Raw genomic sequence first — 119,470 nt, 5'->3', positions numbered from 1 at the left:
GTTTTAAGACACAAATGCAAAGTTTTGGTATAGAAAAATAAACAGGTAATATGCTCTGCATAGGCAAGCACACTTAAAGGGGTACAGTGTTTGTAAAAAAAAAAAGTGCAGTGATGGCATTTTGGTCCAGTGAATAATATATTTCATACTTTAAATTAATTGACCCTGAAAAATGTGTTAGGGTAAAATAAGGATTGTTAATTATTTCTATAATGTTTACTCTTTGTATATAAACTCAGCAATATAGAAACGTCCTTTTTAAGGACACTGTATTTTAAAGATAATTTTGTTACCAAATAACTGTTAATCCATGATAATAAATGTTTTCCATGCTTGTTCAATGAACCATAAACAATGAATGAACATGCACCTGTGGAACAGTTGTTAAGACACTGACAGCTTACAGAGGCAATTAAGGTCACAGTTATAAAAACTTTAGTTTTTATAATAGCCCAGGTTCCCTGCTCATCTGTGTGAATGTGCCTTAGGCATACTGCATGGAGGCATGAGGACTGCAGATGTGGCCAGGGCAATAAATTGCAATGTCTGTACAGTGAGACACCTAAGACAGCGCTACAGGAAGACAGGAAGGACAGCTGATCGTTCTTGCAGTGGCAGACCATGTGTAACAACACCTGCACAGTATCGGTACATCCAAATATCACACCTGCGGGACAGGTACAGGATGGCAAAAACAACTGCCTGAGTTACACCAGAAATGCACAATCCCTCCATTAGTGCTCAGACTGCCCGCAATAGTCTGAGAGAGGCTGGACTGAGGGCTTGGAAGCCTGTTGTAAGGCAGGTCCTTACCGGACATCACCAGCAACAATGTCACCTATGGGCACAAACCCACCTTAGCTGGACCAGACAGGACTGGCAAAAAGTCCTCTTCACTGACGAGTCAGGGTTTGTCTCACCAGGGGTGATGGTTGGACTCACGCTTATTGTTGAAGCAATGAGCGTTACACTGAGGCGTGTACTCTGGAGCGGAATTCTCCATCATGGTCTGGAACGGTGTGTCACAGCACCATCGGACTGAACTTGTTGTCATTGCAGGCAATCTCAATGCTGTGTGTTACAGGGAAGACATCTCCCTCATGTGGTACCCTTCCTGCAGGCTCATCCTGACATGACCCTCAAGCATGACAATGCCACCAGTCATACTGCTCGTTCTGTATGTGATTTCCTGCAAGACAGTAATGTCAGTGTTCTGCCATGGCCAGCGAAGAGCCCGGATCTCAATCCCATTGAGCACGTCTGGGACCTGATGGATTGGAGTGTGAGGTCTAGGGCCATTCACCCTAGAAATGTCCGGGAACTTGGAAGTGCCTTGGTGGAAGAGTGGGGGTAAAATCTCACAGCAAGAACTGGCAAATGTGTTGCAGTCCATGAGGAGATGATGCACTGCAGAACTTAATGCAGCTGGTGGCCACACCAGATACTGACTGTTAATTGACTGACTTTGTTCAGGGACACATTATTCCATTTCTGTTGGTCACATGTCTTAGTTGTTGGAGCTTATTATGTTCATACAAATATTTACACGTTAAGTTTGCTGAAAATAAAAGCAGTTGAAAGTGAGAAGACATTTCGTTTTTGCTGAGTTTATGTATCTATACATTTAAGTATATTGTGTTGGTGACTAATGTATTTTAATAGGTGTGCATTGAATGCTTGTACTGCTACTGCAGATATATGTAACCACTTGACAAGAATTAGTAAGTGAACCTCAATATACCATTTATATTGGTTTAAAATACTTTTTTGCTGACTTTGGAGCTTCAAACTTTTGGTCACCATTCACATGCTTTGTATGGACCTTCAGAGCAGAGATATTAGTCTCAATCTTCATTTGTGTTCTGCAGAAAAAAAGTAATACGCATCTGGGAAGGCATGAGGGTGAGTAGATGAGAGAATTTGGGTGAACTATCCCTTTAAGCAGGGAAACATGTTCAGTTTGCATTGATGTAAGTTTGTTGATATCCATATAGAACAATCCATCTTATCTAGGTGTTCACAGATCACGATGCTCTCTAAATACATATCCAATAAGGGTTTAGATAGCTACAGTTTTTCCCTCAAAATAATGAGAATCTTCACAAATATAATGTTGTAATGCCATTACAGGGTTTTATTTATAAATAGTTTCAGAAGAAAATTTATAAAAGATTTCAATACTTCTTTAATCTATACAAAAAATAAATACATCTATATACATCCATTTCGCTTATATTGTTTCCTGTGACAAATTTAATACATTCTACATTCTCTTATGCTGAAGACCCACATGAATTTGTATTTTTCCACTGTGAAGAATTTAAATGGATGTCACAAACATATTTCATCAACAGCTACTATACAGTCCCTAAAAGACATTGTACAACCAAAAGAGGTATTAAAGTCAAGAGTAAACAATCTATAGGCAAGACATCACAGTGATCATCACTCATCATTTTAACCCATTTCTCAATTATTTTATTTGCTTTAGATGAACCTGAAGTGTTACACATTATTAAAATTTTAAAATGAGCATGTTGAGCCTAAAAGATTCTACACATTTTTATATTTAACTCGATACATTTTTCATTAAGTTAAGGTGCAATCATTAACAAATTCTTAGAGGTATCTTAAGACAACATTTTGTTTAAATCAAGATACATTCACTCATGTGGCCTTGTAAGATATATCTTTAACAATTGAGCTATTTGATCTGCAGAGGCAATGGGCCTGCCTTGCCCCTCTTTTATTAAAGTGGAGACCCTTGTACAACTGTACTACATCCAACATTTTATAAGGCATTTTTGTAGTGCAGCAAAAACTCTAAATGTCCATCAAATCAGCACCCAAGAGTTTAGAACAGGATCATGAGAAGCCTTTGCTTTTTAATCTGCTCTATAACTGTTTTCAGTTATGTTACAGTTAATCAATATTACCTCAAAAGAATGAAAAAGACACTGTAGCTTCTCTCATTCATTTTCAAGGTAATCAGGAACAAGTGAACAAATACATTATAAAAATTTGTATGATTTAGTTTGCCAGCGCCAAAATCCCCTCCAAGACAAAAAAGCTTAGAGAAAAAAATGTATAATCCAACCACAACAAATAGGCCCAGAGAGACAGTGAACATGGTTACGAGTCTGCACTGGGATGACAGTCCCTATGGCAACACTCCACAGCGAGGGCAGGTCTTAAGGGAAGAATACCCTTGTGTTTTTGGGTCACCAGCCTGAAATGGCATTTAGCGCTGAGAGGAGGTTCTGTTGTAGACCTGTAAGTTCTGCTGAAGCACCACAAGAGAGCTGCGCAGCTGTGGAGAAGGGAGCAGTTACTACCAGCAAAAAACATCAATTACTCAAGAGACCTCTCATCCAAACAAGATACATCACAAAATATAATAATCCAAAGGGATCAGTTTTTCTCTGCTCTTGTCTTTGTATATGCTTCCCCTGGGAGATATAATCAGGAATCGTGTAATAATTTTCCACTGTTTTGCTGATGATACAGAACTTTATATTGCTTCAAAACCTGCCGAACTTTCACAATTCTCCAAATTAGCAGTCCATCAATGAAATCATAGATTGGATGGCCAGAAATTTCCTTCTACTCAATTCCAACAAAACAAAGGTACTAATTATTAGACCAAAAACCTCTAAAACTCTTGACTCTCCATGGATGTACTGTTACATCGTCTTCATCAGCGAAGAATTTAGGTGTTATATTTGATACCAATCTGTCCTTTGAAAATCTTAATCACCAATGTTTGTAGAACAGCATTCTTCCACCTAAGAAATATTGCTAAATTACGACACATGCTCTTTGTTGCTGATGCTGAAAAATTAATTAATGCGTTCATGACCTCAAGTCAAGATTATGCATTACTGTGAGGAAGTTCAGCGAGTTCAATAAATAAACTTCAATTGGTTCAAAATGCAGCTGCCAGAGTGCTGACTAGAACCAAGAAATATGATCATATTAGCCCCATTTTATCATCGTTACTTTGGCTACCAGTAAAATTTCGTATTCATTTTCAAATTTTGTTAACTACGTACAAAGCTTTGAATGGTCTAGCTCTACAGTACTTAAGTGACCTTCTACCATGCTATATTCCATCATGTTCATTACGATCATAAAATTCTGGCTTGTTAATAATTCCTAGAATATCCAAATCCACAAAAGGAGGTACATCCTTTTCATATTTGGCTCCTAAACAATGGAATAGTCTCCCGAACACTGTTTGAGAGGCAGACACACTCTCTCAATTTAAGTCTAGACTAAAGTCTCATCTATATAGCCAGGCATACACCTAATTTATCCTTCAGCTCACAATTAGGCTGCTTTAGTTGGGTCTGCCAGAACCAGAAACATTGATCATGATCTATATCTCTGCAATAACTTGAATGGCATCTATGCAAATATTATTCTATTTGTTTCCCTGTCTCAACCTCAGGACTCCTATCCTGAGGTCACCAGAACCGGCTGTATCCAGCTCCATTCCTGCTTTGTGTTGGACTCCACTGCTAGATGTCTATGAGTAATGACGACTAATAGCAGCCGTGCCAGCCAAACATCACTTCAGTCTATTACGATGGACTTCAGATGATGAACTGATGTCAACTCAAACCATAAGACATGGGATACATCATATGCCATTGCCTGAACCTTGGACATAGGATAGACCTCACCGAAATACCGGCCAGTTGAACTGATGCACCTCACGGATCTCTGCCTGCATCACCTCAGTCTAATGATTGACTACACTCTTAAAATGGAATACATAAACAATCAATTAATTGCCAACAAAACCCTTCATGAACCAACTAACACTGGACAACGATTCTATATGAACTTCTGCAGATAATCCAGAATGAACTTCAAAGACATTAGTCATTAATCTTAAAGTTTATACAAAATCTTAAACACCGTTTAAACACTGACCCTTAACACTTACTTAGTTTAATAATTTTAAACAATGACTTGCACTATACATAATTAAGTAATATTAGCATTATGTTCATGATGTTAGCCAGAGGGGAACTGGCCCCCACAGGGAGTCTGGTTTCTCCCAAGCTTATTTTTCTCCATTAACCAACATCTTATGGAGTTTTGTGTTCCTTGCCACAGTCACCTTCGGCTTGATCACTAGGTTTCTAAATACAATTATTAATTATTTTTAAACACAATTCACAATCATATTTTATCAAACTACACAATGATGACTAAGACATTATAGATATTACAGTTTCATCTTTTAATGCATGATTTGCTGTAAAGCTTTTTTTTTAAACTGTGTTGTGAAAGGCGCTGTACAAATAAAATAACGACTTAATCCATTCCCCTATATATATATATATATTATTTTATGTTTTTAGATAGCGAAAGAGATTAATCCATTAAGCATGGCTTAAGTGAACAACAATATGCAAGACCATCATGAACATTGGTGTTCTTCACTAAACGCTATCCCATCAAACAAATGTATGTTCTTAAAACATTTCGCAAACATTATATTGTGGATGTGGAAAACGTGAAAATGTCCAGTTCTCAACGCAAGTAAAACTTTATAAAACATTATTTAAAAGGTTAGCATAACACTCCAGAAAACTTCCTGAAATTTTTTTTTTATAAGCCTTCACAGTTTGAAGGAAGTACAAACAATACTGCACTAAGAATGTTTTGCCCTGACGTTATCAAATACTAATAATATAATAAGGATATTCCATTAAAGGCATAGTTCACGCAAACATCTGGGATGGTATGAGAGTGAGTGAATAGAGATTTTTCATTTATTCCCTTAAAGGATCATGAAACACTACAAAAAAAAATTTGAGATGTTAACAAGTATATACTTGATCTGTGATGTATCTTGAACACAAGGAAAGAGAATGTTAACATTCGTTATTTTTAATTTCAAAAGAAGAGGGCAGTGGTTAAGTTAGGGATTTTTCGGGCTATTTTCGTCCTCAGAGTTTGAAATTAACATCGAGTCAATGTCACAGGTCATGACGTATGTGGTTAGGCTTTCCATTGAATTTCAGAAAATCTTCGTCACGGGTGTTCTCAATATTATTCATGAGAAGGCGTGGCCTTAACCCTTTGACAAGCAAGTCGTTGCCATGCACACGACCAGCACTTCAAACTCTCAAGCGTCATCGGTCAGTTGAGAGAGTTGATACTACTGTGTTGCAAGTTCCTCCACACTGCTGACAGAGGGACGGCTTTCATTTAAAGGCAACACCTTTTAAAGCACGCATTTATTAACGTCATTTGAGATATGCAGTGATGTGCCGTGTCTCTGACTGGGACTCGTTAGACACGAGATTTACAGTACATTGACACAAACACTATCGATCCATCCATCCATCCATAAATAATGTAAGTGTTAACTGATCTAAGCACTTATATTTGTAAATCACCATCTTGGAATAAGTCTCAAGTGTAAAAAACTTTAAAATATTTTTGATACAGAGTACATGGCTTGGCATATCTTTGCGTATTAAATTGAAGAAATAAATGACCATTGTGAGTAATGTATTGTGAGATTACAAAACTGTATAATTACAAAAGTGTATAATTTGTGCATTCTGTTATTGTGAGAATATTTGCTGGTGTTAACTACATTATTAAAATGCAGTGGGAGTGGTGGTGGCGTAGTGGGCTAAAGCACATAACTGTTAATCAAAAGGTCGCTGGTTCGATCCCCACTGCCACCACCATTGTGTCCTCAAGCAATTGTAACTCCAGGTTGCTCCCTGTAATAAGTGCACTGTAAGTCGCTTTGGATAAAAGCGTCTGCCAAAGGCATAAATGTAAAATAAAGCTGAGTGACTGGATCAGACAGTTGTTGGGTGCACTCCCCCTTCTTCCTCGCTCTGATGCTGATCACACCCACTTTAAGAGCATCTTTTAAAAATGTGGTGAGCTCAACAGTGCTGAAACAGTGGGTGTCCTGAAGCTTTAAAGTTATTTGTATTAATGGTTGTTCCTAACCTTTACATAATGTTAGCCAAAGTTGTCAAAACGTTCCCTTAGGCGCCACCCATACATACCTGCTCAAGAAGGTTAATGGAGTCCTGCAGTACTGCCCTCAGTAACTGTGCATCCTCTCGACTTCTGTGTGGCAGTCCATGTCTTGGCCCAAAGTCAGGAGCCAAACTACAGGACATGGGCAGTGGTAGGCATTTACATTAGCTTCTAAGAGGATAAGTATACAATAAATAAGAATAATAAAAGACAATGTCTGCTGAAAGAGCTGTTACCTGGACTCCGTTCTCTCCCTCATCCTGTGCTTGGTGCTCACATACATACGGTGGGCGACATCCTCCATGGCCCAAAGTTTAAAGAACAGCCCCAAGTTCAGAACTGTCAGTACGAAAAGACTAAGAGACAAAACATCAATCATAAGCACATTATGAATTTGTCATACATGATTATTCTAAATCACCAAAGACAGAATGTGAATGAAATCTTACATTAAGCTCATCCCAACCACAATGGTAGTGATGTTCAATCTTTTTGTGTTCTTAATGTCCATGGAACCTATAAAGCAAGATGTGTTACAGATATTACAGAACTCCAGACTGGTAAATATTGTGATGTTCCATGCTGCAGTAACCGATTTTCGCATCGCATTAAGAGTGACGCAAAAGACCATTTGAAATCCGAATTGAGCAGTCAGAGCGTCCGGACTGAGACGCATCTGAAAATCTGATTTCATGTGTTTTTTTGCTGTCCAGACTATCAAAAACTCATCTGGATACAATTTGGATATGCAAAAAATCTGATTTTAGTGGCAGTCCAAACAAGGCCTCAGTTGGTAGAAAAGGCAGATAACCAATTAATCAGCCAATAGTTTTTTAAAAATCGATTTAAAGAATGTTTAAAAAAAAAAAAAAAAAAAGATTCTTAGTCTTTCCTTACTTTGAAGGGCACAGACATTGAGTCTACAAAAGTCCAAAATGAATAAAATCCCAAAAGGAGTTTTTTGTGCAACCACAATCTCAATAATAACTCCAAAAATTACGATTGTGAGCATTACGAGTGACTTTCAACTCTAAACAAGTCCAAAATACATCAGGGACACAGGTCAGCCTCTCCAAGTGACATACCAAATGACGCTTTTTATAGTCCATATATTCACAAGATGAAGAGTTAATATGTACATATTTCACCAGATGAGTTTCATTGATGAGGAATAAAAAATAAATAAACTATCGGCATACATTTTTGCAGATAGCCAATAGTTCCAAAAAGCAACTATCAGCACAGATTAATCGGTAAAACTGATATATCAGTCTACCTCTAGCAATGACAGTTCAGTGCCTCAATGCTCAAGGGTGGTTTAGAAGAACCTTTAAAGGCTGATATCAGTGGTCTTTGAAAATTATACAGAAAAATATTGCCATGGATGCAGCATCTTGCAAAAGTAGTTTTCGGTTACGGATGCCACTGCAGAAATGCCATATTTGCAGTCAGCCCTGATTAATTTATTTTATGAGTGAAAGTGTCCAATAACATTGGGGTTACCGACAAAGTTATGTTTGGCTTGTTCTCTTAACATGTGGTCATGACATAAGACAACCCGCCCATGTAGAATAAAACATCTTTATTTAGACCACTGATATGATTTGAGTCTTAATCTCAAGTGAATGTACATAATTTCAAACATATGAGACAAAATACAGTTCTAGTCTGAGGAAAAATTCCTGAGTGTATCTTTAGGCCAGTATCTGAGAGAAAGACAAATAGATGCTCCAGACATCTATTATCAGTTAAGATATTAAAAGAAAAAAATCTATACCCTTAGTGCCGCCTCTCTGCTGATCAGAGTCTGTGCCATACTGCTTGCCTGGCTTCATGTGTTCCTGTAGAGTGCGACTGTAGGATCTTCGCCTCCTGCGCATTCCTCCCGCCTTCCCAGCATCTCCACTTCCCTGAGTCAACTCTGCCTCTTCTTCAAGCAGCTCTGCCTCTGGGAGGTGCATTGTGAACAGAGGATGAGAAGAACATTGAAATTAGTCTTAGAGCCCAGAGTGCATATTTCAAGGTCAGTCGATCGACTGTGGATTTGGGTTTTGGCTTCACTGTAATTCGGTAATTATAAGGAGAATAGCTTTGCAGGAAATGGATCCAATTGATGTGTCACCAATAGGCAACTGACACATGCATGCTGCTAATAGCCTTCCCTAGGCACTTTGTGTCATTCAGTGCTGCGCTTTACTCTTCTGCCTTCAATATTTAAATCATGGCTGAGAAGAGATCAGCCAGTTCTTTTTTTCCCCAGTCGATAAGAAAAACACTGAGCAAAGTCTGCAGTTCTGATCTCCTTATTTGACGTACAGTAGCTTTGGACTACATCTAGGGTCATTATTTTTTATAAAACCTGCTAGATGGCAGTAGGCCTTGGATTTGAAGATTAAAGGTGCTATATGTAATATTTTTACTGTACTAAATCATAAAAGGTCACTAATATGTCATTAGAGAATTAGGAAACAAGCCAAGTTGAAATAATGGCTTCTCCGATAACAAAGCTACAGCCAGTATATTCCATTCCAGGCTGGAATTTCTGTTTATGTTTTGCCTGTTTGATTCCGCCCACTGCCCACTCACAAATAGTATTTCGACTAGCAGGTAAACAACACTGCATGCAGCAGCCATGGAAGCCAGCAAACAAACTGGATCAGAGATAACAGATTCCACCCGATCTAAAAAGCCTCACCATCCGTCTAAATACCACCATGAACAGAGGTGTAGTAAAACAAGGATAAATATTGGAGATGCCTTTGGAAGATGGAGACAGCTTAAAACTCAAAAATACTTTAAAATGGATGCTGAGTTGGCTAATTTTCCTGTTGCGTGTCCTCATTCTGGCAACTCGCATGAGCTTCAAGTCTGGGGCGGGGCAGACAACTCTCCAATATTTTGAATTTGAACTGCAGTACCCATTTCAAACGCTTGTTGTCAGTCTTACATATAGCAGCTTTAAGGCAGAAGGTTGATCATGCACTATGAAGTGAAGAAAAGCAGATTAAAACAAAAGGACATAATGTCATTCAATAGAATGGTCACATCCTTTGGAGTAGTCTTTTTTTTGGACCAAGGACCTTTGATGAAGTTTTTCTGAACTAATTTAAAAATAAGTTCTGTTTAGATCGAATGCTGTAATGTAGTGATTGATTTCCAAGCTGGTTGGTTTGCTTCAATGCTTTAGAGCACTTTTGAATTTTTTTTAATGCCAAATGAGAAAATGAATGGGAAAATATCAGAACCAAGGTTGCTCAAAAAGGTCACTGTTACGTTCTCTATTTGGGGGTTTTAGCAGACCCCCTCCCTCTTAAAACAGACACCAGTTTGAGAAACGGAACAGGGTTATAGAGCAAGACATTAAATCAATGAGTTAAGAGGAAAAATAAATGGTTAGGGAGAGTATCAAAAATCATTATACTAACCAAGGTGTTTAAAGTAGTCTTCTAGGCCACTCCAAGAGTTTTTGGTGATAAAGGACTTAACAAGACCCCAGGGTTGCTTTTTGTATTTCACATCTGTGTAAATCCTGCACAGACAGAAGAGCAGAACCATTTGCTACATGATTATATTATCTATGTAGAGATATGCAACATATTTCAGTGTTTAAGTTCAAAAGAATAAAGCCAGGCATACAGATTTGGGGATGCTCACCGGAGTCTGCACTTGTGCTTTGAGTTACGGATAATACAGAAGCGATTCTGAGTGTAGAAGTAGTCATGGTATGGAACATCATGCGTGAAGACCTCGGAGTCTACCATGTAGTATTGGCCCTCCCTCGACTCTTTATATAGTGTCTAGAATATACAGAAATCAGAACATACAGCACAGTCATTAGGCCTGTCAGCATTATTACACAATTACCTGATTGTGTCCTTTTGATCTAATTGTGATTATTTGCATGGAATTTAAAGTTCAAAATGATTTTAATTAGCTGAAATAGTCACAATTAAACACTTGTGAGCAAGTCATTATGTAATTGTGACATGCCTACAGTCATTAATTTTCTTCTTATTAATCACTGCATAAAACAACTGGACTAAAAGCTGTCTAATGCCTAATAGGGCTGAGCAATAGGACGATGTAATCAGATATTAGACAAATATCCGATGCCGATTGTGACACTCATTGACAGACAATGATCGACAATATCAGGAAATTACAAAACCATGGAGCTGGGAAGTCACCAAATAAATTAAACTGTAGGCCAGGGTATGAAATTAGCGCCCGGCAATTGTGCGATCATGTGCATAGTGTAATTTTGCTCATCTACCCGCCAGTGTGGCGGGCTAATTGTAAGACGTCTCATGACACATGACAACAAATGCTGTTAGACACAGACACATGCTTGAAGAAACAGTTTATTATTATTATTTGAAGAACAGACTAAAGAAATGCAGTCCATACGCTTCTCTGATGCACTGTTTGTTCAGAGGCATGCAATGGGAGTGTCTCATAGAACACGTGCATGTAGAGTTCTCACTGCTCACCAAAGAGCAGTTCGCACAACATGCATCGAGAACGCAACTCTGCAGGTTCACTTTATAGCCTATATTTATACAACAATCCTAATTTATTTTATTTAGCATTTATTAGTATTACTATCATCATCGTTATGTTTACATTTATAATTGTCTTAAGATCTTTATTTGTATTAGTAATTTTCCACCTGTTGTAGATGGATACTTAAGTGATGGCAAATGGAATTTTAATTGCTTTTTCATGGAGTGGTGGTGGTGTAGTGGTCTAAGCACATAATTGGTAATCTGGTAATCAGAAGGATGCTGGTTCGAGCCCCACAGCCACCACCATTGTGTCCTTGAGCAAACACTTAACTCCAGGTTGCTCCAGGGGGATTGTCCCTGTAATAAGGGCTCTGTAAGTCGCTTTGGATAAAAGCGTCTGCCAAATGCATAAATATAAATGTAAACGTAAGAAAAGCAGCCTTTCGGTATGAATGAAAAACTATAATTTAAAGAAGTGGTGCAAAAATGTATGGCCTGGTCATTATTTATTTTAATTGTTTATTTTTGTTATCTTTTAGTAATTGGCTTTATAAATTCAAAACATTCATTCTCATTTTGCCCTGTGCAATATTTGTTTATAAGCCTGGGAATGTTATTTATTTATTTATATTTGTGAAGGTCTTCTTTTTAAGGTGCATTTATGTGGTGACATAAAATCAACCAAAATATTATTACATTTACTTATTTATTATTATTAGATTATCTGTATGAAAATGAATAATCAATCCTAATATATATATATATATATATATATATATATATATATATATAAAATAATGTAATGATCACAACAGCCTTAACAGTATAAGAAAATACAAACATACAGTTGCCCCTCTAACCTGGTTTTCTGTAGCAGTGGAGAATTTGCCGACTAGGGGGTTATTGATGGTTATGGTGTAGTTCAAAGTCCTTTTCATACAGCCAGAGGCCTCCCTTTTCCAAGAAGTAGAGCTTATACCTGCCAGGTGACAGAGTCCCTCATTACCATAAACAGTGTACAAGGCAAAAAACATGCAAAGGTATGACATAATGTATAAGGATGGCCAGAGTCAACACTGATATTTGCATCTTGAAATACTGCCAATCACTTATTTATATTATTAGATTCAAAGGGTACTTACTACCACACTCACCTGTGATCTTCCTGGTATCCATTAACCTCCGCATAAAATTAGAATCGGTGAAAAGCAGTTCAAACATTTTCTCAGCACTGATGTGAAAGACCCTGTTTACAAAAAGCCTTCCTTGAGACACTGGAGACACAGTCTCGCTTTCCTCCACTACAAGAAAAGAAAACGCCAAACCGATACTTACATAAAGGCATAAACACATCATAGAAAAAGCACACACATCTCACATACAAGCAAAACACAGACTCTTACCCTCCTCCAGGCTGTCAGATCTGCTGTTATCTGAGAGCTGGTCTTCATTGGCATTCAGGTCCAGAGAGAGAGAGGAATGTTTCGACACTCGCTCAGACCCTGACCGATTCAAGGACAGATTTGGACTGCGCTGACGGGATGGGGTGCTGAGAGTGTCATCCTGTTGAGTGCATGAAGATCTAAATTCTATAAGTTATTGGTTGATAACACATACCTATACAAATCACTTTAAGACAAAACAATCTGGCAAGAACATTTTTTATGGATGTACCCCATTTGCTGAGAGTGTGCTTTGCAGTCCAACTGAGGATTGTGCATCATCTCCCTGTGGTGTCGTAGCCTCATAAGAATTCAGCTCCCCCTGAGGAAGACGAAGTGATGTGGGCCTTTCTGGCCTCCCTGTGTAATCTTCTCCATGCATGTTCAGACTGCAACAGAGATATGGGACCTAAAAACCTAGTAACTGAAATCTCATTTACCAAAATGTGTTGTTTTACTGGAATGTAAAGATATGAATGTGTGTGTGTGTGTGTGTGTGTGTAAATAACCTGGGTTGGGTAGGTGTGAAAGTATCTGCTGAGGTTTGAAAGCTTTCCATTTCATCATGACTCAACCCTAGGTCATTGCCATAATGCTGCTTAACCATCTGCAACAACTCAAGCTTGGTCAGTTTCTGCAAAAGAGGAAAGTTTCATTGAGCAATTTGCACTCATGTGTCTCTGCCCCTCCCCTCTGCACTTTAGCTTCTGTCTGATAACACACTAAAACAATGCGCTTAATTTTTCCTTGAGTTTCTACCTGATATGTATCTAGACCTGCCCATAAAACAGCCCTAACCTGCTCCGAATTGACCAGCGATTAAAACCTGCTGGGAAAGCAACTCTGCTCTGCTAACATTAGGCCTAACACTGACGTGTATAGGCATAAATCATTAGCAATACACAAACCCTTCTAGCATGGAAACCATTGTTCCTGCCAAATTAATACACAAGTTAAGGCCAATTCACACTGCCCCTCCCCAAACTAACATGTTTGTTGGGTTTTATTGGGTCATTGTGTTCACCCTGTTGGTCTTGTTGGCGCAGTCTGAAGATCAGTTATGCTTCTCAACATTCTAAATCCAACAGGCAACTTTAGAATGTTGGTGTTTGTTAAGAGTTTGGAGCAGTGTGACTTGGCCTTTACTGTAAAACTGAGGCAATTTGGTTACCACCACGTCCATCAAAAAAAGAAAAAATTCTGAAAGCTTTTTACAGTGTTTAAAGTAGTTGAGATCCCATATTAATGTATTATTTTACAGTAGTAACAATAAATTCAACTACGGAATATTGGCGGAAACGACTGTTGCCATGGTGAATTTTCCTAAGGGGAGAGACGTCCCTCGACTAAAAATGTAAATAAATAAACGTGATCCGCGTCCATTCGGTTTGGCGAACATACGCATTTGCTAGTCGATCAAAAACAGTGGCGTAAAAGTTTTCAGAAAAGCACTATGAACTATTAAATGAAATAAAAACGCACACACAGTCGTATCGTTGAAAAACATTCGACAATCACAATTCAAATTAAAAACATTGTTCCAAGGCCGTACTGCACGCACACATTTTCAAACCGAGGGTTCAAGTGAAAACATTTTATGGATTTATAAAGCTTTAGAATCTCTCCACCCATTAACGATTATATTATATGTTCAAATAATTATTTTACCGTATGATTTTCTTGGTTACGTGGCGGTATGTTAATAATGGTTATGCGCTGGTCACCTACCTGAACGCCAGTAACCTGTGCGCTCTCAGAGAACTATTCCTGCTGCAATCAGGAAGCGGATAGAGCTACAACTGCGCCGCCTATTGGTCTGTCATTCATTTACTAAAATCAATCTTTCATAATCTTTTCACTTTAATAATTTTCCTTGGCTCAGGTCTGCAGTCTGAAATATCTGTGAGATTAAAGAGGTAGTATTTACTGTGTTTTCAGACAAAGAAAGCCACTCTTTGACGGGGTCAGTGAACTATACTGTCATTTGCTGCTGTGTCCCCTACTGATTTAGGTTGTTTACACTGAAACATATCCCTGACCTTAAGTCTATAGGGTATTGTCTGTTTTCCTCCCATGGAATTAATAAGCCACATTAGTAACAACCATAGGCTACCAAATAATAAAAAAAGAGTTTGGCTATAAGGCTCATTGAACACTGTAAATTTTATAATGGATGATGGTTCACTTTTGACATCCCAGCCATATTCTGTATCTGTTTCAAATATGAACTTTCTAACTTACAGTCAAGTACAGCCAACATCTATCAACAGTTGATTTAGAGATTTGTATTTGTATGATTATCTCAATAAATCAGAGATTGGTTGAGCAATGATAGTGAGGTTAAAAAAGGAAAAGTATGTCAAAAAGCAAGAAATTACCTTCTCCATTAGAATATTCTGCCAAAGCCTAAATATACCAAGGTAACTTTTCTCCCTGGCAGAGAATGAACAGAAGAATAGCTGTGGAAAATTGTGAAATAATTATTTTTTCTAACAACAAAAATATACATTTATACACACTTTACAATAAGGTTAAATTCATTAACATTAGTTAACAACATTAAGTAACATGAACTAACAATGAACAATTGTATTTTTTATTAACTAACATTCATAAAGATGTATAAATGCAGCTAAATGTAATATATATATATATATATATATATATATATATATATATATAAATATATTGTTTATTGTTAGTTCATGATACCTCATGCATTAACTAATGAAAATGAATAGAACCGTATCGTAAAGTGTTACCTTATATATTTAAATTAAAAAACAAGAAATAAAAAATGTTCATAGTAGAAAACATTGCGGTCACCTTCTCTGAAACAGTGTTGATCTGGATGGCGTTTGGTATCCATTTTGCGGTCTTCTCTCTTGACATTGTGCTAATATCCTTCATATTTAACGTGATCTAAGTCAAAGCCAGGTTTAGTGTCATTTTTCGCATTGCAGAACAATGGAATCTGTATTTAAAATTCACAGAAGCAACCAAACAATGCTCACTATGTGAATAGTGGCATTGGTAGATAACAAATGCATAATATTTCTGTACAACTCACTTTTGTACCACGGAAAACATGACTGTAGAAACATAAGAAATTCTCTGTAAGGTAGATGCGCCCTTGTAATAAGATATCCTTCTGGAGCGCACAAGTGTAGTCTAGGGGGAAAATGATATTGTTATACAAATACTGTGGCTCTGACAGTAAATATTTTGAATAAATATACAGATTATTTATATGAATAAAAGCCAACTATGTTTGTAACAGTGAAAAGTGTGTGTGTGAATAAATGTCTGTGTGTTTGTTAAGCCGGTCCCACCTCCTTGCCCATGCATTTCTCGAACTGTTAAAACAGTGAATACTTAGATGAGCCAAAACATTATGACCACCTGCCTTATATGCTGTTGGTTCTCCATGTGCCACCAAAACAGCACCAACCTGCCTCTATCTGGCACAAAGACATTAGCAGCAGATCTTTCAAGTTATGTAAGTTGCGAGGTGGAGTCGCCATGGATTAGACTTGTTGGTCCATCATATCCCACAGATGCTCAATCAGACTGAGATCTAGGGAATCTGAAGGCCAGGGCAACACCTTGAACTCTTCATCATGTTCTTCAAACCATTCCCGAACAATGTATGCAGTGTGGCAGGGCCCATTATCCTGCTGAAAGAGGCCACTGTCATCAGGGAATACCATTGCCATGAAGGGGTGTACCTGGACTGCAACTATATTAAGGTAGTTGGCACATGTCAAATTGACATCCACAAGAATGGTCAGACCTAGGGTTTCCCAGCAGAACATTGCCCAGAGCATCACACTCCCTCCACCGGCTTGCTGTCTTCCCACAGTGCATCATGGTGCCATTACTTCCCCATGTAAACCTTCCTCCACTGCTCCAAGGTTCAGTTCAGATGCTCACGTGCCCATTGCAGGCGTTTTCGATGGTGGACAGGGGTCATCATGGGCACTCTGACCGGTCTGCAGCTACGCAGCCCCATACACAGCATGCACTGTGTGTTGTGACACATTCCTCACATAACCATCATTAAAATTGTCTGTGACTTGTGCCACAGAAGACCTTCTGTCAGGTCTGACCAGACGGGATAGCCTTCATTGCCCTTACGCATAGATGTGTCTTGGGCACCCAACACTCTGTTGCCAGTTTGTGGTTTGTCCCTCTTCTGGCAATTGTTGGTAGGTCCCCACCACTGCTGACCAGCACCCCACAAGCCTTGCCGTTTTTTAGATATTCTGACCCAGTCGTCTGGCCATAACAAATTGGCCCTTGTCAAAGTCGCTCAGATCTTTACTCCTGCCCAGTTCTACTGCTTTAACATGACTACAAGAACTGATTGTTTAGGAGATGATTAATGTTACTCGCTTCACTTGTGAGTCATAATGTTTTGGTTCATCAGTGTGTGTGTGTGTCTGTGTATATATATATATATATATTATCTCTCTTCATCTCTGTCTCTCTCTAGCAGTCTTACCTGCAATTAGTTTCTCATTGTCTGGCAGCTCTCTGAATAACTTCCGAAACTCATCACTCTTCTGTTTATAACTAGTGTAAAGCAGTGCTTCAGGTGATTGTGGTGTTGCTATGTACTGCCCAATCACCTCCAGGCCCTGTGAGGTTAACTTCACACACACATCCAAGCAATTAAAATAATAAAAGTAATTATTATTAAAAAAATGTGCTTCATTGTCCAATTACACAGATATTTATTCTCATTACACATCCCAGCTTGAATAGATTTCATGCAGATCTGATGCTACACAGGCAAACAAATACTCATGCAAGCATACAGTGAGAGGCTGAGAGTGCTTGTTAAATTTCATCAGAACTATTAAGGGCACAAAAGCATTGAGAGCCTTTATATTATAACATTAAAGAGTAGTTCATCCAAAATTCTTGTCACCTTTCACATTCATTCTGTGGGGGATAAAATTATGACAGAATTTTTATTTCTGGGTGAACTATCCCTTTTAGTAAAATTTGTCAGGAAATGGAAACACTTTTAAAAAATCATTATAAAATCAGTAGGGCTAATAGCAACTGCACATTCACAAGCTGAAAAAGTTAAACATCTAGAGAGTTTATATACAGTACATCCTGCGTTCTCCCAGTTTTACATCCTCAACAGCTTAAAGGAATAAATCACCCAAAAAATGAAAATTCTATCATAATTTACTCACCCTCATGCCATCTCAGAACACAAAAATATATATATATTTTTAGAAGTATATCTCAGGTCTGTAGGTCTATTCTAAACAATGCAAGTGAATAGTGACCAGAAATTCAAAAGCTCCAATATACACAAAGGCAGCATAAAAGTAATCTGTATGACTCCAGTGGTTTAACCCAAGCCTCCTTAAGTGATCTAATCGATTTTGGGCAAGAACAGACCAAAATATAACTCCTTTTTAACTATACATCTTGACATCAGCAGTCTTTTTGGCAGTCATGATTTCAAGCTTTATTACACTTCCTAGCGCTATATATTGCTTTGAGCGTGTGTCAAGTACTAGGAAGTGTAATCAAGCTTAAAATCTTGATTGCCAAAGAGACTGCAAAGGCAAAATTTACAGAAAAAAAGGAGTTACATTTTGGTCTGTTTTCACCCAAAACCGATTGACATGGATTAAAACACTGGGGTTTTACGGTTAACTGTTATGCTGCCTTTATGTGCTTTTTCAAGCTTCAAATATTTTTTCACCTTTCACTTGCATTGTATGGCCATACAGAGCAGAAATATTCTTCATATACACATATATAAACATCTGGGATAACATGAGGGTAAGTAAATTATGAGAGAATTTAAATTTTTGGGTGAACTATTCCTTTAATAATATCTTGTAACGTAATTTGCCCATTACAATCTAATCATGATACAGTGCCTTTGAAAAAGTTCTTAAGTGTTAAACTGTCTATAAAAATTGTAAATGCAGCACACTGGATTCTCACCTCTTGTTCTTCTGAGCTCCATCTGGCTTCCCCAGATTTACTCTCTGGTGTGAACACACTGACTGTCACTTGCTTGGGTGTATGGGTCATTATGTCTTTAGCCTGGTGAAGAAACAATTTATTAGCTTCCATACATTTTTTGAAGGTAGCTACTGAATGAATGAGGTTTATCTGCTGCCCATTTACTAAACTAAAGCCTACCAAAATATCAGATTGATATTACAAAATATAGCGCAAAACACGTTCGGTGTGAACGGCCCCTAAACGTTAGACGTCTCACAGGCACAATAAACGACAGAACGTTTATAAATAGAACGATCATTTCACAACAAAGCGGCGGGTAATCTCATACCTGAGAGGGTAAAAATGAACGTCCTCAGTAAATCCTGGTAAAATGTGATCCCGGTGGTTTTGAATTAGTAAAACGGTTTGCATGGGTGTTATTGTCGGCAATATTCCAAATGTTTAGAAACCTCTCATAGCGAGCATATTTCCTACTGTCGTTGGCGTGTTGCGGCGTTGGCTGACTCAGTAGTTGAAACTGTTCTATTCACACCTGGCAACAGGTGTACAGTCAGATTAAACTGGCTGGTGAATGCCATTCGCCGTTGAGAATTAAGAGCCCTATACATTTGCATAGCCTACTTCACGTACGACACTGGGGAGTTTCAATCTTTCTTTTTCTGTTTTTATTTACTTATTTATTATTATTATTTTTAATGTATTTGTATTATTATTTTTTTTTTAATTAATTCTCAAAAATGAACAGAAAAATAAAACATGTATGCACAGAATCAATCTTAAACCCCACTATTACCCCTCCCCCTCCCAATCCCAATACCCAATCCCACCCTGGCCCCAACAACATCCCAGTGGTCGCAAATGACACACACACACACACACACACACACACACACACACACACACACACACACACACACACACACACACACACACACACACACACACACACACACACAAACTCTCTCTCTCTCTTCCCCATTCTTCTAAACGACCCCTACCCATTATTATTATTCCTGTGACTTTTTTTAACAGTAAATTAATTGTAATGTGATTTATACATTTAGGAATTAATGAAGTGATATCCTTCTAAACAAAAAAAAAAAAAAAAAGGGAGAGAAAGCTGATCAACTAAAATATGCTGAATTTCAAAAGAGTAGATTTCATTTCTAAAACTTAATTGCATTGCAAAAGCATGATTTTTAAATAACATTAATTATGATATGATTACTTATTCAGTTCAGTTATTCCTTCTGTATCAGCAGGAGATTTTTATTGATTAAAAGACCCAAGAATTTTGAAAGACAACAGTTAAATTGTCATCAGAGGTTAAGGCACTTTGAATATCTCAGGTCATAGTATTCTTCACATTATAATAAGGCTTGATTAGCTGTAAAAAAGATAGTAAAGTCAAACACATCTAATCACAGGCAGTTAGTTACAGCCATTCATGTAATACATGGAGATAAGTCTGGGAAGTATCCCAGGGCAGGGGACTCGATGAACCACATTCTAGCTTCAGGGTGAAAGAAAATGCAGTAAGACAAGTAATACAAAGTACATTTGACATCACTCATATTCACTCGTGTCTCTGTAAATAGATGGCACAGATATGTAGACAATTCTACTTAAACATGAAATTCAACCTCTAAGAATTAGCATTTAAATCGTTTGACTGTGGCAGGCAACATTTCCATGAAATATGACCCATAGCAGGTTTATATGTTCAGGACAGAGTCAAGATTCAGGTAGATGCTAAATTGGAGCCCTGACTGATTCTTGTCATCTGAACTAACAGTTACATTTGTATTATAATAGTGAAAATTAACGCAATTAAGTTTATGCAGGAGCAAACTGTTCCTGCAATCGTAAAAATCAGTCAAATGTATTTATGACAATGGTAAGACGTACCTAGTTCTTGGTCACATACTGACATGCACAAAGCTGGAAATACTTGTCTTGTGGGCCTACTCCCTACAGAGGGATGAAATGACTGCCAACACATCACCACCCTATTTCTATTCAGTTTAATTCTGAGGCATATCCATAGTTAATATAATCTAAAAAAAGATGTACAATGATCAGGGCCTTGCAAGCCCCAGCATGCAAGCCAACAGTGACAGTGGAAAGGGACATCTCCTTTAGAAGAAATAAGAAAAAACCTTCAGTAGTTGTGGAGTCAGTTGGTGGAAAGGTATTTTTAGCTGGGACTTATTAGAAAGATTGATCTCATGTATTCATCTTATAGGGTTGACTTGCACAATTCCAATAACATTTTGTTGTGTGAAAATTGTGTGAAGGTATGCGTTATCATTGACTTTCAAATATTCATCTTGCTTGGTAATTGTTGCTGAAAAATATTAGAAGTCACATATTATATAAGCACATACAGTAGGCCTACTGTGCAAAACTTTTAGGCACTTGTGAACAATGTTGCATAGGATGACCATACAGCCTCTTTACGGTGCTAAAAATAGCGGGATTTCTAAATTTGTGAAAATGTCTAGGATTCTGATTTAGTTACATTATGATGTGCATCTGGTCTAAAACTTAATCGTGTGTGTGCACATATTTGCATTGCTTTAACCCCTTTTTGTAAGTCCCGCCTTCTTGCACACCAATTGGTCGATTATAAGAGGCTTGCAGCAACTATTGGCCAAATTCCTGCCTGTCAATCTCTCCGTGAACACGCGAAGCGCTGTTGTGTTCGGCCTCAAACAGTTGCTTGACAGTAGCATATGTAGCCTATGGGCGAAACCACTTATTTTCTTTTCGATCCGATACCAATAATTTAATGTCCAATATCATCTGTTGTAGGTCTCCATGTTCTTCTATTCTGTTCTACAGCATTTGTTAAATAATATTGGAGAGTCTAAAATGTATATTTACTATTGACAAACAAAATCTTAAGATATAAATTACCATCTTAAGGCAACATTTTTTGTGAAAAATCTTGTGTCTAAGACTTTTACTAGTACTGTATATATACATATTTAGAGAACAAGTTTAAATGAAAGGCAAAAAACATTCATTAATAAAATATGGCTAAACATAGCTTTATTGTGGTTCATACTAAAAGTGAACTACAAAAAGCATTTAATTCAAACTAGAAGGCCCAAAGAAACAAATAAAAACTGGAATTCACAATAACAGTAAATTAATTTATATTTATTTTTCTTATTCAAGGCTTAAACACATTTTCATGAGAGCAATAAAGAGGAATTGTACAGAATCATCCACCACAAATACACAGAACAATACTGCAATAAACAGTCATAATGAAAACAACCGTGTAAACATAAAAAATGTTGGCAGCCATTAAAACTTTAAATACACCAGCAGTAAATATAGTGAATCTCTGAAGTCATTTCTTTCAATCTTCTGTACAGATAAAAATAGAACAATAATTACATCAACTTTGATAACGTCTATATCTATGGAGAAGATGATTGGTGAAATACAAGCAAGAGATGGTGCAGAGCAGAGGGTTTAATGTAAAAGTACAGATTGCACAAATACACAAACACACACACTAAGACAAAGGTCTTGTTTTTGGGAAACACTAGAGCGCATCTACAACAACACTATAAACAAAGCAGTGGTGCGGAATGTAGTCCACTGAAAGAAGACAGAGAAAAAGTACATTGAAGCGGTTTATGTCTTTGTATTTGTGTGGAGGGTGGCAGCTGCCCTGCCCTGAGAATGACAGCTGAGACAAGAAAGTCTTAGTCCTCCAGTGTACGGAAGGCATTCTGCATGTCTTCATGGAGCTGGTTGTATTCAGCTTTGATCTTTTCCTCACCCTCTTTCACAGGGTCCTAAAATGGCAGCAGACATTAAGTATTTTGCTTTCGCTATACGCAATACATAATTTAAACCATCTGAATACTGTTCACAAGTCTCTAGACTGTCATTTATGGGTTAAACTTCTGGCGCACAGAGTCGCGCGACACAACAGCATGACGCTGATTTCTGCGAAGTGCTTTTAATTCCTCTGGTTAGAAACCTATTTAAGTTTTTTAATTGAAACCTGTTTGAAACCTGTCACCCTACTTTTCTATTCATTACAATGAGTAAATTAATTCCTATATATTTACTGTGAATTTTCACATTCAAAATCAATAGATTCATCCAAAAGCTGAAACATTTTGCTTTCAGATGCTTTATATGGAGTTAGGATGAAAATAAGGTGTGTTTCTAACTGTTCTGAGACAAGTGAAGACAGACAGCACACCGGAGGTTAAGTTATTCACTAAATAGGGAGCAAGGGAGCATCCTATAATTCTCTATGCAGCTAAGTGCATTTACTCCTAAAATCTGACCAAAAGTTCAGTTTCAGGCTGCAGGTGATGTTTGGTCCACTTAACATGGTTGGCAGACATGGGACAATGATAATCAGTACATAGAGTCAGAATTTATAATGTATAGTTTTATTTTAACATGGTTGGCAGTGATTAGACGGTGCTGGACATTACTTTGAATCAGAATTAATTATGCTAATTTCTGATGTAATGTCTGTAATCTCTCAAAAACATGAATAACCAACACTCCTGGAAATATAAACAACTTGATGAAAAAAGATATCTGATTTTCAATAGCTTGGTTTTATTTAAAATGTAACAATTTAGTCCCACTGCCCACATATGTGGACATCGATGTTTAGGAAAATATTTGCTCTAGAATGTATATATTTTTTCTTTTGCTTGTTTATTAGGTGCTACTAGTTACAAATCAAATAGGAAAATGGCAATTGCACACAGCATTCACGCTTGGTCTCAGGTCTACAATAAGGTGTGATTAGTTTATTATGAAACACAAGTAATGTTTACATGCTGGGTCTAGTCATATACCTTAAATTTCATGGAGCTGATCTTGTAGAGGATTTCTCCCATGTGTTCGCGGATCATGGCCCAGGTGATCCTATTGTCACTATGTGCAGTGGTCTCTACTGCATGACGTGCCATGTCATAGAAGGCAATCATGTTGGACAAGATACCCACAGTCTTATAAAATGGACAGAACCTGAAATGGAGCGTTTAGAGTGGTTGTTAATCTTGGCTGAATTCAAATTAAATAAATTAGGAAATTCACAATGTGAGCATGACAACTATGTCACACCTGTATGTGAAAATATGTGAAATTTCTGTGCATACTCCATGCATGCTCATACGCACAAGATTTGCATGCATGGAGTATGTGTATTTCACTTCACTGTAGCAGTGTGTTCACTACCTGTCATAAGGTGTGTATCCATTTTGCTGGAGGAAATCATCCTTGATCAATTTTGCAACTTCCAGAGTGATCTTATCTGTTTCAGCCAATGAAGCCTTAAAACAAAAATTAAAAGCATTTTTTCACCATTGAAGAATGACCATAATATTACTACAGAATAAATTCTGTAAAAAAAAAAATTAATATACTACATATTATTATATTGTATTGTTCTTTTATATAGCTACTTTTTTAATGTTAATTTGTATTTCATAATTTACAGCCATAATTTTGGAATTTCTATTAATTGATTCAATTGATGTTTTAAGGCACAAACATGTGCTTTTATATGGTTAGAAAAAAATGCCCTCAAACAATGTCTCTCAAAACCAATTCCAAGGGGAAAATATTTCTTAAAAAGTTAATTTCTGATAGTGATACAAACAGTAAACATGTTTGCACACACAAGCTCACCTTGCCCACAAGCTGCACAATCTCAGCCAAGTCCTCCTCTTCCTGCAGAATCTCTTTGGCTTTGGTGCGCAGTGGCACAAATTCAGGAAAGTGCTTGTCATAGTACTCGTCCAGAGCTCGTGTATACTTACTGTAACTGATGAGCCAGTTCACTGAGGGGAAATGCTTTCTCTGAGCAAGCTTTTTATCCAGACCCCAGAACACCTGATGGGGAATTAAAAGACAAAATGAGATAAGAAACGGCACAACTAATAGAACATTTTTGTTTCTGGAAGAGAACGAATATATTTTTGATATTTGTCTGTGGTGCTGTATATGAAGATTACAATGTGAAAGAAATATTCTCTTACTTGTACAATACCCAGAGTAGCAGAAGTCACAGGATCTGAGAAATCTCCACCAGGGGGAGACACACTGCCATTAAAACAGAACAAAATTTACTGAGGAACAATAATGGGGGTAGGGTTGCAACGGTATGAGATTTTCACTGTATGATAACCATCTCAGAAAATATCACGGTTTCAAGGTATCGGTATAAGGTATTACACAATTACTATTATCAGTGAAAACAGAAGGATTATTTATTATTTTTTTTTTTTTTTGAGCTAACACTTTATTATAATTGAAACCATTTATTTTATTGATGTGTAAAAAAAGTTCTCCCTTTTGAAAAGAAAATAGAAAAAATAAACAGAATTATAATAATAAATCGAATTATAAACATGATAAAAAAAAAGCATGTATCTATAACATGTTATATAACTAAAGCATGTTAGTTTATATGTTAAATGAACTACTAAATGAAAAATAACATCAGCTGTGTGAGCTTTTAAAGAAATGTCCTATGATTATTAACAGTTAACATATACTGATGACTGCTCCTGTCTGTACCTTTAACTCAGTGTTTCTCAACTGGTTTTGCTTCAGGACAGATTTTACATTGGAAATCAAGTGGCGACCTGCCATAGATCAAACGTAACCTGTATTTAATGTATCCTGGGTCGCATTTCCTTTTATGTTCATAGTTTTGTTCATGGTTTTCCAGTACAAGGACATGCATCAAGTGACATTATTTTTGTTGTTGATGTCAACGTTTGACTTTCATCACACAACTGAATAACAGACTGCATGACTATGATAAATAATTACTGCAAGTGTTACATTAACATACAGGCGCGAAGGGACTTCAACATTTCTAAATTGCACAAATAATAAATACATATACATATTCGTCTCTGGCTTGCTTTTGCTCGCATGTCAATGATTACTCCTCTGTGTGTCAATGATGCCGAGATCTACTTTTATCATTGAGAAGGTTTACATGCAAAATTAGTAGCACCAAACATCACAAGCAGCCGTATAACACTTTTCCTAGAGCAGAATATTGCACTACAGATCGCTAAGTTTGATCAAAGGGGAAAGACCGATATAAATAGCGCACTCGTGTGCATTGTGCATGGTTGCCAGATTGAGGCTGTAAATTGCCCATGTCTGCTTTAGCTGTTTGCGAGATAATCATTAAATCTGCCTCAGCAGTCTTAAATAGTCTATCGCTCTGGCGGCCGCCGAAACATCTTCAATGGGAGAACCATGGCATTGTTCTTTCCCTGCTGTCCGCAACCCAGTCCGAATAGACCAGTTGAGAAACACTGCTTTAACTCTCACACACACTCATGTCAGACCCCCTTGGCTCGCCTCTCTCTGACATTTTCTCCGCTGCGTTTGTGTGTGTCGCAAGTTGACGAGTCTGACAGGCAGACAAGGAGGAAAGGAGATGCGCATGTGAGAATCTGGTTAAATTTTTTCCCTCAATACCGCAGACAAGCAAATGTACATGGTATGATAACCGTCAATTTTCAAACCGTGGTATACTGTGAAACCGGTATACCGCTGCAACCCTAAATAGGGGTGTTACATATTTTAACGTTCATTCAAGAAATTAAATGCAAACAAGCAAAGAATTTGCATCTGGTACTTACGCGCCCACAATGCTCACACTGCCTTCTCTCTCAGGGTTACCTAGACATTTAACTCTGCCAGCACGCTCATAGAATGAGGCCAGTCGAGCCCCAAGATAAGCAGGATAACCGCTATCTGTAGATACAAGCACACAGGTGTATTGGCTTTACACACCAGGACCAGTTACACATAAATTCTTTGGAGACAGTCACAGCATACGTACCAGCAGGCATCTCGGCCAGACGACCAGAAATCTCCCTCAGAGCCTCAGCCCATCGAGAGGTAGAATCAGCCATCATGCTCACATTGTAACCCATGTCTCTGAAATACTCCGACAGCGTGATTCCTGAAAGTACATAAACACCCATTTATGATGACAGAATAATGACTAGTTTTAATCCTCTTGTTCTGTTGAGACCTTACTTTTTTATGTTGGGGGGGGGTTCTTGAGACCCCAATGAGGAATATGCAAAAAATAATAATAATAGTTATGAATTTAACATCATATTGTCCCATTAAATTATTTGTATATGTTCTTCTGACCAAATCAAACCCAGAAGGCAGATATTATTAAAGTTTTTTCCTCTGTTTTACTGCAAAAACACATTTTAGAAAGATATAAAAATGGGCTCCAGTCACAGAACTGTAGCATGTTTTATATCAACACAAACATAAGAAATGTACAAAATGTCATATAGGACATTGAAAACATGATATGAAGTTAAAGTTTGTTTATAATCAGTTTTCATAGAATTAAGAAATGTCATGCATCAACCAGATGTTTCAATCTTAAAGGGATAATTCACCCAAAAATAAAAATTCTCTCATCATTTACTCACCCTCATGCCATCCCAGATGTGTATGACTTTAGTTCTTCTGCAGAACACAAACAAAGATTTTTTGAAAAAATTCTCCGTTTGTTGGTCCATACAATGCAAGTGAATTTTGGCCAGAACTTTGAAGGTCCAAAAACCATAAACGCAGCATAAAATTAATACATAAAACTCCAGTGGTTAAATCGATATCTTCAGAAGCGATATGATAGATGTAGGTGAGAAACAGATCAATATTTAAGACCATTTAACTATAAATCTCCACTTTCACATTCTTCTTTTGTTTTTGGCGAATCACAATCTTTGTGCATATTGACACTTATTGGGCAGGGGGGAGAATTTATAGCAAAACAAGACTTAAATATGATCTGTTTCTCACCCACACCTACCGTATCACTTCTGAAGACATGGATTTAACCACTGGAGTCGTGTGGATTACTTTTGTGCTGCCTTTACGGTTTTTTTTGGAGCTTCAAAATTTTGGTCACCATTTACTTGCATTGTATGGACCTACACAGCAGAGATGTGCTTCTAAAATCCTTCATTTGTGTTCAGCAGAAGAGAGAAAGTCATACACTGTCTGTGATGCCATGAGGGTGAGAAAATTATGCGAGAATTAAAATTTTTGTGAGAACTATTACTTTATGTATATCTTTCAAGCATCTAAAATGGCATTTACAGAATAAAAGGGTTAAAGTGTGCACATGCTGACTAATACTTTTCTTATTTTGGTGGTCGACTGTTCAACAATTCCAACATACCTGTGTAAATGGAAGCTTCTCTGGCAGCTACAGGCATATTAGACGTATTAGCAACCAAGGCCGTTCTCTTCATTATGCTCTCCACCTTCCCATCAACTTCCATGGTCAGCTATAGGGCAAGAGAACTGTCAATCACCCAGGCACCAATCACAGTTCATGTGCGGTGTCAATGGCTATTACAACTGATGCTATTCACCTCAGGAAAATCTCTGAGTACTTCTGACATCTCGTTACCACGTTCTCCACAGCCCACATAGACGATGACATCACTGTTAGAGTATTTAGACAGGGACTGAGAGATCACAGTTTTACCACAACCGAAAGCACCGGGGATGGCAGTTGTTCCTCCCTGCACACACCTGTTAATAAATAAAGAGATACAATCTGAATGATCTGTTCAAATTCATATAAAAGCACATAAATAATAAAACAAGCTGTGTTTGTCATAATGTACAACTCTTGCAGTATTGCACTTATATACAGAATGCAGTATGTTAGCATGTGATTATGAACACAGCAATATTGTGACTCACGGAAAGAGGGCATCCAGTACTCTCTGACCAGTCAGCAGAGGGTGATTGGCAGGAAGTTTCTCAGTGACGGGCCGGATCTGACGCACTGGCCACACCTGCACCATGGTGAACTTTTCCTTCAGGCCCTCAAATTCCAACTCCAACACCACATCCTAACAAACACACTGACTTCAGTTTCATAGTAGTAACAATTACTATTCTTCCAAAAATGCAACCTGTTACTTGGCTTACCGAGACATCGTAGTTGCCAGGTGGCGCCACGTAAGTGACAGTTCCCCGGCTTCTTGGAGGCAACATTATTTTGTGCTTTATGAGAGAGTTTTCAAACACCATACCATAGATATCACCTCCAGTAATGTGACTGCCAACCTGTTATGGACAAAGAGACAAGAGTTTGAATTCATCAGTAATTTAATAACCAGGTGCCTGTATTATTAGTATACTGTTAAATGGGTTATATCATAATTTCCCTTTTGCGTGAACTTGTGAAACGTCAATAATTCATAACCTTAATTTGAAAAAAGTATTTCACTTACACGTAAGCTCTTAGATGGAGAGAAGTCCCATTTCAGATCACGGTTAAGGGCACCAATGTTGACTCCTCTGGGAATGTAGATACTTTTGGTGAGGTCATTAATGTCTTTGAGAGGACGCTGAATACCATCAAAGATGGAGCCCATGATTCCTGGTCCTAACTCCACAGAGAGGGGCTTCCCTGTACGCAGGACAGGGTCACCAACGGACACACCAGCTGATGATAGCTCAGGAAAACTATAATACTAATTAACAGATTTATACACACTGTGTTCATTTCAGCTAAATTAAATGTACCATGGTAAGAACTGATTGATATAGTCAACAGTTTAGATTTTAAGTGCATGTGGTTTTTACATAATTACATGCAATCGATATGCAATCAAAACACTTAATAGGGACAACCATTTAAAAAAAAAAAAAAAAAACTTTTTTAATGGCGGGGCAAACTCTATTAAAATGAATAAGGGAATTTTAAATGAGTGCACATGTGTATGGATATTCTGCTTCATAAGTGTTTGAAGTGTTTAAAGGATACATGTCTCTTCATACACCTGAATGGTGGCCATATCACCCTCCAGTCTGATGATCTCTCCCACAAGTTCACTGTGGCCAACTCGCACCAGCTCGTACATGGCAGCTCCTGCCATACTAGATGCCGTCACCACTACAAGACGTAATTAGTGAGTCAGCAAACATAAATTAATCTTCACACTGGTTTGGGGACAGCCAATAAAAATATTTAAAAAAACTGGTTTCCTGTGGCTATACAATAACCCATAAAATTAAGCCAAATGAAAAACTGCAAGACATTTTGGTTCCTACTTACCAGGTCCAGACACGCCATGCACGTATCCAAATTCTCCCTCTCGTTCCTCATCTCGGATCTTGGGCAGCTTGGAGAAGTCCATTTTCAAAGTGTCTGACACAAATTAGTTCAAAACAGAAAAAAAAACATTTTTGGATAAATTATGGAAACCAATGAATCACCCACCCTCAAATTATCAGTCTCATAACAGAAGTTACTGCATTACTGCTTACATGTCTGGACTTATCAATTAGTTAATAATGAGCAGGCCCCTATAGAATCTGCTCACACCGCACCACATTCACCAACTTTCTACGTTACATAAAATTCATCAGTGCTGGACAGATTACATGTAATATGGATTACATAATCAGATTACAAAAATAAAGCACATGTAATTGGATTACAAGTATTAAAAAATGCAATCTAATTACAGTTACTTTTTAATGGATTAAGTGTAGTGATCGACAGATACAGGTTTTTTAATGCCCAATGCTGATATCCAGAGAGCAGGGTGGCCGATAGGCAGATACAATGCTGATATATATCACAATTTAATATAGTAAATAACTAATATAAAATTGCTAAAAAAAATCTATGAACCATTATTTAGCACCAGATTTACTAAATTTCACACTAAAATGTAACTTTGTAAAAAAACAATCTAACAAAATAATATTGTATGGTAAATGGTAGATAGCAGTTGGAATGACAATCATGATTTGTGAATCTGAGGAACTTTTGATCCTGATCCTAAAGTTTTTGATTCTGACTGATGGAATACACGCTTCAGAGGAAAATAAAACGCTGGATTTTCATGTGGTTCGTGAATTACATCTTTTTAAATGAGATATCTGCATATTTGCAGACAGTATATAATAGAAGTTGTATTAATATTTGCCTTTTATCATTAGAAAAGTAACAGGGAACTGCTGAGGAGAGGCTGATAGAATATGTGCTTTAGAGGTAAATAAATGAGCTCTCCACAGGATGCTGGATCTGCTGAAGTTGTGTGAGGTTGGTTTATTACATAAGTTTAAACAAGATATCTGCATATTTTCAGATGGTATATGATATTAGTTTTTATTGATATTTGCCTTTTTATCATTAGACAAGACACTTAAAAGTTACAGGGAACTGTTGAGGAGAGAGAGGGAGAATGAAACAGACGAGCACTTTAACATTATGAGCTCAAATTCGTATGCCACGGCTCAGATATGTGGACCGTTTAAATGACACTGTGTTGCACACCGGTCTATTATTGTAGTAACTTGATGAACAAAATAACAAAATGAACCATGACTGGTCGTTTACAAGTCTCACTTGCAAGCAGGCGATTTTCAGCGCCTTCAAGAAAGGCTGATGCCGATAATAAAACGATTCTGAATATCATGCCGAGATGTGTAATTGCATACACAGACCTGATATGACCCATCAGCCAGTTGGCTAGAACTACACTGCCTATGTTTACATGGACACCAGAAAGCATCTCATTGCGAAGAAGCAGCGTTCTTTTTACATGCACTGTATAAGCGGCGTACTCTTTACTCCCGACTGTACACACGCGGCTCGGTCAATTAGCAGTTAGCGTTTTTTTAGCAGTTTTGTGGTCCGTTCTGCATAACGCGGCGGCTCATTTTTGCTTATCTCGGCTCATTTGGCACGTTTCGCGGCCGACCCACTGGCCCACTCGGTTCTCACGATGGCCAGTCCGCCCCTGATCGGCCCCAAAGTGCGTCGGCCCACCAGGAAAATGCCCGGTATGCCAGATTACCAGTCCAGCCCTGATTTCCCCACAATGCTTGTGTAAATATCAAACATGGAATCCGAGGAAGACTTAGCTATTTTATTCTCTGTTGATTTGCTTTATTTCAATATATTCCAGAGTTGTTGCTGTGTTTGTATCCTAACATTCTACCGGTACCTGCATTGGAATTGTGCTGGAATAGTGGTGTTTCTGTCTTACATAAAACTCCGGGATTCCCCCAATCTAACAAGCACATGCCAATATGAGGGACAGTCAATATTCTACATGGGTGTGTATAAAGTGTAACAGTTTATAGTATATGTGCTTTTTCCACTGTTCTCCCAGAAATTCTGAATACTTTCCACTGTGTTGACTTGTTGTTGGGCTAAATCCTAGGACGTTAGTTATCTGGTCTGTTTCACGCACATGCACACTCCTCAAAAACTTGTTAGAATGCCGTTTAAGCATTTACAAGACCACATTAAGCCGCGTTCTCCGGGAGAAACCTAGGTACCTTAAACCACCTTCTTTTAATCCCTTAAATGGCCTAAGAAAATTTTTCTTGTTTACATGATGTTTCAGAACAGCAATTTCTGCAAAAATCCTGGAATAAACCGTTTCCTTAAGTGCATGTAAAGGTGGTCACTGAAGATGGAGCGATAATACACACACAATTGCCAAAACTATTGTATTAGTGCGGTAAAGTTAGTTGTAGTTTTGCAAATTGCTGTTGTACTCAGCTTCAAATATACACTTGAATGCGCTTTTGCTTTTGTGACCACTTTTGAGACAATTTTTTTTTCCTGTGTGTGTGAAATTGATTCACAAATAAAACTGGTCTGATCAGTTACCACACTTGGATGGCATTTAATGCCAAAATGGCTGGGGTAAGAACATTTTTGTGCATTTTTTATTTCATTCAGAAACAGGAAAATAGTGAGTAAACACACACACACACACACACAAACATATTTGTGGGACAATCACAGAAAATTGCCACATGACCACGGCACATGACACTGACTGTAAAACAGAAACCACGTAAGGAAGTGTGGAAAACAGACAGTTGAGCAATCTGGAAAACTCCTGTTCACATCTTATTAATAATGGATATTGTAGTGGCAGTTTATGACAACCTGTGAATCTCCCAAAAAAAAAAAAAACTTGTTTAGTTAAGGTCCAGCCAACTAAACACCCCCATGACACTGACAAATTCAGTAAATACTTCTGTGTTCCATAATGGCACAATAACTCACAAAATGATCCAATTTATGTCCCCTAATATTTGAAGCCTCAAAACGAACCAGTCTAACTTCCAGGTTTTTGTGAGTTTACATGATGCTTATCTGACTTTTCTAGGGACCATTTGGTATCAAATATGTCTTCTAAAGGATTCACAGCACATATAATTAAAAAAAATATTGCATGAGATAGGAAATGGAGGACTGGTAAATAGACATTTCTCCATATGTATAGAAAAATCAAGAAGGGCCTACTGTCCATACATGTAAAGTAGGCTAATTCTTCATGGATGTATGCAAAAAGCCCTCTAGAGTGTGGTGCGCAGTTCTAACATTCAGTTGTTAATTGAAAAACACTGGACAGCGGCTGTCTCAACCATTTTTATGTATCCTGATCATGCGCGTTCAAAGTACAGCTATACAGTGTGAAGATACAGTATATCGCAGGGGCCAAATGTTAACATGTAGATGATATAGGGGGAAATTATAAGGAACAAAACGGTGAAGGTATTTAAATATATTTTACTGCTTTAAGCGGTTGTATATTGCATGAAGGCGATACTGCATGATCATGTGATCATGATAGAATTTGACAGTTTTTGTTTCTCACTGCTCTATAATATCTCGCTTTTTGAAACCCGTGATGAGACGACAACACGTACGGAGGATTACTTAAAAATAATTATATAAATGATATAATGAAATACTATTCTTTTATTCCTCCTTTATTGAAATAACAATGTTTAATCATTTGTCCTCTTTACAAACAATTCCAATAATTTCATGTCCATGCCATGGTCTTAACTGAGACATCTCTTTAATATTTTAATTCAATAAAAGCTGCATTGGGGAAATTAAAAGCATCCAAGTGGCTCATTCCAGGAACTACATGGAGAAATCAAAACATGCAACGAGACAAGATGAGCTCCATGCAGACGCAGAGGACAATGATTCGGCCACAAGGGCACAGTGTATATTACAGTAACAGAAGCTAAGTTTCACATTATATTATTATTGATTGATCAATCAACTGGAACCGGTGACCTGGGAGTAATCTGGACTATTCTTCTCTGATAATATTTGTAAAAAATTGTTTTGTTTGACGAACCTAACAGATACGTAGCTAGTAAAACGTTGCAAGCATGCAAAACCGGTATGATTATCATCTTAAACATGTGAAAATACCTCGAAAAATGAGTCGAGATGGTCCTGTGTCCAGATCCTTTTGGTGAGATGAGATGTGAGCAAAGAGTATAGTCAGCTGACTTCATCAAGAGCTCGCTCTCTCTCTGCAAACTGAACAGAGTGCGCAGAAAACTCCATATCGCCCCCTACAGTGCACGAGGAGTGTTTTCCAGCTCTTTTCTGAATTATTTTGAGATGAGATGACACTATAACAAAACATAACATGAACATAACAACTAATTATACGTGGTACGCATAGTTTAGTAGGCTTTAAAAAAAAAATTAAAAATTAAAAAAAAATTGTATTGTATGTTGTGTATATTATTGTGCTTTATTGTTTGAACTATATTTGATATTGCATATTATGTTCTGTTGCACTGCATATTTGGTTGTGTTTAACCCTTAAATGCATGGGTGTTTCACCAAACATTATTACAAACTCAGGTCTTAAGCACTTATATCTATCTCAAATGGATATACAAAATAGTGTCAAATTTTCAAAACATTTTCAAGACATTTTGAAAATGATTTAATAGAATATATTCTGATGTATTTTTTTTAATTTTCATCTATCAAAGAGATGATGCAACAAATATAGAAAAGGATTCATTACTTCCACAATGAAATAGCATGCGATGTAACTGGCTGCCAAACACATATGGAGCTACACATAACACATAAGTTACACATAAGATACACATAAGATACACATATGTTTGAGTCTAAAAAGATATACAATTTACATAATTTCAGTAGTATACCCAAATGACAATAGTTATTTCATACTGTTTATGTGTTACACTTGCTTTAGTTTACTTTCGCGTTGTTTCTTCATCAAATAGCAATGTCAAATGTAAATCAATTGAATCACTGAGACATCAGCGCCACCTTGAGTAAGAAATATCATGTATATTATATATGTGTTCATGCATATGGGATACTGATAATTTACCATCATTGTGCATAAAATCAACATGATATAGTAGTCATTTGTATGAATATAGTACTCATTTGTCTTGCGATAAACAAAGAGATATAAATCCTGTGATAGTAAACTTATATGGACATGAAATTATCCAAAAATATGTTTTATAAAGCATGAAAATAAAAACACTATTGTATAACTAGGGTCTTTAATGACCCTATACATAAAAAAAAAAACATAATACTTGCAATTTTGCCCTTTTTTTTTCTTTCTTTTTACACAACTCAAAAGAGAAAGTTTGAGGAATACTAAAGAGAACATTTTCTCATTATGCATTTCTCCCAAAAAAAGAAAAATGGGGGGTGGAATGAGGTCCCGTGTCACTAAAGACCTGGGGTATGTATTAAAGGGTTACTTTTTGGTCCGAGACAAATGGAGCGCAGCATTATTATTTAAGTTAAATCATTTTATTTTATTTCTTTTTAGGTTATTTTTTTTGTTTTGTTTTACTTCTTATTCTTGAATACAATGACAAAATATTGAACAAATTTGACATTATAAGATAATAATAACATTTCATAATCCTATGCAAATGCATTTGTACAGAGTTTAAAAGGTGTCTGATCAGGTTGCACACAGACACAGGATATTAGTAAACCAAATATAATGTTTTCTAAACCTAATTAAAAAGTGGGGTCAAGGTTATCAATTATAAATCTAGCCAAATCTTTCCAAAATGTCCTTACATGAGCACAATGCCAAAATAAATAAAACAAGGTCTCAGCCAATGTATTGCAAAAAGAACAGTTCAAATCAACATCCTTTTTAATTTTAACAAGAAAAATATTAACCGGGTAGTATCGGTGTAAGATTTTGAAAGTTATTTCCTTAACTTTATTTACTAATAAATATTTGTTTGGTAAAGCCCAGATTGCCTTCCATAATAAACCTTCCACCAGTCTATTCCAATAAACAGTACAGTTTGGCATAGTGACAATGTCTTTTTGAATTAAGGAACAAATCGTTTTATTAATATTTAAAACTCCAGGGGCAAAACAAAGTTTCCCATTGACGTATCAAATAAATCATAAGCAGGAGGGGGCGCAATACTGTTTTTAGTATTAGCTCTGAATAGTGCAAAGACCCCTGTGGGAATCGCATCCATGACAATAGAAAACTCCCTTGGTGTCACTGGGATTTTATGGACATCTAGAAACTCAGAATAAGTGAGCTACATGCCTTCTTGATTTAATAATTGAATCATATTGAATAATAATTGTGTTATGTCTTCTGAAAACCATCTTTCAAAAAAATACAGATTTATTTTTAAATAATATATTGTAATTGTTCCAAATTAAATATCTATGGGGTGAAAAGTTATGCTTATATAACAGAGACCAAGCCAGCAACATTTGTTTATGAAAGCAAGATAAATTCAGAGGGATTTTGGCAATTTTGTAATTGCAAATCAAGAGAAACTCAAGACCACCTATTTGTAGAAAACAAAATTGGGTATAAAATTCCAAAGAGAATTTGGATTTAGAATGAAATGTCTAATCCAATTCATTTAAAAAAAATATTATTTAGAGTACAGAAATCAAGGAAGTTCAACCCACCTGATTCATAAGTATTCATTATTGTATATTTCCTAATATAATGTGTTTTGTTTCTCCAAAGAAAATTAAATAAAGCAGTATCAATAGCTTTACACATCTCTTTAGAAACATCGAGTGAAGTGGCAGCATAGACTAATCTTGACAGGGACTTGTATTCTCAATGCACATATTTCCATAACGTCATTTCCCTTTTTTCTGTTTCCTGTTTCTTGTTGTCAGTGGTGAAGGTTGACAGCAGCCTCCCTGAACCCGTGTTGCCAGATCCTCACATTTGATAAACACTACTGTTTATTTCATTGCGATCGTACGTGCATTTCCAAATGTTTAATGTGTATAAATATTTACCTAAGATACATGAATTATAATCTTAAACAAATTATATTTCAAAAGAACATTTCTATATTACATTTAGGTTCTCGTCTTCACTAAAACGGATTGGGGGATTTAATCAAGAAGACCTGGCAACCTTCGGCCATAGCACAGAGGCATATGCGGACTGCTTAGCTAGTGTGCTAGCAACATACATGTGGAGGGGATTGCATCCCAAACTCTACCTAAATTCCCCCTTAGACTGTCAAATATCGCCAACTTGCCCTTCACAACAAACGCCTTTTCTTCAACATGAAAGGGTGAGTAAACGCACCGAGAATGGTCTTTACATCGCAAGTAAAGTTTTCCCCCTATTCTCTCTTTTTTCCAGCAGGGGGGCGGTGGAGTTGGTCTAAAGATTAGCTGCTAGCTGTTTTCGCGCTAGATGTGGAGGCGACAAAATTGCGCCTCCGTTTTCACATCCAGCCTTAGTTCTCGCTTTGCCATTTCTCGTGTGTTGCCAGAAATCCGCCTTATAAAAACGCACAGATGACTTAACGGTAGATTAAACCCAATTCCAGTACAAATGTCACGAGTTAGGTGTGTGCCAAGCTGGATCGTGTGTCGAATCTAAATCCGAAAATGTTGAGTCAGTCTTCAAGTTGCTATCTTGGTTAGCCAGTCACGCTTATATACCCCAGCTCACACGGATCATGAGGCCGTTAGTTTAAGGCATTAAAGCGTGTTCATGCGTCGTTGCTTTGTCATGTATGTGCATATTCTCACGTAGAAATAGATAGGTGTGACCTAAGTGATGGAATAAGTTCAGTTGACTAGCATATCCTCATCGAAAACGACACCACGAGTTTACACTTGGTGGGTTTCGTAGCTGGTCATTTTTAATTTGGGCAGATGGAATATAAATGGTATACCATGTTTTTTTTTTTTTTTTTTTCTTAAATGGTATACCATGTTGCGTTTGATGACTACAGAAGTGATGACACTTCATCCACGTGACAAAGTAAAAAAAAAAAAAATCTTTGTGAGGTTCCTGGCAAATGCCTTCCATAAAAAAAAAAAAAAACGTTTTTAATGAACGTAATTTCCGTTAACAGTCGGTTATCATGTCAGGTAGGCTTGTTTTTTTTAGTATTTCAACGGACTGTCTATTTTCTTGGTAAATCTCCGTTTAAAAGTGAAGTCAGTAATTTTTGTCCTCATTAAAAAAAAGTTTTACTTATTAAGAAATGAATAGAACTTTTGAAATGTATGAACTCTCATGAAATGAAGGCTCTGGTCATATCAGTAGCCTAATAAAAGCTGTTTTAATCTACATGATGAGGGTCCCCTCATGGAGGCTGTCATGTTAGGATTACATGACAACTTCTGTCCAATACAACTCACTTATTCTCAGTAAATGCCCTTCTATTGGATACATTCTCTCAAGGATTCAATTTAAATGAATTAATTTCTACAATGGCTTCAGTAATTAAAAACTGTTGTGCTTGATGCTGCATCCATGCCCCTTGGTATCCATTTAAGAGCAAGATGACATAAAAAAAAAATACTTTTAAAGAAATATTCCCTGTTCAATACAAGTTAAGCTCAGTTGACAGCATTTGTGGTATAATTTTGATCATCACCAAAAAATTATTTTGACTTGTTTCTTTAAAAGAATCAAAAAGGTCACAGTGAGGCACTTTCAGTGGAAGTGAATTGGGTTTACAGGCAGATATGCGAAGCTTATAATTTTATAAAAGCTCTTACATTAATTCTTCTGTTACAACTTGTGTATTATTATAGCTGTAAAGTTTTTTAAATCATCATTTAATTTTTTTAAACTTTTTTTTATTTAATTTTTAAGGTGTTACGTCAAAATGGCAATGACGTTTTGAAATGTATTATACATTTACACAGAAAAGTTTAGTAATTGATATTATCACACTAAAATGTAAAAGCATGCATATTGTTTACATCTTGTGGCTATATTTTTGAAACGGTGAGTATTTTAATGTTTCCAGTGCCTCACTGTAACCCAGAAATTATTATATATATATATATATATATTTTTTTTTTTTTTTTAAGAAAATGAGAGATGTCTAAATTTTTTTGTGGCAATCTACATTATGACACAAATGCTGTCAATTGAGCTTAACTTGTATTGAACCTGGAATATTCCTTTAAAGTCCACATCCACACTAATCTATTTTCTAGAGGTCGACTGTTAGTGTATTTGAACGATATCGATAACTAACTAAAATTGATACTGAATGAAAAAATAACACTCACTCAAAGTAAAATAGTGCTGAAATTTGTAAAAAAAAAAAAAATTAACAGTACTGACTGAACCATGAAAATGTATTGTACTTTTTAAATGAAATACATATTTATATATATTTGAACTAACATTCAAATTTTAAAGTCAGCTGATTTTTAAATTGTCATTGTTTCCTTGGTTCATAAGAGGTTGCAATAAATACATAAACCATTGAGCACCGTTATATAATTGTATAGATCATTCCTATCCTGGCTGTTAAAAAACAAAAGAGCATTTCAAAAGAGCATCTGCTGGAGCAGATAGGGTTAAGGGCCTTGCTCAAGGGCCCAACAGTGGCATATTGGTGGTAGTGGGGCTTGAACCCCCAACCTTCTGGTCAGTAACTCTGAGCCTCAACCACTGAGCCACCACTGGCACCACTTATAAGTTGCCACTTTTGCAACTATCCATTTGTTTTTCTATGAAAACGCGTGCTAGACAAACGTCTTTGTTTCCCTTTGCTTTGTTTATTCAGCGTCTCATGCAGGAGTGCTTTTTTTTAGATTCTGTGTCTAATTAACAAGAACTTTAAAACCATATTTAGACACCTGCTTTCTGTTAAACTTGTGCTGTGTCTAGCCTTTTTTTAGCGCAAGTATGTGATCGATCTGAAGTCATCGTATTACAGTGAGGATAAAAAATTTTAATTGAAATCAGATGCGTTTCTGATTAGTTTGTACGTTTCTCTCTGCTGCATGAAGATATTAATTTGCTTTCTCATGTCACTAGTTTTAAAAATGCAACTTAGCTGGCTAACAAATGCATAAACGTGACCAACTGGATATAAACTAATGCAAATAGATGGTAACAATCAAAACATTTTGGTAGGACTTGCATGTTTTTTGTTACATTGTTCTAACCGCTTGAGGTTTGCTTTAATGTTAGTGTTCTCAGCCTTGTCAGCAAACATACTGCTGTTCTCTAATAATGCAGCATCTAGTCAACAAATTAATTAATGTAATGATATGACTTTTCATTGTTGATGTTTTAAATCCACATCTGAAGTGTTCGTTCCATGCAGAGTGTAGTCTTACATGTCAAAACAAACACCACAAGGCATCAGTGAAGTGATAGTTTTTATCTCGCCACTAGAGGCCACTCTCATACTGTATAACGACAGCGGACCTTTCCCAGCCACTCTAGCACTGGACACAATGGGGAAAAACTATGGTTGTGGAGTTTTGCTAATAACCAATAGTTTCAGAAATCTGTTATCATGCCGATTAATCGACAAAACCGTTATATCGGTCGACTTCAAATTTTTTCATTTGAAAACACATAAATTTTTGCTACCTATTTGCCTTCCTTGCACACCGAGACGCCATTTTTGTCCAGCGAAAACTTAGCTTTTCAAAAACACTCTCCCAAGTGTATGCATTTTAAAACGCTGCCTATGCGTTGTAGTGTGGACAGGTAAAACGTTGATATTCTAAATTCGATAAAGTATTTGTTGTCATGTGACGCAGTCATGTGATCCATTCAACCCAAAACAATCAAGATGGCGGCCCATGTTGTAGTGGGATTGTTGTGCCTGTTATCCACTTTGCCAGTGTTGTTAAAGATTAAGTTAAACTTTGTACAACCTTCACATTGCATTCCTTCAAAGGCAATGGGAAGTTTACTTGTAATTGCTGTCCAGCGGCTGTAAGGGGATTTAAGCATTTTCAGATGTTTAAGTGTAGACGGTGAATTTATCCAGATTAATGTGGATGTTGCTAAAGCTTCTAGTATCAATTATTGATCAATTAATTAACAAAGCATTTTAATTAAATTCTTAGGAAGGGATCACATGGTTTTTATTGTTTTAGGAACGATGAGTGTGCGATAAGAACACACAAGTACACAGACATCCTTAGTAAACCATATTTAGTGTCTGTTTTTCTACTGTAAACTCATCCTGCCACTAGTTGAGTGAGTGGCAGCGGTGAACACATGACCAGCAGCTGTTGTGTTGGTGCTTCAGTATGCTGCTCTCCCTATAAATACCTCAGTCGTTCTGCAGCAAGAGTCAATTGGTATCAAAGGGTACCACTGCTTGTTAACGCTTTTAAGTGAAATGGATGGTGATTTTATGGTATTTGGGACTTTGTGTGGGTGCACTGTTTGGATATTACCCATATGAAGAATCTTAAAAAGTGTGATAGTGACCCTTTTTTTATAGACTGTATTTGGTCCTGACATACAAAAGAAGTTTGTTGATCTGTGCACGGCTAGTTGACCATTCTGCTTTTGTTCTAGTAGCCGGATCGAGTTGGGGGATGTTACTCCCCACAACATTAAACAATTGAAGCGTCTCAACCAAGTGATCTTCCCTGTCAGCTACAATGACAAGTTCTACAAAGATGTTCTGGAGGTTGGAGAGCTCGCCAAGCTAGGTAAGAAAGTAAACTTCTTTCACTATACCTAATGATAATTCGATAGTGGTCAAAAGATTAACTGTGTCAGTTTTAAAAGAACCAGTCCAGTTTTTTGTAATTGAATAGATTCCTGCTTACTTTTGGTGAAACCTTTTACAGCATACTTCAACGACATTGCTGTTGGTGCCGTGTGTTGTAGAGTGGATCACTCTCAAAACCAGAAGCGACTCTACATCATGACACTGGGCTGCCTAGCACCTTACCGCAGACTCGGCATAGGTACGATTTTAGAATATCCTCGTCCATTTAGATACATGTGTGTGCTGATCTTATTCAAATTGAAGAAATGTAGTTATCTTAGGTCAGATTCTCTTGGGATTGCATAATTAGATTGTCTTTGAAGGATGCCTGACATTTTGATGAAGGTTTTATAATATGTTCTCAAATAAGCTACTAAAGCAGTGGTTACGTTTTTAAGATGCTTATAATTATTTTAGTCATGTTTGCTTTAAGGAACCAAAATGCTGAACCATGTTTTAAACATTTGTGAGAAGGATGGCACTTTTGACAACATTTACCTGTAAGTATGAAGACAGTGTGGTGTCCTGTTAATTGTTTGGTAGCGATGTTGATAAAATGCAAGGAATCTTCTACATGCTAAAATTACATGTTCTTCTGTTATTCTTTCCACAGTCACGTGCAGATCAGTAATGAGTCTGCAATCGACTTCTACCAGAAATTTGGCTTTGAGATCATTGAGACAAAAAAGAACTATTACAAGAGGATAGAGCCAGCAGATGCCCACGTTCTTCAGAAAAGCCTGCGCAGCCCATGTGCGCCCCCAGCAGGAGAGATCCAGAAAGCCGACTAGAGGTTGAAGCATGACACAGATTGGTCTATTCCCTCAAATGGAACTGTAACTGATGCCCCAAGGTTGACACACTCACCACTTTCTTCAGAGGACATTTTAGACAGAAAAAGTCAAAGAAATATTTGCTACATTTTTTGTGCAAAAACTTTAGTCCCCCAAAATTTGTGTTCTTTTTATTATTATTTTTATTATTATTTCTTAATATAGAGAGTTGACAATAAATTGAGGTTTTCAAGCAGAATCCATAAGTGCTCCAAAAGCTGCTGACTTCTTATTGACCTCACATGTTGAAGGTTATGTTTGCAAACGCATACTGTTTGCATTTGTTTTAGATTTGATAAAGGTAAGGGGACATAACTTACTTGGACAAAACAGTAGAACTAAAATCTTTCTAAATATGACTGTTCCTGACTCAAGATTCCCCAGCTGGCAACCTTGGAGTGATTGTTTGAATTGTCTTAGGGACACATGGAGTCCTCAGAACTCGAGCATACCTCCACCCGAGCACTCGGACACATGGCAAGGGAATCTACTGGTGGCTGAGACTTCTTGTTTCACCATAAAGGCAATATGCAATGCTGGAGTGTTGCATGTGATGCAATGTATCCTTGTGATGTCAGCCACCTCAGTCTATTTTGAGGCTAAGCTAGTGAGGAAAAGGAGCGTAGAGCCCCCTCAAACGAGATTGGTAAAACTGTTTTAGTATGGGGAGGTCTAGGGGGATAAACTCCACTCGTTTGTGAATGCATTTGTTTTTCTGCCCATTATTTAAAATCTAAACTTTTTTTTTTTATTTTGATCAGTGGATTGAGTCTGGGCCTTTTCTGGGGTTTGCAATAATGCTGCTGGTGAGATGTAAAGGCTTCAGATAGTAAACGGGAATGGCTTTTATGGGCCTTGATGGTTGTGTTTTTTTATGGTGGATGTATTTCTCAAATAATTTTTAGTCCACCAGTACTCAAGTTAGAGTTTAGCCATTTTTGATGTGAAAGTTTGATTTTTCATTGTCTGCCTGAGTGTCTATAAATTTGAATCCTTGCTTCTCACTTACAGTAACAATTGTGCAGCAAAAATAAACATCCTCCCACAATTAACAAGTTACATTTCAGTGATGTTCACTGACTACCAGCTTTTTCCCATGCACAATGTGGGGGAGTTGCAGGTCACTTCAACGAGTTTATTTTATAGGACTTAAAGAATCAGATCCCAGGAAAATCCCAGACTCTGTGTTTGCCAGGGGAGACATGCCCTCTCCAATGTAGTAAAAGCATGTTTTTTTTCCCACCTGTCTTTGAAAAATTTTATCTTTTTCTGGAGCTCTATATTGTATGACTTTTAAACCTCTAAATAAAATTACTATTTGCATTTATTTTTCAATTGCAATTTTCTATATGTAAGCCTTAAAGGGATAGTTCACCCAAAAAATACAATTCACTCATTTATTCACCCCATTTTTTGAAGAATATCTCAGATCGGTTGGTTCTCTCAATTCAAGTGAATGATGGCCTGAAATCTAAAGGTCCGAAAATCAAAATAAAAGTAATCCATTACACTCCAGTGGCTAATATATTTTCAAAAGCGATATGATAGGTGTGGGTAAGAAACAGATCAATATTTAAGTCTTGTATTACTATAAATCTCCACTTTCACTTTAACATTCAAAAGTGAAACTGAATAGGTGCCACATGTGACTTTCAGAAGTGAAAGTGGAGATTTTATAGTAAAGGAATGAAATGTATATCTGTTTCTCACTCACACCTATCATATCTAATTTGAAAATATGGATTTAACTACTGGAGTGTATTGATTACTTTTATTCTTCTTTTGAAGCTCCAATCACATACAAAGGACCAACAGAGCTGAAATATTCTTCTAAAAATCTTCGTTTGTGTTCTGTTGAAGAAAGTCATCCACATCTGAGATGGCACGAGGATGAGTAAATGATGAAATAATTATAATTTTTGGGCGAACTATCCCTTTAACATTTCAGCAAGCCATCTCTATGCTGACACGATTAGTTTGACGCTCTAATAGTGAGATGATTGTGATTTTAACTAGGTTACAACGTTCCAAATGTTGCAAAACAACAAACATTCTTTAGGGGGCGTTCACACCGAACGTGTTCTTACGCTAAATAGAAGCTACGCGCAGCATTTCGGAAAGCGTTTTTAATAGTTTAAGTTCGCTTCCAACTCGACACAGCGTCTTAAAAACATGGCGTAACGGTCAAAGACATAAGTCTAGCGCATGTTACATAGGTAAACAATTGAAAAACACAGCGGAAGGACGCAAAAACGCTTTCGGTGTGAACGGCCCAATGCTTCTCCTGTGTTATGTGCTTTTTTTTGATTACCTCACCAACATTGACGGCCCCTCCAACACAAGCTCGTGATCTGACTGGTTGGAGTCTTTTTCGCCTTCACTACTATTGGTCGAAACGAAGATCCCGCCTCATTGTTTTGTGACTGGCAGTTGTATGCTAGGTCACAGATGGAGTAAATTGCTTAGGATCAACAAAGTTTAGAAGGACTTATCGTCAGTCCAGAGGATGGACAAGCAATCGGTAGGTCCTACGTATTTGACAGTTTTACTGAAACGTCGTGAGAAAGATGGTAGTGATACAATTAGTTATTATAATCGAAAACTAGACAAGAGTTGTTAGCTGTCGTGTTAGCTCACTGTCACTTAACAAATAAAGCCACCATTGCACCTTAAGAGCATATAAAAATCAGCCACACCATGAGTTTCACTGCTTTATGTGCAGTTCATTATGTCCGCCTCACTCTTTGTTATGTTTAATTACTCCACTCAGAACAACACCGTTAGTTTTAGTCCAAGTTCAAAGCTAACAAGCTACGCCAGCTAGCCAGTCCAGTGTTATGGAGCTTCACATGTACTGGTTACTGGCTAGTCAAACTAAGGCTTTACTTCTTGTAGCGCCTTTGACATTTAAGATTATGACATAAGCTTTTTCTTTAAATGGGGGTATGATCTGTTTTTGTTTTTTGTGTATAGTACTATTAATTTGCTATATGTGCTGTGTTTTGCTAACCTTTGAGCGTACTGCTTGATTCTTCACTGCTTTGAGGACCTTCGAGTTTATTAAACACTCAGTGCCGAGAAAGTTCACTTTCTCCAGTGCATTTTATCTTAATAATTATGTTATTAATTTTCTGTCAGATTGGGGTCAGGGCTTTGTGATGGCCACTACAATACCTTCACTTTGTTATCCTTAAGCCATTTTGCCACAACTTTGGAGGTATGCTTTGGAGGGTCGTTGTCCATTTGTGATCGAGCTTTAATTTCCTGGCTGATGTCTTGAGATGTTGCAAAGAGATGTTCTTGTCAAGCAAAGAGACACTTAGTTTAAAGGTAGGCCTTAAAATACATCCACAGGTGCACCTCCAATTCATTACACCTCCTGTCTAATTGTCATAATTTTCTGGAATTTTCCAAGCTGCTTAAAGGCACAGTTAACTTCGTGTATGTAAACTTCGGACCCACTGGAATTGTAATATTGTCAATTTAAAGTGAAAAAGTGCCTGTAAACAGTTGTTGGGAAAATGACACGTGTCATGCACAAAGATGATGTCCTAAACGACTTGCCAAAACTATAGTTTGCTAATAATAAATCAGTGGAGTGATACAAAGTTTTAATAACTTCAACATAAGTGTATGTAAACTTCTGACTTCTACTGTACATCATTTACGTGTATAATAATTATTAGTTTGTGTGCATAATGTATCGGATGACTGTTGCTGCAAAAAGCTCTGTTCTTCAGACTTTGTTCATCCACAAGTCTTGCACTTGCAGCAATTACATCTCAGGCATTCTAGCAGTCAGTTTATTAAGATATTCAGATGTTTCATTCTGTGCTCTCTGTAGCACTTTCCAAAGATGTAACTTGTTTGTAGAACACATCTTATAGACTTTACGATCAAACTTTTCTAACAACATCTCAACACATCAAACACTCATTCATGACACTCATTTCTAATAATTTACCATGCAGTCTTAATGCTCTTTTGCCCATTTTACCCTTTTCTTTTTATATGGCAGTTTCAGATGTGTCATTTTATTTTAAGATTTTGTCTAAAAGACCAACATCTAAGAGTCTTCTCTTCACTATTCTAGATGAAACTGGTGTTTGGCATGTTATGTTAACTGAAGCTTCCAGTTTAGGACCTGTGAGGAGTCTTGTTTCTTTAACTATAGACTCTGATGTACATGTCGTCTTGTTTTGTGAATCTGGGCCATCCACTTCCATCTCTATCCTGGTTGGATCCAGTTTAAGTGCATCTTTCAAGCCAGTAGTGTATTAAATAGCCTGGATCTCTTAAAAGATGAGTCCGTCTACTAAGACAGACTTCATAGTGAATGAATTGATGCAAACTCAAAGACATGGGATTCTTCATGAGCCACTGCCATAATCATGGGTTCAGGATGAAGTTCAACAAAATGACCTGCCATAAGCTTCCAGCTGGACAGCTATGATCCTCACTGAATGACACCTATATCAACTTGGTCAAAGGAGGGACAACACTCTTAAACTATATAGAAAATTAATTAACCACTAACAAAACCCTTCATCAGTCAAAATCAAAGGACAATGCATCTACATGTATTTCCTCCGTTAATTCAGATGACTTTAAGAACTTTAACACTAAAACTTATAGTTAATATAAAATAGTTTTAATCATTGACACGCAACAATTTTAATTTTCCTCACTGTAAGTCATACAAGAAAACTGCATTATCTTATTACAACCTAAAAGCAGTCGACCCCTCATCATTCTCCACCTCTGACTGTGGACCCTTACCTTCTGACTCTTTGAAACTGTCCTGTCCTTCAAACACCTTCTCAAATTATTACTCAGCTTCTCTTGAGGAGCATGCCCCCATCAAAACAAAGCTGGTGCCCTCTTCTCGCTAATTTTCTTGGTTTACTCCTGAACTGCAGGCATTAAAGAGAGTGGGTCGTCGTCTTGAACGACTGTAAAAAAAACTGGCCTCACTGTTCATTCATTGTCTCTTACAGAACATCAGCTGAAGAACAGAGCAGCACTCAACACTGCACGTTCAATGTACTTTTCCTCTATCATCCAAAAAGCAAGTTGTAGACCTAGAGACCTCTTTGCTATGGCGAACAAGCTAATTCACCCACCGGCTCAGGACTCTGGACACAGCTCTGATGAACTTTGACTCATTTCTGCACTTCTTTCATGATAATTGTTTCCATTTACCAACCATTTCTGAAGATCCTCTGCACAAATGTCTGTCTGAACACCCTATCCACCCTTTCTCCTCCTTCACTCCCACTAGCCCATCATCAGTCAGTGATTTAATTTTACATTCCAACTCATCATCCTGTCAGTTTGACCATGCCTCAACCTCCCTTTTTAACACTGAGTCAGTCATTTCAGCACCTATTTCACATATGATAAACACATCACTTGCATCTGCCATTGTTCCAACTGATGTTAAAATTGTTGCTTTTACACCAGTCCTTAAAGATCCCCACCTTCCCTCTGCAACTATCGTCCTATTTCTAACCTGCCTTTATATCTAAACTTCTGGAAAAAGTTGTAGCCTCCCAGTTACAATCACATCTTGCAGCTAATAATCTCTGACCCTTTCCAATCTGGTTTTTGCCTATTCCACAGGACTGAAACTGCTCTCTTGAAGGTTATTTATGATCTCCTCCTCTCTGCTGACTCTGGATTTCTCACTATTCTGATCTTGCTTGACCTGAGCTCTGCTTTTGACACTGTATGCCACAAAACACTCCTTTCCTGACTTTCAGATATTGGTATTACTGGCACTGCGCTCTCTTGGTTTTCTTCCTACCTCACTAACAGACAGTATTTCTCTATTTAGAAAAACAAATCCCCTACTTCTCCTCTCACTCAGGGTATCCCCCAGGGTTCTGTACTAGGTCCACTACTGTTCATAATTATGTTCTCCCACTAGGTCAGGTCATCCGTCGTCATGGTCTCAGTTATCACTGCTATGCTGATGACACCCAAATTTATACATCTGCACGTTTTGATGAAACACATGCCATCAGCTCATTAACTGCCTGTATTCAATATAAACATTTGGTTAAAAAGTAATTTCCTCATTCAATGCTGACAAAACTGAGATCATAATTTCTGGGCCACAAACACTTATATATTGACATTTTAGTCAAATCTGACCAAACCATCAAAAACCATTAAGAATCTGGGAATCACTTTTGAACCCCACATTAGAACCATCACTAAAACCATTTTCTTCCATCTTCGTCACATTGCACAACTTCGCCCCATTCTCAGTTTTAAGGATGCAGAATCACTAGTTCATGCTTTCAAATCATCACGCCTCTTTACTGGCCTACCAGCTAAAACTATTGCCTGATTACAATACATACAAAACTCTCCAGCTAGAGTTCATATTAACACCTCGTTTTCTGCACACATTACTCCTATCTTGTCTAGTCTTCACTGGCTGTCTGTCTCATGCCGTATTAAATCTATTTCCATCTTTAAATCTCATCTTAAAACACATCTTTTCTCAGCGCATTATCCATCTATTATTGATTGTTGTTTTATTTCCCCCTTTGTAATTGAGATTGTAACTTCTGTTGAAATGTATATTAATGTACTTTGTCCTGTTAAATGTATATGGTGTGTGAAGTGTCCTTGAGCTGCGCTATATAAATAAAACTTTATTATTATTAATAGTTCTAAACATAAATAACTAATATTGGTATTATATTTATTTATTTTCTGTTATAGATATAATTTCATGGACCGCTCCTTTGAAACAACAATAGTTGTGAAAAGATCTATACAAATAAATTTGACTTGACTTATTTTTATTTAGAGAAATTTGTTTCTTTTTGGGAATTTTTCAAAACAAAATGTGACTTGTAAGTGTTAAAGAGACTTTGGAAATGCAAGTGTACACAATACTTTAGCAACTGAAAAAAGATACTGTATTGAGATGTTCAAACATTAATAAATAGTCCAATATTTTTTAACTGTTCTAATAATGTGAAGTTTCTTGAGTCGCAAATTAGATTATAGGTATTGTAGGATTATAGTATTTTCACAGTAGACTGGAGGAATAACTCCTGAATTTGGGGCTTTGACATCAATGGCAAAAGTTTTTGTTTAAAATTAAGGTTGTGCGCAAGTAATCGAGTTCTCATTCAGCTTTTAAATATTTGACTAGTAAAAAACACTACTCAAACATTGTAATTTGATTTTCCTTTGTGTCTTCTGTGGGCAACAATGAAACTGCTGCTCTCACCTAAATCTTGCCATTACAACTCAATGTATTGGTTGGCATTGTCCATACATGACATTGCTAAAGTAATAGTTCACCCAAAAATGTAATTGTTTAAAGTGATTGTATCACTTCAAAAGATTTGAAATGGTCGTTTCAGTGTGTAAGTGCAAATATATATACAGTGAGGAAAATAAGTATTTGAACACCCTGCTATTTTGCAAGTTCTCCCACTTGGAAATCATGGAGGGGTCTGAAATTGCCATCGTAGGTGCATGTCCACTGTGAGAGACATAATATAAAAAAAAAATCCAGAAATCACAATGTATGATACAGCTGCAAATAAGTATTTGAACACCTGTCTATCAGCTAGAATTCTGACCCTCAAAGACCTGTTAGTCTGCCTTTAAAATGTCCACCTCCACTCCATTTATTATCCTAAATTAGATGCACCTGTTTGAGGTCGTTAGCTGCATAAAGACACCTGTCCACCCCATACAATCAGTAAGAATCCAACTACTAACATGGCCAAGACCAAAGAGCTGTCCAAAGACACTAGAGACAAAATTGTACACCTCCACGAGGCTGGAAAGGGCTACGGGGAAATTGCCAAGCAGCTTGGTGAAAAAAGGTCCACTGTTGGAGCAATCATTTGAAAATGGAAGAAGCTAAACATGACAGTCAATCTCCCTCGGACTGGGGCTCCATGCAAGATCTCACCTCGTGGGGTCTCAATGATCCTAAGAAAGGTGAGAAATCAGCCCAGAACTACACGGGAGGAGCTGGTCAATGACCTGAAAAGAGCTGGGACCACCGTTTCCAAGGTTACTGTTGGTAATACACTAAGACGTCATGGTTTGAAATCATGCATGGCACGGAAGGTTCCTCTGCTTAAACCAGCACGTCAAGGCCCGTCTTAAGTTTGCCAATGACCATTTGGATGATCCAGAGGAGTCATGGGAGAAAGTCATGTGGTCAGATGAGACCAAAATAGAACTTTTTGGTCATAATTCCACTAACCGTGTTTGGAGGAAGAAGAATGATGAGTACCATCCCAAGAACACCATCCCTATTGTGAAGCATGGGGGTGGTAGCATCATGCTTTGGGGGTGTTTTTCTGCACATGGGACAGGGCTGACTGCACTGTATTAAGGAGAGGATGACTGGGGCCATTTATTGCGAGATTTTGGGGAACAACCTCCTTCCCTCAGTTAGAGCATTGAAGATGGGTCGAGGCTGGGTCTTCCAACATGACAATGACCTGAAGCACACAGCCAGGATAACCAAGGAGTGGCTCTGTAAGAAGCATATCAAGGTTCTGGCGTGGCCTAGCCAGTCTCCAGACCTAAACCCAATAGAGAATCTTTGGAGGGAGCTCAAACTCCGTGTTTCTCAGCGACAGCCCAGAAACCTGACTGATCTAGAGAAGATCTGTGTGGAGGAGTGGGCCAAAATCCCTCCTGCAGTGTGTGCAAACCTGGTGAAAAACTACAGGAAACGTTTGACCTCTGTAATTGCAAACAAAGGCTACTGTACCAAATATTAACATTGATTTTCTCAGGTGTTCAAATACTTATTTGCAGCTGTATCATACAAATAAATAGTTAAAAAATCATACATTGTGATTTCTGGATTTTTTTTTTTAGATTATGTCTCTCACAGTGGACATGCACCTACGATGACAGTTTCATACCCCTCCATGATTTCTAAGTGGGAGAACTTGCAAAATAGCAGGGTGTTCAAATACTTATTTTCCTCACTGTATATAATTATTTTTTTTTTTTTTTCATTTTTGAATCTAGATGATGTTTATGCATAGTGCTAATTTTTTCATCAGAAAAACAGGTTGAATTTAAATTAAAAATTTTAATTGATTCTTGGTTATTGTGTTTTGAGTACTCGACTACAAATTTATACAGAATGCCTATTCCAACTCCATGTTAAATTTATAAACACACAAGTCACTCACAATTTCAACAAAAACTCTGTTTGCAAGATCGTTATATTTACTTTTGTGACAAGTTTAAATCTGCAGAGTTAGCAATAATATTCAGTACATAAACGTTTTCAAGGTATAAACTCACATGTACAAGATTGTACATCTTCAACAAGTGTAAGTTGCAGTGTCAATGCAGCACTGGCCTGGTTGGGCAAGTGATCGTTCCACTAGTTGGCCTGAAACTCTCATCCAATCCTTATTGTTTAGCCCAGGACAACCGGGTTAATGAAACCAGATACTATTGGGCAGTCCTGATGTTGGCCAAAATTTCCATTTAATTGATCTACCATTAAATCACAGGCATTTTTGTTAGCTTGCATATTTTAATGTGTTTTGTGTCCTCTCTTTCCTGCAGTTTTTCATTAAGCATAGAGGTGCCTGGATCTGTGGTCTCCAACATTACTGAGCTCACACATATGATAACTGCATACTTAATGCTGAAGGTAATGCTTCGTTTGTCCCCAAGCCTCAACATAGTACCCTCATATATACTATAAGATTAATTTTTTTGTTGTTTTAACAGGCTGTAAGAGTGTGCCAGGATGCCGGAGATAGTACAGAGTCAGACAAATAACCCAAAACTGCCACGGTACTGATCAATCCCTGCTTAAAATTTTTGTCAATTCAGCAACTTTGTACAAGAATGCAGTGTGGGTTTAAATGGCTAGTTAAGAAGTGTGCCGATGTTTATTTGTGTGTCTATGGTTCATTCACTTGTGAGCTCAAGTTATTTACTGTTTATTTTTCTGTGAAATGTTAGGCGGAAGAAAAACAAGGAGATTCATAATGCAGGTGAGAAAGTATTATGGAACAGAGTAATGTAACTAACTGTTTTTGATCTGATTTGTATTTTCAATTAGGGCTGCTCCATAATCAAATAAATAATCAAGATTGCTTTTACAACTAGAGTAAAAAGTGACAATTACAGTATTTTTAAGCCTTGCAACGCTTCACAGACATGTCTCAAAATTAAAGATTTTTTGTTAAAAGGGCCAGTGTAAAGTTGATTTGAAGTATTAAATTACTCTGGTTTAAAACAACAAATTAATTCAGGGACAAAGTTATCAGCTTGTGTTATATGTGTGGTCTGCATTAAGAATATGGCATACATATATGGTATACATGGAGCACAAAAGAAGTTTATTAAAGTAAATTCAAATCGCAATGACATTATCAAGGGAAATAATCCACAATTATGATTTTTTTCTATAATGGTGCAGTCCTATTTTAATCACCGTTATATCTTATTCCCCATTTCCCTCATCCGTCAGTGGAAAGGCACCGTAAAGAGAAAATCAATGCTGGCATCAATCGGATTGGAGAGCTTTTGCCTTGCTCTCAGGCCTTGAAACAGGTAATGCACACTTAATAAAGTAAAAAATTAAGCATGCTTTTAAAGGTGCTGTTTTATTCATGTACCTACAAAGTTCTAAATGGGTGATGTCTTGCTTCTGCTTATAGAGTAAAAATATGATTCTGGAAGAGGCTTTTCATTACATCACTGAGCTAAAACGACAAAATGATGAAATGCTGCTTAATGGGGGTGAAAAAGGCCAAGGTGAGTCATCATTACAGTGGGTAACTGAACAACTTTACTGGGTGCATTAAAGGAATGGTTCACCCATCAAGGAAAATGTAAATTATGTCTTTTCAAACTTAACTTTCTTATGCAAAACATAGAAATAGAAACCAATTCAAAGATAGAATGCCCTGTCGCGTGTCACTGGTAAGGACAAAAACTCTGATTTACATGGAAAAGATACCTTTTATCAGTTGTTGTGGTGTTCCTCCTGGTTAGGACAGTGTTACATTTTGTGATGTTTCTCACCAAAACCTATCCTTTACCTTCATAAGTTCATGGACTACTTGTATAATAGTTTAGGGTCCTTTTTTTAAAACAAAATTTGAATTACGGAACTATCAACTGCCATTGTATTGAAAAGAGGGACTGGGATATTTAGTAAAAGAGCTCCTTTGTAGAAAGAAGAAAGTCATACGGGTTTGAAATGATATGCGGGGAAGTAAATTATGACAGAATGTTTTGATAAAGTATTCTTTTAAATGTATTTATTCTTATTTGGGCTGGGCAATATGGCTACAAATATCATATCTCGATATATTGTCTGTTGACAATATTCAGTATATATCTCTAATTATGCATGGCAAAAGTAACTTTAAAAAAACCAAAATTATTAGAAGAACTATCATTTGATCCAAACAGGCATTGTAGCCAAGTATATTCAACAGTTTAAAGGCATTAAATAAAAATATATTTAAAAATAATGAAGGCATTTTTCTCACAGTTTTCACTAAATGTGTGACAGTTACAAATGTTTGAATCTTGTGATACACCAATATCTCCTCCTTTTCTCTTATACTATGCTATGTTTGTAGATTTGTATTATAGCTTTTAGTGGTTACTAATTCTTGAAATTGTGCAAATGCATATACCCACATACTTTACAATGCATGTGAACCGCTCTCAAATCTTCAGCAAAATCATCGCAATTATATTGTGAATATTTGATATATCGCCCAGCCCTAATTCCTGTTGGGAATATATTCTCATTAGTATAGGTATTGAATAAAATCCCTGACATGCATTTTTGTAAGCTTATGTGCTGTCATCCATTTTGAAGTAAGTCTGTGAACTGTGTCATTGCAGCAGAGGAGATAGAGCGATTACGGCACCAGCTGGAGGACCTACGCAAGGAAAGTGCTCATTACATTGAGCTCCTCAAAGCTAATGGCATCAATTTCCTGGATGACCCCACTATACACTGGAAGGGGAAGCAGCGCTGTGCAAAAGTTGCCAAAGTAACTCCGACTCATTTGATTTCAAAGGGAATAATTGTGTACTCCAATAGGAACACTTCCTGTCCCACAAGTGAAGTTTCCATTCCACCAAGTCCAGTTTCTCACCTTGATAAACAGCCTGCAAATGCTGTAACGGTCCAACCATCATGTGATATTTCACTGGGCACAGGCCAGACTCTTAGTATTACAAATGCAGCACCATTAAACAAAGTTATAGTCTCCTCTGCATCTGCCAACATACCTGTAGCAACTCTTATTCCTGCTGTGTCCAAGCCATGTCTTACAGTAGTGGAACAATATTCTCCTTTGGCACCGATTACTCCAAGATTGAACCCTCCTATGAATTATCTTACTCTTCAAGGTTTATGTCCCCAGCCTGTGGTCAACACACCGCTCCCACCACAACTTCAACCAGATAACCCAACCCCCAGTCTCACTTCTGCAACCAGTCCAGCTATGCCTCTCAGACTTAAGCCTATGCTAAGCCTATCCTCACTGCCTCAAGTTGTGATCAGTAACTCAGTGGTTCGTGCTGCTGCCTCCACTGTACTCCCACAAAATTCTGAAATTCCATCTGTATGCCCCATATTACCAGCAAACTCTAGCATTCTTAGAACCAGTGCAACTAGCAGCACTCAGACTACATGGACAACACTACAACTGGCTGGAAATACAGTGCACCCTGTCTCCCAGGCATTGGTTACAGATGGTGCTAGCATTAAACCGAATCCTCAGCACCTCTCTTTATGTTCAGTGGGGACAAAACAACTTGAGGAGTCTGTTTCTCTCCAATTACAACCACAGGTTCTGCAATCACCAACCCAAACATATATTCCTATTCAGCCAGCTAGGCCTAGACCTCCTCCGCTATTTTCAGCAGTTGTTCCATGCCCTCAGACAGCAGTAGCTGAACAGTCTTCACTTTTATCAGTGCCAGCTATTGTGTCCCAAGCTGTAGTTGTCCAACAGCCATCTGTTGAACCACAGCCAGTCCATTTAACCCATCCACAATCAGCTGTTCAGGCACAACCAGCACTATTACCAAAACCTCAACTTAACTCCGCTCCGATGGCCAACTCTATACCCACTATAGAACCTAAACCTCTGATTCAGGCTGCTATTCCATCTCAGCCTCATTTGCAACCTACAGTACTGCCCCAAGCCCAGTCTGCCATTGTGCCTCAACTGCATCTCAGTATGGTGCCTCAAGATCAGCCAGTCATAAATCCACCAACTCAACCTGCTCTTGTGCCTAAGCCTCAAGCTGCCCCACTGCCATTGTTACAGACAATGCAGGTATTGCAAGTGAATTCAGATGAAATTCCAGTTGCTGTGACATCCTCTCCTCAAAATAATGCTCATGTTGTTATTCTACAACAGGGAAGTTCATGTACAGCACCGCAGGCTCTCAGAGAAGATATGACTAGTCAGACACCCTGCCAGCACATTGTCATAATTCAGGCACCTGCTTTGACACCTGCATCACAGAGCCATCACACTGCCATTGTTTCAACTCCAACCCAGACTTTATCAAGTCAGATGACCAATTCACACCCTACCTGTACAACTAACATGCAGGCAGCTGGGACAAAGCAACTGGTACACATTCTTCCGCGCCCCTTAACACAATTGCAAGCACAAGCTCCTCAGACTATCACTGTGAATGGAAAAGTTTATGTTTTGCAGTCGGCAAAATCGCCAGATAAGGGGAACTCTCAGCAATGTAGTCAAAGTGTGACTCAAATCCTTCAGCCAAGCTGTGAAGAACCCACCTGCAGTGTTGCCATGAATTGTTTAGGTGCTCTAACTAGTCTTAGTCAGAATATTTCGAAGATCTCAAGTAAAAGCAATGTGCAAATATACACAATTACTCCACCTTCGTACACTACTGTGCAACCTCTTCCTCCAATGTGTGGTTCAGATGTCAGCACTTGTGCTGAAACAATTTTTTCCACCTCTGTTCCTGTACCATCAACTCCTGCTGGCAGTGCAATTAAAATCCTGCCAAAGAAAGGTAGTGTGACCTCTGGAAACCAATCCAGACAAACCTCAGTCAGAAGAACCAGATTGGTTAAGCGAAAAGAACCAAAACTTGGGCGAAGTTTGCAGAGAATTGTTGCAAAAAGTAAAGCGTTGGTTTCAAATGATGCATGTTCTGAGTTATCCACTGTAGCGACAGATGTTGATTCATTGAATTCTGTAGGTAAATATATGGTGAGGCATGATAGTAAAACTCAGAGTGTACCTACCCCAATTAGTGTCAGTTCTACATCCAGTAGTTCTGTGGTCATTAGTGTCAGTTCCTCCAGTGAAAAATCAGCAGACAGTTCTGCCTCATCTTCAGTAAATGGCAGTGAATCTATTGTCGAGCCCTCTTTGGCTTGTGGAGAAATTTCAAAGACCAAAGCAAAATCTATCAGTGTTGTCCCCTTCCATAACAATACAACAGTTAGCAGTGTTAGTTCAACAGTAAGTTCTACTCAAGGTTGTGTAGTTATTTCTTCAAATTGTGACCGCTTAAGTAAAGTCATAGATACTCCAGATATTGGGCCCCAGCTTAGTTGTTTAGCTGATCGTGTTGCTCTCTCTTCACAATGTAGCACTGTGGACACTGTTGCGACTTTGTCAGTTACCTCAACAGAATGTAACGTTAACTCCTCATGCAGCGTGTCATTTTTTATTGAAACTGCCAGTCAAAATGAGGTGACTGCCAGTAAGGTGTGCTCCATTAATGATGGCAGGTCAAAAGAATCAAAACCTAGTTCCATTCCACTGACCACAGTAAGCTCTTCTCAAAACAATTCTGTACTTTGCCAACCCTCCGTATCAAGTGATTTATCCACACCGAGTAGACGGTTTGGATCTATAGAGAGTGAACAAACAGTGTCCATCATGCCAGGTCAGAGTATTTCACAAATTCAAGGCAAGTTTGCTAGAAGAGGAGAGTTGACTACCTCTTCTCAAATTCAGTCATCATTTAGTGTGTCCTCAACGTCAACTACTTGCTCAAACTCCACTATGTCAACTCCACCTATTCAGCTTCCAGAGGCTTCAGACCCTTTTAAATCCTTAAAACGAACATCTGCAATTAATATATCCATGGCAGCCACTAACCATGGAACGTGTTCAGACTTCAAGCTGACCGAGTCAGGTTTAAACGCACAACCTGGCAAGGATGGACAGTGTGTAAGTGCCACAGAGAAACGTGTGACAGAAGTAGGTGTCTTTGCTCAAAAAGACATAGTTTCTCCACAGCAGGAGTGTACAATGGACAATGATTCATTTGAGCCTCCATTGGGAACCAGTAGGCAGACTGATTCACCTCTGGCAGGAGTTTCAGGTGGCAGAGGCTTTTCTGTTGCATCATTGCTCCCTCCAGGCCACAATATAAGTGCCTCTGCAAGTACATTTGGCGCATTCACTTTCACTTCTGAGCAGGCGGAAATATTAGCTATGGCTGCGAGAGCCATATTTGAACAGGACAGCCCAGGCAAGAGGGCCGCTGCTGGTTGCAGTGTTGACAACCAAAGTACTGCTGTTACAGGGTGGGACCTTCCAAAAATGCAGCCAAGCCCTTCTAACAAGGAGAGCATGACCAACCAACAGGTTAAACTGACAAAGCAGGCTGATTTACCCATGTCAAAAACTTCATCTCAGGTCTCTGGTCGAGGTCCTCCAGTTGAGCCTTTGGCCAGTGACACTGTTGGCACCAGACTTCCACAGACAACAGCTTACTCACAGTCGCAGCCTACTACTGTCACTAGCCTTAATGTTAATAACCTCATCAGACCAAGCTCCAGCCAAACTTATACAGGATCACCTAATCTTGCACAGCAGGTCTCTGCTCCGTCATCCGGGGGAGCTTCCATTATGGTGTCTCAGTCTTCCTCTCAACTTCCCCCAACCTGTTCTGGCCCTACTCAACCCAATGAATATGCCCCTTTGAAGAATACACTGATGCAAACTCATGTCAGTGTTGGAATGGTTGAACGTCATCAGAAGGATATGCCAAAAAGGTCTGCCCAAGATGACCTTATTCTTCCAATTAAGCGTTCAAAGCCATGCCCAGCAGGGAATGTTGCAAGATTAGATATGAAGGCTACAGATCAGGTCCAGATGATGGCTGCTCAGATGCCCTCAAGTAGTTCTACAGTTATGACAAGGAATCACTCTGTTGGAGTTGGAGCTCTGTTTTCTGGTAATAATTTCATGAGCACTGTTCTCCGACCTACTGAAGGGCACTGCTCTTCCCAGGTGCCAACACATGAACAAACTCAGCCAAGTGTGGTGCACCTACAGCAAGGGCATGCACAACATAGCACTCCACAGTCTGGGCAGAATTTAGGTGGAAACCTCTACCTCAAACATCAGCAACAGCAAGAGCAAAGGCACCTTTACCAGCTTCAGCATCACCTCACACAGCCAGAATCTCAGATCCACAATATTCAACAGAGGAACCTTCTGCAAGACCAGCATGTGCACAAAAAGAGAGTTGTACGTGGTGGGCAGACAGGACCAACTGTTGGTCTGCAGAAGCAACACCATTTGGAAAAGAGTGGCGTGCAGCAGCAACATCAACAACAACAACAGCAGCCTCCACCACAACATCAACAACAGCATCAGCATCAGCATCAGCAGCAACAACAGCAGCACCATCAACAGCAGCAGCAATCACAGCAACAAAAAGCACAACAGATTCAACAGCAGCAGCAGTCACACCAACAGCAGCAGCAAATGGCACCACAGAATTCACACTCGCGTCATCAGCATCTTCAACAGCAGATTCAGCAACAACAGCACTTTGGGGCTAGACAGGACAAAAATTGTGAGGCCCAACAGGCAGGTCAGAGGGCACATCAAAACAACCACTTGGGTCAGCCAGAGCGTCCACCTGGTCAGGATCATGGAGCTATGCAAAGATTAATGGGGTCTCGCTCATTGGAACAGCAGTTGACATCCCAGTCTAACAATTCAGTTTCTCGTTCCTCAGATCTTGCTTGCACTCCATCACGTCAGGAGCGCCAACGTCTCTCTAGTTATTCAGCAGAGGCTCTTATAGGGAAGACTCCCGCTACTGCTTCTGGTGAACAACGTATGGGAGTGCATCTGCAAGCACCTCGAAACAATCCACAGGACCAGTCAGAATTACGAGGCTATGTAGACTCGTCATGTGGTAAAGGAAATATTGCTCATAATTCTCAGAGTAGACTCCCCCCAGACCATGCTAATACCACAGACACACATAGAATACCAGAGTGTGGACCTTTCAAGGCTCTGGTTAGTGGGCATCAACTAAGTAACTATGAAGTGCAAGTGTCTCGGAGTGGTGACATGTCCAGCAAGTCTGTACCCCAAATGCACAGAGGTCCTCAGTCACAAGCTGGATTCAGAATGGGTACTGGACCCATAGGTGATGGGCGTGCACGTGGGACATATTCAGGTCCACATCCTGCTGCTCAAGGTGTGCACATTGGAGCCGGATTGACAAGAGAGCAAGAGGGATGTCACCAGAGCTTCATGCAAAGTCTTTTGGCACCACATATTCCGGAGCAAAATGGGCACCAGAGAGCAGCACAGGGCTGTAACCCAGGGAGTATGGAGTACAACTGTGTTCCTGGGACCTCTGCTGGAGAACTTCAAGCTAAATCTTCTAGTCCTAATTTGCACCCTGCACAGAAAGCGGCTAACATACGTCTTGGGGACAATAACAAAGGCCATATTTCTCAGGTGAGTGGAAATTTGCATGGTCTATCTGTAAGAGCAGGCCCACCCCATCCCCTGACACCACACAGCAGTTCAGAGACAGGACGCACGCAAGGCTCAACCAGGTCACTATCAGCGGTTAGTCAGCGCACCCACCATATTGGACCAGATCAACAAAGCACAAAGATCCGTCCTGCAGACCGACCACGGTCTGGAAACTTGAGACCTGGTAATCCTTTTGAACCAGAAAGCTCTCTGCCTCTTCCATCAAGTGGAGGAGTGCTCCTTAGCCGTACACAAACAGGAAGTGAATCTAGGCGTAGTAGCATTGTGCGTTTCATGTCAGAAGGTGCACAGGTCAGCATTGACAACAATTTGGTGTCAGACCCACATCTCACCCAGAATTTTGGCTTTCCATTAATTGGTGATGGAGGAATGAACCCACCACCTCCCATTAATGCCAATGCATCTTTCATCCCACCAGTCACGCAGCCCAGTGCCTCTCGCACCCCATCCCTTCTTCCTGTGGAACCTCAGAACACTCTACCATCATTTTACCCATCATATTCTCCTGCAGCTCATCCTAGCCTTCCAAGTGAGATTCCTTTACAGTATTTTTCCAATCAGATGTTTACAAGTCCAAGCACTGACAAGAGTGTCAGTGCACCATTGAACAATCGCTTTGGTTCTATTCTTTCTCCTCCTCGACCTGTGGGCTTTGCACAGGCCAGTTTCCCTCTTCTCACAGATATAACACCAATGCCAATTGCAAACTCCTCAGGCATCCCACCTCATTTACCTAACTTCAACCTGACCTCTTTATTCCCTGAAATTGCCACAGCAATGCCTCCGGATGGCTCCTCTATGCCAATGTCCCCTTTATTGTCGCTTGCTAACACTACTTCCTCAGACTCAAATAAACAATCTAATCGCCCAGCCCACAACATCAGTCATATCCTAGGACATGATGGGACCTCTGCTGTTTAAAGCAACAGCATTAAGAAAATAATCTCTATTTATTCTCCCACCAAATTTAAATGCCCTTACCCCTTTTATAGATGATTAAAAGGATTTATAGAAGATGGTCATGGCGGAAAGGCTTTTAATCCTTTGGAAGCAGAAGTGGAATGTTCTCAGCTCCCATATTATGATCACTTCAAAATGAATGGGGGAAAAATCAATAAAATGTTGCATGTGATGTATGTTAGCCTTTTTTCAGTTTACTTTGCTTTGGTTTTCTGCAGATATTTGGGGCTATCATGGTTCTACATGATGTACAACTTGTTCCAGTTTTTTTTATCATAAGAGCAGCTCTCAATGTTTAATAGGAAGAATATGTCTATAACTTGTTTTGTTCTGTAGCGACAATAGTAACTAGGTGTAAAATGCCACAGCTGAAAAGGATATAACTGCATTTAATGCTACAGTAGATATAATTGTTTTGTAAAGTATCAGTTGTTTTTCCAATGTTTAAAATTGTTTTACTTTACATAATTTCTCCCACAGAAAACATTCCAAAATAACTTTTACTTATTTATGAAAAACATTACATTGTCTGTAGATATTTGTAAAAATGAAAAGTTATTAAAGTTTTTAATGTAAAAATCTGGGAATGTTATTGTTCTCCCTTTCTGGATTTTGTTTAGGCTGTTATTGTGTTTTGGAGGAGCTGTCTAACTATTTATTTATTTATTTTTGAAAAGCCTAATTTTCAGATTGCTTTTTATAGCATGTTAAATCCACCAGATGTCAGTACCTTTTAAAGATTGTTTTGGCATTAGTTTATCTCAAAATAGCTGAACAAAAACATTCCTTGGTGTCTATTATCTATAATCTATACCTTTCTAAAAGCAAATGCTTCGCTCTGCTAACCTTTAACAGTTTTTCACATTACAAACTGATATTTAGGACAGAATGCACACTAATTAGGGGTCAAGCACTGAAGGTGCTGCACACTGATAGTGGTGGTCATGAATAGACCCACACCACCTGTGGGCTCCCTAGGAAGGGCCGTTGCAGGGAATACTGGGCCCCTGACTATATTGTTCTGGGCCCCTTTCATAATAAAAAAATACAGTCTAAAATGTGTTGTGGGCCCCCCTAGACCTGTGGACCACTAGAATCATTACCACTCTCTAGGACATACCCTATAGCCATTTTTACACCACCATGTAAAAAATTCACTTTTCTTTTGCATGTATTTTTTTAACCGTTTGGCCTAGACACAATTTTTTTGCTGATTCCCTTACATCCCCTTACATTAAAACTCTGGCCGCCATCTTGGATTGACATTCATTGTTTTTTCACTACTATTCTTTTCAAACATTACCCAATTCTGCTAAGCAAGGTCTCAAAATAATCTCCAGACAGACACACAGATTGAATGAATACAAATTTTTATTTTTACCTTTGAAAAGTTAATCATAGTTAACGAGGTGGCCGTGAATACAGATTTGAGGCTGTATCTCAGGAACACTTTGGCCTATAGCAACTAAACTTGGTATGCTCAGCGTGTAAACTACACTTTAGTTTCAAGTGTAATGGGTTTGAATCCCACTTCGATCAGTGTTAGAGTTGATGTTATATTGTACTAGAGGTTTTTATATTTGTTTACTGAATAGTTGCAGGGCATATCACAGATCATTTCTGTTTGCAGGTATGCTTCTTGTTCTTCTTTGTCTTAGTGTTTTCAGATTTGTTTAGGGAGTGATATCTTTTAAAAGAATTTAGATGTTTGGAGACAGCATCACCTGTAGTTCAAAAGAACATGGTCAGTTTTAAATTGTTACAATGCCACGTGCTATGATAGCTTAGCTTAATCGGTTAGCACGTTAAATGTTGGGCAACATTAGCTTAGCATGCTAATAAGTTAGCATGCTAGCCTATGCATTTGTAAGGCTAATTGATCACAATGTTATCTGTAGTTAAAGCACTAGTTTATAGCTCTAAAGGGTGTGGGTTGAAATCCCCACCTCTACAAGTCATTCTGTAAAAACTTCTGTAGTTCTGGTGGTTTTTGTATCAGCTTAATGGTTGCTGGGCTGTTCCACAATCAAATTCTGAATTTGATCTCTGTTGAAAAGTTACATGAATACAAAGTCGATCAAATTGACCGTTGTGCTTGGCTGTAAAAAAAAAAATTCTATGCATCGTATGTGCCTCTTGGTGATAAATACTCCAGTGGTTGGAGACATGAAATGTCAAATGTATGATTCCTGGTTCAAACTCCACCTGAGCAAGTGATGCATTAGAATTGTGTGTAGTTTCACAGACTTTTGTATTGTGCTCACTGAATGGAGGTGGGGCTTTAGCACCACAAAATGTTGATTTGCATCTTTGATGAAAAGTTACATGAATATAAAGTTGATCATGGTAACAGCTGTGCATTGCATTGTTAGCTGCAATATTTAGGTTGTATGGTGCAGTGGATAGCACACTGAACTGTGGGATGGTAAGTTATGGGGTCAAATCAATCCAGGGACAGTGTGATCTGTGCTTGCTCTGTGAGATCTTTGGGTTGTGCAGTGGTTGCCATGTTGGTGCATGGCCCTGTAATTTCTGCTTGCAGCTATATTCTTTATTTAATTTATTATTTTAAGTTCTCTTAGTCAGTGTAGCCTGCAATGTCTCCTGTGGTGGTACCTGGAACGATAATTTGGAAAAACTGTGTGCTGGGTTACAGTATATTGCAAGGTAAGGTGTGTGTGTGTGAGACTGTGTTTTCATGCATGTCAAAGGCAAGTATGTTGAACAGACCAATATGCAAATATGGAGCAGTAAGTTGCAGTCCAGTAGTCTTTTAGGAAAACATTCTAAAATTGAACATCAGCCACATTTTAAAACTCATTATGTGAGCAAATGCCATAACATTTCTTAGATGCACAAAGAATGAGAATAACAAGACCTGTGATTTCTTTAGCTTTATTAACAGGCAATAGTGCTTAATCCATGTAACCAAAGCAGCTACACTTCTAGAGTATGTGGAGATTGATCTTTTCCTTCATGTTTAATGTTTACAGTGGAAGGAAGCTAATACTGATGGGGGAAAACTGCAGGCCTCCAAACGCAAAATCCATCAGAGACCATTTAAAGTACCACTATACAAGCTGACTACATTAAACCAGTTTTGAATATAAAATTAGCATATTGCAGGTAGGCATGTTCATTTGAAGAATGTTTCGCATCCAGGTCACCGAAAATATAAATACCTACAATATATGGGCTCTTTCTCATAGTCAATATTACTACACACAGAATGCATATACTTAGCATATATTCATTAATATTTTTGTTAATGATTAAAATAGATAATTCTTAGTAACATATGTACAAAGCTGTAAACACTGCACCATCAAGATTCACACCACTGTTAAATGAGAGAGCATTTGGAACAAGTTACAATCATAAGGTTTTTCTGTTTGTTTTTGAATGTGTTTTCACCTCAAAGTAGCATCTACATGCCATAAAGCAATTTAATGTACGGATTTAACATTCTGTGCATAAAATATGCATTTTTACTATATAAGGCATTCACATACTATAATTACTTTTGATGCAAAGTGTTTTTAAAAAGTCAATTGTCCCCATGCTCTGTCCATTAAACCATTCTTATTGTTCATCATCACAATGCTCTACATGCATTACAATTTCCACTAGCTGTACTTCAAACATTAAGAGATGCTTGCCAGTGGGAAATCTGAAGCTTATTACTGTGAAACTTTAAGTTAAACAGATCAAAAAAGATATGCCATTGAGGTGTCAGGTTGTTCCTATCTAAAATGAGGATAATTTTTACAGCATGAAAATTATAATGTGGTGGTGACTGACAAACATACCAAAATATGTGTACCTTCTGATATAAAGAACCTATATATACATTCTAAAATCTGTACTATGTACAAAGACATAAATATATAAATATAGCATCTGTTATACAAAAATAAATATTTTTCTCTATGTTTGTCTTCTTTAAAAAAAAAAAAATTGTGTGTCCCTTGTTCCTCAAGCTGCCTCATGTTTCAAGTTGTTCTCACTTCATGGTGCTCAGCTTCTTGAAGCAACATGTTTATGCCTGTGTCAGCTGTTGTTAACAATAGCAAGTCTGTGGAAAAACAGAATATTGAATTTTAAAATACTATAATACAATATCTCACTGAGTTTTGAGTTAGAAGCTACATTCAACATCGTTCTCTTTAAAAAATACAGTACATAAAATAACTCACCGGCAGTTACCTCCTCTTCCATGTGAATTGCTTCAGTGAGGGAGTGATGGTCCTTCAAGGAGTCAGGACTCTGAGATGGCTGTGCAGGATTAGACAGACTGAGGACCTGCAAGGGGGAGTCATCAGGCTCACAGCATCTCTCTTCAGAACAGCCAGATACCCTAAGAACAGCAGATTCATTTTGAGTTGATCTCAATTGGAGTAAAAAAAATAATACAAATGTTCAAGTTGCTTGACAATAATATATTCTTACCCATTACAGTAGTTCTGGATATGTGGTTGCGGATTGGCAAGTTTCTGAGGCAACAATGCATCACACTCCAACTCATAGTCAGCATTGTCCTATATGAGAGACAATGGTTTGATGAACATCAATCCAATTACTAACTTTCAAATCATCATTCATACAGATAGTACTATTGTTACAACTTTGTACGACACAAAAATCTGAAGCCAAATCCATCAAAGCACCAACTTTCTTAGTGTTACCTTGTGTACTTCTGGGAGGCGTTGTGTAGTGTGCTTCCCATTCCCATTGGGGATGTATTCTCCTTTAGGAGCATAAACAATGTGAGGAGGTGCCAGGTGAGGGTCAACAGCACAGGGCCGACCAAGAGACAATCCCTGCAGGGGCACCATGGTGTACTGGCATGGAGAGACTGTTGCTGCCAAAACTGGGAAACGCATGTCTAAGGTTTGTTCTGAAATAAAAATAAATCCAAAACTCAGCCCCAGAATTCTCAGACAAAAGTGTAGACCGTTTTGTTAACGAATCATTTAGACCGATTTGTGAACCTTTTCAACAAATTTATTGAAAAGAACTGACTCAAAAGAATTATTCACTCACAAATCAGACATCTCTATGGCTTGGGAGCATGTTTTACGCTTCATAAGAGCAAAATATTTGGAGCATATACAGTACTGTGCAAAAGTCTAAGGCACACATGATGTTTCACCAAAATATTTGGATGGTTATTTTAATCTTCAGCTTAAGTGTGTCAATAGGAAATATCAATTTTAGACTCCCAAACAATCCTTTTGCAAATAGAATAGAAGAACAGGGAGCCTTGCAACAGATGGCATGGCCCCCACAGAGCCCCCCATAGAACATCAAGACAGTCTGGGATTACATGAAGAGACGGAAGCTGATCTTTGTATCTTGTCACTTTGCATGCTTCTGTTAAAGTTTCAGTTTCTAAAACTCACTTTGCTTGGCCCAAATTCTCCACAGACAGATTGGGATGAAGGCCACGATGATGAAGACAAACGCTCCAAGTACCACACCCACAATAAGGTAAGGCAGATCACCAGGTCGTGGCATTGGGTTTCCAGGATGTTCAGGTCTGGGAGTTGATGTCTCTGGAGGTGTTGTCCTCTGGTGTGGACGAGCTGAACACAGACACTCACATTTAAGATTTACACTGTCAGAAGACATCTCTGCTCTGAATAATTAGGTGAGGAGTGTGTTGTGATCATGAATAAGAAACAAAGATAATAGAAACAAACCTTTAGTTTCCAAGATGACAACATTGCCGAACTCACTCTCGCCTCCTTCGTTATAACACTGCATCTTAATGTCGTAGGCAGTCTCAGGCTGTAGATCCGTAATGGAATGCCAGTAACGGTCACCTAAATAGAACGACAATATTGCAATTAAATTTATTTTAAATATAGGTGACAAATCACAGGTTTAAAGTAAGATGACTTGCCTTCAACAACATCCTTTTTGTAGTCACTGTCGTTGTCACTGTCAGTGGGTCGGTAGAAGATGTAAAAGCCATAAATGGGGGTGTTATTGACTGGTGTGTACTGTAAAGAAAACACAAAATGCTCATTCAAGGGCCCATTGAGAGAACAGACAGGTCACATTTCTTGAATTTGACTATGTAAAAGGTTTAGGATATTACAATTCTTGGGGTCGCGTGGCACCATGCGAGGGTTGGACGTGTGAACGGCAAGCTCTGCGCACTTTGCTAGTTTTCAATACTTTTTATGTCATAAACCGGTGAGATTCTATAAACCCTGATCCATAAATTTTTATGAAGACAATATGTCAAAGAATTCAAAATCCTCAGGCTCTGGAGACATTAAAAGACATGACATGCTCACGCTGATACCCCAGACAGGGCCGCAGAACAGGGACTCGGTTTGGACGGTGAGGTTGGAGAGATTCAGCATCAACTGTCGAGCATCCATTGTCGAGCATGTTGGCAATGCTGCGAAGTTCATAGCTGAATTGGAGGATCTTGCTGTAATACATCGATTGACAACTGACATGGAGACAAAATTCACTGAGATGGTTACAATAGTGGCGTATGTTGAGAAATGGATCGATTATCTGGAGACATCGGCGAGGGAATTAGCTGCTAACCCGCTAGCGACCAAGATAGACATTGACCACGTTTTGGAAAAGTTGGAAGACCTTGAGAATCGTAACCGCCAAAACGACATCAGAATTGTTGGAATTCTTCAGAATGAAGAAGGCAGAGATTTGGTGAAATTCCTAAACGAGCTCTTCCCAAGTCTGTTCGACATATCAGGCTATAAGCTGGAAATCGAGCGAGCTCAGAGTTCCAGCTCAGAGGTCGGCTGAGGGAAACAGGCCTGATCGTTTCTGGCCAAATTTCTGAGATCATCCTATAAAGATCTTGTATTACATGAGGTGAGGAGTAAAGGAAGGCTTTCTTGGAAGAACCACAACATTTTCTTGTCCCCAGACTTTGCGAATTTGACAAGAGAGAAACATGATCCAATCAAGGAATGCAAGACACTGTTACATCAACGGAAGTTTGCTTTTGCTCTGATGTTACTGGCCAAATTGAGAATAGATACTAAGGATGGCTGCAAAATATTGACATGCCCATAGCAAGCAATGTCATTCATAAAGTCAATGCAGGGAGTGGACCTGACTCACTGAACATTCACTTGTTGTTCTGAGGAACTGAGCACCTTCTTTGTTTCTTTTTGTGCTGGTTCCACCTAGCGGCTGGAGTATGTTTTGTGGAGTAACACTCCTTCCGGCAGTTTGTGGATGAATCTGCTGAGTTCTTTGTGTTTTATAGATTATTTTCTGTTTTGTAAATCTGTCACATAACTTTTCTATAGAAGCACCAGACTTGAGCAATCCAACAGCAAACTTGTCGCGGGGACTCTCGTAGGCGTACATGGACTGTCGAGCTGTGAGGGATATCCACAAAAGTGTCCATAGTGTTTAATTCAGACATTTATTTAAATGTTGCCTCAAGCTTATGGCTGAACCCAAAATTATGTAGTAATAAATCCACTTTCTGCTGGTCAGAGTTGATTGCAAGGATATGAGCACAGAGTGTGAGATCCTTTGAAAATCTAGTCGAACATTTCAGTATTCCTAGATCTCAGTTCGTCAGGTACTTACAGCTGCGCCATCTGCTCTGTACTATTTCTGGGATTTAGTATACACCCCTCCCCCCTTAAGCAGCAGATACTCTGGGAGTGGTGATTACTGCTTTTGGAAAAGGTCATGAGGCATCAGTGTATTACTCCCTGCTAATTCAGAGTCTGGGGGACGGAACTTCAACATTTCTCAAGAGATAATTGGAGAAAGATTTAAACTTGGAATTGGAGGAGGGCGTGTGGGCTAGGATTCTAAAAAACATAAAGTCTGCATCTAGAGATGCAAGGGTGTGCCTTATTCAATTCAAGATTTTACATAGATTCTATTAGACCCCCTCTAGATTGTATAGGCTTGGTCTTAAAGACCCACACACCTGCTGGCGATGGCAATCAGAGGATGGAGACACAACCCAACCGAAGTCTTTTGGGTGTGTGTTAAGATTCAGGAGTTTTGGCTGAAGGTTCCAAGTATTGTGTGTGATGAATTGGGCAATCAGGTTTCATTTTGCCCCTGAGAATGTTGAGAATAGGACCATAAAGAGTTGGGTCCTAACTAGCATCATGATCACTAGACAGATTCTTTTAAGGGGTTGGAGGTCGACCGGAGAGCCCTCATTTCAGGAGTAGTGCTCGGAGATGGGGAGAGTGGCGGCCTTTGAAGATGGGTCATTTAGAAGACTAGGGAAATTGAATTTGTTTATGGAGAATTGGGGCGGATATCTGACGTTGCTGGATGTGTGATTATTATAATTTTTTATTAAATTTTTTATTTATTTATTTTTTTGTGTGTGTGTCTATAATCATATATGACCATTGGGATGTTTTTGGGGACCAGGGTGGGGTTGGAGATTGGGAGGGGTGAAAGTGGGTGTTAATTGTTGATTCTGTATATATATATATATATATATATATGTTTTGTTTTTCTGTGTTCAATGTTTAAATCAATAAAAAATAGTTAATCAGGAAATGAGAATTCTTAGTGCTTACCGTCCATTTGAGGATAACTGTGGTCTCATTGATGGCTTCATTGTAGGTGATATAGGGTCCGTCAATGGGACGCCGGTTTGGCGGTCCACTGCCCACTACTGTGTAGGCTTTGGAAGGAGCACTAGGGGGACTCGCTCCCAGCACATTAACGGCCAAAACTCTGAACTTGTATGATGTTCCTGCGATGCAATGGAATAAAAGTCATCTGCTTAGTCATTTGAAATGTTTTCTGAGAGCTGGGAGAACAGAGATATGTCAGCCAAGCATCAGTTCAAATCTTTTTTTGTGACTTCTGAGTAAATGTTATGTAAAACTGTCTTCAACTTGCATTATGCATCAATCTGCAATTTAAATCAGCATCGGCCACTGAGAACCCCACATCAGATGACTGCTGAGGCTTACCTTTCTCCAGGCCAATGATCTCAACTGAGAGGCGTGAGGGAGGGATGTTGTTCACAGCCACATCCCATTCTCCACCCCCTTTCCGCAGTTTCTTGTACTCCACACGGAATGACTGGATGGGGAATCCACGGTTTCCGCGAGGGATCCACGTCACATAGACTGAGGTCTCTGTAGCCATGGTGACGGTGGGCCTGTCTGGAGCTTCTGGAGCTTTAATGTAATAAAAAAAAAGATTTTCAATGAAGAAATAAGATTAAAAAAAGACAGTGAGAGTATGTGGACAAACACATAAACTTACTGTAATCTCATCCTTGATTTTTAAGATTGAACAAAAAACTAAATCAAGAGAATAGTCATGTTAACATAATAATCAGATCAACTATTGGTGACTGTTATAAACCTTTTTAAAAAAATTTTTTAGCTGGAATTTAAAATTATATAGTAAAATTGTATATTTCTAATTTCACCAGTGACAGGGTTCCCACTCATTCTGACCAATGAATTTTCATCAGTTTCTAGTCATTTGTGATTTTTACCAAAAAATCTAGAGATCACATTCATAAAGACCAATTTTTAAACAATTAAATATTTTAAAACAACCAGCAGAGCAAAACCAGAAAATATACAGTACGGTGCCAAAGTTTTAGGCACTTGTGAATGTGAAAATGTTGCATAGTGAGGATGTCTTCAAATATAATGCCATAAATTGTTTTCATTTATCAATTAACATCATACAAAGTCCAGTAAACATAAAAAAGTGAAATCATTATTTGGTGTGGCCACCTTTGCCTTTAAAACAGCCCCAATTCTCCTAGGTACACCTGGACACAGTTTGTCTTGGTTGTTGGCAGATAGGATTTTAATGCCTCCAAGTTTCTTGGAGAATTCGCCACAGTTCTTCTATCTTTTTAGGCTGTCTCAATTAATTCTGTCTCTTCGTGTAATCCCAGACTGACTCGAAGTTCTGTGGGGGCCATGCCATCTCATGCGGAGCACCCTGTTCTTCTTTTCTATACTTTTCTATTTGTAAAAGTAATGTTTGTGAGTCTAAAATGTATTTTTCCTATTGACACACTAAAGCTGAAGATTTAAATAACGATCTTAAGACAAATATTTTTGTGAAACATCTTAAGTGAGTAAAACTTTTGCACAGTATTGTATATTCCCTATAAAACTTTTCCAGAAGACTATTAATTACCATTACTTTTCCAAGCCTGGAAAAGATGATAACATTCCCTGATATTTACAGGTTTTCCATGAGTGTGGTAAACCTGTAGGTAAGCAAACATACAATATTATCATCATACAGACAAACATATACTCACGCAAAAGACGAGGTGTCACCACTGGTGTTTTTGGAGCCCCTATCGGTCCTCCTCTTCGCCCTGCACACAAAAATTAAAGAACAAATTTAATTTAACGAATTACTAGACACAAAAAAGCCTGAGCATTCAACTGATATACACTATAAACAATTACTTCACAAATTAAAATGCAGAAAAGTCTTAAGTAGTCATGTGGCTGCATATATTTGCCTGTTCTGAAAGTCATCATCGCAGGCTGCCCAAGTCCAGCACAGTTCTTAGCGGCCATCTCCACTTCATAAAGGCTGGCGGGTTGCAGTTTGGTCAGAGTCAGTTTGTGCTGTAAACCTGAGATAGTGCTAGAGATCCAGTCACCGGGAGATTCTCCAGCCTGCAAGATGAAATACAGAAGAGCACACACAATTACCAATGAATCAGAGCCAGGAATTACATCAGAAACAAATATATATAAAGTGAATAGAATCAGGTAACACTGTAAGAAAAAATAAGATTTGAGTGATGATTCTCCATGGAAAAGCTGCTGTCATGAGGCTAGGGATGCTCTATGGGGTTCCCTGGGTATTGCTATATGGTTGCTAAGATGTTTTGAGTGTTTTTGGTAAGTTGCTATGCTTCTATGTGATTGTTAGGGCATTCCAGATGGTTGCTAGGGTATTGCTGGGTGGTTGCTTAAGCCCAATGTATACAAAGGATGCGTGAAACAAATTTCCTTATTAAAAGAGTGCTCAAGCACTGAACACATGCAGCCCGATTTTTCTAACCACGCGTATTATGCACATGCGTCTGGAATTATTTGCACAAATTAGTGGGTCCAAAAAGTGGCAACACTAACCGTTGAGGCATTGCTGTCACGAAGATGTGGTAGAAGATGTAATCGGCGCTTAACAACAGGAGACGAATGTGAAAACAACAACAGTGGATGTGCACGTCAAGAGCGCGTGAGAAAGGAAATACCTGCATTTGAATAACTCCAGTCTAAAGGACTATAATGATGTCTTTATGGGTCTAACCTCTTAAATATGTACATGCCCAAGTCGATTTCACGGCAATCAACAGGATGCTAAGCAGAAAGCTGGTTTTGTTATGATTTCACAAGTCTAGGCCGACCTTCGCCCAAGTGACCTGTGGAGTGGAAATGCCACTGGCCACACACTCAAGGACAAGTTGTTGGCCTTTGTTCACCATAATGGACTGAGATGCAGGTGGATATATGATACACACAGACTCAGAAGTCAAACCTAAATAAATAGTCCAGTCTCTTATAGCAGTCGTAGCACGCATTGGCCAACCGACTGTGTAAGCGCACACAAAATGTTTGCATCAAAACCGAAGTATACTTTGGGCTTTATTGGTCCAAGTCAAAAGAGTTCAAGTCCCACAAGTCTTAAGATATTCTGGTCCCAAGATATGGCTCATGTAAGGAAATTTACATCACTCACCCATCTTGTTTGCTTAGAAAGTTAAGGTGCAACTCTTCTCGACAAACCACAAAATTTGATGTCGCACAAACAGTGTGACACGAGTTATGCACTAAACGTTAAGTATGAGCAAATGTAATAGTGAAGCTTGCCTTAGCAAGCACCACAAATATAGGTGGCATATGATGAAATTTCAGTTTTGTACCTTTCTGTACTTGACAACGTACTCCAACACAGGTGCTCCTCCATCATGACGGGGTTTCCAAGTAAGTTCATAGTAGTCAGCTTTTCCTGTGCGTGGCTGGCTCATGATAATCGGAGCTTCGGCATGAGAGACTTTGACTTCAGAGCAGTCGACAGGCAGCACTGCGCTTGTAGACACGGGCTTCAAGGGTGGCTGTTCCCGCAACACCTTATCTGGGCTCATCGGTCGAATCAAGGGTAGCTTACCTGACCACGACGGCACTAAAATCAGAGATCAGAGTACAATGAACAGCAGGACAAGATGTATTTCTGTTTAATGATTGCTAAACTGTATAATCTGGAAAATTGGCTCAGCCAACTGATTTCCTACACAACTGCTTGATACTTGTCTCTCGTACTCCAGTCTCTTTATTAAACTCAATAATTGTATTATCTTATTTCATAAGTAGCCATGTAATAAGCAGAATAATGTACAGTCAGCCAATCATTATCGTAAAATAGACCCATTCAGAGTCAAACAAGATCTGATCTTTTTTTAAATGTATTTATTCTGTGGCTTTTGAATAGATCATTGAATAGGTTGAAGTGGATTAACACATGATGTTGTATTTAAATGCTTTTACTTATTTTATTATGTTTTATATTTAATTTTAAATCAGTCTTTAAATCAGTTTTTATATATTTAGTTTGTTTGATCTGTAAAGCACTTTGGGTCAACTTCTGTTGTGCTCTATAAATAAAGGTTGACTTGACTTGATCGTCCAGACTGGTTATATTTTGCAATAATAACCTTCCATAATGTAAACAATTTATACTCAATAATAGGCTACATGAGACTACACCATTATAAAATGGCACACTTTGTCTAAAGTCTTACGTACATGTCGGGACAGCGAGGAGTCTTGTAGCTGCCTGAGAACTGCCCACGCCGTTCTCCGCCATGCACTGGTACATGCCATCGTCCTGCGGCCCGACATCGAGTATGCGCAGCACCTGCGAGGATATCCGATGTCTTGGTGACGGGCTCAAAGGCTGAGCATTGTGGAGCCACACCACAGTTGGCGTGGGCTTGCCCCTCACCTGACAGCTGAATCGCACGCCCTTGACAGCGTCTTGTTGCTGCAGCTCGACACGCACCTGGGGAGGCTCTGAAATACAAAGAAGAGAACTTCAGACAAGTGTATGTCAAAATACCAGGTGGTAAGTGTGCTTGTAAATAGGGGGCAATTGTAATGTTTTCTACTGTTCCGTTCATATCTCAGACTACTACAAATTGAACAGCCAAAACATTTATATGTGACAAAGTTAATGGTACCATTAATAGACTTATAATGAGAAAGATTTAGATCCTAATATTAATAAGAAGTCATAGTATTGCAATTGCCCTCAATACATTTGAAATATAAATTATATTAACCCAGTGTATCTTTAAATAAGTGTGCACATCAAAAGAATAATATAATGTAAATGCTTTGATATTTCATAATATTACTGAATAGTTTTCACTGTTATATGGTACTTATATTTTAGCTGTCAATAATATGTATATAAAGCAAACGTTTAAGTGCGACCTACCTTATAAATTATCTAAAGTAAATAATTTTTTTTAGGCAATTTTTAGTAGCTAGTCTCATATCACATATTTTAATGAAATAATGTTATTTTCAAACTTTTTTAATTCAAAGACTTACATCATTTTTGGTAAACAAATATGTCACACAGTGAAACAACCGCACTACTTATTCTCAGAAGAGAGAAATGTTTACTGAACTTCAACAGCTTATAAGAAATTCACTGTGTTACAATTGTTACAACAACTCTTACACTTGGCAGCCTGGTCTCCCCTACTTCAAATGCTGAATAGTTCAAATCAACATGCATGTTCATGGTTTAAACTTGTAGTACAAAGCATGGGAGCATTAATGCGTCTCCATGAGTGCTACCACAGAGGAGTCTGGGTCAGACTGGGTTCTCTCTTTCTCCCAAAACTTGATGGTTGGCTGCTAGTGAATCAGCTCAAACTCATTAGAGCAGCAGCAATAGCTGCTTAATTAATTACAGCTGCCGTGAGATGAGCCCACAAAAACAACCTCATCAATGTCTCAGAAACTCGATCCTACACGCATACTTGTTCTGCTAAGTAAATGTACTGTGGGTTCATTTTGGAGGATTATTAGCAGCATTTAACTGTATTCTCTAAGCCCACCAGTTCTGATACATGCTTATTACCTAAAGCATGCAGCCTTCAAATTACTGGAAATTTAAATTATGCTACCGCACACATAACATTTTCCATCAATACCCTGGTTCCAGTTTTTTAAATCCCAGTGTACTTATCAGCCTTATAGCATTCATACTCACCAAACACCTGCACGTCATACAATACGGTAGCAGAGCTAGCAGAGCCAAAGCCATTGTCAGCGTGACACACGTAAGTGCCCGAATCGCTCTCGCTCGCCGCATCAATCAACAGGTTGCTGAGCAGGAAGCGGGTGTTGTTATGATTTCGCAAGTCTAGGCCGTCCTTAGCCCATGTGACATGTGGAGTGGGAATGCCACTGGCCACACACTCAAGGACAAGTCGTTGGCCTTTGTTCACCATAATGGACCTGGATGCTGGTGGATAGATGATACGTGCAGCCTCAGACGTCGAACCTAGACAGCGTATTACAAATTCAATATTAAAATCAAAACACTAGCCAAAATCTAGTGTACTGCATACACAGGCAGCATCTTAACAGTCATGGATTCTCATAAATGACAAATTTGGAACATTCTACATAGGCATCAAATCCACGCACCACAGAAATAGTGCTCCGCATGGGAGACTTGACTTGCAATTGATTTCTTGTTTGATGTTAGCATGTTGCTAAGCTAACATGATATTACTCTTATAAGCATAAAAATATACACAAATATTGGGTAAAATAATTTTTGATATTTTATCCATATTAAAATGTACTATAAGTACATTTATAACCAATATTTCTCTTGCTTTGTTCGCCATCTCAAATGTATTTTTTCACTGTGCTCTGAAAAATTTATTATGGGACTGCTTTCTCCATGAAGAATACATACGAAGCATCAGAATTTCGTCAAAACAAGGTATCCTAGGAGGCAGCATAATTTAGGTGACTTCATTTTGGAAAAGTCTTTGTGTTGGGAGTGTGCAGATGTCTTTAAATGCTGCCTGTACACAGCAAATGACACAATGGGTTCACATTGTAAATTACAATTGTACATGCTTTGGGTGCACTCACGTCGTATTCGTAGACGGTCTGTCGAAGTGGAGGTTTTTACTTCCTGCGTGACAGGGTTGTAGGCGGCACATTTGTACGGACCCTCGTCCTCCCGTGTAGCATTGGCTATCTGAAGGTTTCCTGAAGGCATGATCAGGTAGTTCCCTATAACACAATCGGGTAACCACTGATTAGCATCTGGATTACAGCTATTCAGACAACAGGTTTGTCTAAAAAGCTTCTTTGAGGTAATTTACTGAAATCTGAGCAATAATCTACACCATCATTAAACTCCTAATTTGAACAGTGAGAGGGAAAATTGCAACAAAGACAGTCATGCGAACAGGCGCTGCCTTGTAGAGTGGACAAGACCAGACAACACTGAACACTTGATGACTCTCAACAAGACAAGAGCTGTCAAACACCCAAATACCAGAACCAGCTAGTGTGCTTTAAGAAATGACAGACTGAAATGAAGGGAAGAATTATTTGAATTTAAATTAAGTTAAGAAGTACTTGAATTTAAATGAAGTGGCTTGAAAGAGATACAATGATGGCTCAAATAAAACAGACTTAGATCACCATTAGCAAACAGAGAAAAATCAGCCATAAATCTGGAGCGATAGAAGTAAATGGATACATGCGAGGGAGACAAATGGGGGGTGAGAATACAAAGTTGGTTTAAGTTTAAAAAGTACCTTTAGATGTCTCCAGCCACTCCTGCTTGACACTGTAGCGGACTTGAGCTTTAGGCTGACTCTCAGGAAGATGGCATTCAATCACTGCTGTGTTTCCTTCATCCACTTCAATTTCCTGCTGGTCATCTGGCTCAAAATCACGCAGTTCTGCACATATACACATAAAAACAGAATTATTATACATATATTATACAGTTATAATACAGTTTCTAAAACATATCCCCTTACATTTCAGTCTGTTACTCACATGAAGTTAGATGGCATTAGATGACTTGGAATATAGCACACAAGAAATGTAGGCTAATTTTTTGGATCCTGAAAACCACTCCATGTAAAAAAACAGCCCATACACATAGTTCTGCTGAACTTATCTTTTTGTGTTCCACCAAAAAAATGCATACCAAGTTCAGGCACCCAACAAGAGGGTGAGTTGATGTGTGAACTATCCCTTTAAATAGCAAAAACACATTCAACATGTTAAACTTCCAAGGCTCAGTTTTGAGAGTCACAAAGTTGAAAGCCTCTTTGTATTCTGTTCAAGAAACAGGTGAAGCTTTAGAGTGCATATGCTTAGGACTTTTACTGGAATATCATATGTGCAGACACCCAATAGCTCTGGAAAACGGAGACAGAAAGTCTAGCTTCCTTGAGCCCAAGTCAGCCCGGGCTAAAATGAGGTCAAAGGCCAAAGGTGACTGTTCTCTTGTGTTTCAGGCAAGCAAAAGCAGTTTGGATTGCAATAAAATGGAATAACTCTGCCTAAGTGAGTCCACATAATGCATGTCATTCTGTGAGGGGGAATATTTTCCGCAAGACAGAGAGGGAAAATTGCACAGCGCTGTCCTGAAAAACCCCCAAACTTAATCAAATACCTCTCCAACTGTTCATTCCTCTAACAAATAAAATCGCTCCATTGTTCTCCAGAGTTTAGTTATATTCTTAGGCATTTGAAACGTCTCTAAGTTAAAGCTGAGCTAAAAGATCTGTGAGCTAAGGATTAAAAAAGTTGATTAATAAAATCTTCCTGCAACCAAACAGATACACTGATGGATGAGATGAGAGGAGCAATTAAATAATCAGTATTTGATTTCTATTTGTTCTCTGAAAGCCTTCATCGGGGTATTGCCTGACGTTTTACTCAAGTTTTAAGAGCTTTTGAGAACATTCTTTAGGTAATGACAATCCCAGGATATGTTGAGGTGGAGTTCAGAGTGGACGATGTTTGTGTGACAATCCATTTGCTAAATCAATCAGGGTCTTTTTACAGCCCACCCCTGCCAGCATCCCCCCAACCCACTCCTAAATTCCTTAGTGCACATCTTTAACCCCTCCTCGACTCCCCCCTTCACCGCCCTCTTCTCAAAGCATTCCTCTCCTCATCCCACCGCATGATTACCTCAGGTGTGGTGGGGGAATGAGGGAAGAAAAAGAGAGAAAGAGGCTAATTTAGTCCTATGTATCTTTAGTTTATCCTTCACAATTACTTGTAAAATTTATTTCTTTTTGATATTAAAACTGAAGTTTAATTGTTTTCAATCCCAATTAAAAATGCAGAGACAAATATAAGTAAGCCACTGGTAGGATGATTTCAACGAAACGTGTGACATTCAGATACTTGCATTTTAAAAGTTTGATTTTAGTCAGACTAAAACAAAAAGTAAATCCTTTTTTACTATAAATATCCACTTTCACTTTCTAAATGTGAAAGTGAAAGTACAGATTTATAGTTTAAAAAAAGTTGATCTTTTTCTCACCCACACCTATCACATCACTTCTGAAGACATGGATTTAATCACTGGAGTCTTATGCATTACTTTTAAGCTGCCTTTATGTAATTTTAGGGGATTGAAAGTTCCTCTTCACTATTCACTTGCATTTTATGGACCTACAGATCTGAGATATTCTTCTAAAAATATTTATTTGTGTTCTGCCGAAGAAAGAAAGTCATAAACATCTGGGATGCACGTCGAGTAAATTATGAGATCATTTTTAATTTTGGGCGAACAAACCCTTTAACACTTCCTCAGCTGACGTAGCACCATTATTATATTTAATTTGATTGTACTTTTATTTACTTCTACTCTATTAGGACTATTAGTATTTTACTTATTTTGCACATTCTCGTCTTGTACACAGCTATGTTGCAAACACAAGTGAATGTACTGTTTCTGTTATACCAATAAAGCACGCTAAATTGAAATAGAAAATAGAGAGACAGAGAGAGAAGAAGAGAAAGAACAGTGGTTGAGAATGGCAGACCACAAGGAAGAAACTGTTAACTAAATATTTATATGCTTCTATTATGTTTGTATGTGTGAGGAGGTAAAGGGTGAATTGTGTACTTTGTGTGTGCAAGGTACTTTCTGAGTCTCCAGGAGGCCTGGAGAGCAGGGAATGCTGGTAGCCTTGTGGGATTAATAGTATTTATAAAATAGATCAGCTGCGTTTCACAATTCCACTTGGCAATGCTTTCATACGTGCTGCACGGTTACTTAGCATTCATCATTTTTATGTCTGGGAACGTGGAGCCTGTGCGTGTGTACTTGTGTGTGTGTGTGTGTGTGTGTGTGTGTGTGTGTGTGTGTGTGTGTTCATGTTTGTATGACTTTTAAAACTCATACTGAGATGATTCTGTAAGTAATGTGTGAAATCATTGTTGGCTCGACTATGTGTCGTCTTAAATGACAAGAAAGAAAAACAAATTAAACTGAGTGTGCATCACCGTGAATCAGAGTTTATTGAGAATTTGTTACGGTCTGAACAAAAAACACATGTCGAACATTATATAGTTGTGTTTAAAGGGATAGTTGACCCAAAAAGGAAAATTCTGGCATACACTCACCTTCATGTTGTTCCAAACCCGTATGACTTTCTTTATTTCGTGAAATGCAAAAGGAGATTTAGGCTAAATGACAGCCTCAGTCACCATTCACTTTCATTGCATCTTTTTTCCATACAATAAAAGTGAATGGTGACTGAGACTAACATTCTGCTTAGCATATCCTTTTGTGTTTTATGGAAGAAAGAAAGTCATACATGTTTGGATAAGTGAGGGTGAGTGAGATTTGTTTTGGGGTGAACTATCCCTTTAAGTGCGAGAAAGGGAAAAAGTGTGCCAAAGGAATGTTTTTGGCTCAAAGCGTAGGGGAGGCTTGCTTGTCTGCGAAGGAATTTGAGAGGAGAGTTTGAAATAATGCTCAGGCAGGCAGTGGCCTCCCCAATGGGAACCACTTCAGACAGAATTCTTATAGAGATAGAGACCAGGGAGAGCCAAGCTCTTTCACAGAGCAAAAACAAATGGGCAAAGCTTTGAAATATGGAAACGCGTGTCAACATTGTGTTAGTGATCACACATGCAGCGTCCTCCCTGAAGAGTTGTCCAACCCCTGCCTGACTAAGGGAGGAGGTCTTTATTAAATTAGAGCAAGGGGCCAATGTGGGATCATCAGAGACGGCAGGCCCCCAGCTAAGAGCTTGCATCTGCGTGCCCCTAGCTACCCTCGCTCTTAATTCAGAGGGAGAAACCTTATTTTCTCTCACACATGTACACCCCAAACGACCCCTACATGTGCCAGGAGAGCAAAGAAAAGAAAAAAAGACAGAGTAAGACAAAAAAGAAGGCGAGGCAAACAGAGGAAGAGCAAGAGTTCTAGCTGAAAGTTAGAGAAAACAAATTAGCTTTGAGAGGAGTGAAATCCAATGTACCATTAAATGCCAGGAACAGAAGAAGGGAGATTAAAGGGATAGTCCACCCAAAAATGAAAATACTGTCATCATTTACTTACCCTCATGTTGTTCCAAACCCGTATAACTGCCTTCCATGGAACACAAATGGAGAAATTTGAAAGAATGGGCTTGTTGTTTTCATTCATGTAAATACAATTTATGGGGACCTGGGATTTTAAGCTGCAAAAAGGATGCAAAAGCACCATGGTAGTACCATAAAAGTAGTCCTACAATGTGTGAGCTATATCACTAGTCTTCTAAAGACAAATTATAGCTTTGTTTGAGGAACAGAATGAAATTTGACTGAAAAGCCGGTAACACTTTACAATAAAGAATTGGGGTAGATGATATAAAGAATTATTGCTTCGCAGAGGTGAAGATGGTATCAAGAATCTCACGTCACGTCTCATCTTGACAGAGAATCCTGCCTCAACTAGCCCCACCAAACCCAGGCTCCTCACACTATAACACAAACACGCATACATGCGCACATAGATCCTCAGAGCCTAATTTGTGACACATATTCCCTTCAGTGGGTTCCAAAATTCTGATACCACATTAAAAATCATATTTAAACCTGGAAATACATTTGAGAATATTGAAGAAAAAAAAAAAACACATTCAAGACATATTTAAGGTTCAGCACTATATCTAGGTCAATAATCAAATATAAGTGAATGTGACATTAACATTTTTAACTACATTTTAGAAAAGGTCAGAATTATTGAAGCACACAATGCTCTTTGGTATATTCTCAAATCATGCAGGAAGAACATGGATCATCAAGTTTAACACAAACTTATGGAGTCCATGCCAGCTGTCATTAATTCAAAAGGGGGACATACCAAATTGAAATGAACATAAATGTATCAGTTTTTTTTTATTATTAAATTGTTATACTGACAATATATATAAATATAAATATAAAAAAGCAAAATAGATGTATTTTCACTACTACTCTCAGAATTTTGTACTCCACTGTACACACCCACACACACACACACACACACACACACACACACATATATATATATATATATATATATATATATATATACATACACACACACACACACACACAGTTGAATTCAGAAGTTTACACACACTTAGGCTGAAGCAGGGCTGGATTGGGCATACCGGGCATTTTCCCAGTGGGCTATCACACTTTGGGGCCAATCAGGGGCAGACTGGCCATCGGGAGAACTGGGACTAAGATGAAATGAGCCGCTGCATTATGCAGAATGAGTCACAAAATGGCATCGCGATATGCTGAAGGGGGCAGCGATATGCAGAAAAGGATAGTGACCCCCCTCTCAACCACTTTTGGGCCAGTTTCTATGTAAAATCCCAGGCCGATTTCTCTTCCCAATCCACCCCTGGGCTGAAGTCATTAAAACCAATTTTTTAACCACTCCACAGATTTAATATTGCAAACTATAGTTTTGGCAAGTTGTTTAGGGCATCTACTTTGTGCATAACAAGAGTTATTTTCCAAAAATTTTGACTGACTACATCACAATCCCAGTGAGTCAGAAGTTTTCATACACTAATGCCGAGTTTACACTAAACGATTTTAGGCCCGATTTTCACTCGCCGAATTATCAAATGTATGAATTATGACGTATGAATGATCAAGGCTGAGAGAAGAGCTGACGCGTCACAGATGTCAGCAAGACATCTAGAATGTTAAATATCTGGACCTGTCTGCGATTTCAAATCACAAAATGTGAAATGTGTTTTTTGACTGAATACAACTGCAGCGTTGAACTACAGCCAATGAGAGAGCAAGAAACGGGGAACGGGAAGTTTCAGTGGGAGGGGTCCTGATGTACCTGTAACAGAACATCAACTAGCATGGCTGCTGTATCAAGAAAGTCTCATTGGACTGAAGATATGGAGGAAAAATCTGTGGAACATTGGCAGGAGCACCAGTGCCTGTTTGATGTTTTATCTGAACTGTACCACAACCGGGTGGAAAGAAATTGTCAATTCTCTTGGACAGTCAGGTAAGCAAATAGGTAGATTTTTCAGTAGGAGGTAATTTTTCATATTTTAACCAATAAAATATATGATTAAAAACACACATATCATATTCTAAAATGCATAACATATGATCATGCATTTGTTTTTGTATCTCGTATCACTTCTCGCATGTGTTCTGTTGTGAAACTTAATTTGGAGTCCAGGCAGTCGTCAGGGATTCATCGAGAGTGAAATGTTTTGTAATGTGTTCACCCCTGTCGCTGATTCCTCGTGTAACTTGAAAACCCTATGACTTCCATGACAAGACAGACAGTTGTGTAATATGAACAATACTAGCATCCAATGTCTTTGAAAATCGTGTAGTGTGTAGAAAATTCCAGAAAATGATGTCAAGCCTTAAGGCAATAAGACAATTAACTTCTGATATGAGGTGTTCTGAATTGGAGGTGTACCTGTGGATGTATTTTAAGGCCTACTTTATAGACAAGTATCTATATCCAAAGTAAAACGAGTCATATATATCGAAATAACCTGAAAGGCTGCTCAGCCAGGAAGAAGCCACTGCTCCAAAACCACCATAAAAAAAGCCAGATTAAAATTTGCACATGGGGAATAAGATCTTACTTTTTGGAGAAATGCTCTCTGGTATAATTAAACAAAAAGAAAGCCAAAGAACACCATCACAACCATGAAGCATCAGTGTGGCAGCATCATGTGGGGGTGCTTTGCTGCAGGAGGGACTGGTGCACTTTACAAAATAGATAGCATCATGAGAAAGGAAAATTATGTGGATATATTGAAGCAACATCTCAAGATATCAGGCAGAAAGTTAAATCTTGGTCACAAATGGGTCTTCCATACCTCCAAAGTTGTGGCAAAATTGATTAAGGACAACAAAGTCAAGGTATTTGAGTGGCCATGGCAAAGCCCTGACCTCAATCCGATTGAAACCCGTTTGTGGGCAGAAATGAAAAAGCTTGTGCGAGCAAGGACGCCTACAAACCTGTCTCTTTTACACCAGTTCTGTCTGGAGGAATGGACCAAAATTCCAGCAACTTATTGTGAGAAGCTTGTGGAAGGCTACCCAAAAATGTTTGACCCAAGTTAAACAATTTAAAGGCAATCCTACCAAATACTAACAAAGTGTATGTAAACTTCTGACACACTGGGAATGTGATGAAAGAAATAAAAGCTATTTTTCTGACATTTCACATTCTTAAAATAAAGTAGTGATCCTAACTCACCTAAGACAGGGAATGCTTTCTAGGATTAAATGTCAGGAATTGTGAAAAACATGTTTTTTTTTCTTCGAATTGACAAAGTCTACGGTAATTCAGACAACCACTCTGTACAATTGTGGTGAGAAGTCTGAGATGCATATATATATATATATATATACACACACAGTACTGTGAAAACTTTTAGGCACTTGTGAAAAACTTTCAAAGTGAGGACTTTGACATCAAACGTAATGACATACGTAGTTTTCATTAATCAATTAACGTCAATTAATTCCAGTAAACAGAAAAAGAGCTAAATCAATATTTGTCTTCAAAACAGCACCAATTCTCCTACTTACACCTGAACAAATTTTTTTTGGTTGTTGGCAGATAGGATGTTACAAGTTTCTTGGAGAATTCGGCACAGTTCTTTTATTTATTTAGGCTGTTTATTTACTTCTGTCTCTTTGTGTAATCACAGACTGACCATATGTTCAGTGGGGGGCTCTGTGAGTGCCATGCCATCTGTTGCAGGGCTCCCTGTTCTTCTATTCTATTCTATTTGCAAAAGGAATGTTTGGGAGTATAAAATGTATTTTTCCTATTGACACACTAAAGTAGCAGATATAAATAAAATATAAATAACCATCATAAGACAAATCTTTTTGTGAAACACCTTTTGTGCCTAAGACTTTTGCACATACGTATATATATTTGACTAATGGTGCGAAGTTGACAGTGTGAGTGTGTGTGTACTCACTCGCTGCAGTAACGCTGGCCGGCACACTAGCGCAGGACCCAACGCTGGTGGTGGCCACACACTGGTATCTGCCCACGGTCAGGTTAGTAAGGGAGGGGATGTAGAGAGAGTTGGGCTGCACCAGAACTCCCAGCTCCTCGTTGCCCCCCGCTGGCAGCTCTCGCCCGTTTAGACGCCAAGTGATGTTGACATGGTTGGGCAGGGCGCTGCAGTGCAGGGTCACGCTGCCCCCCAGTTTCTGTACCACAGAGAGAGGCTCCTCTGTGAAGACTGGGACGTCATCTGGAACCAGAGAAAGTGGAAGAGACAAAAGAATGGTAAATAAGGGTGCCTGGGTAGCTCGGCGAGTATTGATGCTGACTACCACCCCTGGAGTCGCAAGTTCGAATCCAGGGTGTGCGGAGTGACTCCAGCCAGGTCTCCTAAGCAAACAAATTGGCCTGTTGCTAGGGAGGGTAGAGTCACACGGAGTAACCTCCTTGTGGTCATGATTAAGTGGTTCTCGCTCTCAATGGGGCACATGGTAAGTTGTACAAGGATTGTGGAGAGTAGCATAAGCCTCCACATGCTGTGAGTATCCGCGGTTGTCATGCACAGCGAGCCATGTGATAAGATGCGAGGATTGACAGTCTCAGAAGCGGAGGCAACTGAAACTTGTCCTGGATTGAGGTGAGTAAACGTGCCACCACGAAGACCTAGTAAGTAGTGGAAATTTGGCATTCCAAAATTGGGGAGAAAAGGGGATACAAATTATTTTTTTAAAACAAATTGGTGAGTAAATAGATTTTGGACACTTAAACCATGCAGTGACATCTGCAAACAAAAGATGTTAGACCTTATCTCAGAACTAACTTCATCTCATTGTCAGTTTTGCAGCTACTTTTAACCTACTAGTCTCATTGTGATTTTTAGTGGATGTATGAAGTCAGTTCCCCTCAATTTCACACACTCAAAAAAAAAATTTTTTGCAGGTTGTTCAGTCTTTGTATCGTCTTCCACTTACACTGACACTTAGCAGCTTGAATGCAGCATCATTTAAAATAAGTCGTTTTCAGTTTCAGATGCCATTGCAGATATTTCGTTTTCACAGTCAGACATGATTAATTAAATCAATGAGTGAAAGTGTCAAATAACTGGATGGTTACTGAGATTAAGCGAGTAGTATTTGGCTGGTCATGTGATCATAACATGGCAGCCCTCATGTGTGCACCCTCTCCATGTACACTAAAACAACTTTTATAAGGTTACTGATATGACTGGAGTCTTCATTTTAATGAGAGTGGTCTTGATTTCCTACATATATTGCAAAATTCATGTCTTTAGGACTTAAACTTTTTAATGAGAAAAAAATTGCTGAGTGCACCTTTAATGCACTTGATTTCATTGCATTTTATCCAATTAAATTTGTAAAACTGAAGTTTACTTAATCATTTGAGTTTGGACTACATGAATCCTTTTTGTAGCATTGACAAAACTGAGCAGGGGTTTTCCATTTCCCAGCATGGGTCAGGATGGGGTGAACAAATGCTGATTTATGCATTTTTGAGCAAGATGAGAATAGGAGGAGATTTGTTCATGTTTATTGTTTTGTTATATTGTTATTTTAAAAAAGTGTCTGTTAGGCTGGAGTTTTGGGGGTTATCATTGAGGTGAAGATTGCCGCTTGTGCTTAGGTGGAGGATGGACTATCACATTCAAGTGATGTTTGATTTGAGTGTTGCTAAGCTCTATAAGCAGTGTAAGGACAGTTTCACTAAATATGTATAAAATTGGTAAAACAAACCTAAAAAAGTTAAGTTAAAACTACTACAGTATGTTGATTTGACCTAATCCAACTAATTTATGTTGTATGAAAGAAAGTCTTAATTTGAATAAAATAAATTAAATTGCTTGTAAAATCCTTCTCAAATTCAATTAAGTAAGGGTAATGACTTTTGAGTGCAGGTGTCCTAGCACAGCAAACACAGGTGAAGTTCAGCACCTGAGGTTCCACTAACATTTGAAAACTAGTACAATGTTTAAACAATGCATCAATAGTTTTATCATTCAAAACCTAACAAACTTAGTTCTGTAAAACGTTTTGCTTGAAAAGCGTGCTTTTTTCAAATAAATACCACTTGGTTTGATATTTTGTTATCTAATGTAATGTCATTCAAACATTAACTTTGGCTTAAGTGTCCAAATATTTTTGGGGGCCACTGTACATTTGGTACCGCCTCCACAAAATGATATTATAAGCCAATTTTATGAACAACATTAACTCACCACTGAGAGCAGCACTACCCTGCAGGCAGCAGCACAGCAGTGCACCCAGGACACAGAGCACTCGAAACTTTCGTTTCCTTTCCCAGGGTATCCAATCCAATATCCAAGACATCTTCCATACACTACCCCTGGTAAACCAAGAAAGAGAGGGATCAGGCAAAATAAAATATAGATTTCTTTTTTATTGTACATATAATCACTATAGTCAGGTTGTGTTTTCTGAATGACTAGTTGACTAAATGGTCATAATAACGAAGCCCTATATAATTTGGCAATCTGGGGGGTTCACCTGACCCCGATTAGATGCGTTTATGGAAAACGCATTCTGCCATTTAAAACAGTGGTCTCTAAAAGTGTTTTTATAAGCTGAACAATTTTTAACTTGGCACAGTCTTAAAAACAAGACACTTATGGCGGGTCACTCAAAAAAAAGAAAAACGCAAGACTTAATGTCCAAAGACTTTCTGTCTGAATATGTACGGCAGATGCTTAAAAAGGGATAACTTTAAAAAGATGCGACTTTTCCAAAAGATGCCAAAAAAAATAAAGAAAATAAACAAATGTAAATAAATTAGTTGTCCTACCAAATTGACTTGTTTAAATCCATCATGACCCATTCAAAGCACAAACCCAATCCGCAACTTTTATCATAAGGTAGACAATGCGAAAACAGACCATTCAGTAAAGTTATGCATTATTAACCAATTTTTCCTTACAATCCCTGCAAAGAGCATCACCAAAAACATGCTGAAACACAAATTCATTTGAACCCACATCCACCAGGCTTGTGCTGTTGAGGTGGGTGACCGGATAAAACATGGGAAATCTGAGTCCCCTCAGTCACAGGTGTAACTGATCCACACACAGGTTCAAACTAAAAAAGCCTGCACACAAAGAGCAATAGGGTGGGGAGGTGATATCATTTGTATTTTCTGGAAATAATGAGCAGGGTAATGTGATCTTTACAAAGACACAAATAGAGGAAAGAGAGAGAGGGGGAGAAAAAGAGTGGTTAGTGTATTAACAGTTAATGCAGGAAAGGGAGCGATTCACTGCCAAGTTTCCCGAATTCTTTCCTGTCAGGTTAAACTAACAGCTTCCCGTCAGGAGGAGTAGGGTGGTCTACAGCTCCCAGACTGCAAATATCTCTCTCTCTCTATTACATACACACATACAACTCTACTCCCATCAATTGTACATAATGATTAATGGAAGTCTCACAGAAAGATTCAGCACTCAAACATGGGAGGGAACCAAAAAAATAACTTTTGCAAAAATAAATGAAGTCTGCGTCTTGGGATTCTGAATTGTTTTTCTGGAGTTGGTATGTACATAGCCATTATCTATTAGCCAGACTCTGCTGTTGCAATAGAATGCATTACATTTACAGACTTTTACTGGGGTTGGCCTAAAATAAATGTTTTTCCATTCCAACACAAAAATAAACAAGTCATGCTGTCTGTATAGAGCTGTAGAGAGATGTTATTTAGTCTGGAGTGGTCCAAAAATGTTGGACTCATCTTTTTAATTATCAAATGTGTTAAAATTATGATTGATTTTGCTGTCTGTTACAATCCCAGCTTGTTTGTTTCTCTTTTCCAAAGTAGAAACGGCATGACGTTGATTCCAGGCTCACCAGGGTACCTCACAGGGCAGCTAATGGCACATCAGCCTAACCAAACACTAAACCTGAGAAGTTCAAAAACTAATTTCTACCAGACTAATGGCACCAGCACAATCACAGAGAAGTTCTTCTTTGTTCATCACTCAGAGCTAAAAAGAGGTTTGAGACAACTGAGCAACAGTATACTGTTTGCGAACATTAAGACATCCACCGCACTGCTGAGGAAGGCATTTAGAGGTACATTTAAATATGAGGATGCTAAAGACTACATGCAATACATCAATTAATATGACATTAAAATATGTTATCAATGACTTTATTTCTCATTCTATGAGTAGAAATTCACATGAGGTCAGTTCAAGATGCTTTTTAACCAATTGATGATGATTTAAAGTAATATATATATGCAGTAGAAAATGTTTACATTCTACATTCATAGCTCTAATGCGGTAACAAGCTAATGTGCTGATTCCAATCTGTTATTTTGATTTATGATGACACTAATGCTACTGCAAAGATGGGTTTAAAAAAATGTTAATGTGCAGAATACAGACAAAAGAATGACGAGAATAGATGCATATCTCACTTTGGGGAGATGTGTGAATGACTTTCACTGCAGAAGGTACATGAGTGAATGGGCACTTGAGAGTATTTGAATAGATTTGATTCATTTTGTAGACTAATTAAACAAAAACAACGCATGACAAAATGTCTCTTAGGCCCCGTTTCCACATGGTATTAAGATTAATTTCGGGTGATCAGATCACATGTGGTCAGCCCTAAATACAAGTCTAAACAGGGTCTAAACCGTTTTGTGATCGGATCACAAAAAACATACAAATGTGGTCAAAAACGCATGTGATCTCATCGCATTTAAGAATCCATCCTATATGCATCCTGGCAGAAGTGAAGCACCATCCCTCACCTGTCAATCAACCACTGCATTTAAACAACTGTTTAAAAGTTGCCATTTAGAAGCGGCTTTAAACGGACATAACCGTCTGATCGGAAAATGTAAAAAGCAGATACACACACAATCATGAGAGCTTCACGGATCTTAAATATGTCTGATATCAACATAGATGACAAGCACTTGAAGCTCCTTTAATACAGGTAAAGCACTAAAATAACAGATTCTTCTGCTTGACATGTTGCATTTGTGCTTAGATTAAATTAAATTTAAACCGCATCTGGGAGAAACAGCAGGCCATTTTTTTCACGCTTTCTTTGACTTTTCTGACTTTATTACACTTTATTATCATGCAGTAACACACTGACATAGTGACTGATGTATGTCATCATGAAACAGAGACCTTCCTCTCCAAAACTGAACACATGTGGTCACACAAGATGCATTAAAGTGACCAGTTGTAAACAGCGATGTGTCTCACCTGACCACATGTGATCAGTTCACCCAAAACGCATCGTAATACCGGGTAGAAAAAGGGCCTTAAGTGAAAAATCTTAAAGATGTAGGTAAATCTGCACCAGTGTGCTAATAAATGCACACCGGTGTGTTCAAGTTAACTGATCTTGACTGACTGAATCCTGTGAATGGGAATTAGCTGCTGGCCTCAAGGTAGGTGGAGCTTCAGGTCGAACCTACTGATGATGTTGAACAAAAGCAGTATGAAGGTGTTTAGCAGCCAGTGAGAAGTTTTCCTAAAAGTTTGCACTTTTGCAAGCTGTTACGAACCACTGAAACACACTCAAAAACACAATTTTGGCCAAATTATGTTCTAAATTAATTCACACCCATTTGTTTTTTGATTTCTTAGCAAGTTTGCAGAGACCTAAAGTGAACATCTAGTCAACTTTAAAGTCAACTGGAATGAAATGGCATAAGCAACGCATTTTACTTCCACGATGCCGTGTATTTCAGAGTGAAACCAGATAACATGTAAAAAGGTAGGGTGGGACTTAAATCCATCAGGAATTGATTAACTTTGCCCTAAGCATGTAAAGCTGAAAAGGAGAGTCAATTCATAGGTGGAGCGAGTTATTAATTTATGAAGAAAGATAAGGAAGACAAATACATTTATTTGTAATAAATGTGCACTCATGAATTGCTCACAATAAGACCAGAAACATGCAATAATAAAGTAAATTTTTTTGATCCGTTTTGATTTCATACTGACTTTAATTGACCCAGACAACTCAGTGATCAATCATCATTAAACTGATCAGATCAATAATTGGCTCATATCACTGCTACTGTTAATATTACTACTTAAATACAATTAGTACTATATTTGTAACTACCACAATTACTGAGAACAGTAATATTACAACTGAAAATAGCAAAAAATCCAAAGCAACTTACTTTATACTGTATACAGCAGCCATATCACCCTGCAGCTCTTGCCTGGTTGCCCACTAAAGCTAAGCAGGGTTGAGCCTGGCCAGTACCTGGATGAGAGACCTCCTGGGGAAAACCAAGGTTGCTGCTGGAAGTGTTATTAGGGAGGCCAGCAGGGGGTGCTCACCTAATGCCCCAGTATAGTGACAGGGGCACTATACTGTAAAAAGGCACTGTCCTTTGGATGAGATGTTAAACCGAGGTCGTGACTCTCTATGGTCATTAAAAATCCCAGGACATTTCTTGTAAAGAGTAGGGGTGTCACCCCAGTGTCCTGGCCAAATTCCCCCCATTGGCCCCTATCTATCATGGACTTGAATTAATCTCCATCCCTGAATTGGCTACATCACTCTACTCTCTCCTCCCCACCAATAGCTGGTGTATGGTGGGTGTTCTGGTGCACTATGGCTGCCGTTGCATCATCATCCCTATACTATATAAAGCACTTTGAGTGCCTGGAAAAGCACTATATAAATGTTAGGAATTATTATTATTATTACAAGGAAGACAAACCCACTGGAGCAACCTGGGATTAAGTGTCTTGCTCAAGGGCACTATGGTGATACATCATGTTCCTAGCAAGGATCAAACCAGCAACCTTGTGGTTATCAGCCCATGGCTTTAGTCACAACACCACACCACCTGCAACTGGTGGACAACTGGTGCCATTACTTCTAATACTTCTACTAGATCAGTGACTACTGCTGTTTCTTGTAGTGCCTGACTGATTTATCTGTTGGGCAGATAAGGGCTAATTGATTTATCTGATATTAACCTTTCACAGATATATCGGTGTCAGCATATACATTTTCCGATATGCGTAGATATGAAAAGTTTTTTCAGAACATAAAATGCAGAAAACAATTTAATTATAATAAACAATTAGAATTTCTGTCATAACGTAGTTTGTCCAGCAGAGTGCGCTCCGACCATTGTTTACAGAGCTAAGCTGGCAGTGTTTCTGCTGACGGTGGTTAGGTTGACAGTGGTTCTGCTGATGTTGGTTAGGTTGACAGTGGTTCTGCTGATGGTGGTTAGGTTGACATGGGTTCTGTTGACAGTGGTTCTACTGATGGTGGCTCTGCTTAGGGTTGTGCCGATGGACGATATCATCGTCCATCGTGATGGCTGACCAACATCACGATGTAGAGCCACCATCGTGATGCCACGCCCCCTTTTGCGAGTCTTGCTAGAGTTACTCACTAATCCTAGTCTCTTCTATAGTTAAACTAAAAACTTTGCAGGGATTGCTCTGTAAATTAAATTGAGAATATAACTAATGCATATATGCTATTTTAAATACTGTAGTATATGCCAGAGACGTGACGTGTTAGTCTGTGAAAATACCGTGTCAGGCAGGCTACACAAATATTGATCTTGACATTGTTAGCTTCTTGTCTTTTTTTTACATGTCTTACACTGTACATTTAGATTAAAATATTATGTTGTAGGCTACAAGAAAATAGCCTTTATTAATTAATTATTAGTAGTTGTAGTGTCTCAGAAAATCTTGCTCATTGTCACATAGCTCTTGTATACACTGAAGCGGCAGTTTAAGATAAACCCAGACCAGCGAACGTCAAATAACTTTTGTCTGGTTAATACTTTTAAAGAAAATTTTCCTTGGCCATAAATCCATAATGTCAAATCAAATGAAAGAAACAAGGTGAATATGAATAACACACATTTATTAAAACATAGAAGAACAACAAATAAAGAACAGGAAAACGGAACAACACTCAGACCGAAACTCTGCATTAACATTTCACTTATAATTAGCAGCACAATTAACTTCAGCACAGGCTACAAAATAAATTATGTTATTGAAATATTGTAAAGTGGTCATATGTACTACACAAATGAACGTTTAAAAAATAATATGCAAAATCGAATAGCTCCGCGACGGATGGCGAAAAATGCGTAAAGTCTAATATCTTTCACCACAGACCATGTTTAAATTTCGATGTTTCTGGCCAGAAATACCAACATATTCACTTTATCTGGTTTCAATAAGCTGCGGATTGGAGTAACTACACTACCCGCTGTGCTGAAGACCCGCTCTGATGGAGTACTGGTAGCACATATGCGCAGATATTTCCGTGCTAATCTTGCCATGAACGGAAACCTTTTGTCGTTCGTTTTCCACCAAATCAGCGAGCGGGTCCTCTTTCACATCAATGGCCATTTCCTGCAGGTACATGGTCATTTCTGCCTCGACCTTTTGCTCATCAGTGAGTAAAATAACGAAATTATAGTTTTTAAGTGGAAAATAGTATTTATGTAAAGAGATATATTAAAATAAAAAATGCACAACTCTTCTTAAGTGGAAGCTAAAAAAAAATGCTTCACGTGTCGTGCAACCTACTGATAAAGCGCCGACGAGTCATTAGTTGGGTTAGTAAAATAACGAAATAATAATTTTTCATATAATTTTTGAAAATTATATGAAATTATATAATCCCCGCCCTGCCCCACCCCACCGACGATATCATCGTCCATCGCGATGTTTTACTGTCAACATCGTCAACTGCCAATTTAGGGGACATCGCCCAACCCTAGCTCTGCTGATGGTGGCTCTGCTGATAGTGCTAAGTTAAGCCGTGCGGAGTTAAGCAGTATCTTCACGGTAAGTTGTTAAATAGTTTGTGAAATGCATATTGGAAAGTTAATAAACAATGACCCCATCATTTTCCCTTTTCAATATAACTAAAATAACGTTTACCCTGTCCCAGAACCATGTCACTCATGTTTATCACATCTGTTTGCCATGTTAGCCAGCTATAGTTTGTCAGTGCAGTCAGTAACGTAGCAGATTGAAAGGTAAGCATCAGATAATCTTTTTGCAACTCAACAGACAACGGTGCGGTGGTGGATTGTGTCTGTTGAGAATTGATTTCATGCTACGTTGTTACCTAGTTGGTGAAACGCAATGCTGGAAAGTAAACAACATCCATCTTTTACTCTCTATGACAACAAGCATATAGCTAACTAGCTAACCACGTAGCTACTTTCATACTTTGTCAGCTGAGTGTGGAAGCTAATGTGTAAATATGTATTCACCAAACTGTTTTGTTCAGGATTCGCAGTTTGGTCCCCCTTAAACCGAACAATTCCAGTCGTTGCATATACAAAATATAATATTTAAAAGTCTGGGTTTCCACCGTTGAAAGTTCCCCATAACTTGTATAGCAGAATATGGTGTAACACCACTGCAACTGTTCATCTCTTGACTTGGCGGCAGCCAACCATGAGTTATTGTTTGTGACTGTTTTGTTATACATTAACAGTGAAATATTGCTGATGATGTTTTGATAATCAAGAAAACTGTACTTTAGCACAATTTAGAGGTACTTGTACATTACTTGAGTATTACCATGGCATTGTCTATTTCTTTATACTTCCACTACATTTCAGAGGGAAATATTGTACTTTTTCCACTGCATTTATTTTTTTTAACAGCGTAAAATACATGATCCGTTATAATTAACTGTTATCGCCACATTTTAAAAATACCCATCATAAAAATGCTTAAATAAAATGTTCTTTTTAATCACATACAGATTGCTGAAAAATGACAGTGAACAGGCAGTAAGGTCTGGGACTACTTCTCCAAAGATGGTGATGTAATTGTCTGCAATACCTACACAGCAAAGATAAGTCAGGGATCTAGCAAATCCAATCAAAAGAATACCACCAATCTGTGGTCTCACCTGAAAGTGAGACTAGCTCAATAATTAACTATATCGGCCACAATATCGGCTATCTGTGAATTTTATCCCTCTAAAATTGATATCTGTCTCAAAAATCCATTATCGGTCAGGCTCTAGAATCTTGGTCCCAAAATTTGTGAAATAAGAACTTTGCACCCATCAAAAGCAGTGTTGTGTGTCAGCATGCAATCCACAAGAGCAGTACAGCTGTCCCATAGGTTGAGAAAAGAGGGCAATAGTCTTTCCTTTGCTGTCAAGCCACCTGTTTTAGGCATCAAAAGTTATCCCCTTAAACACACACTATTTTATTCAAACACACATGGGCAATCCAGCTCATGTCATCGCCTTTGAGACAAACACTTGCCAAATCAGAGTTGTTGAAAGAACACATTTGTATCAAGATAATTGTAGTAATAGAACACACTTCTTAGCAATCAAATGTATTTGTTTTCACCATCAACAAATGTGTATGTAAAAATGTAGCATTAGAGGGAGTGACAAAAATACTGTACGTGAAAAAAACAAATTAATATCATGTCTATGACCCTTTCAGAGAACTAGGATCACATTGATCTGAGCATCTGGATAAGGGCTGTACAAAGTCATGAGCTTTTAGACTCTGCAGGAGGAAAGGATAAAGAATGAGAGAGAAAGAGAGGAAGAGATAGAGAGAGACAAAAAGCATAATATTGAAGTGACTTCATCATGCCTCTTTGTCACTAAATGGACCCCTTTCTTCTAGGGCCACTCTAGTCACCATTATCCTCCAACCTGTGTGAAATTCATTTTGACAACCCTACTAATTGGATAAAATTGCTCTCTACTGCCTGTAGGCCTTCCTCGTACAGCTAACATTCCATCTGCTTTTCCACACAGAGGGGAGGAGTGGATAAAGGAGTAAGGGGAGGTGGGGTTTAGCTCCTTCGGACGACTTGATTTGCTGAATATTTATCGATTTATCACCCCTCTCCTTTCACCCTATTTATGTCCTCCCCCCACACCCATCCTCAAATCCCCAAACATCACAATACCCCCCCTTTAGATAAACACATGTGGTGTCAAGTGTGAGGACTGCTGGGTTCAACTGCCTGCACGGGCCCATGGACCACAATGCCACAGCGCATATCTGCCATGCGGGAGGCCTGTTGCTCCAGGCGACGGTAACAGGCAGAACGCACCTTAATAGAGTGAAGAGTCATTGTAAAGCAGTGAGCCAGCGCATGGACAATAACCCTACTGCCCCCTGTAAAAGGAGGGATGCTTCTCAGAAGGGCCAGAGGAAGAGCTGATGGGGGTGGCTCAATGGGGTTGGAGTTTTGGGTTGGGTTGGGATGGGGGGGTAAGCCAAAAGTGGTTAGAGATGTAGGGGGTAGGTGGAGGGAGATTTGAGTTTTGGTGTCCAAATTAGAGAGTAGATGTCAACTGGTTAGTGACCAGGCACAAGAGAGAGACTTGAGATGGTGGATGGTTGAAGTATGTTGGTCACTTGGCCGAAGCAGCCAAACTTTATTATATTTTTGACAATAGGTTTCACATTTTAAAATATATCAATATTTATCCTCAGGATACTGTATTGATATTATAACACCAAAATAATCATTATTTTTAGATACATTTTTCAGATTTTTTAGGGGGGGGGGGGTTGACCACCTCTCAGAGCAACTGTGTGAGAATATTAAGCCCTCTATTATTCAACAAACATTACATTTACATAAAATACAAACTCAAATATAAGTCTCAAACTTGTTGCATTTGTGGGAATGTCCGCACAGGTCCTCTGTAAAGCTAGATTGCAAGGGTTTTTGTAAAATGACAAACATGCTGGAACCGTGGTAAGCTATTTCCTGGCACGTTTATTTGTTACTGAAACTTATTGGGTTTCCATCCAACTTTATGCGAATTTAAAATTAGCCCTTAAGAAAACCTGTATGGAAACACTTAATAAGTGCATAAACTCTTAAAATTCACTTAAAAGTATATGCGCTAGCCAGAGGTGGAATTTCTAAAGTTTCATACAAGTCAAAATGCGCATTAAAGTGATGGAAACAGTTTATTCTCAAAACGACATGTTTTGACTATTTGTTATGGGTGTGTGATAGCTGGATGTGACTGGCCCAAAGATAGGTCGACCTTGGCACACAATTCTTCAAACATAGCCCTTGACATCTGGAAGTGTTTAACCCATAGCAAGTCATTAAAGTGGGTCCTCACAATCCACCAGAACAGTTTTAAGCATGGGCGCCCCCAGGTATACAGTGGCTGGCCACATAGCTGCCATTTTAGGCCTCATTATATGAGATACTACACTCATTTTGTGGCATCTCCTGCCAACATTAAGTAAATCATTGTATAATTGCTCCAATACTGCAAATACAACTCTCATTCAGTCATTTTGCTGCTCCATCATGAAAAGGTGGGCTTAAAAATGGGCTTAAAAAAACATTTGGATGGAAACCTAGCACCTGACATGCCGATGCTCTATGCTATTTCTTTGGCTCTATGAAAAGCAGGAAGTTCAGCACTTGTTGAGCAAAGCACCAAAGGTGAATGAAGATGAATGAGAAACAAGTGAGAAGAAGGTTGCAATATCAGTTTTGAATCACAATACACTAAACTTTTCTAGAAACTGTCATCTTTTTGCACTACTGAGTACTGGTCGGCGCTGCACTGTGTCTATCGTCCTGTTCATTGTCAGTAATTTGTTGTACTGTCCCGTACTTTGCACATGTTTGCACGTGCACTTTATATAGGTATATATATATATATATATATATATATATATATATATATATAGGTATTTTATATAGGTATTTTATTTCGTTGTGTTGTCTCATGTGGTCCTGTGTTGGTCCTTTGTTGTTTTTATGTAGCACCATGGTCCTGGAGGAACGTTGTCTCGTTTTGCTGTGTACTGTACTAACTGTATATGGTTGAAACGACAATAAAAACCACTTGACTTGAAATATATAAAACATTATTGAATGCAGGAACATTAAACATCAAAAGCAGCACTAACAAGCCCAACACCCCAGCCATCACCATACCCTTCAGTGTATTAATGAGCAACATCCACCCCTGTCCAAAAACACAATAATGAGACACACTCAGCGGACTAACGAGCAAAAGACTGAGCCAAATCCAGAGGCTCAAATCAATTAAGCACACCGATATTTGCATAATTCATATAACAAGGCAGCATTAACTAGTGCCTGCTAATTATTGAGTTTGGGCAGTTTGTGCAGGATGATCATATGACCACATGCCTCCATTGGCCAGGCGATGGGAACTGTCAGTTAGGATTAGACTGACTCCATTTTCAAGCTGCTCCCTACCAAGGCACGTATTATGTGATGTCCAGTTCCCAAGAAATCCATTTCAAAACTGCAATGGTGATGCTTATTAGGAAAATATTGTCAAGTCATGCAATCAGTAAATGGTCTCATTGAGCTTAGATCTCTTCACACACTACCACTTTTCATAATCGACTAATCGGGCGATTGTTTTCAGGACTAGTCGACTAATCGGTATAAAGTAGGGATTCACCGATCTGATACCTGGATCGGTATCAGCTCCGATACTGCTGTTTTTGAATGGATCCGGTATATGTCTGACGAGCCCGATCCAAATCCGGTGCTGTTGTTAGTCATGTTCTTTCCTGTCAAGCTCCAAAAATTACATAAATGAACCAAAAAACACCACTGAAGTAGTTCAAATGACTTGTGCATTTTATTCAAAGCCACTTGAAGATGTGCAATTGCTCTGTGAATCACAAAAGTCTGTGTTTAATAAGTAAATAAATAATATTCATGTGCAGCACCAGCACGTTATTGAATAGCTCTGCTCTATGGACACACACACACACTTGCAGCTTTTTTAGCCTACCAGCATTGTGCAACATTTGAGCACTACTCACGAACAACATCTAAGATGTTGATGCTCAATAGTTTGGTTCACTTATAATATGCATTTAGAATGGTGCCACAGGTGCATTTTACTAGAATTTTAAAAGAAGTGAATTAAACTACTGTGAACTTGCCTACAAAAAGACACATACAGGACTACCAGGAGAGTTCAGAATGTCAAAATAAAAGCGTGAGGGTTTTAAAGTCAAAGATGCGCAATTGAAATATATTACTGTTGTATTATAAATTCTAAAAGTCAATAATAATAATAATAATGTATTAGTATTATTTGTTTATGAATTATAACAATATTTAAGTTTAATGGGTTCCATAAAATAACTGAGTGAAAAGTAAACATATCTTACAACTAAATTGAAAAAAAAAGAGAGAACTGCCTTCTTTTCTACTGAACACTGGAATTACTGTTAATTTTGCTGCAGCATTATCCAGTAGACTAGTTAAAAATAAAGTTTTTCTTAATAGTTTGTACATTTATATTGAAATAATGTGTAGTTAAAGGTTTGTGTTTCTTTACATATAATTAGCATCACTCAGAGAGGTATAGATATTCTAAACTGATTATGAAATTAACAACACTGGTATCGGATCGTATTGGCAGATACTGAGATTTCAGATATTGGAATCGGAAGAGAAAAAGTGGTATCGGTGCATCCATAGTGTAAAGGATAATAATGTATAATTGAGCTTCATCATGTTCACATGACCCTGATCAGACACCTTTCAAAAGACATACGGATGCTAAGTGCAACATTTCAGCATGGTGACTAGAGGATATTCTACAGATAAATAGGCTAAATAACTATAGCATATTATTTCACAAAACTATCCAAGTAATAATAGTAAGAAATAAGAAAGGCTCCAATACAGAGCGGCACAAGACCACTTATTTGCATCCTGAACACAGAACGAAGTGCTTCAATGTAACTGGAGTGCTACAGGGCGATCCTCGCAGCACATTCAAAAGCGCAAAACTGCTAAATAATATTGCGGATTCATATCTAGTTCACTTCATCAAGCAGTTTAAACCTTTTGTACTGCAAATATTTAAGAGAGACAGATAGAATCAGCAAAAGACTTTAATCTCTACACAAACACTTTACAAATACGGAAATATTACTCACAGCAGAGGATTTCATGTCTGACAGGGATCATCTTGAAATGTATTATTGATGTGGCACTTTGCTGTAACTAGGCCTGCATCTAACGATTATTTTGCTAATAGACTAATCTAACAATTATTAAAGCGATTATTCAACTATTCGGCGATTATTGCAAGATTTAATCATAGGTCTTAACCGATTATTCAGCTTGTGCCCGACTTAAAAGGTTCTATTAAACATGCTTACTAACAATAGAGAGGACAAAATCATCTTTTAAAAATACCTCTAAATTATATTCACTGAAAAAATGGGAAAAAAATACTTTATTGAATTTAATGCAAAAAATCTATTGTTATCAAGTGTTTTTGTCTTGTTTTCCATTTATAATTGTCTAAAATCCTTAAAACAAGATACATTTACTTGAGAAGCAACATATTTAGACTTACTGTAAGTGTATTTTGTCTATAAGTGTATTTTTTCACTTGGTTATTACTTTTAGATATTTCAAAATATCTGCATTTGTAATATTATTTTCAACATTCTCAGATAACAATTTTTTCTTCTGCAGTATAGCTGTTGTTTTAAAGACGTTGTAGATATTTATATTGAAAAACAAGCCAAAACAAAAGCGTAGTTATTTGCAGTATATAATGGGGTGAAGATTACCTCTCTCACCTTTCTGTTCAATTCAATCCATCTTTAAGCCCAACTCTAAAGCTACGTTTTGCCAAAAAAAAAAAATGTACGATAAGAAATGCACAGTGACACATATATTATGACTCAATATGTCGTGAGCCATCACGTTAGAGACATCATTAATAATTTGCATCAGCGGTGCAGTTTCAATCCCTCCCCTTTAGATTGGAACATTCGCACAACTCATAGAAGCAACTCTAGCGCTGACCGCACAGAAAAATGCCAGTTTCGGAGTTTGTAGTTATTTACTTGATGTGCTTCCGTATTAATTGAACTTTAATAAAGATATAATGCTTTATTACAACCGCATTTAAGAAGTAACGCCGGGGTGTTTCCTTTAAAGAGCTCCGACTCCGCTCATTTCACAACAAGAATGCTTCTGTATTTACTTATTTTGTATTTTTGCATTATAATTCCCACATACTTTGCCATCTACAAAACCTGAAGCTGTATGGAAAGTTTAGAGTGCATCTGTGCTGTGAGCTGTGTAATTCTTCCTCTCCTCAGTCAGGCTCGATCTGCAGTGCAGCTCTCGTGTGTCATCATTACAGTTTAATGTGATCTCATGTTATGTTAAATGAGATTAAACGACTATTCGACAATGAACATTTTGTCAAGAATTTGTAGACAAATCGTTTTAGCCCAACTGTAACAACAGCGCATAAATGGTCAAAACCTAAAGCATTAAATAGATTAAACTTCTTGCAGAGGGTTTTACTGTTCTGACTGTTATTCACTGTTAAGAAGTTGCATCTCTTAATTACTTTGAGAAATGTACCTATATTAATGTTTGTGGTCCACCCCACTAATCGACTAGTCAATTGTTAGATGACTAGTCGATTAGTTGACCACCCTGGCACATCACTAGTGCACATATACTCTGATTTGGAAAATATTTGTAGTCTCTGAAATATTTAGTCTACTGCATTAAAAAAGTCTAAATGATTGTGGTAATACTGACATGAGGGGGAATATACAGCACAAGAAGTATCATACATTTTTTTTAAACCTCAGCAGGTCTGGAATAAATGCAAAAATATGTGAAATGTGAGATGTGTTCACAGTTTCTCTTCCTCTGACACTGATCAAATTTGAATGCCCTAATGTTTTACAAGAACTCAAAAGCTGCTCTAATTTAACAAATCCACTTTCAGAATCAACAGCTAATACAGATTTATATTTAAGTATTTTTTATTTATGCATTTGGCAGACATTTTTTTTATCCTAAGCAATATATGTGATTTGTGAACTTAGAATCCTTAGCGTTACTACCGCCAGTTCAGCTACTGTATTCCTAGATACAAATCACACTCACATGGAGAGTCATTCTACAACAGTAAGGATTATTCAAACATATAAAATGGACATTAATATAGAATACATTTTCTTGTCAACCACACAAAATACACTGTGCATATAGCTGTGCAGAGCAGCAGTTTGATGACAAAAAAATGGAGAGGATGGAGGTGCCCCTGCTGCTCTGGCAGCATTTCCATCATAGTGAATGGAACCAATTATAAATCTAAAGCAATTTCTCCACATTATTCAACAGGAAATCAGTGAGCTTAGATGGCCTGCATGCTTGCCAACAACATTCCAATGCACCAATGATTGGGAAAAGCACCGCCAGAAAGGGGGAGAAATTAAAAGATATAATTCAATAGTAATAAAACATGTATAAACTGTTTATAAAGCACTTATATGTAATAATGCTCTGTTGCCTCAGAAAATGGTTGTAAACAACACTGACAAAACAAACTGAAAAAAAAAAAACAATCGGAAAGCAAACAAAAGAGGATGTTTACTTGATACAGATACACATCTAAAATGTTTTTTTTTTAAAACAGCAGGTTTAGGAAGGTTAAAGTCTAATGACTAGGTCTTTCAGAGTCATAGGTTTGGCTTTGGCAGGGAAGCTCTTGTCAACTGTAAACACCTGCAGCATCCATGACCACACAGTTTATAGACACATCAAAAGCAACACTAACCACATAATAAACAAACCCTAAGCTCAGCCAAACAATACAGTAGCCCTTGGCTTTGGATGTGTCATAGTGTCAAAAAGACATGAAGATTGTAATACCAAGAGGGAAACATCATCTACTCCTGTTACAATCCATAATGATATGCTGATGCAAATGTGTTTAAACAAAATGATCGCACTGATCTATTTTGTTGCTATTTTTGCATATCATGCAACTAAAAAAGATGTGTAATTTCTGCACCACTAGTGTCACCACCTGTTTTCAAACAGGCTTCCCCGAATACTCCCCCATTGGTCAGAAAAACTTCCATCCACAGTGAGTTAGTTTGAGCCAATGTTGCAATGTTGAGCTAGTCTGGATGCTCAAACAAACAGAGTTGCTGAGTTACTGTGATTAAGAGAGTGATAGTCGGCTGGTCATGTGATCATAACATGGCAGCCCCCATGAGGGGATCCTCTCCATTTAGAATAAAACAGCTTTTATTAGGATAATGAAATGTCTGTAGTCTTCATATCATGTGAACTCTCATGATTTTATTAATTTGTTTCAAAATGCCATTCATAGGGTCCTGGGTAGCTCAACGAGTAGCAGTAGTAGGATTGAGGTGAGTAACCGCACCAACACGAGGACCTACTAAGTAGTGGGAATTGGGCATTCCAAAATGGGAAAAAAAGGGGATTTCTTTTTTACTAAAAAAATTACTATTCGTTTCTATAGAAGTAAAACTTTTTAATGAGGTTTAAATGTTTTTGACAGACTTAATGCAGAGTGCATCTTTGAGTGGTGGTGGTGTAGTGGGCTAAAGCACATAACTGTCCTATGTTGTTTTTATGTAGCACCATGGTCCTGGAGGAACACTGTCTCGTTTCGCTGTGTACTGTAATAACTGTATATGGTAGAAACGACAATAAAAACTACTTGACTTGACTGGTAATCAGAAGGTCACTGGTTCAATCCTCACAGCCACCACCATTGTGTACTTGAGCAAGGCACTTAACTCCTGGTTGCTCCGGGGGGATTGTCCCTGTAATAAGTGCACTGTAAGTCGCTTTGGATAAAAGCGTCTGCCAAATGCATAAATGTAAATCTTTTGTCTTTCAACATATTCTTTTTGCATGCTTAATTTTGAAGTGGTAAAATCACATTTGGTATTACCAAGAGCCATCATGCTTTTATGAACCCAAACCACAGATGTTGCACCCATTTTAATAACAAGCTCTTCTTCATTTTTTGACTTAGGAGTCGTCCCTACATGTGTGTTCTGTTGAGATGTCTTTCTTCATGTTTCTTCCCTTCTTTCAGTCTCATGTGAACCCCTGCCCACTGATAGATATGCCCATGCTGCTCACCTGGATATTTACATATCGCAATATACACAATATACAAAAATCTCTATTGATTGTCATTTTATATCATCACCACAAAATATATTTAGACAAATTGCCCAGCCATTTTCGATAATATTACAATATTACACAAATGTACATGGATTCATTGATTATTTGCATTCAATATAATATCAAACAATTACAGAGAGTGATATACAGTATAACCTATACTCCATACACAAAGAAGAGGACTTTTAAAGTGTGTGCGAGAATGTTTCAGAGCATTTGTGTGAATGTGACAGAGTGATCTACAGCTCTCTGAAGATGAGTTATCGAGAGAGTGTGCATGGTCTCTCAGAGTGTCTCCATTACTTTGGGCTTGTCAACGGTCTTTAATCTTTGTACAAATATCTGCTTTACACACACTGAGCTGTTTGTCTGCAAACAGTCACTGCTTACTTACCAGAGTCTGGAGTTTATCAATGATCTCACTCCCTTGAAAAAGGCACACTTCCACAAACAGCAATGTGCTGCTATGTGTGTGCATTTTTTATTGATGTCAAAGACAACCTGGTCTTACAAGAGCTTGACAAACGATAATACTGTACTAACAACTGGTTAAACAACTTAGTGAAGTGTCAAGGTAAAACATTAGCTGCATCTAAATCTGACAGACTATATGTGGGAGCAAATTTACAGAAGAGTTTCAGAACGTTCATTGTCAATGATTAAAGGGTTAGTTCACTAATTTTTTGGGTGAACAATCCACTGAAGGGATTTTTACAGAAAAAGGCTCTAGTTTTTTTTTTCAACAAGAGCAGCACAAGATCCCAGCTGTAAATCCACTGTGTTCCAATGTGAAAGGAATAAAGCCAACTGGCCACCTGGGTGTCCAGGTGTAATCATGTGTCTAATGCAATGGAGAAAGTTCTGAAACTAAATTACCTCGGCCAGGTGCAGCCCTAACAGGAACTTTATACTTTAGAGGCAGTTATTTCTTACTGCAGGCTAAAAATTGCCTCTTGACAGCTGCCATACTTTTGAGCTCCGGATAATTCTGAGTAACCAGGGCTTATGCATTTGGAAATAGCAGAGAGACAAGCTGTGCATTCCACTAGGAGAAGATAATCCTGATTGGAGAACATCTCTTACACAAACCCACAGATTGTTGCCTCCAAGCTATTATGTCTGCATGAACATACCCGTTATAATAGACAAGAAAGCCAATCCGGAGAAGTCTTTTTTATTTTTTTTTATCACCCAGTCTTCTTTTGCAAATTAACAGAAAAGTTACACCCTTAAAGAAAACAATAAGTCTTTTCAAAAACCTCCAGAACCATAATCATCTCTCATTTGGAGGTCCTCTAAAACATATGAAATAAGTCTATACATCAAAATCACATGTCTATATGTTTGCAAAGACAAATGATGGCATGCTTTTATATTGAGTCAATGACAAAAATCTAGCACATTCATCAGATTCTCATAGACTTGATGTGATGTCAACAAAACAAGAGCCTTTAGAGACATATGTCACATCCCCAGCTTCTCTGCCACAATGAAACCCGATGCCCTCATCTCTCCCATCTAATATGCCGCTATCAACTTCTCCAAATCCCCAGGTAGGCTCCTTTGGCTCAGCTATGGGATACTTGTTACACTGAAAGAATGTGGAACAGTGAGGGCATGTCATCTAAAATCTGTGCATCCATCTGTGCACAGCTAATAGGCCTTCCCAAAATTTTACCCAAATAAGGTCAGAGCATTATGAAAGCCAACAAGATAATCAGACTGGAATCAATTATGGAACAACTCTGATCCACCCGACCACCAATCATCTTTAGCAAAAACCCAGCTACCATGGTTTTCCTCAAACTGAATTCTTGGCATCCGAGTGTAGCTATCTGACTCCCAAGAATATAACAGATAGTTTAAAACAATTGCAAGACCAGGCTGCATTTCTCCGTTTATTCCCAGTTGGCCTGTTTTCATTACTGGAGAAAGTGTGACCCAAGACTAATCCAAAGAACAAAAACAGCACCTGGGCTCTGGAGTTTTGGGATTCTGATTAACTTCATTTCCAAATTTGAAACATTGTTGTGCTGATACACCATAATGGCATTGACTGGCTGTAGGAACATTTACATGCAGGAAAGGCGTACACATGTAGCTAGGTACTATGTTTACGTAATATCTGTAGAAAAAAAAACTACTAATATTATTTGTTAGAAAATATAGATTATTTTCTGATTTTATTGATAATGTTAGATTTATCCACACATTAAAGTTAATAATCTAAAATTGCACTCAATTGGCATCTTTTGACCTTATAACAGCTACACAGAACTAAGAGAAAACGAAAGGGAGATTTAAGAGAATATAATATTTGGGTAACACTTCACAATAAGGTTTAGTTAACATGAACTAACAATGAACAATACTTTTACAGTATTTATTAAGCTTAGTTAATTACAACATATAGTAACACATTGTTTAAATCAAAAGTTGTATATGTTAACATTAATGCACAATGAACTAACCTGAACTAACAAAGAACAATTGTATTTTAATTAACTAACATTAACAAAAATGAATAAATACTATACCTAATGCATTAACTAATGTTAATAAATAGAAATTATAAAGTGTTGCCTTAGACATTTTGAGCCAAGTTTCTTGATATCCAATTATAAGGATAATATAAGATATCCAATATAAGATGCAAAAGTTCACATATTAAAATGTGTTTTGTTGTGGAGCACAGTAATGTCAAAGAGCACAGCGGAATGAGGCCTTTAAAATTTCCCAAAACTTTTAATCAACACATAGATGCTCTCAGACCTCACAATGAATTTACTGACACTACACTAAAACTACATCAATGTGAGTATACAATAACATCATTAAAATAGAGCCTAGTTTTATTCTCGCCTTTGACTAGCATTATGGATGGACAAATAGATGAGCATCACTCCTTAGCGAAAGCGCAATTAAATTACTTTCAATTAAATACGGTTACAAACACGCCCGATTTGGTCACTGTAATGAGCAAATCTATCACCTGATTGTCAATAATCTACAGCAACAAGTATCTGTTATGCGGGCGACGAAAACAAAATAGCCATTAGCTAACAACCGCATCATTTTTACTGGGTATATATAAAAACGATCATTACAAAGATGAACAACGTGCAATTCTATGAGGTATATAATCGTAAAAGTACAAATATATTCAGCAAAAATCAAGAAAGTGAATGAAACTCCAGTAAGCTATTGGAATAGCATGGTGAGGTCTCTCAAAACAAGAGATGTTTTGGGGGGAGGAGAAAAAGACTTACCAGAAACGTGCAGTAGATTGGAGCTGAATCCACAACTTTTTCGGGCTCGACTTTTTCCACCAAGTTTTTTCCTGTTTAATACTCCCAAAAATCGCAGTTCTTCTATACCTTTTCCCCCTCTTAGCCACTACCGCTTTAGTAACTTTCTACCGCAACAGCAACAACATTTTCTTCGGCTCCCCAACTTCTCACACTGAAAGGACGTTTTTGGATGACTGAGTACTGGAACAATTCTCCCTTTTGCGAATAACTTTTCGGGTCCTCCCACTTTCCCAAGGAGGAGGGATCTGAACAATAAATGTTCCTTCCCAAATTTCAGCTAAATTCACGCTTGTCTCGCCTAAAAACCTACGATTTGAAGTTTGAGTTGAACGTTCGTAGACGTGCGTGATGAGAACGTGCGTTATCTTGCGTGCGTAATTCGCGCGCTTTGGTTCTCTGAAGAAATGTTCCCAAAAGTTATGTGCACAAGGATAGGAAGCCCCCTCCCCCTTCGCCCTGCCTTTTCTGTTCTCCCTGATTTGGTATGCGTTCGTCCCGACAGAGTTTGCACTGACCCCAGTCTATTGAAGCGCACAGTCCCGCAGGCGCAGCTGTGTTGTGTTGTGCGAGACTCTTCGGACAAGCTGCGTGGCTATCCGCGTACTGTCAGAGAGTATTTGCTTTTGATGAAGACGGGCCGTTAAAAAAGTACAGTCTTTAGATATGTAGAGTAGTATGAATACAGTGTCGAACTTCATCCTGCAAGTAACAAAATTATTATTATTATTATTATTATTATTATTTTTTACAAATACAATTTAACCACAAGGAACGAATTTTTTGGTATATCTCGCACTTAACGTTTTCAATCTGATGGCTCGGCTACCTTGGTATTATGGGATAGTAAAGTGTCCAGTGGATGTGCACTTCAGAATCTTGGTCACCGGGGTATTTATTGAATATTGTTTTATGAACACTGAGGATTAGGACATACTACTGATTTGACAAACTGCTTTTGGCATACTGTTGTTAAAGGTATAGTTCACACAAAATGTTTTAATTCTCTTATCATTTATGTGCCCTCATCATGCCATCCCAGATGTGAATGACTTTCTTTCTTCTGCTGAACGCAAACAAAGATTTTTAGAAGAATATTTCAGCTCTTTAGGCCCTCAAAATTCAAGTGAATAGTTACCAGAATGTTGAAGCTCCAAAAAGCACATAAAGTCAGCATGAAAGTAATCCATGCTACCTCCAGTGGTTAAATCTATATTTTTAGAAGCAATATGATGAGAAACAGGTGAATATTTAAGTCCTTTTTTACTATAAATTCTCCTCCCTGCCCAGTAGGTGGTGATATGCATGAAAAAATGCAAATCACTAAAAATGGGAGAATGTGAAAGTGGGGATATATAGTTAAACAAAAAGACTTAAATATTGATCTGTTTCTCAACCAAACCTATCATATTACTTCAGATATTTAACCACTGGAGTCTTATGGATTACTTTAATGCTGCTTTTATGTGGTTTTGGAGATTACAAATTCTTGCCACCATTCACTTGCATTTTACTATTGACCTACAAAGCTGAGATATTCTTCTAAAAATCTTAATTTGTGTTCAGCAGATGAAAGAAAGTCATACACATCTGGGACAGCATGAGGGTGAGTAAATGATGGGAGAATTTATATTTTTGGGTGAACTAGCCCTTTTAGTATGCATATTGAGGAAGCGGGGTCATTATTTGTCAACCACAAGAGAGTGGAGCCTCTCAGAGTCACTGGCTTCATTAATAACCAACCATTGTGGCAGACATCATACGATTACAGGCCCATATGGTTGTGAATGGCATCTAAAGACCTCCCACCACTTACCTGAATGGTTATTTCACTATGGAAAGCTCCCAGTTTCTCATGTTTTCATGTCACCTGTGGTTCCTCAGGTGAAAGTTAACGTGCCTGAGTCTGTTCTATGGCGATGTGTGTGGTTGGTCTGGCTTGGTTTTTGCATGCCAGTGTCAGAGCCACATGTTTTTCTTTTTGGTTTGCTTGGCATGAGAGCTGATGTTATAGCAGAGGATAAATTAGACTCCCATGCTTATTAGCTTTGCAGGCTCTCTGCCCATGTGGACACAGCTGCAGTTGACACACCAACAATCAGACCCTCTTCAATTTACACACACACACTGAGCAGGCATGCACACTTGCTGTAATTGCAGCAGTAATTAGAGTAACCTCAATACTACTCATTGTTCTTGTCATGTCATCAGTCTTGACTAGTATGCGGGTGGGTCTAAGCTATTCATTACCAATACATTCATAAACTATTTTATAACAAACATTCTTGGATATAACTGGCTGCTGATTTCACTCCTGTGACAATTCTTCCGGCATCCCTTCACCACCCTGACTCCATCTTTGTTTCTAATATCTTTATCATATATTAACTAACTTCCATGATTTGATTAGTTCGAATGGACTCAAGTCGACTCTCATGGTCGAGCCCCTCCTTTACAGACACCAAGCCAAATCTGTGTACCCTTACCACTCTCATAGATTATTTCAACATGTTAAACTCAGTAACATTTTATTATAAAGAACCAAGACCCAGGCAATCTTGAGATATTAAGTTTTAAAGTATACTGTAGGCCTACATGTTCAAGTTAAGTTTAGACAACTGAGTGGATCCCAGTGTTCTGTACAGGTGTTTATCCATCAAAACCACAACAAAAGACAATGAGCTAAAGCAGACTGATTTCAAGCATTTTGAGTGAGGCATTACTGTAATCAGTACAAAATTTGTTGTTAGATGTATTGCTAATTCGGTTTGTCTCTGTTAACCTAAAATAGAAGATTACAGATGTTATACAGTATGCAGACTTTGATAATGTGTAATTAGATTGCTTTACACAAATAATGAGAGGCAACAATAATAAGGGATGGCTGTGGCTGAGTTTATAGGTGTAAAATGATGTATTCGGGATGTCTGGTGCTGGATTTGCGGATGTTTAGATAGGGTGACCATATGTCCTCTTTTTCGGACCTTAAAAAAGCGTCCAGCCGGGATTTCTAAATTTGCGAAAATCTCCAAGATTCAGATTTAGTTACATTATGATGTGCATCTGGTCTAACACCTCATTGTGTGTACGTACGGTACATATTTGCATTGCTTTAACCCCTCTTTGTAAGTCCCGCCTTCTTGCACACCAATTGGTCGATTATAAGAGGCTTGCAGCAACTATTGGCCAAATTCCTGCCTGTCAATCTCTCCGCAAACGCGGAATCGCTGTTGTGTTCGGCCTCAAACCGTTGCTTGATGCTTGACAATAGCAGCAAATTACATCTGATTGGAAACAATGCCCAAAAGAAAGTGCAAATTTACAGAAGATTTGCACAAAATATTCCCATGCTTTTGTCCAGGTCGAGATCCGTGGGAAGCAGAATGTATGACATGTATGACAGTTGCTTATAACGGTGCAAGTGATTTACATTTACATTTATTCATTTGGCAGACGCTTTTATCCAAAGCGACTTACAAAAGAGGAAAACATAAGCGAATCATCTTCAGGAGACAGTGGTACGAAAAGTGCCATACTACAAAGTTTCACTATCATCAGAATAGTACACAAAACAGATTTAAGTGCATTTAAATATTATTGTAAATAATATTTGTATTTTTTTGTGACTGGTTAAGTGCTCTTGGAAAATATGTGTTTTTAGCCGTTTTTGATGAAAGTTCATCAGGTAAATGAACTGACTAATTTTTGCGAGCAGGTAAAATTGTTATCACATTGCTCCACTGTATTAAAGTTTCCATTCACAGTAACACTGCTTTGAACCCCTTTAACACACACCCCCCACCCCCCCAACACACACACACACACACACACACACACACACACACACACACTCTTTTTGGAAAACCAAAATATAGTCAACCTACTTTAGAAGTGTGTATGTTTTACTGTAATTTATGGGTCATGTTTAGCGTGTGCAGCTTCATTTGGAACAGTTGCAGTGTAAATATATGTGGGTGCATCTGTGTTCTGAGGATGTTTATGCAAAAGAGAAACCATTACAAACTTGGAGTGCAACTGCTCTGTGTCTCAATGCTAGTTACAGGTAATGTATGTTTACCATGTGTGGTGCACTAGGCTTCGTAATGTTTTTGTGACCTGTGAGGTACGTGCTTATAGTTATAAACAAATGTGTATGGGCGGGGGTATATATATGTGTAAGTGATAATGTACACTAAGCTTCAGGGTCCTGATCAATCTGTAGAGGTTTATCTTGTGAGTTGTACAAGCATCGGCTGAATGTAGAACATCTCACTTATTTGTCAGCTACTTTCCAAAGAAATAAAAAAAATTACATGAAATATTAATTTGGATTCATATAATTTTATTATGGGATAAGAAAGAGACATTCAGAGGACATCGGTTGCCTGGGACAATGGTCAATTATAAATTTTAGCTGTCATTAGATACAAATATTTTATCACAGAATGTCACGATTAACCATAATCAGGAATTCCAGATAACCGTGCAATAGAGCACAACACTCTGAGTCTAGAAGTAAAATTCTCCATAGGTGAATTGGCTTTTAACTATAACTTATAAACCTTTAAAGACAGACCTACCGTGAGCTCTGAGGTTGTTAATTGATGGTACATGTTTCTGCTGTGTTAATTCGACTTCATATTTTAGAAATGTGTTAAATAGGGGAATTTCATAATTTTCTGATACTGCAGAGAAAAATCCACCAATCAGACAATAATGGCAAACAAACCACGGCAAAAGAGCACTGCAGCGACCGCCCACTTCCATGATGCACTGTGAATGACAAAATTTAATTGGTCTCCCTATCACTCTCAAACTTCTTATATATTTGTATATATCTGAATATATTGCAATAAACTTAAAATATATTGTTTCTAGTTAAAAATTTTAAAATGAATAGTTTTATGTTTACCATAGTTTTTAATTCTATTATGTCTTTCACAATGCTTCATGGGATTGAAGTTCATCCAAATACTTTTTGGTTTTAAATCAAAGTTTGTAATGTTGGGATTAACATCAGAGCTGGTTGGTTTGGTTCATGGCCTAGATCTCTTTTATGAAGAATTTGTAATATCCCTATGGAAAATTGAATGGGGAAAAATACAGCAACCCAATACAATAAGGTTCCATTTGTTAACATTAGTTCATGTACCATGACAACAAACTACGGACAATATATTTTTTACAGCATTTATTAATCTTTGTTAATGTTAGTTAATAAAAATAGAATTGTTCATTGTTAGTTCATGTACGCTCATAGTGCATTAACTAATGTTAACATATAATCTTTAGATTAAAAACATGTACTACTATATGTTGAAATTAACATTAACCAAGATTAATAACTGCTGTAAAAGTTTTGTTCATTGTTAGTTCATGTTATCTAATTTTATTAACTAATGTTAACAAATGGAATCGCATTGTAAAATGTTATCAAAAATACATCTGGAACTAGGGCAGCTGTAAAAGTAGGCACTGTTGGTTTCTATTAAATTTGAATGTTTGCTGCTGTTTATGCAACTCCTAATTTATTTATTTATTAGTAAAATGTAATGTTTTTAATTAAGGTTAAGTGCCAGCACAATGGCAATATTAGCATGGCTGTGGTATGTCAATGTTTTCTAGACCTGTCAAAGTTGGACCCTCACTCCTTCAACCCAGAGAGAGAGAGAGAGAGAGAGGTATGATGAAAACTCAAGACCCTGGGTGCCACTTTCCCTCCCAGCTCTATGCACCATAGGCTGAATTAGGCACAGACAAAAGCTTTTGTGGCTCAGTCATGAAAGGTCTATTAACCATGCTGCTGTCTCAGAGGCCAAGCCTGCAGGGGACTTGCCTCCCAGAATGCCTCTGGCTCAGCATGCATCATTCCCAGCATGCACTGTTCCCTCCCAGCAATACCTCCATCAACTTCACAGCTTCACAATAAAACCAACAGATTGATATGTAGATGATTGCAGTTGTGATTACAGGGGTAAAAAAGAGGACACATTCTGTTAAAATTGCAGGGCTCTTGTGGCCTAAGGCTAGACTTTTCACACTTGTTGCTCAAAGCCGTGCAATGGAAGAATGTTTTGTCTAATAAAAGTGTGTGTGTTTGTGAACTGTATATAATTGTGTGTTTGAGCATGTGTGTGAGTGGACGTGTGCCTTTGGAGGAATGCAAGAACAGTCTCTCTGCCACAGGGTCTAACCCTTTTACTCTTAACAAGGGTGCCATGACAATGACCTCTGCTCACCGTGCCTATGCTGTGTCACTTCCTCAGTGTGACAAAACTAAGAATGAGATGCAGTCTGTGCCTCTTACTCCTTCCATCCATCTATCTAACTATATGTCTGTCTATCAGAATGTACAGTACAGACACAGACAGGGCTACACAAACACAGAACTAAAACCATGTATTAGTCAGAATAGCTTAAATATATTGTATTTGCATTGTTTACAGCTTAGAAAATTCATGTAAACAAACAATTTTTACAAATGTCCATGCACACACACTGCTAAAACATAAATCACAATTCTCTCAGTTAAACATTTCACAAAGCCCCATTTCATGCTGGTACATTCACAGCAATGCCTTTGCAAAGCTCTTTGATCCTGTGCCCTGGCCTCTGGGACTCTTCATTTCCTGCTGTATTATTGATTTTATAATTTGTCTGGATGGCAGAGTTTGTATATATGTGTGTGTGTGTACAGGTTTGGGTGGTTTATAAGGAATCTTTTTTAGGTTACAAGGCTATGATGCTATAAATGTGATTTATGAGGACATTTCTAGTGTCCCCATAATTCAAATCGCTTAAAAAACAACCAAAACAAAATTTTTGAAAATGTAAAAATGCAGTAAAAAGTTTTTTTTTAGGGTTAGGTTTAGGGGTATGGTTAGGGTTAAGGGATAGAATCTACAGTTTATACAGTATAAAAATCATTATGTCTATGGAGAATCCTCATAAGGATAGCCACACCAACATGTGCGTGTGTGTGTGTGTGTGTGTGTGTGTGTGTGGGTGTGAGTGTGTGTGTGTGTGTTATTCTTTTATTGTTATTATTCCTTATTGTCGTCAAAACTGGGCCGTGTGTTGCCGTGGCGCGGTTGGATTGGATTGGCCTGTTAACTTGCTCCAGATGTGGCCGACTGCAGTAATTGGATGTGGAGCCATTCAAATCCTAGCGTCGCTCCACCAGACAGTAAGTAGAGGAATGGGGATAGCGTTTCAGAATAACTCTGACCCAGTCTGGCCTGGACTTAACCTGTTTTAATGACCTCTCTCATTATTCATGGAAAGGTGGCATTTTCATTTGCATACTGTGTGCAAAAAATAATGATGTGGTTTAATTTTTTGCAAGCATCAAGTGGGCCTTACATGTAATTGTATCTCCTACTGTGTTTTTAATGTTTATTTATTTATTTTATAAGGGCTCGATTTTTAGACAGAAATCATAAAAAAATATACACTTAGGACTATACTTCAAAGATTTTGAATTGAATTCTGTAAACACAAGCATTTAAAGGGATAGTTCACCCACATTTTTTTTAAATGTTCTCACCCTCATGTTGTTCCAAACCCATATGACTTTGTGTCTTCCATGGAAAACCAAATGAGATGGTACCTCAGTCACCATTCAATTTCAGTGGAACATAGATTAAAATAATATTTCAGGTTCAATACAAGTTAAGATCAATTGACAACATTTGTGGCAACATGTTTATTACAACAAAAATGTATTTAAACTCATCCCTTGTTTTCTTTAAAAACAGATCAAATCTGAGTTACAGTGAGGACCTTACAATAAAAGTGAATGAGGTACATTTTTGGAGGTTTTAAAGACAGAAATGTGAAGCTTATAATGCCATAAAAGCACGTACATTGATTATTTTGTTAAAACTTGTATGTTATTTGTGCTGTAAAGTTATACAGGGTTATATATGGTTATCTGACACTACACAGAAGTGGTTAGTAAGCAATTTTATCACACTTAAATAATGTTTACACACATATTGTTTACATCTTGTGGCTATACTTTTGAAACCGTGAGTATTTTAACATTTATGAATTGGCCCATTCACTTCAGTTGTAAATTCATTAACCCAGATTTGTACTTTTTTTTAAAGAAAAGGAGGGGCATGTCAAAATACCTTTTTGTGATAATCAACATTATGCCACAAATGCTGTCGATTGTATTGAACCTGGAATATTCCTTTTAATTGAATGGTGACTGAGGCTACCATCTCTTTTTGTGTTCCACAGAAGAAAGACGGTCATACAGGTTTGGAGGGTGAGCAGAAGTAGTTTTCTTTACTATTTAATAATTAAAACTTGGTTGTTTAATGAAGAAAACCAGACAAAACTTTGAATATGAATTGTGCTCAGGGTTGTGTGATCTGAGGATCACTGTATGTCTCTTCTGTGATAGATGATACTCTGCTGTTCATGCTGGATGTTTAGGGGGAGTTTGAATTCTGGAGGTTTTAAGGTGGACTGTAGAAGAAATAAGGGGGGAGTAAGAGATTAAATATGTAGGAATATATATATCCATGACTTTTCCATCTACACACCTGGTTTTATCATCCACATTCTCAGTCCTCCTACACAGAGCTCTCTATCTTGATTCCTGTCTCCTTTCAACTCCTCTCCCTGTCTTGCTCTCCTTCGCCATCACTCTCTCTCTCTCTCTCTCTCTCTCTCTCTCTCTCTCTCTCTTTCTCACTCTCTCTCTCTCCATTCCTCCCCCCTTTACACTTCCTGGACCCTGGGCTTGCCAGACGGTCATAATTAACGAGGAAAACGATAGTCCCCATGGCCCTCTCGTTCTCCACTACACTGATGGTCCACTCCCAGCGTGTGTATGTGTGTAGGAATAAATCTACGCTGTGTGTGCATGCACGGTTGTGTACCTGAGTGAGTGTGTGTGGGTCTGTAAGTCTACCTCTCTTGGTACGTGTGTACCTTTACTCTTGGCCTAGGCTCCTTTTTTACTCAATGCCTCTTTATGTTTGGTGTCAGCAATGGAGCATGATCTCACCCGCTACAAATAACAGGCTTGGAAAATGACTTCTCACAGATCCTTACACAGAACCTGGGAGCAATGGCTCACACGCAAGCAAAATTACCTTCTTGACAAAGCATTCAATCTAAGAGTGCTGGCCATATGCGCCCAGGGTGCTCAGGGCAATGTGTGTGCGTGCATGTGTACTTGGGAGTTTTGTAGACTTTTTTTTAACAAATGTGCTTGCGTTGCTTTTCCACGTAATGGAATATGTGTGAGTGAGTGTTTGAATGTTATTTTTGCAGGTCTGGAATTACTGTTTTCTAGTAATCTGCATATTTATAATTGTTTTGAATGTGGATGACTTGTGAATGTTCCTTTGTGTTGCGATATTTAAGTCTTGGCACGGAACTCTGTGAAATACCATCATAATAACAACTTGGCACGTATTCCAGAGGCTCTACATAGAACAGTCTGACCATTCCAGAGCAGCTGGACTGATAAGAGCCCGTATGATCTCTATCTGTCACTCAGCCAGAGGCAGGGTCACACAGAGACCAGCACCATTGTAAATAAACACATGGGAACCAACTCTCTCTATATCACTCTCTCTTTTCATTAACACACACACACACACACACACACACACACACACACACACACACACACACACACACACACACACACACACACACACACACACACACACAGTATTTAGGTGAACATATGGGGAATAATTGAGAGAGTGAGGGCCTGAATAGGCTAAAATACTTCCCAGAAAAAGAACTTGACTTAATACACTGTCAACTGAATTTTTTGTTTCTCAACAGTTCTTTTAACTTGTGGGGTCCCACAGGGCTCAATCTTAGGACCAATTTTGTTTTCTATCCGCACACTTCCTTTAGGCCATTTCATAGATAATGACAATATCTCTGTTAGCTATCATTCTCACTGATTATATTTATATTTAAATTCTTTGATGATGCTTTCTTTAAAAAGTGTACATATATATATATGTATATATATATAATACATAAAAAGTAAACATATTTTATAACTGGCAATTGTCAGAGCAGGCTGCCGCAATTACATGACACATATTAGGTTTGAAATGATAAAACAGTAAATATTTATTCAAGATAAGTATTTGGACACTTTTGGCACCTACGTGAACAACAGGAGAACTGACTTTTTACAACTAACAGTAAAAACTGTTTACTAAAAACCACCTTGACACCAGTTAGTTAAAATTTACAACAGCTCTGAGAAAAGGTCTACCATTTGTTTGCCACTGACACTTGGTTTGATATTTTGCTATGACATATTTTTGCAATCACGTGCAATGGGACTAAGTGTCCAAATACTTTTTGGGGCCACTGTATGCGCATATATGTGTGACCACAGTTCACTCGGTTCTAGAGAGAAATGAGTGAGACAAAGAAATGTGATGGACAGAAACTGGACTGAGGAAAGAAGAGAAAGGGGTGTGTATTATGAAGTAAACAGTGATGTAAATATTGAGTTGTGCTCAAGTAACAGCTCCTTCCTGAAGGCTCAGCGGCAGAACGCTCAGCTGTTTATTTTTCTTCAAGATGGACGACTTCTTATCAAATAAGCAGACAGAGTTCTACAATGCGCTGTCCATCAACAGGTTTAGCGCTCACTCTTTTTCTGCCCCCAACTCCCCTACAGTGTTGCAAATTAATGCATTGTCCCCAAAACTGCACAGAAGCTAAAACTATGCCAGACATAAAAACAAAAATACACACAGACATGCAGGTGTCAGCACAGACGAAAATGCATACAAACACACACAAAATAAATGTAACAGGAACAGTTATCACACTGATATGATATTACAGTAACAGTGTTGGGTAGATTACAGCCAATTTCTGAAATCTAATCTGGTACTGATTACAAATTACACAACAAACATTTTAAACAGTAACATAATCATTTAGATTACACTCTTTAGATAATCTAGTTTGATTTCTTTTGGAGTACTATAATATGATTTTGCACATTTACTAATGGAATGTAATCTAATTACAAGAAACTTGTTTTAATCTTATTATGTAATCAAGATTATATGTAGTCCATTTCTACCCAACTCTGGAAAAACTCTACAATTTTTCCTCAATATCTTTAGTGCAACTCTCAAATGAGAATTCTTTTTTTCAAAACATTAAGTTCAAATCTCTGAAATGAATTGTTTACACAATTAGCATGTTCACACCAGATATGAATTCGGATTAATGTAAGCAAATTGTACATGTTTTGGTATGTGTGCAAAAGAGTAAGTACAATTGTCTACAATTTGCAAAATAACTAAATGCACATGGCTTGCTGATCAAAACTGATGAGTTGATTCTTCATTCAAAAAATGAGCCAAAGTGATTGAGAAAAACTGTAAACAGTGACTTGAATGCAACATTAGCATTTGTAACTTTATATGTAAATGTGCTAAATATTGTTTTAAGGTTTTAACAAATGTTTGAATTTATATTGTATCATTTAGTCATATTAAAATATGTTATTAATTTTAAACCTACCTGCTCTACTTACATCATATCATGCACACGTTAGATAATAGTATAGAGTAAAATTATTAAACTATATTAAAAAATATATATATATATATATTATTATTATTAATTTTTTTTTTAAACCAGGGCAGAGTGGGTAGTGTGTTGCTCACAACATTTAGGGTTCTGTTGTGGTCATGGGGATTTCAAATCTGGCCTGTCACACACCATTCCTCAATTTTTCTGTTTGTTCTCCACTGTCCTATTCCTTTTATCCAAAGTAACTTTCAATGCATACATTTTTTTTTATCAGTTTTTGTGTTCCCTGGGAAACAAACTCATGATATTGAAATTGCTAGGACCACGCTCTACCAGTTGAGCTACAGGAAATGTAAGCGCAGCATAGTTCTAGTGGGAAGACTAGCAGCTGTACATCATTGTACCATTAGCTAGGTAACTCCTAGCCAATCACATGAAAGCCATTGCTTTTTAAGTCTGCTCACAATATCACATTGCTGTTTCAGTGTGCTAAAACGGCAACCTCCATCACCCCACCACCACCAGTTGAGTCCCGTCCTGTAGGCTCCTCACCCCTG

The 119,470-nt window shown here is 38.1% G+C and overlaps 5 protein-coding genes across 9 annotated transcripts; 2 read left to right on the top strand and 3 right to left on the bottom strand.

Annotated features, from left to right (window-relative positions):
- Positions 1 to 2,117: 2,117 nt before the first annotated feature.
- On the bottom strand, positions 2,118 to 19,452 carry LOC127634408 (protein Aster-C-like). Of its 2 annotated transcripts, none has more exons than XM_052113949.1 (18): positions 19,302 to 19,452; positions 18,950 to 19,051; positions 17,475 to 17,622; positions 16,041 to 16,141; positions 15,797 to 15,892; positions 15,349 to 15,429; positions 13,480 to 13,604; positions 13,203 to 13,359; positions 12,932 to 13,091; positions 12,683 to 12,829; positions 12,389 to 12,507; positions 10,678 to 10,820; positions 10,449 to 10,552; positions 8,849 to 8,971; positions 7,473 to 7,539; positions 7,260 to 7,379; positions 7,050 to 7,155; positions 2,118 to 3,310 (listed from the first exon to the last, which is right to left on the bottom strand). In XM_052113949.1, exons 2-18 carry the CDS (start codon positions 19,037 to 19,039, stop codon positions 3,242 to 3,244), a joined length of 1,956 nt encoding a protein of 651 aa, XP_051969909.1. In that variant the 5' UTR covers positions 19,040 to 19,051; positions 19,302 to 19,452; the 3' UTR covers positions 2,118 to 3,241. The 2 variants fall into 2 exon arrangements, with proteins under 2 accessions (XP_051969909.1, XP_051969908.1); XM_052113948.1 differs by having other exon boundaries at positions 8,801 to 8,971; positions 19,302 to 19,451.
- A 2,671-nt stretch (positions 19,453 to 22,123) lies between these two features.
- On the bottom strand, positions 22,124 to 34,416 carry LOC127634409 (V-type proton ATPase catalytic subunit A-like). The gene is made up of 15 exons (XM_052113950.1): positions 34,257 to 34,416; positions 30,105 to 30,197; positions 29,814 to 29,942; positions 29,278 to 29,492; positions 28,973 to 29,110; positions 28,742 to 28,893; positions 28,405 to 28,567; positions 28,209 to 28,317; positions 26,838 to 26,960; positions 26,635 to 26,749; positions 25,006 to 25,069; positions 24,656 to 24,859; positions 24,203 to 24,297; positions 23,821 to 23,992; positions 22,124 to 22,788 (listed from the first exon to the last, which is right to left on the bottom strand). The coding sequence occupies exons 2-15, from the start codon at positions 30,184 to 30,186 to the stop codon at positions 22,696 to 22,698; spliced, it is 1,854 nt and encodes a 617-aa protein (XP_051969910.1). The 5' UTR covers positions 30,187 to 30,197; positions 34,257 to 34,416; the 3' UTR covers positions 22,124 to 22,695.
- A 2,837-nt stretch (positions 34,417 to 37,253) lies between these two features.
- LOC127634417 (N-alpha-acetyltransferase 50) lies at positions 37,254 to 44,032 on the top strand. 4 transcript variants are annotated; one of them, XM_052113967.1, is made up of 5 exons: positions 37,254 to 37,426; positions 41,665 to 41,798; positions 41,940 to 42,059; positions 42,294 to 42,360; positions 42,474 to 44,032. In XM_052113967.1, exons 1-5 carry the CDS (start codon positions 37,419 to 37,421, stop codon positions 42,649 to 42,651), a joined length of 507 nt encoding a protein of 168 aa, XP_051969927.1. In that variant the 5' UTR covers positions 37,254 to 37,418; the 3' UTR covers positions 42,652 to 44,032. The 4 variants fall into 4 exon arrangements, with proteins under 4 accessions (XP_051969927.1, XP_051969926.1, XP_051969924.1 ...); XM_052113966.1 differs by having other exon boundaries at positions 37,259 to 37,426; positions 41,662 to 41,798; XM_052113964.1 differs by lacking the exon at positions 37,254 to 37,426 and adding an exon at positions 41,423 to 41,497 and having other exon boundaries at positions 41,662 to 41,798.
- An 852-nt stretch (positions 44,033 to 44,884) lies between these two features.
- LOC127634405 (basic helix-loop-helix domain-containing protein USF3-like) lies at positions 44,885 to 61,994 on the top strand. The gene is made up of 7 exons (XM_052113942.1): positions 44,885 to 45,214; positions 52,276 to 52,363; positions 52,444 to 52,509; positions 52,681 to 52,712; positions 53,192 to 53,274; positions 53,382 to 53,478; positions 54,586 to 61,994. The coding sequence occupies exons 3-7, from the start codon at positions 52,463 to 52,465 to the stop codon at positions 61,425 to 61,427; spliced, it is 7,101 nt and encodes a 2,366-aa protein (XP_051969902.1). The 5' UTR covers positions 44,885 to 45,214; positions 52,276 to 52,363; positions 52,444 to 52,462; the 3' UTR covers positions 61,428 to 61,994.
- Positions 61,995 to 64,351: 2,357 nt separating this feature from the next.
- On the bottom strand, positions 64,352 to 107,743 carry LOC127634327 (brother of CDO-like). Its single transcript, XM_052113828.1, has 19 exons — positions 107,325 to 107,743; positions 87,262 to 87,389; positions 84,997 to 85,278; positions 77,308 to 77,454; positions 76,631 to 76,774; positions 75,732 to 76,025; positions 74,252 to 74,518; positions 73,372 to 73,631; positions 71,959 to 72,118; positions 71,749 to 71,808; positions 70,424 to 70,633; positions 70,022 to 70,200; positions 67,372 to 67,471; positions 67,169 to 67,291; positions 66,869 to 67,051; positions 66,152 to 66,363; positions 65,916 to 66,004; positions 65,663 to 65,823; positions 64,352 to 65,541 (listed from the first exon to the last, which is right to left on the bottom strand). The coding sequence occupies exons 2-19, from the start codon at positions 87,371 to 87,373 to the stop codon at positions 65,459 to 65,461; spliced, it is 3,066 nt and encodes a 1,021-aa protein (XP_051969788.1). The 5' UTR covers positions 87,374 to 87,389; positions 107,325 to 107,743; the 3' UTR covers positions 64,352 to 65,458.
- Between the last annotated feature and the right edge of the window lie 11,727 nt (positions 107,744 to 119,470).

This window comes from Xyrauchen texanus, chromosome 41 (assembly GCF_025860055.1).
Source record: "Xyrauchen texanus isolate HMW12.3.18 chromosome 41, RBS_HiC_50CHRs, whole genome shotgun sequence".
NCBI lineage: Eukaryota > Metazoa > Chordata > Actinopteri > Cypriniformes > Catostomidae > Xyrauchen > Xyrauchen texanus.
The sequence above is the reverse complement of the archived record's forward strand: the minus strand, read 5'-3'. Positions and strand labels throughout refer to the sequence as shown.

Coding starts and splice junctions, on each gene's coding strand:
- LOC127634408 (XM_052113948.1), bottom strand. CDS start 19,039: ATGACCCATACACCCAAGCAAGTGACAGTCAGTGTGTTCACACCAGAG. Junction 13,605..15,348: donor AGAATATTCTAATGGAGAAG/GTAATTTCTTGC, acceptor CCTCTTTTGCAG/AAACTGACCAAGCTTGAGTT. Junction 7,156..7,259: donor AGGGAGAGAACGGAGTCCAG/GTAACAGCTCTT, acceptor CATGTCCTGTAG/TTTGGCTCCTGACTTTGGGC.
- LOC127634409 (XM_052113950.1), bottom strand. CDS start 30,186: ATGGACTTCTCCAAGCTGCCCAAGATCCGAGATGAGGAACGAGAGGGA. Junction 29,493..29,813: donor TCAGGTGTATGAAGAGACAT/GTATCCTTTAAA, acceptor AGCTATCATCAG/CTGGTGTGTCCGTTGGTGAC. Junction 24,860..25,005: donor CTACTCTGGGTATTGTACAA/GTAAGAGAATAT, acceptor ATTCCCCATCAG/GTGTTCTGGGGTCTGGATAA.
- LOC127634417 (XM_052113963.1), top strand. Junction 41,799..41,939: donor TGGAGAGCTCGCCAAGCTAG/GTAAGAAAGTAA, acceptor AACCTTTTACAG/CATACTTCAACGACATTGCT. Junction 42,361..42,473: donor ACTTTTGACAACATTTACCT/GTAAGTATGAAG, acceptor TTCTTTCCACAG/TCACGTGCAGATCAGTAATG.
- LOC127634405 (XM_052113942.1), top strand. CDS start 52,463: ATGCCGGAGATAGTACAGAGTCAGACAAATAACCCAAAACTGCCACG. Junction 52,510..52,680: donor AATAACCCAAAACTGCCACG/GTACTGATCAAT, acceptor GTGAAATGTTAG/GCGGAAGAAAAACAAGGAGA. Junction 53,479..54,585: donor TGGGGGTGAAAAAGGCCAAG/GTGAGTCATCAT, acceptor GTGTCATTGCAG/CAGAGGAGATAGAGCGATTA.
- LOC127634327 (XM_052113828.1), bottom strand. CDS start 87,373: ATGTCTTGGATATTGGATTGGATACCCTGGGAAAGGAAACGAAAGTTT. Junction 71,809..71,958: donor GATGATGACTTTCAGAACAG/GCAAATATATGC, acceptor TTTTGTGTGCAG/GGCGAAGAGGAGGACCGATA. Junction 65,824..65,915: donor ATCCAGAACTACTGTAATGG/GTAAGAATATAT, acceptor TGCTGTTCTTAG/GGTATCTGGCTGTTCTGAAG.